The following is a 144,179-nucleotide window of genomic DNA, read 5'->3' as shown; positions in this document are numbered from 1 at the left end:
TTAAATCAAAACAAATAAAGAACAATTCTAAATAAATTTTGGATTTAACAAAATTAATTTCAGATCAATCGCCCTTAACAAGAAACCATTTCTTGAAAAAAAAAGAAAGTAATCTGCGCAAATCTTGGAAAAACAATTTCTATCCATCTGCGCAGGGTCAAATCTGATTTTCTTTTAGTTCAAGATTCGAACCTGTGGCTCTTATACCACTGAAGGAATGGTAGGATCCATCTAATGGACGCCAAAAAGGTTGCAGAATGGGTGGGCGAATTTCAAAAATTTCCTACCTTCCTCCAACTGGGAATCGCATTCCCTAAATTTAGAATACCATATTCAAGGATCTTATTTGAACCATACTTGAACCAGATCTGAACCAAAAGGTAAAAGGGAGGATTATACCTGATCCGGAGAAGCAGTATCTCCCAAAGTTGGTGTTCATGCCCAAAGAAGAAACCAAGATCCGCTCCTGCTGAAGATGACACAGTTGTGGATGGAACAGAACCAGCAGGGTGCGTCCTACACACTGGATCCTTCGCAAGAATCCTCTGGAAACTCTGAACACCGAATCTTCTTCAGTCTTTCTTGCAAGACTGATGTCAAGAACTGATTTCTTGACTTCCTATTGTTGCAAAGATCGAATCTTGCAAGAGTGAATGGCGGCGGCAGGAGGAGAACTCCAAGGACGAAGATGGCTGAACTGCTTTTCTTCTGTCTTGAGTATGAATGAGATCTAATCTCAATTCACAGGGAGTTTTTTTTTCACCAAAACCCTAGTTCGAATTCTGATGTACTTCTCTTGTTTTTCTCCTCCTTTCTTCTGGATTAAGAAAACTCCTAATTAGGAGTTATCCCAATCCTATCTGCAGATTAAGTTAGTTTACTCCTGATCTTATTAGGAGGTTACCAGATTCAAATCTAATTTGAATTTGGTCTCCTGGAGTGGATAAGATTAAAGGCCCAATCCTTTTACTAACATTAATCTTAGATTCGCCCCATAGATGGGTGATCATATCAGCCCAGCTCGAAATGGGCTTTTGGCCCATTAGATGTTCAGTTTTTAACTAGTTTCCAATCTGCCGCCCAGTTGGGCTTCTTTGTATGGCGTGGGACCCAAGCATTGATCTACACACGAGCCACATGGGTTCGGCCCAGCCTTTAATACAAGGCCTAGCCAAATTTACTAAAAGACTCAGTAAACCCCTGAGCCCATCATATGGACCCTATGGGTCCAACACTTACATTAAGTGGTCCCTGGGCCAAGCTATCTTATAAAAACCCAGGGACTGTGGGCAGGTGCAAGATTAGCCCATCAGGTACTAACCTAAATGGTCTTACAATTAACCTCTCAGCCCTTAATGATCAAGCCCTGCCCGAAAAGAGAAGACCTCTCCCTCGGCTGCAAGGAACAGTGCCACACTCTCCACTCACATGGATCCCGGGAATTAAAACCATTTGCAAACAATTCGAAACCGTACACACACACACACACATATATATATATATATATATAAATATATTAATGTTGCAAAACAAAATTCCAACGATTGAAATCAACTGCCGGCAGTTTGGTTACCATCAGAGAGAGTGCATTCCCGATCATTACCCTTTGTCCGACAAAGGGGCTGATCCTGTCACTATGATCACTCACTCAGATGAATTCTCAGACTGTCCCAACATACCCAGGTTTTGATCCCCATCTAAGGATCTCACTGATTGGCATATCAAAGATAGCCCGATCCGATACCTAGTGAAATATCATAATCGAGTCTAGGGGTCAGGTGTAACTCTCCAATTTTGCCCATCTGTCTCCAAGGTCCAAGGCAATACTGGAAATCTGGTCCGGTTCAATGATTCAAGTAATCCCATACTGCATGTGCCTTGGGTCTTACCCTGGTGGCTGAGACAGGCCATCCCAACATTTGGTGGCACACCAGTATCAGCCTTGGCAGGATAAATCTCCCCAGACTTATCCAACGGCTGTGAATATTTAAAACTAACACGAGTCTCTATAAGTGTCCAGTTTTAGGTTCTTACACAGAATTAAACCAAACAACATGAATCAAACATGCACTTTATTTATTTCTACTAAATAACAAAAGTACATCAAATCGGATTGAAGCTAAGGGCATACAAAACTGTCTAACAATCATACCCAGTTGAGTGGTGATAAGTGTTGATCGAATGCTGGGTTTGGTCAACTGAATTAGGAAAACACAAGGTTTATTATGGCTATCCTAATAAATCTAAGGTTAAATGCTTGAATTGCAAGAATGCTGAAATGTACTTAGGATCGATGGCCAATCGATTCAACCCGAACCCTTGAACCAGAATTCGGTAAGACTGATTTTCTCTTATTTGTTTAGTTTGTTATTCATTTAATTTTAGTTATTAAATTTTCCCACACAATTACTTTATCCATTCGGCTAAGAGATTACTGATTTGCTCCCTGTGGGATTCGACCTAGTACCACTTTTACTACAAATATTTTATTGTGGGACTAGTACTAATTTTGAGGGCTTCGACAACCCGTCATCTACGTACAGAACCAAGAACGTAACCTTATCCCCACTGGATTTCCTGTAAACACAGGGCTCATCCGGATTTTGCTCAAAGTCAAACTTTTTGACGGTAGAGTCAAACCGGATGTTCCAACTCCTAGAAACTTGCTTAAGTCCATATATGGATCGGTTTAATTTACATACCACGTGTTCCTGACCTACAACTGTAAAACCTTGCGGTTGCTGCACATAGATATCTTCACTAAGATCTCCATTCAGGAACGCAGTTTTGACATCCATTTGCCAAATCTCATAATCATGGTATGCTGCTATACCTAGCAGGATCCTAATGGATTTAAGCATGGCCACCGGTGAAAAGGTTCCCTCATAATCGATTCTTTCTTTCTGAGTGTACCATTTCACCCCAAGATGAGCCTTGTAGGTCTCAACCTTACCATCAGGGCCTTTCTTTCTCTTACATATCCATTTGCAACCAATTGCTTTTACCCCAGGGGCAGATCTACCATAGTCTAGACTTCATTGGTCTCCGTTGAGTCCATCTCAGCTCTCATGGCATCTACCCACTTCAAAGAATCTATGTCCAACATAGTTTCTATATAAGTCACGGGATCCTCCTCACTGGTCATGGCTTCCACCAAGTAACTATCCTGGTCATAGCAGAAATGAACTGGAGGCCTGGAAACCTGGGTAGATATTCTAGGTTGGTCATTACCTAGAGCTTGTGGGACATCTCCCACTACCTCTGAGCTCTCCTCATCAAGAACAACTTCTTGACGATGATTGTTCAGGATGTAATCATCTTCCAACAAATGGGCATTTCGAATGGATTAGATTATCTTGATGTTTGTTGATTAGGAATTTGATTGTTAGAACTGCTAGCCGAATTGTTGTTTTGCAAATTCAGATCTGTAATTTCAGATCTTGATTTTGTCATGTCTGAATTGCTTGAGAAAGATTTCAGGCAACATTAATTTGGTTTGGCCGAACTGTTCTTAATTTTTGGAAGTTCTAGAGTGCTTGAGAAAGACTCTAGAAATTCGGATATGCTAATCAAGAACCGAATTGAGCGCAAGGTTAGAGATAACTTGTACAATTCGGTTGATGTTCATTCAAGCTGAATGATGCCCTAGAATGCCTAGATCTTATTGCATGCATGGAGATTAGATTCTTGCTAGAGATAGAAGAACCATCACTCCTTCATAGAATGAACATGCGCTTGAGAGAGGCTGTTCATTGCCTTGGGGTTTCACCAAACCAAGGCTAAATCCTAATCTAATCGAATGGCCTAGAGAATTAATTGCTGAATCAATTTCTGTGCATACTTAGCTTGTCTTCTCAACTTGCATGCAAGGTGTTTGATCCAATGTTTTAGAGATAGTTTTGTAGTTAGGATTTCAGATTTGCATTAGATGTACAATTCAGCTAATCAGATAATGGTAGGCTAATATATTACTAGTAGTTGGTACATAAGTCCTCATGGGAAACGATACTCTATTCATCACTCTATTACTTGAGCGACTAGTGCACTTGCTAGTGTAGCAAATACGCATCAAGTTTTTGGCGCCGTTACCAGGGACTTATTGCAGCAATATTAGGAACTATTAGCCACTGTTAATCTGATTTCTAATTCTGCATATTAGGATTTAGATCTGTGTTTTGTAGCCTTCATTGATGATATAAGTAGTTTTCTTTTCTATTGCTGATTTGCTTCATCTTTGTTGTTGTTTTAGTCTTAGTAGTGTAGATGCATTTTAGTTCTGCATATTTTATAAAAATAGTATGGTTCAGATCTGTATACATTACTGTCATTATTGAAATTAGAATTCAGATATGAGCACACAGAAAGAAAAAAAAAAAAAAAACTAATATAGCTGTTCTAGTTTAGTAGTGTAGCTGATTTTTAGTTCTATACATTACAGTTCAGATCTGCACACACTAACCCACATTACTGATTTAGGTAATCTCTTCTTATTGCCGAATGCTTCTAATTCTATACTAGGTAATCTGAATTTTTTTTTCCTATTAGGTTCAGATCTGTAGATAGAGTAACTTCCCTTGCTGATATGAGTAGTTTTCTTGCCTAGTGTTAATTGTCTTTATCTTAGTCTGTTGTTCTAATTTGAATAGTGTAGCTAGTTTCAGTATTTCAGATTTCTTTCTTCTTGCCGAATGCATCTAGTTTAGTAATGTAGCTTCTTGATTCTATTGCTGATTTGATAGATTACTAAATTCATTTCTGACTTGATTCAATAGTATAGAATATAGCTTCTGTAGAACATAGGTTGCAGATTTCATTTCAGATTTGACAGATTTCTGACTTGATAGATTTCTGAGAGTAGGATTCAGATCTATATATAGTATTCTGCATTACTGATATGAGTAGTTTTTTTTCCCTTTCTATTGCTGATTTGCTTAGTTTTTTATTACTGTTATAGTATTGCTAGTTTACCTGATTTTTGATTCTGTATATCTCATAAAAACAGTGGAGTTCAGATCTGTACACATTAGCTTTTAGTGCTGAGTTCAGAAATCAGATCTGAGAACACAGAAAGAAAAAAAAATCTTATACCTTCATTTCTTATAGTTCAGATATGTGTGCATTGACCTTCATTGCTGAAATCAGAAATCAGAAATCAGAAATCTTTAGGTTGCTGTTCTTGTTTCGGTAGTGTGCAGCCTTCTTGATTTGATAAGTTACCTATCTGCTTTCAATCTTGTATAGCACATTTCAGATCTGTCTATATTAGCTTTCAGCTTGTTGATTGTCCTTTTTCTTGAAGCTTTTCTTTTGAGATAGCATTCAGTTGTCTTTGCCTTGTAAATTGATACTATATTAGTTTTTAACAGTACCTCTTCTTAGGATTGCTGATTGTTTGTTAGATTGCTTTCTTTGATTAGTGTACGTTAGTTTCTTTAATACTTTGACAGAGGAGATGGCAGCAACCAACTATTAATGGCATTCCGAAAGAGCACAAGTTAGAAGGCAGCAAGGTCTTCACAACGTGGACACCTATACAGCTCTATCTGCACAAATAGGTGCAATTAGCAAGAAAATAGATGAGATGCAGATGGCAGCCATGCATGTGTAGTCCGTGACTTGTGATTGGTGTGGGGTAGGCCATATCAGCACTGCATGCCAAGTTGGCAATCAGTTTATGCAGCCTCCAGAACAGGTAAACTTTGTTGACCACTTTCTAAGGCAGCAATACAGTCAATACCCTTGTGCCTTTAACCCCGGATGGGGTGGATAGCCGAATCAGTCATGGCCAAATCAGCATGTGCCAAAGCCCTTCCCCCAAAACTTCTACCAGCCAAAAAAGAAATCTAACCTAGAGGAGCTGATGATCAAGTTCATAGCTAGTTTTGAAACAAGATTTCAGATCCAAGAAGCAGTAATAAAGAACTGGAGAAGCAAGTCGGGTAGTTGGCACAAATGATTTCAGCAAGAATACTGGGCACTCTAGCAGGTAATACTGAATTGAATCCAAGAGGTGGTGAGGAGTTGCCAGAGGTGGAGAAGGCAAGGGCTAAAAACAAGGTTAGCATGTTGGCCGACACCCTTGAGCTTGGCATACAAGAGGGAGGAGTTGCAAGGGAAGAGAATGAAGAGATGCAAGGCATGACATCATACCTGAATGCCAATCCACATTTTCAAGGTAAAGAGTGTCTCAAGTTGGATGGCTTGGATACCCCACCAATACCAATAAGCAAGCCTTCAACACAAGAGCCACCCTCCCTTGAGCTGAAGCAACCCCCTCCACATCTAGAGTATGCTTTCTTAGAGGCTCCATCAACACTACCAGTAATCATATCAGCAGATTTGAGCCCTTTGCAAAGAAAAAAACTGTTGAGGGTGTCTTAGGAACACATGACAGCTTTAGCTCAGAAGGTGTCATTGATGATGAGGTTGGTGGATGTTTTTAGGCTAGCGGTCAACACCTCACTAGAAGGTCGAGCTTTAGAACAAAAACAAGCGCTTGTTGGGAGGCAACCCAATTCATATTTTTAGTCATAAACTCTCTTGTTTTTTTTTCGGCTTTTCTTATTCATATCAGTGGAGTTTAGTTAGTATTTATGTAAGATGTTAATTAAATAAGTTGCTGATTTCTCTCTCTAGTCTTATGTGATTCTTAACAACTAGAGGATTCCCATCACAAGAGCTATTGCAGAATTCAGAAGGAACTTCAGGGAAGTCCTCTAACCCCTCTCATTGATTGATAATGCTCTTCATGCAATTACCTTCATAGTTAGATTTTTTGTTACTCTCTAACAGTAGGAACATTGAGGACAATGTTCATCTTAAGTGTGGGGGAGTTAGGCTGGGGCTGTGCACCTCAATCAGCCCAACACTTATATACATGCAAAACTGAAAATCCCCTTAAGATCATTGTTGTTTATTAGGTGAATTCAAAGAGGGAATACAATGAGTTGAAGGAGACCACTGTATGTGTTTGCATTTATTTTTGTGAATGATCCAACTTAGCACAATGCATGAGGTTAAGGGAGCTGAATATGACTTTCATCATGACCAGCCCTAACTACCTTCATGTGTATGATGCATTTGATTGAATTATTAATGATCACTCAAGCTAGTCCACATCTGAATTGTTAATGCATGAGGTTCAACAACTGCAAAAGAAAAAAGTGTGAGATGGAGCATAAAATGCACTCACACCAAAAGAATAAAAAAAAAGTGTGAGATGGAGCATAAAATGCACTCACACCAAAAGAATAAAAAAAAAGTGTGAGATGGAGCATAAAATGCAATCACACCAAAAAGAAAAAAAAAAGAAAAAGAAAAAAGAAGAAAATACCCCATGTGAGATGGAGCATAAAATGCAATCACACCAAAAAGAAAAAAAAAAGAAAAAGAAGAAAGAAGAAAATACTCCATGTGAGATGGAGCATAAAATGCATTCACACCAAAAAATTGGGGAAAGAAAAGAAAAAGGGATAAAATGCAGTTGAACACTCAATGAGGTGCAGTTACGGATTTGAGACCTAGTTCAAAGTGATGGTTAATTTTGATGGTCAAGGAGAAGATCTATATATTGAATGGGAGTGAAATCTGGAATTTGAAGAAACTCATATTCTTCCATTCCTTGGCTCTTATGCATGTGATAAGAATGGTAGTTCATACGAATGGAGCAGAATACTTACACAAGTTTCCCGACCACTCAATGCATTCTCCTCCTAAAAATTCATCCGGTAAATGGTGAGAATAAGGGGGGATGAATAGTTTATGGCTGATGTCTTTGCTTGAGGACAAGCAAAAGCTTAAGTGTGGGGGTATTTGATGTGTGCACAATTTACATATAAAATTATGGTGTTTATACATGGTTTTTGTGCTGATTTGTATAAAGTTTTACCCTAATTCAGCTTGATTTCAGGAAATTATCTAAGGAGGCAAGTTTAGAGAAAAGAGAACACAAAACCAAGGAAAAGAGGCCAAAGTAGAGGAAAATCAGCCCAGCTGGAACAAAGGCCCAACTGAGAGGGTCATTCGGCCCATGCAGCCCATTCTGCACTCTTTGGGAGATGCCCAAAGAGAGAGCCTAGCCGCAGCCTTCCAAGGGAGCCTATTCGGCCCAGCAAGGAGGAGGCCCATTTGCAGCTCAAGAGCAGCCCAAATTGTAGCCCAAGAGAAGATAGGGGTGGCAACTTCTAGAAAGTTCAAGAGAAGCTAGGGGAAGCAAATTCTAGAAGGTTCAAGAGAGGCTAGGGGGCGGCAGCTTCTAGAATTCTTGGAGAGCTGAAGGAAAAACTATTTAAGGAGGTCTCTTGGAGGAAAAAGATGTTCAGCACCTTGTGGTTCAAACACTTGGAGACTTCAGCCTTTTGGGGAGAAAACTCCTTGAGTTCGAATTCTTTTTGGGAGAAGAGAAAGATAGGCTTAAGAGAGGAGAAGAGAGGAGATTCAAGCAACTTCAAGAGGAGAAGAAGCTAAAGTCGAAAGGAGAAGAAATTGGAGATCTAGGTTGTCTCTTCCTTGATTTCTGCACATTTGGTAATCGAATTCAGCTAGGGTTTCATGTTCAATTCTCCATTAATTTTTCTTTTGTTGTTGTAATTGAAGCATGGTTTCTTTAATTTCATATCTGTATTTAGCTTTCTAGGTTCGTTCGAATGGATTAGATTATCTTGATGTTTGTTGATTAGGAATTTGATTGTTAGAACTGCTAGCCGAATTGTTGTTTTGCAAATTTAGATCTGTAATTTCAGATCTTGATTTTGTCATGTCTGAATTGCTTGAGAAAGATTTCAGGCAACATTAATTCAGTTTGGCCAAACTGTTCTTGATTCTTGAAAGTTCTAGAGTGCTTGAGAAAGACTAGAAATTCGGATCCGCTAATCAAGAACTGAATTGAGTGCAATGTTAGAGATAACTTGCAAAATTTGGTTGGTGTTCATTCAAGCTGAATGATGCCCTAGAATGCCTAGATCTTAATGCATGCATAGAGATTAGAATCTTGCTAGAGATAGAAGAACCATCACTCATTCATAGAATGAACAAGCGCTTGAGAGAGGTTGTTCATTGCCTTGGGGTTTCACCAAACCAAGGCTAAATCCTAATCTGATCGAATGGCCTAGAGAATTAATTGCTGAATCAATTTCTATGCATACTTAGCTTGTCTTCTCAACTTGCATGCAAGGTGTTTGATCTAATGTTTTAGAGATAGTTTTGTAATTAGTATTTCAGATTTGCATTAGATATACAATTCGGCTAATCAGATATGGTAGGCTGATATATTACTAGTAGTTGGTACATAAGTCATCGTGGAAAACGATACTCTATTCATCACTCTATTACTTGAGCGACTAGTGCACTTGGGAAACGATACTGTATTCACCATCAGATGCTATGTGGAAGTGGTTTGAAGATATTCAGTTTCAGTTTCCTGATGTTCACCTCGAGGGCAAGGCTATACACATGGGGAGGAAGATAACCATGCATGTCTGCTATGCATGCGTCTCTAGTAGCGTAATCAATTAAAATTGTTTCCTCTTCTATCATTTATGCCATCTATGAAATTAAACTGTCAAAATGTACTCTCCTATAAAGAAACGAAAAAGTACACTGCAGCCCACACTAGAATTCTGAAATTACAGTCCGCCATAGTATACTAGTAGCCCCCCTATAAACCACATCCTGTCCATGGATTTATCATCAATCCATGGTCAGATTTCATTCCACCTGTATGGTGGGGTTAAGAATTATGAGGTAGACTGAACAGTCATTCTCCCTATAAAGAAATACAATGAATGAAATAACACATGGATTAACGCTTTCCCTTGTATGTACAATCTCCCTTCGAGATTCATCTTTTTCCTTAAGTGAGTAGTGAATCTCTACCTTCACCATAGCTCAAGGGCAACGTAAAAAGGCACAAGCCATTTCTTCGTATAGGGAAAAATTGCATAACAACATCCTCGATGGCTCGATCTAGTAATGGTTTGTACCCAATGTTTAAAAAAATGATCTTAAACCAAAATTGTTCTAGGCATCAGTTTCTGAATTGACAGTTCGACCATTTGGTTCGAATAGAGAGCCCGTTCTGATAAAAAAATTAAAAATAATTAAAAACGATAATTAAAATAAAAAAAACGTTAAATGAGTTCAAAGGTTATTGACCAATTTAACGATTTTTTGGCCAAGGACTGGGTTTGAGGTAAAACGGAACTGATTGCCTGGACTATTCCCAGGCCAAACAGTCCCACCGTCTGAATCTCGAAAACATTGGTTGTACTAGCACAAAACAAACAAAATTTCTCCAGAGATATCATTCACTAGAACCTTCTTGAGTGGTTGTGATAGAACGCACAGGGAAGTTGATGAATTTGGATGGTGACTGCAGTAGTTGAAAGTCTCTCTAAAACAACTCATGGCTGCCATCTCTTAAGAATCTGTAACTGCCAATACACTGCCCATGGTCCTTGATCAAACTGTCCCAATCGGTTGGGGTTAGGGTAGGTTTGGAAAAACTCAACTCTAGGGATCGGAAACAGGCGGGAATAGTACTTGTCCACCCCACCCTGACCCGACTATATTATATATTATATTATATCATATTATATTAGAAATAAATATGTAACTATACAAATAGGAATGATCGGAACGGGATGGAGCAAAATCGGGGATCCCAGGAATAGAGATGGGGTTCGGATTTTTAGACTCACTAGAATTCGAAACAGGGACAGAATGGAGCATTTGAGTTCAGGGTCGGGGACGGGACAGGCAAAGCCCGACCCGCCCCGCCCTGTTGCCATTCTTAGATCAAACAAACAGCATATATTGTATCAATCATGTCAAGAGATTTCTTGTGGGACCTTACTACATTTGTAATCAGGACTATTGGGGAAGGGCTCTTCTCATACAACCTTTTTGCTTTTCTCATGTATCAAAAAGAAATAAGAAAAAAGAGAAGAAAAAAAAAAAAACATAAAAATTCCTTCTGTTGTTTTCTCCAGCCCCATTGGCATAGTAAGATTTGGAGTAAACGTTTCGCCCAGCCACCGGATTCAAAGCCTTTTCCCAATACACCCTCACCATGAGGCAACATTTCCACTTTTCACCATTATTCTTCTTCAAACCAGCTTTGCCTTAGGTGACAATTGCATTTTATAACATGTCCAGGACTTCGTATCAATAATTTTCCATAGGCGTATTTGTTTGAGGTGGAAAATTGATTTTATATACGTTTGGATGAGATGTTAAAATTTTACTTTAGGTAAACTTTAAATAAAAAATCGGAGGGAAGCTATCAGCAATAAAATCGATGTAAAACTCCGTCTTTTCAAAATTCGATGGACTCTTTCTCCTTGTTCTTCTTCCTCCCTGGTTTCACTCTCGTTTGTTCGTACCTACCACCGGTGTTGGAGATCTGTATCTCTTCTCTGCTTAGCCTCCATGCCGCAAGATTCTTCACCGGCGTAAGAAATTTCCATCTGTTCCTTCACCCAGGTAAACGACAACGAATCGGAGCTCGCACCTCTACTCAGCGCTGCAATGGTAAACTGGGTTCGACCGGCGTTTCCACCATCTCAGAGCACCCAGGGTGGGACCTCATGGAGCCAGAGCCGGAGGACAATGGGACAGTGGGACCTCACGGAGTCGGAGCCAGAGGACAGTGGGACACCCGGAGCCGGAGATGAAGACCAGGTTCGCAATAGGCTAGAACTTTTATTTTTCTCTCTCTTCCAGTTCTTGCTGATGATTTTCCCGATCGAAGCAAAATCCACCTTGAGGAAGAGTTCCAAAGTTCCAGAGTTCCGATGATATTTCTGCTAGAGTTTCTCGAAGCAAAATCTGGTAACATCCTTGACAGTGGTTGTCTTGCTTCAGGGATCCAGATTTTGCTTCAGGTAACATCCTTGACAGTGGTTGTCTTGCTTCAGGCGCAGAAATCTGGTAGAGTTTCTACTAGAGTTTCCCGAGCTTTAGGGAAATAACTTCTTCGGACGGATTCCTAACCAGATAAGAAAACTTTCGTCTCTAAAATTGCTTAACTTGTCTTGCAATTTGTTTTTCAGCCCGATTCCGGACAAACTGATCGGTTTCAACGGAATCAGAACTTTCGGTCGAGACCCAACTTTCCTCGAAACCCAGTTTGAAAATTTACACCATAGAATACCAAACGTGATCAATGTAATTTTCAAAATCAATCGGTCCTAATTTCCATCCATCACCAAAGCGGTATTTGAATTTACACCTCAAACAAATGCAGCCTTATTCTTTTAATATGCTATTAGTGGCCCTCGTGGTGCACGGGAAAAAGATGTTAATTAAGGTTTGTTGGGCTTAAAACTTATTGGTTATGGGTTATACAATCTAAAGGTAGGGATGGTAATTTTCCCCATTGTGCATCTGACATCCTAGACCAAGTAGGGATGGGGATGGAGAATGCCTTAATGGGAATGCGGTGGGGATAAGATTAATAGGAACACTCGACTGGGGACTAGGATAGGGATGGGGAGTGAAGTTCACACCCCCGCCCTAACCCGATTATATATATTAAATATATAATTTTATTTATAAATAATATATTATTTATATTAAATATCTAAATAAATTTAACATTATTTGCATTTTAATTTTCCTTTATTTTAAATAACTTTCTAAAAACAAACTTTTAATTAAAAAATTTGGCGATTTAGGTCCTCGATAAGGAATCTGTCTTCATCGGGGATTGGGGGTGCAATCTAAATTTTTCCCCAACGGGGAGTAATCCTCTCTCCAAACCTACCCACTGTCATTCCTAAAGGTGTAAATCGGGTTGTTTTGTCTGCGGTCTGACACGATAGCACACGGGTCATACCAGGCATGACACGATCGTATGGGTCGTGCTGGGCCATGGGTTTCAAGTCCATATGCCAGCATGACACGACACAATTGTGCATGCCATGCCTATGCCGCCCGTGGTCCCTATGCTGGCACGGCATGGCATGGCCCCGCCTGAGAAATTAGCCATTAGGGTACCCCCCAATGGCTTTTTTTTTTTGGGGGGGGGGACGCTATAGAAATACCCCCAACAACTATAAACAGATATATAAGGGGGATATTTATGTATTTTGGCTTTGGGGGGAGAAAAAATGATAAAAATGCCCCTAGCAACTATATAACAACTAGTTTGGGGGGAATTTTGGTTAGTGATAAATGACTTTATAATGACAAAATACCCCTCCCAACAACTAAAAAACAACTGATTTTTAGGGTATTTTGGCAATTGAATTATTTTCAAATCCTATAAATAGCCCTATCAACCACCATTCTCATTTCACCAATTCACCAATTCTCTCTCTTACTCTCTTAGGCTCTCATACACTTTCAATACTCTTTTTACTCTCCAATTCTCAAGTCTCGACTTTATTCAAATTTCAACAAGAGAAGGCTTGCTCAAGTATCTCAAGTTAGCAATTTGGGAGGCTTGGAGGATTCAACCATTGAAATCAAGTTGAGATTCTGAATTGGTAATCCGAGTAAGTTCAATTAAATTATTTTTTATTTTTTTAGAAATAAAAAAATGGTTGACTCCTCTCAAAACCAGTTCCCAAACATGTTCAATGCTGACGATGTTTAGCCGTAACATGATAGTGTTAGCATCAATATGGATGCTATTGACATTGTCGGAGTTCCCACCCCTAGTATTGCTACTGAGGGAAAGAAAAAGAAGAGCACTAAGTTCACTAACTCGGTTTGGAAATTAATTAAAATAGAGGAGGTTGAGGGGAAGGGAAAAAGGGTTGTTTGACAAAATTGTAGGAGTGACTTTAGCTACTTTAGCAAGGGTGGTACTGTACTTTTAAAGAAAAATCATAAACACAAATTGGGTATTGGGGGTTTTGGTACTTTTAAATATTTACAAGAATAAATGAGGCAAGAGTTAGCAAAATATATTCTGAACAACCACTTTTATTAGCTAAGGATACTAAACTTGAAAATTTTTTATATAATTCTATAAATCTACAATTTAAAAAAGTTTCTAGAAATACTAATAGAGTAGATGCTTTGAATTTTTTTCATATAAACAAAATTTATTTTCTATTTTATCAAGTCTTAATTCTAAAGTTGCAATTACTTTTGATATTTGGGCCTCTAAATTTAATATTAAGTTATATTTGTGTTACCAACCATTTTATTGATGAAAACTGGCTTTTATAAAAAAGAATTTTAAGTCTTACTTGTCTTAAATTGCCACATACTGGCCTAGCTATTGCTGCAATTAGTTTAAATACTTTACATGCTAATGGAATTGACAATAAACTTTCTATTTGTTTTGAAAATTCTAGTAATAATGATTCAATAATAAATATTTTAAAATATCAATTAAAACAATGTTTAAATGGTAAATTATTTCATATTAGATGTGCACATCACATCTTAAATTTATGTATTCAAGATGCTTTAAATATTATTTCTCATCGTATTTCTAAAATAAGAAATTGTATTATATATATTAAAAGTTTTGGAGGAAGAAAACAAGAATTTAAATATTTATGTCAAATTATGGTTTAAAATATAAACATTTTATGTTGGATGTTCAACATAGATGAAATTCTACCTATTTTATGTTACAAAGTTGTATTTCTTACAAACAAATTCTTATTGATTTTTATAATGCAAAAATGACACATGACGCAACTAATAAATTTTTATAATACAAATTCTTATTTGTATAAGAGATTTTTTACACAATTTTTATGACGCAACTAATGAATTTTCGGGTGTTTATTACCTAACTAGTTGTCTTTTAGTTAATTAATTATTCATAATTAGTGAATGTTTCGCAAAATATAGAAAAAAATCCATAATTCACAAGAATTGTTAAAGTAATGGAAGATAAATTTTAAAAAATATTGGGAGAATATATCTCCTCTTTACTGTTTAACTATAATATTAGATCCTAGGATTAGGAAAGATGGTTTAGATATTTTACTTGAATCATATTGTGAAAATTTGAATATTGAAATTGGAAATAAAAAAATAATTTATTATTTGAAATGCATAACTTACATGTATAGGGCATAAAAAATCTACAACTTGTAGAGGTGCAACTTCTAATGTTGAAACAACTAGTTCCAATAGTGGAAAAGACAGAGTTTGGTCTCTGATGGAGGGAGATTTGGCCCGACCCCTTGGCCATGCGACACGTGGAGGCAACCGGGTATGACCTGGCAAGAGCGTCAGCTCGGCACAGCGACATAGCCATAGCTCAAGAAGATGCCTGAGCTCCCTAAGGAGAGGCCCCGAGCTCTCTAAAAGAGAGCCCACGCTTCCCGGGAGGTAGAACCCGAGACCCGAGCTTTCCTTAGAAATCCTGAGCCCTGCAAGGAACACCATGAAAGGCAAAGCCCGAACTAATCCACCTCGGGTAAGTCCGGGCCACGCTCCTGTCCGAGCTCAAGACTTCACCTCGTGCACCACTCCGGTACCTCGCCTCCAGGTCGCATGACTGAACGACTGTACTTGACACCAAAGAAGTCCATACTCTGAGGCGGCGTGCCTGACTAATCAGGGATCTGACACGTGACAGTCGCACTCCAACGGCCACCTGCTACCGCCATCTCAGTCATTGCAGAGACGGCTCCGATAGGGAAGACAGAGTGGCGGTTATGTCTGCCCCCTACAGAGGCGATTACACCTGATCTGGCAGAGGCTTGGGAGTGAGTGCACCAGGGCAGTTATAAAAGGCCCTCTTCCCCCCAGAGTAAAGGTAAGTGATACTTTGCGCCTTCTGGTCTAAGAGAATTTCTCATATTCCTTGCTTTCTCAAGAGTGCTAACTTGAGCGTCAGAGCATTCCCATCGGGTTCCTCCCCCGGGAATCTCTTGTTTTCTCCCTGTTTCAGGCATCTCCCGCTACATCAGAGGCAAGGTTACCGACAACTAGGACCGACCGGATCGTGCATCATCATTTGGCGTCGTTTGTGGGAAACACTTCAAAAAGCCTCCCCTAACCTCTAGCTCTTTCCTAAAGAAAGAAAACTTAGCATTCATGGCTTCCTCCGACAGTGATAGACGTAATGCCGACCTCAATGCCGTTGGGGAACACCCTCAGCCCCCCACTGTCTGCATCGGGCAGTTCACCATCCCCCTCTTGGTGGACGGAGTTACTAGCCTGAATGTGCCACAAACAGTGGCGCCTGTGAATGTTCCCCTTCCCCCCTCTATTGAGACAACCTTCACTGAACCAACCGTTGTCCCTCACGCAACCGGCCAGAACCAACTCGATGATTTGATGCAATGCATACGGGCCATGCAAGCCCAAATGCAGCAGCTTCAGCAACACCAACTCTACCAGCAATAGGTGCTACATCACGTCTCTCAGTACCACTACCAACAGCAGTTCCCCCAACTGCCTCAGAGCCAGCCACAGCTCCCACCTCAGCACCCTGCGGTCAAGCAAGTCAAGCCCTCTCCTTAGGGTGGGCGCCCTCACCAGGGAGAAGCTTCTCAGGCTCAGAACCCCTCCAAAAGCCAAGCCTCATCCCCTGGCAGGAGGGAGACACCAACTACCCCCGCTTCGCAGCACGCCGGCGGATTGGGGACCTCCCGGGCTATCAAGTCAGCATCACCTCGGCGCTCTTAGTTCGGGCTCTCGCTCGCGGAAAACCAGTTTGGTGCCTTAGCCGCGGACTACCACCAGAAGTTCAGGCTCATTGAGCTCAGCAACACCGAAGCGAGCAACGCCAACACTGGGCCTTCCAAGCAGCCGCGGAGGCGCCGACGAGCTCGCCGAACTACCACCCGTGTCCTACCCGAGCTCAGAGGTAAAGAGGAAGCGAGCTCAGACGAGGTAAAGGTTACTCCTATTCTTTCAATCCCTTCCCCCCTGTCATCAGAACTCCTCGCTGTCTCCATGCCCAAGGATTTCAAACTCCCCCCGCTAGACAAATATGATGGTTCCTTTGACCCGAGTGATCATGTTGATGCTTTTCAGTCCCAGATGCACCTGGCGAGGGCCAGCAAGTCCTGCATGTGTGTGGCCTTCACTACCACCTTCAGAGGAGTGGCCCGCACCTGCTATAGGAACCTGGCCCTCGGGTCAATAAGGAGTTGGACCCATTCGTGCAAGTCTTCACCGCGCACTTCGTCACCAGCAAGCAGTGCCCCCGAATTGAGGAGAGCCTCCTCGGTATAGTTTAGAAGGAAGGGGAGTCCATCCGGAGCTATATCAAGCGATTCAATGATGTGTGCTTACAGATACCATGCCTAGACCTTGCAGTACAGCTCGCAGCGGCCAAGAGGGGTGTGACACACAAGAAATTCAAATGGCACATGGTGGTCAACCAGCCCGCAACCATAGCTGAGTTCCTCAAGCTCGCGGACAGGTTCATAAGAACGGAGGAGGAGATCAATCAAAGAGTTGAGGGCGGGTTTGAAAAAAGAAAGAGGAAAAGCAAACCTTCCAACCAAGAGGACAAGAGGAAGAAAGACTCAGCTCAGGGGGCGAAGCCAAGTCATCCGTTCCGAGCTCCCGCGGCAGATCGGACAGACTACACACCCTTGAACGCGAAGCGAGCTGAGATCTTGATGGCGATCAAGGGCGCCCTGTACATAAAGTGGCCACCCCGTCTGAGAGGGAACCTGAATGAAAGGAATAAAAATTTATATTGCAGCTTTCATAGAGACCACGGTCATAGTACCGATCACTGTAAGAATCTCCGCGACGAGATAGAGGAACTCATTCGTTGCGGATACCTAAGGAATTTTGTACAGAATAATGGTAATAATAATAACAATAAGGCAGGCCAGCAGGGGGAGCACAGTTGGGATGCCCCCGAGTCCAGCAACAGGCCAGCAGAGCAGTCGCAGAAGAAACCCTCGGAGGAAAGGCCAGTTCGGGGAACGATCCATGTGATCGTTGGAGGGTCGATTGTAGCAGGTTGCACCTCGGCAGCAGCTCGAGCATCAACCCGTGAGGCCGCTAGAGAAGAGCAGAATCCCCCAAAGTGGCCAAGGACAGAAGACCCCATACTCTTCACTGAGGATGACGTGCGCGGAGTTCACTACCCCTACGATGACGCGCTCATCATAAAGGTAAAGATCAATGATTTTGAAGTCCGGCGCGTCCTTGTCGATTCAGGCAGTTCGACAGATATCCTTTTCAAAGTGGCTATCGACCAACTCCAGTTCCAAGAAAGTGACTTGAAGCCCGCGAACACCCCATTGGTCGGCTTCAGCTGAGAGGAAGTAAGGCCCCTCGGAAAGGTTACAGTACCTGTAGAAGTCGGCACGTGGCCTAGCACGGTGAAGCTCAAACACGACTTCTTGGTGGTTGCAACCCCCTCCCCATGCTTTAAGGGCTGTGGTGTCCACCTACTATTTAGCCATGAAGTTCCCCACGGACTTCGGCATTGGGGTAGTGCGGGGCGACCAGCTTGAGTCCCACAAATGCTACGTCGCTGCCCTCAAGGGAAAAGCCAAGGTGGCCAGCGACCTCAAGCTGGAGCGACCCATGGAACAGAACGAGGAGTGAGCTGCGCCCATGGAGGAGACCGTTCCCATCCCTGTCTCGACAGAGGTCCCAACCCGAACACTTCAGATCGGCGCTTCCCCTGGAGGAGCCCTTGCGATCTGAACTGGTACGCTTCTTACTCAGTAAGTTAGATGTTTTTGCTTGGTCCACGGTAGAAATGCCCGACATAGACCCTAACCTCATAACTCACAAACTCAATACTAATCCTGTAGTTAGGCCCATTAGACAGAAGAAACGCAACCTAGACCCAAAGCGATGGAGGGCAGTCGACGAGGAGGTCGGGAAGCTCCTCGCAACAGACTTCATAAGGGAAGTTCATTACCCAAGCTGGGTGGGCAACCTCGTTCTGGTGAAAAAGGCTAATGGCAAGTGGTGCATGTGCGTCGACTACATCGACCTGAACTGAGCTTGCCCGAAAGATTGCTTCCCCCTCCCCAGGATCGACCGCCTAGTGGATGCGACCTCGGGGCACGAGTTGCTAAGCTTCCTGGATGCCTACTCGAGCTACAATCAGATCAGGATGGACCCAGTCGACGAGGAAAAGACCGCCTTCATAACCGAGTTTGGCCTATACTGCTACAAGGTTATGCCCTTCGGACTGAAAAATGCTGGGGCAACCTTTCAAAGGCTTGTGAATAAGCTGTTTAAACCCTTAATTGGCACTAAGATAGAATGTTATGTAGACGACATGGTCGTCAAAACCCAATTTTCACATGATTTAATACAAGATTTGCATTCTGTCTTTCAAATTCTACGCCAATTTAACATGAAGCTAAACCCAACCAAGTATGTCTTCGTTGTCACCTCGGGTAAATTCCTAGGGTACATCGTCAACCGTCGTGGTATTGAGGCCAACCCGAACAAAATAAAGGCCATCATAGATATGAGACCACCCCGAAAAGTAAAAGAGATTCAGAGGTTGAACAACAGAATAGCCGCTCTGAGTTGTTTTATGTCCAAGTCGGCAGACCGCTACCTGCCTGCCTTTCTTTAAGGCAATGAAAAGCAAAGGGTTCGAATGGACCCCAGGTTGCCAGCTCGCGTTTGACGAACTCAAAAGATACCTTGCCAATATCCCAGTTTTGACCCGACCCGAAGAGGGCGATGTCCTAGAGCTGTATCTCTCAGCAAGTGACAAAGTGGTCAGCTCGGTACTAATAAAGGTAGTAGATCGGGTCCAACGACCCATCTACTATGTTACTAAAGTATTGCAGGGAGCGGAGACGAGATATCCAGAGATAGAAAAAGTAGCCTACACATTGGTCATTGCAGCCCGCAAGCTCCACCCGTACTTCCAAGCCCATACCATTATCCTCCTCACCGACAAACCTTTGAGGCAAGTGTTACTTAGGCCCGAGATTTCTGGTCGACTTACGAAGTGGGCCATCGAGCTCAGTGAGTACGACCTCCAGTACAAGCCGCGGACTGCTATCAAGGCCCAAGCCTTGGCGGATTTTGTTGCAGAGTGCACATTCAACTCCGAAGTCCCTAGCTCGGTTGAGCCCGAAGCCCCCAATTCGGGCGAGCTCGGTGCTCCCAGGTCGGTTGAGTCTGAGCACCATGAGGTCGCACCCAGTTCGGTATCTCTTCTGGTTAGGCCAAGCGTGAAATGGGATGAAGAGCCTTGGATCCTTCACATAGATGGCTCCTCGAATCAGCAGGGCAGCAGAGCCAGAATAGTTCTGCACGGTCCGAGTGGCACAAAATTGGAGTATGCACTACGCTTCGAGTTCACGGCATCCAACAACGAGGCGGAGTACGAAGCGTTGATAGCCAGGCTAGCCCTGGCCCAACAAGTAAGAGCTAAACACATCGTCATCTGCAACGACTCCCATCTCGTGGTCAATCAGGTTACAGGAAAATACGAAGCCCGCGAACCAACTATGATTGCCTACTTAGCCAAAGTAAAGGAGGCTCTGCTTAACTTCCAGTCACACTTCATCAGACAAATCCCGAGGTCGGAGAATGCTGAGGCCGATGCCCTATCCTGGTTAGCCAGCACCAGTGATAACACCATGAGGACCGTGTACATAGAAGATTTACCTCAGCCTAGCATTCTCGGGGGGGGGGGGGGGGGGGGGGGGGGAGGCAGAGGAGGTAGCTCCTGTCGTCCAAGCAGAGCCGAGTTGGATCGATCCACTCGCGAGCTTCCTACTACATGGGACCCTCCCCGCAGATCGCAATGCCGCCAGGAGGGTAGAGTGCCAGGCAGCCAAATACGTCATAATAGACGGACGGTTGTACCAAAGATCCTACACGCTCCCCTACCTGCACTGCTTGCGGCCTCTTGAAACCGAGCTTGTCCTCCACGACATTCATGAGGGCCTGTGCGGCAGACACCTGAGGGGCAGGGCCTTTGCTCAAAAAGCACTACGACAAGGGTAGTATTGGCCAACAATGAAAGCAGACACCGTTGAGTTAGTTAGAAAATGCGATAAGTGCCAGAAGCATGCCAATATCCACCATCAGCCCGCCGCTGATCTCAAGTATCTCACCAGTCCATGGCCCTTTGCGCAATGGGGCATCGACCTACTTGGGCAATTCCCGCCAGCAACAGGTGGGAGGAAGTTCCTAGTAGTGGCGGTAGATTACTTCACAAAGTGGGTAGAAGCTAAACCTCTCGTGACAATCACAGGTCGAAATGTCCAGAACTTCTTTTGGAAGAACATAGTGTGCCGCTTCGGGTTACCTCGGGTACTGATTTCCGACAATGCCAAGCAGTTCGAAGATATCAAATTCTAGGAATGGTGCCAAGACATGGGGATTCGACAGAACTTCACGTCGATCGTGCACCCGCAAGCAAACGGTCAAGCAGAAGTCACGAACAGAGCTATCCTCCGCGGACTGAAGGCCAGGCTAGACTGAGCTAAAGGACTATGGGCGGACGAGCTACCCAGTGTCCTATGGGCCTATCGAACTACAGAGAAGACTGCCACCAGAGAAACTCCCTTCAACCTCACCTACGGCACGGAGACACTCATCCCAGCTGAAATCGAAATTCCCTCATTACGACTGGAAGCGTACGGTGACAAGACCAATGAAGACGAGCTACGTACCAACCTCGACCTACTCGATGAGGTGAGGGACCTCGCCTATATCAGGACCGCAGCGTACCAACAAAGGGTAGCTTGGTACTACAATGCCAGAGTCAAGAAGTGAAACTTCCGCGTCGGTGACCTGGTTCTCCGCAAGGTCATGGTACCTGAGCCTGGCATTGGCAAACTCAAACCGAACTGGGAAGGACCTTACCGAGTAAAGAGAGCGCTCGGAGGAGCGTATGAGCTCGAAACCCTGAAGGGTAAACAAATGCCCCGGGAATGGAATATCGTCAACTTAAGGCGATATTACTTGTAAATTACCGAACTGAGCGGACTATGAGTCGCTCCCAGAGCCTAAGGGCCAAAATGACGAGCTAACAAGGACCTCAGCACCGTAAGACCTAGTCGCCTCTTCGGCATGGGCAAACCCAAGGAAAGTATTCTAGCCAAAGGGCTAAAGCGCTGAGCTAATGATGACCTCGGCACCTCATCAACGCAGACCAAGTGTTAGTGCCAAAAGAGCAGGCAGCACGGGTATGAAGCCTGAGGTGCATAGCCCGCTCCAAGTCAGGCCTGTTAAAGACAACCGATATCAACTTTGACCCAGGCAGAGAACAGATCGGGCGTATAGCCTTACTATGTTAACTCGCCTCAAGAAACCCCCTCGCCTTGGGGACCTAATTCTAACAGTTTGGCAATATAGTCACTTCGGCAAAAAGAAAGAATGACAGTGCACAACACTTAACCAAAAAGGGTATTTCATTACCAATGTTTCATTTACAATCTATTTAATGCAAAGACAAAAAGAAAAAAAGAAAAAACGAGCTCGCAAGCTCGGTACATATCACTTCAAAGGCACACCTCCCTCGCCCAAGACATCAGAAGGAACTTCGGCGGCACTTGGGGCGTCTGCTTCATCTTTGGAGTCCGGGTCATCGTCAGCCGCAAGAGCCATCTCCGGAGTAATGCGTGAGGTGGTTATGGCACGGGTGTCAAGTCCGGGGTACGTATGCTTTATCACCCACCTGCTCAAGTTGAAACCCCTCCGATACGAGCCCACCATCAGGTCGTCAAAGCGCTCCAACGCGATATATTCTTCGACGGCCTTCACTTTAGTGTCCTCGATGGCTTGGAAGAAGATCTCGGACTTTTCCTTGATATCGGCCTTAAGGTATTCCACCTCGTGCTCCAAGACCCCTTTTGAGTTCGCGAGGTGCTTTACAACAAGCCTCAAGGCCCTGTTCTCCCTCCGAAGCCTCTCTAACTCGCGGTCCATTGCGACCTTCTCCAACGTCAAGGTCTCGATGGCATTCTTCTAAGCCAAAGTGTCACCCTCAAGACGATAGATCCACTCCCAAGCTATCCTCAGCTCGGTTTGTGCTACACGGGAAGCCTCTTCAGTAGCTTGAGCCCGCTTCAGGTTCCTCTCCGATTGAACAGTTACGGCGTGGATGGAGGAGTCCACCTGCCAAGTGAGAAACAAGTCATCCCGACAAGAAGAGAATAATAAAGCATAGGAAAAACACCAAGGGAAACCACTTCGACTTACCACCATGGCGTGAGACGCAGCACGTGTGCCGGTGTGGCCTGGAGGAAGGTCAGCCCATTCCGAAACCTCCCCAGGGTAGACAACCTTTTTGCTCTTACGGAGAGCACAGCTCGGTGTCAGCACACTACCGACCCCCTCTTGGCTCCTCGAACTAGAAAATACTGTCTGAGTATGGAAAGCTTCCGTAGTGTTGACGCCCGAGCCTCTGCGACCTCGGGCTCCGCCGCAACCTCTAGAGCAGGCCTGGCCACCTTGGGTTCCCTAGGAGAATCCAGGTTGATGACTGGAGGATGGCTTGGGACTTTGGGCTCCACAGCCCGAGGAGACTCGACGCGAGCCCGCTTAGTAACCCGCTTTCTTCTCTTCATCCCATCGAGCAAGTTGTCGCCACGAGTCTTCTCCGCCTCCATGACACCTGCAAAAAGAGATCGGTATCAATAAAAAAAAAAAAATCTGAGTAAGAAACCTACCCGGACTTAGATTGGCCTGGATAAGCTTAGCCTCCGTAAAGTAATCTTTGTACTCGAACCCGAGCTGGGCCCAAGACTGGAAGGTCTCCGCCATGTCCTTGTCTAACATGGCACCAGGGTCGTGAATAGCCGCCCTCCAATGGGTGGGGAACGACCACCCCGTAGCACTTTGGACCACAAAGTAGTCCCGCTTCCACGCTGGGACCTTATTTGGAAGCTCGTGTAGAGGTTTAAACCCCGGGCGGGAGACAAGTAATAGGCCCGCCTGTGCTCGGGGAGGAAGCTCGCATGCTTCTTAATCGTGAGGAGGGCGGAGAAAATTTCTAAGTCTAGTGGGAGGACATATTCACAACAAGGGGAGATGGTCCCAACAACGTTGCGGATGGAGTTCGGGTGGAGTTGACCAACGGTGACGCCGAAGTGATTCAAGACCTCGACGATAAGGGAATGAAGAAAAAGGCGCAGCCCGGCGACAAGCTGCTCTCAGAAAATCACGATCTCATCCAAACCGTGCTCCCAAGGGAAGTCGCCCGTAGGTAAACTATAGGTGTACTCCCCGGGCAGATTGAACTGACGAACCAGAGACCGAAGTCTCTCAGACGTCATAGTGGAAGGTCCAAATTTATCTGGCATCCGAACTCAACGAGAAGTGGATGTCAGGCTGCCAAAGGTGACCCGGACTGAAGGTCCTACCTTCGGCTCATCCAGAAGGTTGTCGAAAGAAGCAGCCCGACCTGAGGTCCCCACCTCAGGCTCTCCCAAAAGACTATCTAAGCTACCCAAACTAGACATCGAAAGGAAAAGAATTAAAAGAAGCTAAGGGGACTCACCAAGGAAAAGCTACCAGACTAGGAGAAGTGACGCGAGCTGAGGACCTTGGACGCGAGCTCAAAGTATAAGTGCTAAAGACTACGGCGAGGGAAAAGTGACCAAGACCCCCACTATTTATAGCCGCTGTACCTGTGCATCAACGGCCAAGATCAAAGCCATCCAATGGATCTCAGAAAAACCGGCTGCACGACCCCCGAGGTGAAATTAGTTTAGCGCGATTTTTTGACGTCCAAAAACTAATAATCGTTTGACGTCCGCGCGTGAGCTATACGCGACCCAGGTTGACCCTTGATCAAGCCGAGCTAACCCTGATCGAGCCAAAGGCATAGGCGGGTCAGACCGGAGGATGACCGAGCTGGACGAAGCATGCCACGAGGCAAATCCATCCGTCATCCCGTGAACTCCCCGCACCGGGAGTGGGGGGAAATTGATGGAGGGAGATTTGGCGCAACCCCTTGGCCGCGCGACACGTGGAGGCAACCGGGTATGACCTGGCAAGAGTGTCAGCTCGACACAACGACATAGCCATAGCCCAAGAAGGCCCGAGCTCCCCAAGGAGAGGCAATGAGCTCTCCAAAAGAGAACCCGCACTTCCCGGGAGGTAGAACCCGAGCTTTCCTTAGAAATCCCGAGCCCTGCAAGGAACACCACGAAAGGCAAAGCCTGGACTAATCCACCTCGGGTAAGTCCGGGCCACGCTCCTGTCCAAGCTCAAGACTTCACCTCGTGCATCACTCCGGTACCTCGCCTCCAGGTCGCATGACTGAACGACCGTACCTGACACCAAAGAAGTCCGTACTCTGAGGCGGCGCGCCTAATTGATCAGGGATCTAACACGTGACAGACGCACTCCAACGGCCACCTGCTACCACCATCTCAGTTGTTGCAGAGACGGCTATGACAGGGAAGACAATTGTGGTTATGTCTGCCCCCCGCAGAGGCGGTTACACCTGATCTGGCAAAGGCTTGGGAGTGAGTGCTCAGGGCAGTTATAAAAGGCCCTCTTCCCCCTAGAGTAAAGGTAAGTGATACTTTGCGCCTTCTCGTCTAAGAGAATTTCTCATCTTCCTTGCTTTCTCAAGAGTGCTAACTTGAGCGTCGGAGCATTCCCATCGGGTTCCTCCCCCGAGAATCTCTTGTTTCCTCCCTGTTTCAGGCATCTCCCGCTACATCAGAGGCAAGGTTATTGGCAACTAGGACCGATCGGATCGTGCATCATCAGTCTCTATTAAGTAGGAGGCAGAAATCTGTTGCCAGTTCATCAATAAGTTCATTTATTAAACTTAATTTTGCTTTACAAACAAATTTTTCTAGTTTAAGTAATTTTTTGATTCGAAGGGAATGAATAATTTTGATATTTTAGCCTAGTAGAGTGGATATGCAAAACCTTATCCAGTCCTTCCTACCATGACATGTAATCTATTAACCGATCCGGTGTCTATAGTTCCGTCGAAGTCTTATTTTAATCCAGGTACTAGGGTGCTGGTTGACAAAAAAAGCTACATGAGTGATGAAAGTTTGGAGATGTACATCTACTTTAAAGATTGGTTGCATGTTGAGGATAGAATACAAGACAAAGGAGGGCATGACACTACACTTGATTATTCACTTGAAGCAGATAATCAAAATCAAGATGGAGATGCAAGTAGAACTTGAAGAAAAATGAAATCAATATTCTTTTTTATATACTCAATAATTTTGTAGCATTTTTTTTAAATTATTGTACATTTTGTTATTCAATTTCATTTAAATTATTTGCTATTGTTTTAGCAATGTAAATTTTTATTTTCAATTTGCAATTGTATTATATTTTTTTTATATTTTATTCCATTTTGTTAAGTAGTTTTGACCATTGTATTATTGTTAAGTAGTTTTTTTACCATTGTATTGTTCAAATTTAAATGAAAATTAATTAGTGATTCCAATCGGCTTGGGCTGTGGACCATACTAGGCCGACCCACCAACTTACCCTAGGGGAGGGAAGTATAACCCGACTCAGCCTGCTCTTTGTGCAAGCTGTATGTGGGACGTTTTGTGCCGGCCCAACACAACCTGATTTACACCTCTAGGCATTCCTATCTAGGGGGTCATCCCCCAAACCCATAAATATATTTCCAATAATTATGGTAATTATACATGTAGTATCCAATACTTATGGAAATTATTAGAATTTTCTAATTATATATTTGAATAATTAGAAGTTTTAGAATTTAACTATCACTAAATTAAATTACCAAAATCACTAATTATTGCTTAAAAAGTTATAGTAAATATCAAAATTACAAAAAATAGATTTATATTTAATGAAATTAATTCCACTATAAAATAAACTACTAAAAATTTTTAATTATTATCTGATAATATCATTAAATATTAATAAATTGACCAAAAATACTAAAAATATTAATAAAAAATTATTGATAATATCAAAATTTCTGAAATGTAAAAAAATAACTTTGTATTTATTGAAATAAAATTTTCAATGAAAATTTACCGATAAATTTTTAATGGATAAATTTTTATTTATTAATATTTAATTAATCATCAAATTTTCAGTAATTATTGATTTCACTAATTAATTTTCAAAAAATTCTGTAATTAAATTATCAAAATCAGTAAATTTCAGCATGTAAATTTTAGTAATTAAAAATTCCAATTTACCAAAATTAAAAAAATTATAGTTTAGGTGTTGATATTTACTAAATAATATTAAATAATATCAATAATTATTGGAAATATAAAAAATATTTCACAAAAAAGATTAGAACTAGAGAGAGAGAGTGATTTTAAGAGAGATCATAGGAAAAGATTTCCTAAGTAAATGGGCTTTTTACTAAAATAAAGTTGGTGGATTTTCTTCTTAAGTTAATGGGGCAAAAAGGGGGAGATTGCCATGCCAAGTGGCAACTCCATGGTCTTCTAGAGGGAATCTTACACTCCTCTGGAATTGCTCTATTGGGGGTAATAGAGCATGAAAAGGCCATCTAACGTGATTGGATTTGACATATATATATATGTGACAAATGGTTCAAAGTATCTATACTGGAAGGGTTTGACCAGTCAACCCTCCTGGTTTATTTTATTTTATTTTTTGATACATTATCACCTGATTGGATTTCATGATACCTGTTCAATAGTTTTTCCGGTATCATGTATAATAACTATAAACATTTTTGCATATCCAGAGAATCGATACCTTGAACGTGCGAACTTTCAAAAAATTGTGTATATATAGGTTTTACAAACTGGGTGTTTGCAGGACTTTGGCTTCAGTCAGGGCAAAGCCCGTTCGAGCAGCCCTTACTGCCTTGCATTGAGAAGATCTTGCTTTATTTCATGGAGAGATATTCCCAATGCAACATTGCAAAAGGCTGTTAGAACTTAGAACGGTGTAGGGTTTGCCCTGATGGAAGCCGATCTCTTGCAGAAGATAATGTTGTATCATTAAATATGATAACAGAGAAAGTCATCATTTCCAGTATTCTTCCCTGAAATCTTCTGAAACCTGTCATTCCAACCATGGCAAGAAATATAGAACGCAGGGAGTGGCCGGGATAGCCCACATAGCTCAATACTAGAACTTAAACCCATGAATAGCGATTGTTTGCCAAACTCTAGCGTACTCACATTAAGTTCTTACGAGGGAGCAAAATTTCAGACAAGTAATGCAACCGCAAGAGCTGAAAAAATGGGATTTCCCTTCCTTTTCCCCTCTTCCATATTTCCAGAGAGGATTCTTCAACTAATCTATTAACTATTACATTTACATGTACTTAACATGTAAAAAAAAAAAAAAAACAAAGAAAAAAATTAAAACAACAAATCACCTGGGCACACGAGTTATAATGTAGTGCCCTTTCTCCAGGTCATATACTGTTTTCAATTGTGGTTTCTGCCATTTTGTTACATAGAATGCAGCAAGGATAGCTAAGAACAGAACGATAAACAATGTGAGGTACGCAACTGAATCATTCCCAACAACTTGTCCTAGATTTTCTGGTTCTAGTTCAAGGGGCTCAACCACCGTCTGGAGGATGAAAGCACCGAGGGTCCAGTCAAGAGGGATGCTTCCACCATGATTTGCAAATCCAATCCTGCAAAGTTTCTTCTTCAATTTGATTTTTAAAAGGAAAACAACAACTCTTTGATAAGGCTTTCTAATTAAGATCTTCATTTTTCCTCTTTTTACTCTTAATGCAAGGTTCAGTCAATCCATTAAACAAAAGGTTTAAACATAAATACAGTAGGCATGTTTACCCTATTTAACTTGGAAGTAGAGTGTCACCACCAAGTAAACCTATGGCCAAGATAATCTTAATTCATATATGAAAAAAAAAAGACTAGCGTCCAACAGCATATATATTAGAGATAGAAGTGACAAAATTGCAAGCTATTTATAGCGAGCGTATATAAATTGGAGAGTGCCGTTGACATGGCCAAACCAAACATGCATCCTGAATTTGGTATTACAAAACATATTTAAGAACTTAAGCGATAGTTTAAGAAATCAATAACTTAAAGATTGATCACAGAATAGAGAAAATATGGTGATGGAGAGACCTTTTATAACTACTGTCTTGAGGACCTCCAATGATTGTTAGAAAGAAATAGAGAGATGATGGTACAAGTATGCCTTTTCTTCATTTCCGTTGATGTTTCAGCCTTTTAGGAGCTTCATACATTATTTTTATGTACATATTCTGAGCTGAACCCTGGTGTATAGCTTTTTAGAGGGATAAGGTTTTTATGTCGCCCCTTCTTAGGATTATTATAATTCTTTACTAATAAATTAATGGTGGCCACCCATCCACTGGGAGTAAATTTTGAAGTTTAAGAAAAATAATAAGATGAAAGTCACCTTATATGAGCTCAACAATATTTTGCAAAGAATTGAGGAACTGATTACGAAGGAAAAGCCTGCAACCATGCTTGTTGCAGGTGGCAAGAAGTCATACGAAAATAAGAAGAAAAAGCAAGGGAGGTCCTTACCTAAACCCAAGAAACAGAGAGACAAATTGTTAAACTGGTATTATTTTTGCAAGCAGACAGGACAAGGGAAGAGGGACTGCCCGTAGTACCTAGAATCCAGAAAGAACAAGCCTTCTGAAGGAAAGCAACCGTTGCAACCGTTGAGGGCAAAGTGGTGCTCTACATGGGAACGTTTGCAACCGTTGTAGCTGTAACTATAGGACTATAGAATTAGTTTTCAAGGAGTTTTAATTCTAAAAGAATATATTTTCATTCTGCAACTTAGGACAAATTTGATTTTAGTGTCAAAGTTAGATAGTGATAGTGGTGATAAGATTACTATTAGATTGAATAACAAGTTCATTGCATCTAGGGATATGGACAATGGTCTCTATGTTCCTCATCCTCAAAGATGAATATTACTAAGCATTCTTCAAGTACCCTTCCCATGAAGAGAACTTGTGGAACCATTAATCCTAGTTACTTGTGGCACTTCAGACTTGGCCATGTTAGCATAGAAAGAATCACAAGATTGGTAAACACTGGTCCTTTAGATTTTCTAATCATAGAAGATCTGCTAGATTGTGTACCTTGCATACAATGCAAGATGGCAAAGAGGCCATTTATAGGAAAATCCTAAAGATCCAAGTTAACATTAGACTTGCTACATATAGATGTATTCCATGAATGTAAAGGTAGGAAGTGGATGTCTACTTCATCACCTTTATTGATGACTTGTCATGGTATGGATATCTTTATCTAATGAGTAAAGCTTACAAATTTGTGAAATACTGCATTCTATTTAAGTGCTGCAGAAAAAATATTAGTTCCAAAATTCTTAAACAGGAGATACAAGTCATATATTCACAAGCAACAAAATCTTAGCTAGCATACCTCTTATCATCCATAGAGATTCCAAGGCTATCATGCACCAGTGCTACAATGTATGCAGAAGAGAAGCAGTATTTCAACAAATCAATCTCATCAATGCCCTCATGTTCATCTCTTAGTTTATGCCAATCATCTTCACAGTAATGCCGTCCAGCTGCCTCCAATTCTGACAGAGAAGCCCTCGGAACCATCCCAAAGAGCTGTAGACGTTTGGGGGGGGGGGGGGGGGGGGGGGGGGGGAGGGGGCAACAATCAGGTTAATGGAGAAAAGGGAAATTTACAAGCTGGAGTTGTATGATATATACACTCCATCTTGAGTGGCAGTATTAGAATACTATGTAGTAAGTTCAATCCAAAAAATTATTTATTTATTTTTAAATAATCTCCTGCCTGTACAGTTGCTTCTAGATGTCTGCATTTGGAAACTGCCATGTCCAAACACCTACTTCTGATGTCAGACAGTGACACGTGTTCCATGCAATTGTAAAATGGATATATAGACATGAAAAAGATGACTCCATGGACTAAACTAGAATCCATGGACTAAAAAGGTACTGTACTATCTAGTTTCTAAAATGAACTGTTAACCAACAAAATAAATAAGGAATTCCAAATTTTGTTGTTTCTTACAAACCTCTGAGGTATAGTAAAAGGTATCAGGAGGAACAGTATTGCCTAGTATCTTAGGCAAGAAAGATGAGACTATTTTGCAAGGTGGATGAAAGCATTCATCTGCACAAAAATGAGCAACCACCAATAAAGCATAATGTCTTTATGAGATGATATAAAAATAAGAGCCACTGGATATTATATAGAATAGCCTTCTTTATTAATGAAAACTTTATCAATAAGCAATAAAATATACTTAGAAAGCAAACATGCAGTGTACAGTATGTGATGGGATCAGTAATTGAATAGTGTTTGATTCAGGTGATAGGATTGGTGAATAGGGTTTAGGTAGATTATGAGTGGCTTTTTGAACAACAGGAGTTCAGATCTGCGCCCCACAATGTCCCACAACACATCTCCGCCGTGTATTGGGAACATCTCCCGATGATGACATCATCGGTTCTGGTACTATAATCGGGAGATGTTGTTAGACAGTTTTGTATGCCCTTAGCTCCAATCAGTTTTGACAAACTTTTGACATTTAGTGTAAATGAATAAAGTACATGTTTGATTCATGTTGTGTGGTATGTTTCTGTGTAAGACCCTTAAACTAGACAATGAGACTTGTGTTAGTTTAGAATGTTCACAGCCATTGGACAAGTCTGAGGAGATTTATCCTGCCAAGGCTGACACTGGTGTGCTGCCAAATGTTGGGGTGGCCTGTCTCAACCGCCAGGGTGAGACCCAAGGCACATGCAATGTAGGATTACTTGAATCTTTGAACCGGACAAGATTTCTAGTATTGCCCTAGACCTTGGAGATTGATGGGCAAAACTGGAAAGTTACACCTGACTCCTAGACTCGATTATGATACTGCACTAGGTGTCGAATTGGACTGTCTTTGATATGCCAATCAGTGAGATCTTCAATGGGGGTCAAAACCTGGGTATGTTGGGACAGTCTGAGAATTCATCTGAGTGGGTGATCATAGTGACAGGATCAGCCCCTTTGTCGGACAAAGGTAATGATCAAGGATGCACTCTCTCGGATGGAAACCAAACTGCCGGCAATTGATTTCAATCGTTGGAATTTTATTTTGCAAAATTTATATATATAAGATAAATAGATATATACGGTTTTCAAAATGTTTGCAAATGGTTTTAATTCTCGGGATCCATGTGAGTAGAGAGTGCAGTACTGTTCCTTGTAGCCGAGGGAGAGGTCCTCTCTTGTCGGGTAGTATTTGATCATTATGGGCTGAGAGGTTGAGTGTAAGGCCATTTAGGGTTATACCTGATGGGCTAATCTTGCATCTGCCCACAGTCCCTGGGTTCTTATAAGATGGCTTGACCCAGGGACCACTTAGTGTAAGTGTTGGGCCCACAGAGTCCATGTGATGAGCTCAAGGGGTTCACTGGGCTTTCTAGTGAATTCGGCTAGGCCTTGTAACAAAGGCTGGGCCGAACCCATGTGGCTGATGTGTAGATCAATGCTTGGGTCCCACGCCATACAAAGAAGCCCAACTGGGAAGCAGTTTGGAAGCCTATTGAGCACTTAATACATATTGGGCCTAAAGCCCATTTCGAACTGGGCTGATTTGATCAGTCACTTAAAGGGGTGGATCTGAGGTTAGGTCAAGCCAAAAAGGATTGGATCTTAACTCTATCCACTCATGGAGACCAAATTCAAATTAGGATTTGAATCTGGTAACCTCCTGATAAGATCAAGAGTGGGCTGATCTAATCTGCAGATAAGATTAAGAAGACTCCTTATCCAAATACAGATTTGGATTAGGATAACTCCTAATGAGATTAGGAGGTTTCTTAATCACAAAGAAGGAGGAGAAAACCCTAATTCGAATTACAAGAATTCAAACCTTAAGGGATTTCGCAGAGAACACTCTGCAACTTAGAGATTGGATCTCAAAGAAACCCTAGAGAAAAGAAAGCAGTTCGCCATCTTCTTCTCTAGCCTTCTCCTCCAGCAGCCGCCGCCATCTACTGCCAGTTCGAGTTCTTTGTAAGGGAAGATCAAGAAAAGTTCTTGATTGTGTGTGGTGCTCACTGCTTCCATCGAGTTCTTCAGAAGAACCTAGTTCGTGGGACGAACACTGCTGGTTCTGTTCCATCATCACTGTGTCATCTTCAGTGGGAGCAGTTCTTGGGATTTTCTTTGGGCGTGAACACCGACGTTGGGAGATACTGCTTCTCCGGATCAGGTATATCCCTTCCCTTCTCTTTTGGTTCAGAACTGGTTCGGTTTTGGTTCAAAATAAATCCTGGAAAATTCAGGGAATATGATTCCCAGTTGGAAGAATGGCAAGAAATTTTTGAAATTCACCCACCCATTCCGCAACCTTTTTGGCGTCCATATGATGGATCTTACCATTCTTTCAGATGTTCCCAATACACGGCGGGAATGTGTTGTGGGACGTTGTGGGGCAGCCCCTTGTGGGGCGTAGATGTGAACTCAAACAGGTTGTTGTAATCCCAACATCTGTACAGTGTTACCCTACATCAATCTGTGGAGAATCTGTTACTTGATGTACCTTATTAGTGCAGTCCCTGTTGTTCATTATTTTTCTTGTATGTCTTATTTCTTTTCTTTTTCTATTTCAGCCCTGTTTGGGCATTCTTGTAATTTTACTCTCCATTAATGTTATGAGGGCTTTTTGGGGGTGAGGATCGATTCATTCTGGACACCCCTATAACTTGTTCTTTGTGCTTCTCCTGCTTTGGTTGAGAAGGTTTATTTTTTAGTTAAGATTGAAGAGCAATAACAGGGCATTCAAAATCCGTGTTTGAGTTCTTCTTTGGAGTTACTGTGTGAGCTGTTTTGATCAGCACAAGATTTCTCAGTTTTCCTGGAAAGGACGCCTAGCAGGTTGGTAAATCACCTATTTCTCTCAATTGCTTGATCCAATCAACCTATAACCCTAGATTAGGTGTCGCCCTAGGGTTATCTTGCTTCATTTACCTGGTTCAGATTTCAGTAGAGAGTTTTTTATCCCACTTTTGGTTTGACAGTCCTGGAACTTGCCATTTTTTGGACTGTCAACTCTAAGGTTCTGTTTGTTGAAGCTGGTGTGGTTTCTTCTGGAGTATCTTAGTTTCTCTTAGTGCTGAAAATCATCTATTGCTCCTTGGACCGAAGTGGTTGGTGGTCATTACTTATTTCTCTTGCTGAACTTTGTTTCATTTCTTATTCTTGCTTGTGGTTTATTTACTCTCTTTGCAGAAATGGCCTCTGACGGAGTAGGCATTATCCTCATAAAACTAAATGGATTAAACTTTGGAATGTGGAAGTTCCATTTTCATTTCTATGTTGAAGGGAAAAGCTTGGAAGGGTATCTAAATGGAACTGTTACTAAACCAGCTGAGATTGATACTTGGGCATTTCAGCAATGGAAACTAGATAACGGAAAAATTGTTTCTTGGATTCTTAGCTCTATAGAATCCCATACTGCTGTACCTATGAGGAGGATCAAGACTTCCTATGAAATGTATTCCTACCTGAAAAAAGTGTCAAATTGAATCAGAAATTTTTGCTTACCATCAAAGGGATAGGAAGATTCAAGAATGCTATGCTGATTTCCTTGATTTGCGGGCTGAATAGGAGTTGGTTCATATTGATCGTTCTAACAGCAGAATGCATGAAATACCTTCAAAAACAATTTGACAAAAGAAAGGTAAATCAATTCTATTAGACAGTTTTGTATGCCCTTAGCTTCAATCAGAATGATGTACTTTATGAGTTTATTGTAAATGAATAAAGATACATATTTGACTCATGTTCCCTTGGTATGTTTCTGTGTAATACCCTTAAACTGGACACTTAATGAGACTCGTGTTAGTTTAGAATGTTCACAGCCAGTGGGTCGGTCTGGGGAGACCTATCCTGACAAGGCTGACACTATAGTGCCACCAAGTCGGTTGGGGTGGCCTGTCTCAGCTGCCAGGGTGAGACCCTAGGCACATACAGTGTATGATTAATTGAATCTTTGAACTAGACCAGATTTCCAGTATTGCCCTGGACCTTGGAGATTGATGGGCAAAACTGGAAAGTTACACCCGACCCCTAAACTCGATTATGATACTGCACTAGGTGTCGGATTGGGCTATCTTTGATGTACCAATCAGTGAGATCCTTAGCGGGGGTCAAAACCTGGGTATGTTGGGACAGTCCAAGAATTCATCTGAGTGGGTGATCATAGTGACAGGATCAGCCCCTTTGTCGGACAAAGGTAATGATCGGGGATGCACTCTCACTGATGGAAACCAAGACTGCCGGCAACCGATTTCAACCGTTGAGATTTGTTTTGCAAAATATATTTTATATAAGACATAAAAGTATATATATGGTTTCTAAAATGTTTGCAAGAAGGTTTTAATTCCCGGGATCCATATGAGTGGAGAGTGCAACACTGTTCCTTGCAGCCGAGGGAGAGGTCCTCTCTTGTCGGGCAGTGTATGATCATTATGGGCTGAGAGGTTAAGTTTAAGACCATTGAGGATAATACCTGATGGGCTAATCTTGCATCTGCCCACAGTCCCTGGGTGTTACAAGGTGGCTTGGCCCAGGGACCTCTTAGGGTAAGTGTTGGGCCCGTAGAGCCCATTTGATGGGTTTCAGGGGGTGCACTGTCTTTAACAGTGTATTCGGCTAGGCCTTGTAACAAAGGCTGGGCCGAACCCATGTGGCTGATGTGTAGATCAATGCTTGGGTCCCACGCCATACAAGGAAGCCCAACTGGGCAGCAGTTAAGAGGGTTAAGTGAGCACATAAGCTTAATGGGCCTAAAGCCCATTTCGAACTGGGCTGTTTATTTAGTTAATAAAGGGGCGAAATCTGAAGTGGATTAGCTGATAGGATTGGGCTTAGACCCTATCCACTTAGAGAGTCCAAGATCTAAATAAGATTTAGATCTGGAAACCTCCTAATCAGATTAGGAGATGGCTGATCTGATCTCCAGATAAGATAAGGATTATCCCTTATCACTTAAAGGGACTTCTAACCCAAATATGATTTGGATTAGCAACTCCTAATCTGATTAGGAGCTGATCCCTTTAAGATTATAAAAGAAGAAGGGGGCGGCAGCCTTTAGAGACACAATATACACACAGATCATCAGGTTTTCTTTAGTGCTGGAATCAAGAAGAGAGAATTCTGCTCCCTGCAAATTCTCTCTTGCCGCCTCCCTGTTCTAGCCGCCCTGTTTGCCAGTTCGATCTCCACTTGTGGGAGAAGTCAAGATTGGATCTTGACATCAGTCCTTTGAGAAAGGATTGAAAGGAAGCTGTGCTCACGTACCATCTTGCTGATTCTTGCGAAGGACAGAGTTCTTGGAGAAGAACACTGCTGATTTTGCTCCACCTGCACTGCGCCATCTTCAGTGGGAGCAGTCTTTGGATCCTTCCTTGGGCGTGAACACCTTCGTTGGGAGATATTACTTCTCCGTATCAGGTATAATCCTTCCCACTCCCTTTTGGTTCAGATCTGGTTCAGTTTATGGTTCAAGATTGATCATTGAAAATATGATTTTCTAAATAGGGAATACGATTCCCAGTTGAAGGGAGAGAAAAATTTTTGAAATTCGCCCCTTATTCCGCAATCTTTTGGGCGTCCATAGGATGGATCTCTCATCCCTTCAAATTCATGATCAGACTTGGACCGAAATCTAAGATAATCAGGTCCAATATTAAGTAGGGGCACTCTTCCAAGAATTCAGCATGATATTCCCATAACTTTCTATCCCCTGACAATAGGCAAAAATTTCAGATTCGACCTGATACTGTCTAGACATATTATCGAGAAGCCCTTTCTATTCCTTGTTGGAAGGAAAATAAGTATACTAAGATGTGTTCCTTGATTGAGAATGATACATGAGATATGTTGTCTCTTCCTCTTGATGCTACTATACTTGATCGAGAAGCCCTTTCTATTCCACTTGGATGCTATGTTGATCCTCTCTACCATATTCATGAAGTTTTGAACAATCATAGGAACTTCATCTCGACTTTTCATCAAGTAGAGCCATATATACTGATTGTAGTCATCAATGAAGAGAATGAAGTATTTATACCTACTCATGCAAGGGATAGCATATGGGCCCCAAAAATCAATATGGATCAAATGGAAAGCAACATTACTTCTTTTACTACTCGCAAAATATGTGGTTCTACATTGTTTGGATAGATGATAAACTTCACATTTAAGGTTCAACTTTGACACCGAGTCAAAAAAGTTTGGAAACAAAAGTTTTACAGAATCAAAAGATATGACCAAGACGACAATGCCATAATTTCAAAATACTCATTTTCTCATTTGAACAAAACTCAGTCTGACTCGATAATCCATGCTCTAAAGGTCCATCAAAGAGGTAGACTTCATCAACTTCATGTTCACTTCCAATTATCTTCCCTGTGCTCAAGTCTTGAAAAACACAATGGGTAGAGAAAAAAGGTCACTAAGCAACTATGGGATTTTGTAAGAAAACTAACAGACAACAAATTTTGATGTAACTAGGGCACATGAAGAATAGATCCAAGAGAAAGGTTATGAGTGATTTTCACTTCACCCTAACCCGAAATAGGGGTTTGAGATCCATCAACAACAGTAAATCTTGCCCTTCCTTGGGGTTAATTTATATGAAGCAAAATGTGAATGCATACCAATCATATGGACACTGGCCCCAAAGTCTACAATCCATGGGCTAAAAGATGTGGAACAAGCAAGTGCAGTACTTGTCTTGGCATATGAATTAGATGGATTACTAGGTCCATAACTTGATGAGGAGGATGTACCACCATTTTCCAATTGCAATAGTATATTCCTAAGTTTGTCCATTACATCAAAGGAGTAAGGAACATTAGAAGTGTTAGACAGTTTTGTATGCCCTTAGCTTCAATCCGATTTGATGTACTTTTGATTTTTAATGTAAATAAATAAAGTGCATGTTTGATTCATGTTGTTTGGTATAATTCTGTGTAAGACCCTAAAGAACATTATAGAGACTCGTGTTAGTTTTAAATGTTCACAGCCATTGGATACGTCTGGGGAGATTTATCCTGCCAAGGCTGATACTAGTGTGCCACCAAGTGTTGAGATGGCCGGTCTCGGCCACCAGGGTAAGATCCAAGGCACATGCAGTATGGGATTACTCAAATCCTTGAACCGGACCAGATTTCCAGTATTGCCCTAGACCTTGGAGACAGATGGGCAAAACTGGAAAGTTACACCTGACCCCTAGACTCGATTATGACACTTCACTAGGTGTCGGATCGGGCTGTCTTTGATATGCCAATCAGTGAGATCCTTAGCGGGGATCAAAACCTGGGTATGTTGGGACAGTCTGAGAATTCATCTGAGTGGGTGATCATAGTGACAGGATCAGCCCCTTTGTCGGACAAAGGTAATGATTGGGAAGGCTCTCTTTGATGGAAACCAAACTGCCGGTAGTTGATTTCAAAATGTTTGCAAATGGTTTTAATTCCTGGGATCCATGTGAGTAGAGAGTGCAACACTGTTCCTTGCAACCGAGGGAGAGGTCCTCTCTTGTCGGGCAGTGCTTGATCATTAAGGGCTGAGAGGTTAAGTGTAAGACCATTTAGGATAATACCTGATGGGCTAATCTTGCACCTGCCCACAGTTCCTGGGTTTTTATAAGATGGCTTGACCCAGGGACCACTTAATGTAAGTGTTGGGCCCATAGGGTCCATGTGATGGGCTCAGGGGTTCACTGAGCTTTTCAGTGAATTTGGCTAGGCCTTGTAATAAGGGCTGGGCCGAACCCATGTGGCTAGTGTGTAGATCAATGCTTGGGTCCCACGCCATACAAAACAGCCCAACTGGGCAGCAGATTGGAAACTAGTTAAGCACTGAACACTTAATGGGCCAAAAGCCCATTTCGAGCTGGGTTGATGTGATCACCCATCTATGGGGCGAATCTGGGATTAAAGCTAGCAAAAGGATTGGGCCTTTAACCTTATCCACTCTAAGAGACCAAATTCAAATCAGATTTGAATCTAGTAACCTCCTGATAAGATCAGGAGTAAGCTAACTTAATTTGCAGATAGGATTAAGATCATCCCCTATCCAAATACTGATTTGGATTGAGATAACTCCTAATCAGGAGGTTTCTTAATCAATAAGAAAAGAGGAGAAACCCAAAGAGATCATAATCAGATTTCGAACCTAGGGTTGCGTGCAGAGAAATCATCCTGCGAACTTAGATTAGATCTCATACACACTCCAAAGAGAAGAGAAGCAATTCAGCCATCTTCGTCCCAGGAGTTCTCCTCCAGCCGCCGCCATTCCTTCTGGCAAGATTCGATCTTTGCAGAAGAAAGAAATCAAGAAATCAATTCTTGACATCAGTCTTGCAGAAAAGACTGAAAAAGATTTGGTGCTCAGAGTTTCCAGAGGATTCTTGAGAAGGATCCAGTGTGTAGGACACACTCTGCTGGTTCCGTTCCACATACAGCTGTGTCATCTTCAGCAGGAGCGGATCTTGGTGTCCTCTTTGGGCATGGACACCAACTTTGGGAGATACTGCTTCTCTGGATCAAGTATAATTCCTCCCTTCCCTTTTGGTTCAGATCTGGTTCGATTATGGTTCAAGTAGGATCCTTGAATATTGTATTCTAAATTTAGGGAATACGATTCCCAGTTGGGAGAAGGTAGGAAAATTTTTGAAATTCGCCCACCCATTCCGCAATCTTTATGGCGTCCATTAGATGGATCCTACCATTCTTTCAAGAAGGTTGAACATCATTACCAACTATAGCCAAGTGAGCATATTGCCCTTCTTCCCAGTTTTGTACTTCGGTTTTAAATAAGGATTGAGCTTCCAACACCTTTTCTTAGTATGTCTTGGCTTCTTGCAATAATCACAAACAACATCCTTGGCCTTCTCAGTAACAGGGTACTTGCTAGTATTTTGCTTGGGTTGAGATGACATAAAGGCAGAGTGATCAATCACAGGAGGTTGCACCATGGCGGTCCTACTCTCTTCCCCTTGTACAAGGGAGTAAGCTGAAGCAAGAGTGACAATGTTGGCACTAAGAATATGTTGCTCACCATCACTCTCTTCCCCTTCAAACTTTGGATTCAAGCCAACTAAGAAATCAAAGACTCTATTCTCCTCTATGTACTTTTGATATTGCTCACCATCTTCAAGGTCCTTCCATACGAAGCTTTCAAGTGATCCATTTCTTCCCAGATGAACTGTAGAGAAGAAAAATGCATAGCAATAGATCTCTCCCCCTGACGCATATTGCAAGTTTCCCTCCAAAGCTAGTACACTCTAATAGTACTGTTAACCTGGGAATAGGTGGCAACAACAGTATCCCAAATATCTTTGGCCATTGGAAGAAACATGTAGTTCTAGGCAATATGAGGTTGCATTGAGCAAATCAACCATGACATTACAAGGGAGTTACCCTGTTCCCACTTTGCAAATTTCAGGTTTTCAAGATTTGGCTTCAACCACCTTTCGTGTGATGAATCCCAATTTGCCTCTCCTAGTGTTGGTAAGTTTTAGCAAATTGGGACCACTCTAAAAAGTTGGTTCCGTCAAGTTTAACAGTAATTATCATACCACTGGAAATATCTGCACTTTTCAGCACACTGGAAACCATATGTACATCCTTAGATGATTTCATATGCTATCAAAACACTTTCTCGTCAACCAAAGAGACCCCCAATACTTAACCAAAGCTAAAGACCCAAGAAACTAGGTCACCACATGGTTAAGAGACAAAAAGAGGCCAAAAAACTAGGTTGGCAGAAAAATAGAGGGAGAAGAAAATCTGCCAAAAAAACTCTTTTGGAGAAAAAAGAGGTTGGAGAAGATGGAAGGTTTTGTGGAGGCAACAAGGTGGAGGAAATCCTTGAAAGTGGAGGCTAAAGACTTTATCTTTGAAGAACTAAGAACCAAAGAGTGCTACAGCTTAGAGATAAGGGAGGTGAAGAAGGCTAAAGTGCTGGTGGAAGGTTTAAAGATAATAAAATGGTTGAAGGATTTTCTGCACGAAGAAACAACAAAAGGAAAACAAATATGCTGGAAGGAAAATAACACAAAATCAGGCAGAAGATATGTGGTGGAAGAAAACAAATGGCCTGTTTCCCTGCTGGGAAAAATAGTCAAGGATGGCGAGAAGTGACTGAGATTTTGACTGGCTTTACAGCTCGAAAGAACTCAGAGATGAAGGAGATGGTGGAAGCTGCAGAAGTAGACAAGGGTTTTTCTTGGGGGGAAGTCACCAATGATGGAGGGGGAGACTCTTAACCAGGATTTTCTAGCCATGGAAAACAGTAAGAGTAATCCAATACTGAATGCACATTTCAACAAAAATTGCTGGAACAATATGTTAGTGGTTGAAGCAAAGAATCTGATTATAGATTGGAGGAGGATTGCAGATATGTTGATTAGTAAGTTGGGACTAAGGAAAACATTCATATTAACCCCCACCGATAAAATGAAGGCAATGTTAGATCCTCTTGAAAACATGTTGGATGTTCAAGCTCTAAGCATTCAAGAGGGCAAGGAGATCTTCATTGTGTACAGATGGGCTTCCTCTTCCAATTCGAAAACCTTTGCCATTGAAGATGGAGTGATAGTCAAGGTGATTGGGTTGCCATTCCATCTTTGGAAACATGAAGTAGCAGTCTCCATTGCTTTGTTGTGTGGAGCTTGTCTGGTGGGGGAATTCTGGGGTGATTTGAGATTTGCTACTTTGATGTTAGATGGAGTCAAACCAGAGGAGATACCTAGGGAGATCACTCTTCAGGTAAAAGGACTGTCGTTACAGATGTGGTTAGCTTCCTCCATTGAAGCTTCACTATGTATGGTCAAAGGCTAGACAGGAAAAAGATGTTTGGGTGGAAGAACAGGCCATACATGGTTGGCTAGGATTGAAGAATCAGAAGAAGATGGAAAGTTGCACTAAAATAGGCAAGCAAAACTTCGGCTACAAGATATGGGCAGTAAGGAAGGTCAAATACATGGGACACAAGGCAAGGGCTTTGTTGAGCAAGAGCAAGTAAAGAGAGGAGAGAAGAGAGAAGAGAGGTGAGTCGAGTGACTGAAAGCCCTCCAGAACATAGGGTTGAAAGAATGATTTTATTATTTATACTAGTACAGTCGAACAATATAAACAAAGGAGAAATTACAACAGTACCCTTATGGTACTAAACCTGAATACATAAACAACTGTCAACACTCCCCCTCAAGTTGGAGCATAGATATCAATCATGCCCAACTTGTCACAAAGATCATGATGTCTGGAAAGGTTTAAACCCTTTGTAAAGATGTCTGCAAGCTGGTTCTCAGAAGTGACATAGGGGGTACACACTTCGCCTGGGATAACTTTCTCTCTGATAAAATGCTTGTCAACTTCGATGTGCTTTGTTCTATCATGTAGCACCAGATAGCAAGAGCAAGTAAAGAGAGGAGAGGAGAAGAGAGAAGAGAGGTGAGTCGAGTGACTGAAAGCCCTCCAGAACATAGGGTCGAAAGAATGATTTTATTATTTATACTAGTACAGTCGAACAATATAAACAAAGGAGAAATTACAACAGTACCCTTATGGTACTAAACCTGAATACATAAACAACTGTCAACACTCCCCCTCAAGTTGGAGCATAGATATCAATCATGCCCAACTTGTCACAAAGATCATGATGTCTGGAAAGGTTTAAACCCTTTGTAAAGATGTCTGCAAGCTGGTTCTCAGAAGTGACATAGGGGGTACACACTTCGCCTGGGATAACTTTCTCTCTGATAAAATGCTTGTCAACTTCGATGTGCTTTGTTCTATCATGTAGCACCAGATTGGAAGCAATGCTTATAGCTGCTTTGTTATCACAAAATAGAGTTATAGGTTTGGTCACTGGGAAACCCAACTTCCCCAACAAATTCTTTATCCACATGCCTTCAGCAACCCCGTGGGCCATAGCACGATATTCAGCTTCAGCACTGGATCAAGCTACCACATTTTGCTTTTTACTCCTCCATGTAACAAGGTTCCCTCCTATAAAGGTGCAGTAGCCACTGGTAGACTTTCTGTCACTTTGGGATCCAGCCCAATCTGCATCTGTATAAACTTCAACTTTCAAATGTCCGTGCTTTTGAAATAACAAACCAGTACCCGGATACTTCTTTAGATATTGGAGAATTCTCTCTGCTGCTTCAAGATGAGAAGACCTAGGAGCATGCATGAACTGACTGAGGACACCAACAGCATATGCAATGTCTGGGCGAGTCATAGAAAGGTATAACAATCTCCCTACAAGCCTCTGAAACTGTTTCACATCCTTGAGCGATTCACCACAGTTGTCACCTAATTTATGGTTGGGGTCAATGGGAGAGTCGACTGGCTTCACCCCCATCTTTCCAGTGTCCTGAAGTAAATCTAGGACATATTTCCTTTGAGAAATGAAGAAACCCTTCTTTGATCGGGCAACTTCAATTCCAATGAAGTATCTGGCAGGTCCTAGATCCTTCACTTCAAACTGAGTGGCAAGAAAAAGTTTCAATTTCTGAATTTCATCCTCCCAATCACTAGTAACAATTATGTCATCCACATATACAATTAGAGCAGCAATTTTACCTTCTCCTTTTTTCACAAATAGTGTGTGATCTGATTGACATTGCCTGTATCCTTTCTGCTGAACTGCCACATGGAATCTGCTAAACCAAGCTCTTGGTGATTGTTTCAGCCCGTATAAGGACTTCTTCAACTTGCACACTTTCTGTTCATTGCCTTGGGCTAGAAAACTAGGAGGTTGAATCATGTACACTTCCTCTTCAAGGTCACCATTCAAGAATCCATTCTTGATGTCCAGCTAGTGTAAAACCCAATCCAGATTAGCCGCAAGAGAGAAAAGGACTCTAATGGAATTCATCTTGGCAACGGGGGCAAAAGTTTCTACATAATCAACTCCATACACTTGAGTAAATCCCTTTGCCACTAAGCGAGTTTTATACCTTTCCACTGTTCCATCAACCTTATGCTTGACTGTGAACACCCATTTACATCCAACTGGAACCTTTCCCTTAGGAAGATCAACAAGTTCCCATGTGCCATTTTTGTGAAGGGCATTAATTTCTTCCCTCATGGCATTTGTCCATTCAGGAACTGAAAGAGCTTCTGCCACATTCTTAGGGATAGGGACACTGTCAATAGAGGTAAGGATGGCACGGAATGAGGATGAAATGTTCTCATAGGAGACAAAGTTGGCAATGGGATGTTTAGTGGTGCACAATCTAACACCCTTCCTGTGAGCAATAGGACGGTCAAGATCATTAGCAGTAGAGGAATCATTTTCAATAGATTCAAGGACATCATTGGGAGACAAAATACCTGAGTGAGTATGATCCTCCCCCGAGGAGTCTGGTGGCACTGGAGGTACAGCTTCCGGATTCTCTACAGCTCTTGAATTTGGTTGGCCTTTGCGACGACGAGAAAAAACACGAAAAGGTGGAGGGTCAGGGAGAGAGGGAAGCTGAACCAATTTCTCCTCATGCTTACACTCCCCCTGAGGAGAAACAGGATAGAAAGGCTCATCTTCAAAGAAAGAAACATCCATGGAGACATAGAATTTACGAGAAACAGGATCAAAACAATGGTATCCCTTTTGAGTGAAGGAGTAACCAAGAAATATGCAAGGGATAGCACGAGAATCCAATTTCCCACGGGTGGGAGACAGATTTTGGACAAAACACCGGCAACCAAAGACACGAGGAGGAATAGAAAGAAGGGGAGCCTTAGGAAAGAGAAGTTGATGTGGGGCTTTGTACTCTAACCGACGAGAGGGCATATGGTTTATAAGGTAAGTGGAACAAAGAACAGCTTCAAGCCAAAACCGTTTGGGAACATTCATATGAAGTAGTAAACCTCGAGCCACTTCAAGGAGATGTCGGTTCTTCCGTTCGGCCACACCATTTTGTTGTGGTGTGCAGGCACAAGAGCTATGGTGAAGGGAACCATGCGAAGCAAAAAATTCCGTGAGGTCACTATGAAAAAATTCTTTTGCATTGTCTGATTGGAAAATTTGGATTTCAGTTTGAAATTGAGTGAAGACCATCCGCTGGAAATCTTGAATGATTTTTGGTACTTCCTCCCTGGTTCGCATCGGGTATACCCAAGTATATCTAGAATAATCATCAATGAGGGTAATGAAATACTTGTAGCCACTCTCAGATGGTAAAGTAACAGGGCCCCACACATCAGAATGAACAATGTGAAACGGAGATTCAGATTTACTATTTCTTTGAAGAAAATGAGTTCTACAATGCTTACTCAACTGACACGTTTGACAAGAAAAATCAGAAACAGACATTGACTTAAACAGTTCTAGGAATACAACTTTCAAAGACTCAAAAGACAAATGACCAAGACAACAATGCCATGAATAGACTTTTTTCTTACAGGACTGACTCATAGACTGACTCATAGACTCTATAACATGAAGACCAACCTTATTCTCCAGCATGTAAAGTCCATTAGCCATACGACCCCTACCAATCGTCCTCCTCGAGGCCTGATCCTGAATCACACAATGAGAAGGGAAAAAGGTCACTGAGCAATTCAAGGAATTAGTAACACTACTAACAGAGAACAAATTAATGGGAAAATTTGGAACATGAAGAACATCAGAAAGGGTAAGGTCAAGAGGAAGAGAGAGAGTTCCTTGACCAGCTATGGAAGAGTATGATCCATCGGCTAGTCTCACCTTGTCTCTTCCAGAAAGAGGGTGATAGGTTTGAAAGTAAGAGGACGTACCAGTCATATGTTTTGATGCTCTAGAATCAATGATCCATGGAGAGACAGGGGTGTGAGAAGCAACATGGAAAGCAGTGGCAGGGTTACCTGACGTAGATGCAAATGAGGTTGAGGGAGGAGTATCCATCTGACGAATTGCTCTACCATAGAGCTCTAAATGGTCACGAAAGGAATTCATAATGTCCTCCCTCGGGTCAAGTCCAGTGAGATGTGTCTGAGTCACAGTAGAAATGGGGGGCTGATTCTCCCGAGTAGCCATGTTGGCCATGTGATGTTTCTTTGTACTTTGCTGTCCGTACTTCTTATTCACCTCTGAACCTTGCTTCTTAGTCAGATCTTGAGCCCATTTTGGTTTCCCATGAAGATCCCAACAGGTATCTTTGGTGTGTCGGGGTTTCTGGCAATGAGTGCACCACAATTTTTCCTTATCTTCTGTTTTTTTTCTGGAGATCTCCTTTCCAGGAAGAAGATCCCACATCAGTAGATACACCCCCTTTTGCAACTAACACAACAGCATCCCCACCAGGGTTGTTCATCAAATTTCTCCTGCTTTCTTCAGATTGTACAAGAGCATAGACTTCCTGAACAGAAGGGAGATCCTTAGAGCTGATAATCTTAACCCTGATAGATTCATACATAGGATTCAGACCATGTAAGAATGCAAACACCCTTTGCTGGGAGACAAGCTATTTGTACTTCTTAGCATCCTCATCACACTTCCAATCCACACTCTGGTAGTGATCCAACTCCTTCCAGACAGATGTTAAGTCAGAGTAATAGACCGATAAACACCTCTCCCCCTGTCTACAAGTAGAAGATGCTGCCTGCAGTTGATAAATTTTGGCATAGTGTCGCAATTCTGAATATGTAGACTTTGTTTGTTCCCAGATTTCATTCGCAGTTTCAGCCCACATGAAATTCTTCCTGATTTGAGGTTGCATGGAAACCAAGAGCCAGGACATAACAATACTGTTCTCCTGATTCCATCTATCATATTCAGCACTCCCGGAGGATGGTTCTTTTATCCTCCCATTAATATAGCCTATCTTCCCCCTTGTAGTGATGTATAATTTGATCCCTCTTGATCACTCTAGGTAATTTAAACCATCAAGAGGGACAACAGCCATGGGAAAGGATAGGTCACCTCCACCCATTCCACTCAGCATTGAGGAAACTCCAGATGTGGCTGAATCTTCACTGCCCATGATATCTGAATAAAAAGTTGAAACAGCAACCAAAAAGGTACAGCCGTACAAGACTATTTCAGAGATAGGTCCTTCTGACCACCGGTTTCACTGAGAACAAATAACAAACTGAACACTGCTTTTACAGTACAAGAACAGGTCCTTCTGACCTACAGTTTCACTGAGAACAAACAACAAACTGAACACTGCTGTTGCAGTACTGAAACAGGTCCTTCTGACCTACGGTTTCACTGAAACAAGTCTGCACACTGCTGTTGCAGTACAAGAACAGGTCTGAATGACCTACTTAGTAGGGCTGATAGCTAACCACCAGTCAAGGAGATCAATAGGGTAGCCGAACAGTCAATTAATAAGATTAATGTTGAGCAGACAATTAGTCGGCTAAAACAGACCATCAACAGTCCACAATACCAACAAAAAAAGGTTTGAATACAGTTACTGTGTTAAGGAATACAATCGCTTAACAGTAGGGCAGCCGAACAGTTCATCAGTCAAACAGACAACAGTAGGGTAGCCGAACAGTCATCAAACAGTTCAGCAAACAATAGGCATCCGAATAGACAAGGATGATAGTACCTCTTTTAGTTTCAGATGATAGTCTCCCTTATGGTAAACCAGAACTCCTTGACTGTAAACCAGAGCTCCTTCTACGAATCCTCAAACAATAGGCAGCCGAACAGAAGATGAACAATACTTCTTTTAGTTCCAGATGCTAGCCTTTCTGAAGACAGAACACCCTCTATGAACTGCAAACAATAGTCTCTCTACAGTTGAGCAGACAGGAGGAGCAATTTCTGGGTTGGAAGACGAAAAGACTCTGTAACTTCTGGGTCGAACTGACTTCACCAGATCAGGAGTTCGATTGGAGACAGCACTGGATGCAACAGTAGTTAGCTTCACACCACCCTTTAGGCCTGGACGATTTGCTTTGATACCATGTTGAGCAAGAGCAAGTGAAGAGAGGAGAGAAGAGAGAAGAGAGGTGAGTCGAGTGACAGAAAGCCCTCCAAAACATAGGGGGCGAAAGAATGATTTTATTATTTATACTAGTACAGTCGAACAATATAAACAGAGGAGAAATTACAACAGTACCCTTATGGTACTAAACCTGAATACATAAACAACTATCAACAGGCTTGATAGTAAAAAGAGCTCTTGCTCAGGTGTTAATTTCTGGCGCCAAAAGTTCAAATGAGTTAGATCAATTTGTTTTAAAAGGAAAAACTAGACTGGCTCTTGAGAGAGTTGAACCGTCGGGTCAAGTCGAAGGCGGTGGCTATTTAAAAAATCATGTGACTGAGCATTTAAGCGGGGTTGGGCCTATTATTTCAATTGAGCCCTCTGAGTCTCTTATTGGGCCAAAGGAAGCTGGCCCATGTTTTAAGTCCTCGCATGTTTCTTTGAGAAGGCACATGACTGAGGAGGGATCGATGTTAGACAAAACTAATCGTCTAGCATCGTCCCCATCATGCTCTTCCTCTGCTGCGGAGACGTTGAACCAGATTTCAGGGTCATTACAGTGGGTTCACTAAAGACACTATTGTGACTATCCAAAGACCGGCACAATCCGAGATCAGTTCGATGAAGTGACCGTGAAAACTGTGAAGCAGATCTATCAACTGAAGCTGAAAGAGACTCCGATTCAGACACAGACAACACGATCAGTATAGGAAGCGTAAATCTGCAAGATTTGAAGGACTTGTGGGAGGATGAAAGTTTAAACACTGTTATTCTGTTCCCAGAGTAGGAAATGTGTTTTGGAAGGATGTGGAAAAGGGGAGGAGCAGAATAAGATGGAAGACAAGGCTGAAAAGTTAAAGACTCCAACAACTAATGCACCACACAAGGATGAGGGAAACTTAGCAGCAGCTATAGAGAGTGATCAGGGTACATCTCTCCTTGCAAACAAGTCTTTTCCAAAAAAACGGGCAGGTAAAGAGTTTCGGTTTGGAGGGGCAGGATTCTGCTCTGAAGGTTTACAAGAAAACACCCAGAAAGGAAAATGCACCAAAATTTTCTTCGGCTGTAGGGATTGAAAAGGTTTTGATTGAACCAAGTTTACCCCAACAACCAAACCAGACAAGGAAGGAGCTCTGGTCAGAATTCTATTACTGATATCCCAACACAACTTGCTGACCATTCCTCTCCTATCAGGCCAGGTATGTTTGTCCATTCGGGTTTTGTTACTAATCTGGGTTTTGTGCCTGAAACAGGTACCTTGGCATAACAGCTAGAGAGAACAGCCGGAGGTGAGGGAGTATAAGTTGAAAGGGTGAGGTTTGAAACAAAGGAAGGAGTTCCATTGTTAGAAAACAGACAGGTGGAGAAAGTGGAGAGAATTTGGGAGCAAATCAGTGTTTTGTTGGAAGAATATAAATAGACAGAAGAATTGTTGGAGGTAACACCAAAAAAACCAGAACCCCTAGGGAGCAATTGTTGTGAGAAGAAAGGAAGAGGTAAATTTGCAATGTCAAGAAAAGAAACAATTAACAAAAGAAAAAAGAAAAAGAAAAGGTCCGAAGTGGAAAGACTAATTTCAAACATAGAAGGGGACTTAAAATTTAGTGGAAGAGGGGAGAGGAGGAAGGCTCCAAAGTGTAGGAAAAAGGATGGTGTGGAGGGTCTCATTCTACAACCGAGTTGATGAAGATCATTAGCTGGAATGCGAGGGGTCTAGGAAGAAAGAGAAAAAGGAGGGTGATAAAGGGTCAGTTGAAGAAGGAAGGCCCAACATTGTATTGATACAGGAAACCAAACTAGCAGATCTAGATAGAAGATGGGTTAGAAGCATGTGGAAAGCAAGAGGAGTGAGTTGGTGCTCAACTCCCTCTTGGGGAGCTTCTAGGGGGATAATTAATCTCTGGAGAGAGGATGTGGTAGAACCATTAGAGGAGCTGATAGGTAATTTTTCTATATCCTTAAAGTCCAGGATGGTGGAGGATGGTTTCATGTGGGTGTTAACCAATGTGTATGGGCCGAATAATTTATAGAGCGAAATGAACTATGGGAAGAGCTCTATGGAATTCATGGGTTATGGGAAGGTCCTTGGTGCTTGGGTGGAGATTTCAATGTAAAAAGGTTTCTAAATGAGTCAAACAATCCCCAACAATCTATCACAACTAGCATGAGGAGGTTCAATGAATTTATTAATAGTTGTAATCTGAAGGAGTTCCCTATGCTACAGGCCAACTTCACTTGGTCCAATTTATAGGAGAATTCATCTTGTTCAAAACTAGACAAATTCCTTCTCAATGAAAGTTGGGAAGCACACTGGAGGGGTTTGGTGGCTAAAGCTCTACCAAGAGTTACCTTAGATCATTGTCCCATAGAGCTAGGTCAAGAGATCTTTGGGCTTGGACCTAAACCCTTTAGATACCCTTTAGGTTCGAGAACATGTGGTTGTCACACCCGGACTTTGTGCATAAAGTTGAGGAGTGGTGGAGAGAAGAGATTAGGGGAGTGAAGTGGAAAGGGGTTAGATTCCACAAGAAATTAAAAAGTCTGAGATCCAAAATAAAAGATTGAAACAGGGAGGAATTTGGTAGATTGGATGAGCTAAAAGCAAGATTGTCAACCCAAATTGAGGATTTAGATTCAAAGGAGCATCAAAGGACCATGAGTGCACAAGAAAGAGAATTGAGATGGAAGTTCAAGAAAAATTTGGAAGAGATCTAGTTGAGGGAAGAGATATCTTGGAGGCAAAAATCTAAGCATAAATGGATTAAAGAAGGGGATGGGAATACCATGTTTTTTCATGCTATGGCCAATGGGAGAAGGAGAAAAAACTTTGTGACCAAGCTTGAGGTCGAAGGAGTGGAAATTAAGTCCCAAGAGAATATAGCCAACTGCTTAGCAACTCACATCAAATCCATTTTGACTAGGCCCCTGGAGAGAGGGTGAGCAGAAGGTCTAAATTGGCTAAGTCTATTAGCTGTTGAGGTGGGTTGTCTAGAAAGAAGCTTTGAAGAGGAGATAAGACAAGTTGTCTTCTCTATGGACAGGTCAAAGGCTCCTAGGCCATATGGTTTTATTATGGTTTTCTATGAGGAGTGTTGGGACACTATCAAAGAAGATTTGTTTGTGGTGTTTAGGGACTTTGAAAACAACCATGTGATTAGTTGTGGAGTTAATACCACATTCTTAGCTCTCATCCCAAAGAGATTAGATGCCAAACACCCTAAAGATTTCAAGCCGATTAGTTTGGAGACTACCATCTATAAGATTATGGCAAAAGTGCTTTCTTTAAGGATTAAAAAGGTCCTTCCCTCTCTCATTACTCAAGCCCAAGGAGCCTTTGTACAAGATAGGCAGATTATAGACCAAATCCTTATAGCAAATGAATGTGTGGAAGAAATGAGGAGATCAGGCAATCAAGGTTTCATTTGTAAGTTGGACATTCAGAAGGCCTACGACTCGGTGGATTAGTATTTTCTATTATAAGTGTTAAGAAAATGTGGATTTGGGGATAGATGGTGCTAGTGGGTGGGTGGATGCATAACCTCTTGTCATTTTTTAATTCTAGTTAATGGAGAGGTCAAGGATTTTTTCCCAGCATGTAGAGGGTTTAGGCAAGGAGATCCTCTTTCACCTTCTTGTTCACACTTGTAGTAGATGTGTTCAGAATATTGAATTTGGAAGCTAACCCAAAAGAAAGTTGTGGTTGGAATCAATTTGGAAGTTTGGGAGATAGAGGCTATAGCTGGTTGTTTAGAATGTTCCATGTCTAGTTGGCCTTTAACCTACTTGGGTCTTCCATTGGGAGCTAACCCAAAAGAAAGTCAGTTCTAGTATCCAATTGTAGAAAAGTTCGAAAAGAGGTTGGCTTCTTGGAAGAAAAGTTACATTTCATTAGGGAATAGAGTGACCTTGATTAGGGTGACACTTGCTAGTCTTCTGGTTTATTTTCTTTCGATGTTCAAGATACCCTCAAGGGAAGCTAAGAAGCTAGAAAAGGTGATGAGGGACTTCTTGTGGGAGCTAGGAGAAGAGAAGGATCATCTGATTAGGTAGGAGATAGTCAACAAAAGGAAGAAGAGGGATTAGGATTAGGTAACCTAGTTCTTAAGAATGAAGCTCTACTAGGGAAGTGCCTTTGGAGATGGCCATTGGAGAGAGAGGTTGTGGCACAAGGTGGTGACTAGTATTCATGGCTATTTGCAAAACGGTTGGGATGTCGGGGTATCTTGATGGGCGATTCTTGTAACACCCTAGAAGGCTATACATGGAATCCTTCCCCATTTTCTTAATCTAGTCAGGTATGATGTTAATTCTGGAAACAATGTTTTTTTTTGAGAAGACATTTGCATTGGCAAATAACCTCTTAAAAACCTTTTTCCCTTTCTTTACTCTCTTTCCCTTTATAAGAGAGTTGGTTTCCAATTTTATTTCCTCCCTAGCTTCTTCTTTAGCCCTAAACTGGGATTTTGGTTTCCATAGAGGGTTACGTGATGATGAAAGTGCTTGTGTTTCAGAACTGCTGTCTTCACTTGAGTCTATTTGCTTAGATCCCCTCAAACCTGACACAAGAATTTGAACCCCTAACCCGAAAGGCATTTTCACTTGCTCCTCTTTCTTTAAGTCCCTTTACTCCCCTTCTGCACCCCAGAACTTACCAGTTAAAGAATTCTAGACTAGACCCATTCCCCCAAAGATTGTTGTTTTTTGTTGGGAAGTTTATTATGGTAAGATCAATACATTTGAAAAGTTGCAAAAGAGGAGACCAAAATGGTACTTATACCCTAATTGGTGTGTTCTTTGTATAACTCAGAATGATGACTGTCACCACTTACTGATCTCTTGCTCCTTTGCTACAGCTTTATGGAATTGGAGTTCTATGTTGTTTGAGTGTAGGTGGAACCTACCATCTGATACTAGCTTATTGTTTAGTCCGTCTACCTTTGAATGGGCACACAAAGTGAAGGAGAATTATGTGGAAGTGCATAAGAGCAGCTTTGTTGTGGACTATTTGGGAAGAAAGGAACACCAGAATTTTTTGTGAAAAAGAAAGGAGCTTGTCAGAAGTTAAAGAATGCATTTTGACAATGGCAATTCAGTGGCTGAAAACTCTAAATCTCTTTGATGCAAACTCTTTCGATGACCTATGGAGAAGTTGGTTAGTAGTGGTTAATACTTCTACTAGGAAGGACAGACATGTGGTTGAATGGATGCCACCTGGGGAGGAGTTTATTAAGCTGAACTCTGGTGGAAGTAGCCGAGGTAACCCAGGACCTTCAGGCATAGGACGAGTGCTGAGAAATAAAGACAGTAGCATTATATCTTTGTATTCAGGTCCTGCGGGTGTGGGAGAGTCTTTTAAAGGCCGAATTACTTGCTTTTGTGGAAGGAATCCAGGTCATAAATCAGCTAAGAATAGAGCATTTGATTATTGAAGGGGACTCCCAGGTGATAGTGGGCTGGTTGAAGGATCTGGACTATGTGATCAGGGGCTTTAGAGGTCTTCTCAACAAGGTTAAATGGCTAACAAGGAATATGACAATCAAAGTTCAGTGGAGGCAGATTAGCAAACTCAATGGCTGATTCACTTGCAAAACAGGGGGTTCTTCGAGCTACTTTATTTTGGGCTTCTATGTAATTTCTTTTGTACTTATAATTCTATAACTAGTCTTAAAGGAAAGGTCGCACCTCCTGCCTTTCCATGGGTTGCCTGTAACTCTTATTTGCTGGATTAATAAAATATTACTCATTTATCAAAAAAAAAAAAGAAAATCTGGCAAAAATTGTACAGGGCTTAGAAAATTATGAGACCACTTCCCGCCACTCCCAAAGTGTAAAACGACCTGAATGGTCTTGGTTTTGCAGCAGAAGAATTCATTAAACATGTTGTACAAGGCTTGACATCAGATCTGAAATTTCTGCAATTTTCTCCTTGAAAAAACCACTAAAAATCATAGAAGCTTTGAACAAAGACAAGAGTCATACAAAAAATCCTCTAAAATCAGGGTGAATCAAACCATGTAGGATATTTTAATGCTGCCAACACCTGTACAGACTGCTGACATCATCCAGCGGCAGTCTGACATCAGTAGTTCATCTCGTGGGAGAGGATCAGCAAGAAAGGTATTCCAAAGTGCCTTTCTAGGGTTTGTAAAGCTAGTGTTATAAATCTAGGGCTTGTAGAAGAAAAGAAAAGAAAAGAGAAGAAGGAGAGGAGGAGAATGTGTCAAGAGGTGTGTGGGTGGGTGTGGGTGGGTGTGTGTGTGTGTGTGTGTGTGTGTGTGTGCTCACACCCTCAAAAACACTTTTTAGTTTGAAACAAGAAAATTACAAGGAAGCCTCTACTTGGGAGCCCAAATACAAAGAGATGAGGAAAAGACGAAAAACACCCTTGCCTAAACATTCTCAACACTAGTCATCATCAAAGTGCCTATGATCCATCAATCTTCCTTTCTATGGTGATCATGGTCTCACCATTTTGCTTGTCTATGTTCATGAAAATCTTATCATAGGAACTGATATCGAAGGAACTCAACAGCTGAAGTTATGGCTCCATTTTTCCTACACAATCAAGGATCTACGCAGGTCAACAATAGTGTGGTGTATCTTCCTTGGTGACTCTCTCATCTAATGAAAGTGTAAGTAGACAATGGTGTCCAAGTCCTCTGTTGAAGCTGGATATAAAGCAACGTCTGATGTTAGTGGTGAAATCATTTGGTTTAAGGTGTTTGTCAGAAACTTCATTTTCCCCTCAATACTCCTACATCATTATATGTTAATAATACAAGTGCGATCCACATCACTTCCAACCTAGTTTTTCATGAGCGCACCAAACACATTGAGGTTGATTGTCATTTCATTCATGATCAGTTTGCTGCAACGATAATCGCTCTTCCACACATTTCATCTGAGCCCCAACTTGCTGATATCTTCATAAAAGCCATGCCTCGTTTGCACCACTGAGTTCCGTTTCTTTTTTTGATAGATAAAATATCACATTTCCATTAAATCAGAAAGAAATTACATAATCAGTCCCTTAGGAAGGTGCGAGATGCTACCTCTCCAAACATGAAACACATAAAATCTTAAAATACAGAATCTAAAGCAAAATGTACACGTGTACTAATACAAAATTACAGCTCAGCCCAAAATAGTGTTTCCTTGTGGGCAAATTGATGTTGTCCCCATATTAGTCTGAGGGGGAGTTATAATAACATTGTTGTTTTATTCTTATATTAGTAGGTCTCACTATATTATAGTGGAATGTATATAGGGTATCTTGTAATCCACCTCGATAATAAGGGTCATTTATGTAATTGTACATATCATTGCCTTGTACACTAAAATATGCTCTTTGGGGGTGGGGGCATCCATTTGATACACACTCTCAAAACATTTCTTCATCTTTGTTGGGTACTTGAAACCCTAGAAGGGTGATAGATCATCATTAGGATACAAAATACCAAAAGGAGTTTTGAACCCTAGAACCTGAGATGGAACTCTATTTATAAGAATAAGAAATAGTGTTGTACAGATGGCATCCCCCCAATGACAAATAGGAACATGACAACTAAATATAATAGCCTAAGAAACTTTTAGTATATGTCAATTCTTTCTTTTTGCCACCCCATTCTACTAAGGAGTATAAACACAGGTACACTTTGATGAATAACATCATGGTCCAACAAATGCAAAACAAGATTCTACTCAAAGCCTTCTTATTTAGCATTATCATATTGGAATATTTTGATGCATTTAGAGGAACTAGCATTGCAATGCATAGAGCCCCCTTTTACTTTGTTTTCTTCTTGTTAGCATAAGGGTATTTCTGTCTTTATACTTATGTTGAGGTTGCTGATCTGTAATATTATGTTAGAACTAGTGTGGGCACTTGTGTCTTTTCCATTAGATTAATAATATAAAAACATGTCTGGCCGAATGGGAGTGATTTTTTCCCTAATTCGAACCAGACTTTTCTTCTCACCTTTTCTCCTTTCTCTCTCTCTTTCTTCCTTCTTTCTTCCTCTTTCTTCTTGATTGTTAACAGACAAACAGGACTCAAAGGCAGGCCGAATTATAACATGGTATCAGAGCACAACTAAGCAATAGATTTCTATTCTCTGCGCACTCAATCTAGGGTTTTCCCTTGATTTCCCTGCCATCGGTTGGAGATCAGGGAAAGGGCTGAAAAGGAGTGATCGCCCTCTTCCCTTGGAGGTTTCTATGCCTCCAGTTGTGTCTTGTGTGGTCAGTTGCTGTAGTTTCTAAGCCCTCCCCTAATCGATGTAGGGCTGATTCGTGTGGTGCAGTGGGTGTCTTGTGTGGACTGATTTTCTTCTCGTGTAGTTGTCTTTCAGGTGATGAGGTAAGAGATTTCTATGCATATTTTCTGTTATGAATCAAATAGGAAGTATGTTTCAGATCGTATGATGGGATTTCAGACTGTAGTGTGCTAGGGTTTATGCTATTTTTTGTGTGATTCGAAGGAGAAGTGGTGCTCATATAGTGGTGAGATTTCAGGTAGCCGTAGGGTAGGGTTTGTGGTGTAACGAGTGCAACTTTCAGCAATAACAAGTGCTGAAACCAGTGTGGTCAGTGAGATCAAGTCATGTGCAGTGTGCAGAATTCAGTGATAACAGAATTCAGCAATGGGAGATAACAATGATAGCAAATCTAATGTGATGATCCCTACTGACTACCTGAATGTTCAAATGACCTCCATTAAACTGAATGGGGAGAATTATGTCCCTTGGGCTAAATCTGTAGAAGTTTTTCTGAAGGCAAAGAAGAAGGTGAAACACATAAGAGATGAGAAACCCTCCACTGATTCTCATGAGTATGAAGTCTGGGAACAAGAGGATGCACAAATTATCATGTGGTTATGGAATAGTATGGAACCCAGGATTAGTGTAAATTTCATGTTTCTTGACACTGCCAAAGATGTGTGGGACCATGCTAAGAAATTGTATTATGGTCAAGACAATACAACCAGGGTATATCAGCTGTATCAGGAATAGTTTAATCTGCAACAGGGCAATCAGAGTCTTGAGGAGTACTATGCCAGTATGAGAAACATCCATAATGAGTTGAATGTTTATCAGCCCCTCACGTCTGATGTCAAGATTCAGCAACAACAGAGAAAACAACTTGATGTGACACGATTTTTGGTGGGGCTAAAATCTGAGTATGAACTAGTACGGGCTCAGATACTAGGAGGATCAGCTCTTCCTTCTTTAGAAGAGATGTTTGCTCGACTTCGGAGGACTTCTATTGGATCTACTGAGAACTCTAATGTCTCAGATAGATCAACCTTTGTAGTGTCGAGAGGTCATGGTGTTAGAGGTGGAGCTCGAGGAGCTCAGTCCAACCGTGGTGGTAGCAGTGGTCCGGTATATGGTCGGAGTGGTAGTGGTGGACCTACATATAACCGTGGTGGTGGTCATACTGGAGGCAGAGATTCAGGGGGAGCCCGTGGTAGAGGACGTGCCTCGGGTCCAAAGAGGTGTAGTCATTGTGGTATGGATGGACATACCATTAATTATTGCTATGACTTGCATGGTCCACCCTCAACCTGGGCCAATCATGCCATCACTAGTGACACCAGTTCCAGTTTTAGACAGGAGAATCGTTCAGCTGATCAGATGCCTCCTACATCCACAGATGGTCCCGGGAAGGAGATAGTGAGTGTTCCCTATGATGAGTATGAGAGGTTTTTCCAATCTACATCTCAGCAGAACACGGCTACTATCGCACACTCAGGTATGGCTTGTTTGGCATCCACACCCAATCCCTGGATTATAGACTTTGGAGCCTCCGATCACATGACTGGAATTCCAGGTGTGTTTTCTTCCCTCTCTCATTGCTCAACATCACAATCTGTTACCCTTGCTAATGGTTCCACATCCTCCATTTGTGGTGTTGGTAATGTTGACCTAGACCCTGTATCCCTGTCCTCAGTTTTGTATGTCCCTAACTTTTTGTTTAATCTTATGTCTATTAGTAAGCTGACCAAGTCACTTAATTTGTTCCATTACCTTTTACCCTTCTATGTGTGTTTTTTAGGATCTCAAGACGGGGATGAAGATTGGTGGAGGGCATGAAGCCGGTGGACTGTATTATCTTGACGGTGGTGGAAGAACATCAACAGCTCTCCAGCCATCTATCTCTCCTCTCCAGTGGCACTGTCGATTTGGTCATCCTTCGATGAAAGTTTTGAAATCTTTGGTTCCTTCGTTGAGTCAACTTTCTGTTTTAGATTGTGAGTCGTGTCAGTTTGGGAAACACCATCGTGTTCCCTTTAGTTCTAGGGTTGATAACCGTGTGTCGAGTCCTTTTTCTTTGATTCACTCAGATGTTTGGGGTCCTTATAAAGTGATGTCATACAATGGATATAGATATTTTGTTATTTTTGTTGATGACTTTTCAAGGATGACGTGGCTCTATTTAATGAAAGAAAGAAGTGAATTGTTTACCATCTTCCAGAAATTTTATGCTGAGATTCGCAATCAATTTGGTGTTCACATTAAAATTTTTCGTTTTGATAATGGCCGTGAATATTTATCTTCATCATTTCAAGAATACTTGGATCAACATGGCATTATACAACAGACCTCATGTACCTACACCCCACAACAAAATGGGGTGGCTAAAAGAAAGAACCGACATCTCTTAGAAACAGCATGATCCCTCATGCATCACATGAATGTTCCCAAACCCTTTTGGAGTGATGCGATGCTTACCTTTTGCTTCTTGATTAATCGGATGCCCATGTCTATCTTTGATGGTCATTCCCCATTTAATGTCTTGTTTCCCACCTTGTCTCTGTTTCCTCTTTCTCCTCGGGTATTTGGGTGTGTCTGCTTCGTCCATAATCTGGGCCCCGGGAATGAGAAGTTAGATGCACGATCCCTTAAGTGCATCTTCCTTGGCTATTCCCGGACCTAGAAAGGGTATAAGTGTTACCATCCTAGTTCTCCCCGTTCCTTTGTGTGTGCTGATGTCACCTTCTTTGAGTCTACTCCGTTCTTCTTGGGGTCCGGTGATGCTTCTTCCTCCTCATCGCCTCCTCTTCCACTTCCAGTTGTCGATCCTCTTCCCCTTGTTCCAACCGTGACTAAGTCCTTGCCTCCAATGCCACCACCTATTGAACGCCCACCTATCCATCAGGTGTATACACATCGCCCACGTGTACCTACTGCTACTCCTCCGGCTCCATCACCGTCAACAGATCCGGCTCCAGGCCCGAACCTAATATCTGATCTTGATCTTCCCATTGCCTAGCGGAAAGGTAAACACACTTGCACCTTTCATCCCATTTCTAATCATGCTTCACTTACCTTTCCGCCTCCCATCGCCAGTTTATCTCTTTGTTATCCTCAGTGGTTGTTCCTAAGGATGTCCAGGAAGCCCTTGCCTCTCCAGGGTGGTGTCGTGCAATGGAAGAAGAGCTCTCAGCTCTACGTCATAATCATACTTGGGACCTCACCGCTCTTCCTCCTGGGAAGCAGGCTGTCGGTTGTAAGTGGGTTTATATCGTTAAGTATTTGCCTGATGGTAGTGTTGAGCGCTTGAAAGCGCGATTGGTTGCAAAAGGGTACTCCCAAACCTATGGTATTGACTACAAAGTGACCTTCTCCCCGGTTGCTAAGATAGGGTCGGTTCGTGTTGTGATCTCTCTTGCAGCTATGTATGATTGGCCCCTATATCAGCTTGATATCAAAAATGCCTTTTTGCATGGTGATTTGCTCGAGGAGGTCAACATGGAGCAACCACTAGGGTTTGTTGCTCAAGGGGAGGATGGTAAGGTAATGCAGACTAAAGAAGGCTATATATGGGCTTAAACAGTCTCGAGCATGGTTTGGAAGGTTCAGTGAGATGGTAAAGAAGTTTGGTATGAAACAGTGCCAAGTTGATCATTCCGTATTCAGTCATGACTCTCAAGCAGGAAAAATACTATTGGTGGTTGTTAACAGATGTTATTTTTCATATGTATAGTACCGCAGGGGTACTATTGTACTTTTACTTCTCTTTATGTTTAGTTGTTGTCGCCCTAGTATAAATATAACATACTGCGCCGGCCTACAGTATCTTTTGGGGGCTCTCAGTCCTCTTGTCTCTTCTCTCCTCTCTTCTTCCTGTACAATATGGTATCAAAGCAGGACAACCAGGTCTGAAGGGAGATGTCGAGCAGTCTGTCTTTTCCTCTTCTTCGCACCAGATTCCCAGAGCAATCTGTTTTTTCCTCTTCTTCGCACCAGATTCCCAGCGTGTAAAAGTCATTGTTTCAAGGGTGACAGACTTGTTATCATCTGCTGTTCGGCTGTCCTGATGTTCGACTGAAGCAACTTTTTTCTCTCTTTTCTAGACTTGTTATCATCTGCTGTTCGGCTGTCCTGAGGTTCGACTGAAGCAACTTTCTCTCTTTTTTCCTGGTCGTGTGCCAGCGCTGGACCTGTTCTAGGTCTGCCGATTGGATGTGAGGTGAGCTGCACCTCTTTCTCCTTTTTCGTGGGGTCGTTTGATCCCTATGGAACTGTAGGTCGTAAGGACCTTGTTTATGTGCTGCAACAGCAGCTTTTATGGTCATTTGACCCCTGTGAAACTATAGGCCGTAAGGACCTTGTTTATGTGCTGCAGCAGCAGCTTTTATGGTGAACTGAAGGTCAGAAAGTGGTCGGCACCTTCTGTAACAATTTTTTAAGGTTGTGTTCCTCTTTTGAGTGTGGTTTTTTGAATCTGAAATCATTAGTGGTGAGAATTCTGCTACATCCGGTGTTTCCTCGATGCTGAATGGAATGAGTGGGGGTGTGGACCTATCCTTTCCCATGGCTGTTATCCCTCTTGATGGTTTAAACTATTTAGAGTGGTCAAGAGGGATCAAGCTGTACATCACTGCAAGGGGAAGATAGGTTATATTAATAGGAGAATAAAAGAACCACATTCTGGGAGTGCTGAATATGATAGATGGAATCAGGAAAACAGCATGGTTATGTCTTGGCTTTTAGTCTCTATGCAACCTCAAATAAGGAGGAATTTCATGTGGGCTGAAACAGCAAATGAGATTTGGGAACAAAAAAAATCAACATATTCAGAACTGCGACACTATGCAAAAATCTACCAACTACAGGCAGAATCGTCTACTTGTAAACAAGGGTAGAGGTGTCTATCGGTGTATTACTCTAACTTGACTTCTGTCTGGAAGGAGTTGGACCATTATCAGAGTGTGGACTAGAAGTGTGATGAGATGCAAAACTGTACAAAAAACTCGTCTCCCAGTAGAGACTATTTGCTTTCTTACATGGTTTGAACCCTACATATGAATCTATCAGAGTCCAGATCCTCGGTTCTAAGGATCTTCCATCAGTTCAGGAAGCTTATGCTCTTGTACAATCTAAAGAAAGCAAAAGGAATTTGATGAACAGTTCTGGTGGAGATGCAATTGTGTTGGCAGCGAAAGGGAGTGTCACTACCAGTGTGGGAAATTCTTCCAAGAAAGGAGATCTTCAAAAAAAAAATGGATGACAAAGATAAATTGTGGTGTACTCATTGCAAGACACCCCGACATACCCGAGACACATGTTGGGATCTTCATGGAAAGATGAAATGGGCTCAAGATCTGAATAAGAAGCAAAGTTCAGATATGAATAAAAAGTCAGGGCAGCAAGGTACAAGAAAACACACTATGGCCAACATGGCTACTCAAGAGAATCAGCCCCCCATCCATATTGTGACTCAGATACATTCATCTGGATCTGACCCAAGGGAGGATATTATGAATTCCTTCCGTGACCATTTAGAGCTCTATGGTAGAGCAATTCGTCAGATAGATGCTCCTCCTTCAACCTCATTTGCATCTACATCAGGTAACTCTGCCATAGCTTTCCATGTTGCTTCTCATACCCTTGACTTTCCCTGGATCATTGATTTTGGAGCGTCAAAACACATGACTGGTACGTCCTCTTACTTTCAGACCTATCACCTTCTTTCTGGAAGAGACAAGGTGAGACTAGCTGATGGATCATATGCTTCCATTACTGGTCAAGGAACTATCTCTCTTCCCCTCGGCCTTACCCTCTCTGATGTTTTACATGTCCCAAAATTTCCCATTAATTTGTTCTCTGTTAGTAGTGTTACTAATTCCTTAAACTACTCACTGACCTTTTTCCCTTCTTACTGTGTGATTCAGGATCTGGCCTCGGGGAGGACGATTGGTAGAGGACGTATGGTTGATGGACTTTACATGCTGGAGAATAAGGCTGGTCTTCCTGTCATAGAGTCTAAGAGTCAGTCCTGTAAGAGTCAAGTTTATTTATGGCATTGTCACCTTGGTCATTTATCTTTTGAGTCTTTGAAAGTGGTGTTTCCATATCTGTTTAGGTCAGTGTCTATTTCAGATTTCTCTTGTCAAACGTGTCAACTAAGTAAACATTGTAGAACTCATTTTCTTCCAAAAAAATAGTAAATCTGAATTTCCTTTTCACATTGTTCATTCTGATGTGTGGGGCCCTGTTTATTTACCATCTGAGAGTGGTTACAAGTATTTTATTACCATTATTGATGATTATTCTAGATATACTTGGGTATATCCCATGCGAACCAGGGAGGAAGTACCAAAAATTATTCAAGATTTTCAACAGATGGTCTTCACTCAATTTCAAACTGAAATCCAAATTTTTCAGTCAGATAATGCGAAAGAGTATTTTCATAGTGATCTCACGGAATTCTTTGCTTCGCGTGGTTCACTTCACCGTAGCACTTGTGCCCGAACACCACAACAAAATGGTGTTGCTGAACGAAAGAACCGACTTCTTCTTGAAGTGGCCCGGGGTTTACTACTCCATATGAATGTCCCCAAACGTTTTTGGCTTGAGGCTGTCCTTTGTTCTGCCTACCTCATTAATCGTATGCCCTCTCAATGGTTAGAGTGCAAAGCCCCACATCAGCTTCTCTTCCCTAAGGCCCCCCTTCTTCCCATTCCTCCTCGCGTGTTTGGTTGTCGGTGCTTTGTCCAAAATCTATCTCCCACTCGTGGGAAATTGGATTCTCGTGCTATTCCTTGCATATTCCTAGGGTATTCCTTCACTCAGAAGGGATACCGTTGTTTTGATCATGTTTCTCGAAAATTCTATTTCCATGGATGTCTCTTTCTTTGAGAATGAGCCTTTTTTCCCTGTTTCTCCTCAGGGGGAGTGTAGAAATGAGGAGAAACCGGTTCAGCTCCCTCCTCTTCCTGATCCTCTGCCTTTTCGTGTCTTCTTCCGTCGTCACAAAGGCCAACCAAGTTCAAGAGCTGTGGAGAATCTAGAAGTTGTACCTCCAGTGCCATTAAACTCCTCGGGGGCGGATCATACTCACTCAGGTATCTTGGCTCCCAATGATGTCCCTGATTCTATTGCAATTGATACCTCTGTTGTTAATGACCTTGACCTTCCTATTGCTCACAAGAAAGGTGTTAGATGTAGTTTTTTTTGAGTCTCAACCGTATTTTCAGTCTTCTCAGAATTCTCTCAAGGGGGAGACTTGTGGGTTAGAAGAGGATTCTCATTCTCCCTTCCTTTTTCTTCCCCTTTCATCACCTTCCACTACTCCTAGCTATGACATTCCAGGTCAACCTAGTGAGGCTCCCACTGTGCCAGTTACTTCTCCTGATACAGCAGATGCTCCTGAAGGATCCAATAGGCAAGAGAAAGAGATACTTACATACAGCAGAAGGAAGAAGGGCCCTCAATCTCATGATTGCAACCAGTTGAACTCAGATCAATCTGTCTCTGCAATCCAAGGTAATTCTGACTCACTCACTTCGGATTTGGATCTTCCTATTGCTCTCCGTAAGCCTGTTCGTTCTTGTACCACCCGGCATCCCGTAGCTGATTATGTTTCTTACTCACACTTATCTCCTGCCTATCACTCCTTTGTGTCTGCTCTTTCCTCTGTATGTGTCCCTTCTAGGTACTCTGAGGCGGCATCTGATCCAAGGTGGAAAGAATCCATGAATGAAGAGATGAAAGCCCTAATGAAAGCAAGAACGTGGGAATTGGTGGACCTACCAGAGGGGAAAGGCATTGTTGGGTGCAAGTGGGTATTCACAATAAAACATAGAGAAGATGGGTCAATCGAGAGGTACAAGGCCAGACTTGTGGCAAAGGGATTTACACAAAAGGAAGGAATTGACTACAAGGAAACCTTTGCTCCAGTAGCAAAGCTCAATACAATCAGGGTTCTACTGTAACTAGCAGCAAATTTCTCTTGGGATCTCCATCAGTTGGATGTGAAGAATGCCGTCCTAAATGGTGATCTTCATGAAGAAGTATTCATGGAACCTCCTCCTGGCTATGATGTTGGAAAGAAGGTGTGTAAATGGAAAGCATTATATGGTTTGAAGCAGTCTCCCCAGGCATGGTTTGAGAGACTTTGTATGGCCATGAAGAAAGTGGGATACACTCAGAGCAGTGCAGATCATACATTGTTTACAAGGAGACAGGATGGCAAACTTACGGCTCTCATTGTTTATGTGGATGATATGGTGATTACTGGAAATGATGTGGAAGAGATGAAGAGGCTGAAGGAGTTCTTAACTTCAGAATTTGAGATCAAAGACCTAGGAAATCTGAGATATTTTCTTGGAATTGAAGTTGCTAGATCAAGAGAAACATATGTCAGCGGAAATATGTGCTAGATCTCCTAGAGGAAACAGGCATGATGGGGTGCAGGCCAGTCAATTCATGCACTCACCAAAGATCCCTCATATGAGAGCAGTGAAAAGAATTCTCATATACTTGAAGACTTGCCCAGGGAAAGGAATTCTATTAAGGAAAAACAACAGATTTGAAATTGAAGCCTACACTGGTGCTGATTGGGCTGGGTCTGTTGGAGACAGAAAATCAACCTCAAGCTACTGTACATTCTTGGGAGGAAACCTGGTCACATAGTGCAATAAGAAGCAGAATGTTGTGGCTAGATCAAGTGTAGAGGTAGAATACTAAGCTATGGCACACGGGGTTGCAGAACTGTTATGGCTCAGAACTCTTCTTAATGAGCTTGGTATTAAGGCTGAGAGTCCTCTCAGGCTGTATTGTGATAATAAAGCTGCTATCAACATTGCCAACAATCCCGTGCAGCATGACAGGACAAAACATATTGAAATTGATCGACACTTTGTCAGAGAGAGAATTGTTTCAGGAGAACTCTGTGTGCCTTATACTCCATCAGAGTTGCAAATTGCAGATGTATTGACTAAAGGACTAGCAACAACAAAGTTTAGGGACGTACTTGGCAAGCTAAACATGATTTATATCCATTCTTAGCTTGAGGGGGAGCGTTAGAATGTTAGAATGATGTTTCTTTGTATGAGTGTTCGGCTGATAAGAGTTCTTATTAGCCCATACTTAAGTTTAAGTTATCCTGTAACTGGGCCTGTGTTAATGGGCCTAAGCCTGTTTAATGTTTTAAGTTAACTGGGTGTCCCATCACTAATCAGGGGCATTCCAGTACTTTCTTGTATCTTGTACTACATTCAAATATAAATAAAAGCATGGTCGACTGGCAAGTACAGTTCGACATTCCAGCATCTCTTCTTCTTCTCCTCTTTTCTGCTACTTCGACTACAGTGGTTCAACTTTCACTAACCATAAATTAGGTGACAGCCAAGGTGAACCTATCAAGGATGTGAAACAGTTTCAGAGACTTGTAGGGAGATTGTTATATCTTTCTATGACCCGCCCAGACATTGCTTATGCAATTGGTGTCCTTAGCCAGTTCATGCATGCCCCTATGTCCACTCACCTTGAAGCAACAGAAAGAATCCTTCGATATTTTAAAAGGTTTTCTGGTGCTGGTTTATTATTTCAAAGGCACGGGCGTTTGAAAGTTGAAGTGTATACTGATGCAGATTGGGTTGGGTCTCTAAATAACAGAAAGTCTACTAGTGGCTACTACACCTTTATAGGAGGAAACCTAGTTACCTAGAAAAGTAAAAAGCAAAGTGTGGTGGCTAGATCCAGTGCTGAAGTTGAATATCGAGCAATGGCTCATGATGTGGTAGAAATTATGTGGATAAAGAATCTGTTGAATGAGTTGGGTTTTCCAGTGGACAAACCTATGACTCTATTCTGTGATAACAAAGCAGCCCTAAACATTGTTGCTAACCCAGTTCTACATGATAGAACAAAACACATCGAAGTCGACAAGCATTTTATCAAAGAGAAAGTCATCACAGGCGAGGTGTGTACCTATGTCAGCTCTGAGGATCAACTTGCAGACATCTTTACAAAAGGACTACACCACTCAAGACATCATAATTTATGTGACAAGTTGGGCATAATTGATATCTATGCTCCAACTTGAGGGGGAGTGTTAACAGATGTTATTTTTCATATGTATAGTACCGTAGGGGTACTATTGTACTTTTACTTCTCTTTATGTTTAGTTGTTGTTGCCCTAGTATAAATATAATATACTGCGCCGGCCTGCAGTATCTTTTGGGGGCTCTCAGTCCTCTTGTCTCTTCTCTCCTCTCTTCTTCCTGTACAATAGTGGTGTATGTAGATGATATTGTCATTACCGGGAATGATAAAATGGGCATTGACAGGTTGAAAACTTTTCTACAGGAACATTTTCAGACAAAGGACCTTGGTAAATTGAAATATTTCTTGGGCATAGAGGTAGCAAGATCTAAGCATGGTATTAATTTGTGTCAGAGGAAATATGTGCTTTTGCTAGAAGAAACAGGTTTGTTAGGTGCTAAACCAACTGAGACACCTATGGAAATAAATACTAGGCTGAGCAGTGATATGGGTGAAGTGTTTGAAGACCCTGGCAAATACCGGTGACTTGTAGGTAAACTGAACTACCTAACCATTACTTGGCCAGACATTTCATTTGCGGTTAATGTGGTAAGTTAGTTCATGCAGAAACCTCTGGTTCCTCATTGGAATGCGGTTCTAAGAATTGTGAGGTATTTAAAAGGAGCCCCTAGTCGTGGTTTGATATACAAAAGTGATGGAAAACTTGAAATAGAAGGGTATACTGATGCTGACTGGGCCGGTTCTATGTCTAATAGGCGGTCTACCACAGGTTATTGCACTTTTCTTGGGGGTAATCTAGTGACATGGAAAAGTAAGAAGCAGACAATCGTGGCAAGAAGCAGTGCAGAGGCAGAATATAGAGCTATGGCACATACTGCTTGTGAATTAGTGTGGCTAAGGAACCTTCTACAGGAGATAGGGTACGACATTAGTATTCCAATGAAGCTCTATTGTGACAATCAGGCTACAGTTCATATTTCTTCTAATCCGGTGTTTCATGAAAGAACCAAGCACATTGAGGTTGACTATCACTTTGTGAGAGAGAAGGTGCTGAATGGAGTGAGAGACACTGCATACGTTAATCAGTGGGCAGACTTATTTACAAAAGGGTTGAGTCAGGGAAGAGTGGACTACATATGTAACAAGCTGGGATTATATGATATACACTCACCAGCTTGAGGGGGAGTGTTAGCGTAAGGGTATTTCTGTCTTTATACTTATGTTGAGTTTGTTGATCTGTAATATTATGTTAGAACTAGTGTCCCTTACTTAAATAAGGGCACTTGTGTCTTTTCCATTATATTAATAATACAAAAACATGTCTGGCCAAATGGGAGAGTGATTTTTTCCCTAATTCGGACCACCAGACTTTTCTTCTCACCTTTTCTCCTCCTTTCTCTCTCTCTCTTTCTACCTTCTTTCTTCCTCTTTCTTCTTGACTGTTAACATGCAAACAGGACTCAAAGGCAGGCCGAATTATAACACTTCTTTTGATAGAGCCATCATCATTCAACAATTATCCCTAGGAAGCAATAGCAAATCCTTTGCATGATCTATTACTAGCAAAGAGATCTATAAAATGAAAACGCTTTTTCCTATTGGAACCATTGTCAATACCAAGTGATTAAAGGAGAACACCATAACAATTTAGAAAATCATCATACTTGATTATAAAAAACAGATCTTACCTTTTCCTTTCTGTAATAATGCCAAAGCTTCAGATCTACATGCAGAAAAGTTTCCTGCTAACTGTGATGCCAGTTGTTTTCCATCACTTGTATTAATCTCAGCTTGATTGAGTTTCTGACTATACCCTTTTGGGATGCAGGGATTCTTCATAATGCCCTCACTAGAACTTAAAACTGCATAGTTAGCACAGAATTTTACAATTATCTCAGTTATCAAATTGTATTAGATAAAATCAAAATAAGAGAAAAAACGCATGCCAGCATTTATGGTTTGATGGGATTTTTTTTCTTGACAGTAAAGAATATAATGTACATAGAAGAAAATGGCAATACAACAAAAAGGTGAGTTTTGTAAACTATACATATATGTCGTTCTTTTTCTATTGTAATTTCAATATCAACAAACATATAACCATGTTGAGATAGGAAAATTCAGGGATATTTGAATAGTCTCACTATATTTGGAAAACCTAAAGAAATCAAGGAAATTTCCTGGAAACATGGATTTTGTTAAAACTCAAGGAATTGGTAGTATTAACATGTTTAACATGCAAGGAGGCGCAATTTAGGCTCTAATTAAGGGGCATTATTGTAGTTCAAATTTTAAATATAGAAGTTAATGAATAGAGGGTGTAAGAATTAAGACAAATTCTCAAACCTATTACATGCCCCAGCCTCCAATCTTTCTCTTCAAATCAGCAAACTATTTTCAAGTTCTTCTGATCATCATTTGCAAGCAGACCTGCTGATGTCAGCATGCCATCGGATGACATAAGCAGGCTGTAAGGTCCATACCAGCACAAGAACAGGAATGACTTTGGTGAGTTCCATTTTAGATTAACTTTGAGATTATTATCTGGTAGTTTGGTTGATCATTGATGGTTTCATACTTGTCTTCCTTTCACAGTTGGAAAATACAGCAAAATACGGTTTGGACTTTTTTCGTAGAAAGCTTGCTGAATTAAAAAATATGAAATAAAAGGAGTTTCTTGAAGAAAGAAGGAAGAGAGAAAGAGAAGAAGAGAAGAGAAGAGAAGTTGAAAAGAAATGAGAGCAATAAAACAGCATATATAAGACACAAAAAAACATTATAAAATTTGGACTCACATAACTACTGTGATCCCCACCTCCTATCTAACAACTAACATAAAACATCCACTCATAAAAAAAATCATAAAACTGATTAATCTTCAACACTACCCCTCAAGTTGGGAGTAAATGTCACACATTCCCAACTTGCGTAGATCATGTTCAAGCTTGTTCTTTGCCACTCCTTAAGTGAGAACATCAGCCAACTGCAACTCTGAAGAGACATAAGGCAAACAGACTTCTCCGGTTGTTACCCTTTCTCTTATAAAGTGTCTATCAACTTCAATGTGTTTTGTCCTATCATGCTGAATTGGATTGTGAGCAATATTGATTGCAGCCTGATTGTCATAGTATAACATTATAGGTTCTGCTGTTTTCACCCCAATCTCAATCAAAAGAGATCTAACCCAAAGAAGTTCTAAGAGACCATGAGCCATGGATCTATACTCAGCCTCTGCACTTGACCTTGCCACAACACTCCTGATGTAGACATCTTGTCATCTAAGCATCCTGACCAATCTGCATCTGTATAGGACTCTATCTTCAAATTCTCATGATTTGAGAAAAAAATTCCTCTGCCAGGTGCTTTTTCAGATTTGCAAGTATCCTCTCAATAGCTTTCCAATGCTGAACCCGAGGTGCATGTATGTATTGACTCACAACACTGATAGCATAAGAAATGTCTAGTTGCGTCATGGACAAATATAGTAGTCGGCCCACGATTCTTTGATATCTCCCCACATCTTTTACCCACTCACCATCCACACCATTAATTATGTGATTTAGATCAATAGGAGTGTCTGCTAGTTTGGTCCCTAGCTTCCCAGTCTCTCGCAATATGTCAAATACATACTTCCTCTGTGAAATAAAGATCCCATGCTTGGATCTTGCAACTTCCCCAAGAAGTATTTGAGTTCACCAAGATCTTTGATCTCAAATTCTTGCTACAATGATTTTTTGAGATCATAATCTCCCCTAGATCATTTCCTGTCACCACTATATCATCCACATACACAATCAGAATTGACACCAAAGCATCTCTCCTCTTCACAAAGAGGGTGTGATCAGACTGTGTCTATGTGTATCCAAAACGGATGAGTGCCCCTCTGAACCTGTCAAACCAAGCCCTAGGTGACTGTTTCAGTCCATATAGAGATTTTCTGAGTCTGCACACCTTTCCTTTACCAATATTTTCATAAAAGCCTGCTGGAATGTCCATATATACCTCCTCCTGTAAGTCACTATTAAGGAAAGCATTTTTGACATCAAGTTGGAACAAGGGTCATGAATAGGTGGCTGCTAGACATAAAAGGATACGAATTGAACTCATCTTAGCTACTAGTGCAAAGGTTTCTAGATAATCAACACCGTAGGTTTGAGTATACCCTTTTGCTACCAACCTTGCCTTGTACCTCTCTATCTTGCCATCAGCTCTATAATTCACTGTGAATACCCATCTACATCTGACTATCTCCTCTCTATCTTGCCAAGTTTGGTTTTTAACCAAAGTATCCATCTCATCTTGCAAGGCTGTTTTCCACTCGGGTTTGGAGAGAGCCTCAATAACATTCCTGGGTATAGACACAGAATCCAGGGAAGAAAGAAAAGCACAGTAGGAGGGTGATAAGGCACTGTAGGAAAGACAGTGTGAAATGCAATGGGCTGTACACTTTCTATTCCCCTTACGAAGTGCAATGGGAAGATCAAGGTCAATGGGATCAGTTGCAACACTGGTGTTAGGGATAGGAACATATCATCAGAAAACATAACAGGCTCAGGTTCAAGAGGAATACCTGGAACTATATCTGCCGAATCTGGAGTTTCAGAAGGACTGATAGAGAGTGGTGTGGAGTCAACCATCATCTGTCGGCGCGGATATTTTTGTGAGGCTGCTCGTAGTGGCTCAAGTAATAAAACTGGAGGTGCAGGTGTTGGCTGAACTAATGGAAGTGCTGGCTGAACTGATGAAGGTACTGATTGAACTGATGAAGGCACCAAAGAAACAGGAAGAGGAACAGATTTTGAGTTCTCCTCCCCAAAACTCTCCCCCTAAGGAGAACCACTCAAGAAGAAGAAGGTGGATTCAAAGAAAGTAACATCCATTGTGACAAATCCGCTCCTCGACACTGGGTCATAATAGCAAAACCCCTTTTGGTTCTGAGCATACCCAAGAAAGAAACATTTCTTGTCCTTACGATCCAATTTATTGCGATGAGATCCAAGAATGTGAACAAAGGAAACACACCCAAAAACCCTTAGAGGTATATGAAATATCACCCCATCTGGAAAAAGCAGACTAAATGGCACCTTCAACCCCAAAGTCTGCGAAGGAAGACGGTTAATCAAATGCATGACTGTAAGAACTACATTTCCCCAGAACTGCACAGGAACTGAAGCATACAACATAAGACTCCTTGCCACCTCCATCCACAATGTGTGTGTTTTTTCTCTCAGCAACTCCATTCTGTGGTGGTGTATATGTACAACTGCTCTGATAAATTACCCCATGTTCTAGGAAATATGTGGTCAGGTCCTTTTCAAAGTACTCTCTGGCATTATCTGATCTAAAAACCTTAGTTCTCACTCCAAATTGTGTGAGAACCATCTGGTGGAACTGTCGTACCAAGTTAGGAACCTCATCACGGGATCTCATCAAATATATCCATGAATATCGTGTACAATCATCCACAAACAAGAGAAGTACCGGAATCCTCCTATAGAAGGGATATGATATGGCCCCCGTACATCAGTGTGAACAATATTAAAAGCAAAAGTACTTCTTTTATTACTTGGTTTAAAAGATTATCTACAATGCTTTCCTAACTAGCAACTCTCACACTCCAAAGTAGATAACTAAACAGACTCAAACAACTTTGGGAAAAAGACATTTCAAAGAACCAAAAGAAAGGTGTCCCAAGCGATTGTGCCAGAGCACAATCTGGTTCACCGACTCTGACCCACTACCACTACTATTGCTAACATGATGGCCCTGATGTCTCGGAATCTCATCCAAAAGGTAGAGTCAATTCACCTCACGACCACTCCCAATCATCTTCTTTGACTCCAGATCTTGCAAAACACAATTACCAGGAAGAAAGGTCATAGAACAATTCAAATTCTTTGTCAAAGAACCAAAGGACAGTAGGTTGGTATGAAGTCTAGGGACATGTAAAACAGAAGACAGAGTTATATCATTGGTCACTCTAATTGTCCCTTTCCCAGCAATGGGAATATGTGAACCATCTGCTGTAGAGACTCTGTCTCTACCAGAACACAACTGATAAGAACTGAAAAGGATAGGAGCATTAGTCATGTACTCAGATGCTCCAGAGTCTATAATCCAGGGAGGTCCCTCCTTACCTGAAGTGGATGCAAGATTTACAGTTGCATATGAACTACCTGTATGTGCAAAGGAAGAGGTGTATCTGGCTTCTGCATTCTACTGTCCATCTGGAAGGCTAGTGCTAGGTAAATTTTTCTTACTCATAAGTTATCCAAACCTCTCCAGTTCTATCCTCACTACTGCTACTGCAATGGATTCCTAATCCGTTTGGGAAAGAGGGACTGACGAGTCTCCTGTAATGGCTACATTTGCATTTTTTCCCTTCTTGTTCCTTATCCGGGTAGGCATAAGATTTGGACGAAAATTCCAACAAGTGTCCCTGGTATGCTTAGGCTTCTTGCAATAATCACACACCAAGTCCTTCTTATCTTCCCTTCTAGTCTCACTACTCCCCCTGTCTCCATTCGGCTTAGGTTTTGTTGTACCAACCATAGCCGACTAGTCAATCCCAACCTGTCTCAGCATTACATTCCTCCTGCTCCCCTCTCCAAAGACAAAGGCAAAGGCCTGAGAGAGTGTCACACCCTCCCTAGAAAGAATATGCTGCCTAGCAATATCGAATTTAGGGTTCAGCCCTGCCAAGAACTCAAAAACCCTATTCCTTTCTACTAGTCTGTGATAGGTTGTTGCATCATTTACACTTTCCCATATCACAGTTTCTAAGTGATCTATTTCCTGCCATAGGGTTTTTAGCATGGAGAAATACACAGCAAGAGGTTTTTCTCCCTGTTTCATACTTATCACCTAATTCCTTAACTTATAGGTTCTAGCTTCATTTTGTTTCTGAGAGTAGGTTTCAGTCACTCCATCCCAAATCTCCTTAGCAGTTTAGCCCATAGGAAATTTTTTGCAATATAAGGTAACATATAATTACACAGCCAAGACATTACCATGTAATTCTCCTGCACCCATCGGGAAGAGTCTGTATCAGGTTTCTTCTCCTCCCTAGTGAGATACCCTAATTTTCCATGGGCACCAATAGCCATCTTAGTTGATTGTGCATCAAGTTTTACTTTAGTAATGATCCAAGACCCAAAAATATAATTACTACCTCCAACACCCAGTCCCACAATACCGATAGATTTCATCTCGGTATTCCAACTCTCCACCTTACTTCAAACAGTTCAACAGTAAGAAAAAATAGATTGGAAACCTTCTAAAAATAATTTAATATCACACACACAGAAACAAACCCTTCCAGAAGAAGAAAACCCTGATTGGAGAGAAATCTCTCTCCTCCCCACGCCTCCCAACACAGAGGAGTGAATCGATCACTCCAAGAGGCTCAGAAAAATCCAAAAACCAAACTACACTCTTTAGGAAATCAAAAGAAAGCTAACAATACCTGGGCGCCCAAGATCAGATAAAAAACAAAGAGTCCAACTTTTCTACGACTCTTCCCCGTACTCCAGTTCTTCCTGATTTTGATGTTGAATAGATCACCTTCCGAATGACTAGATCCGACCAAAAAATCCAAGCACTGGGCAATCTACAGTAGATCGGTCAGCCCTTTATTACTTCCTGCAGTCGGCTGATCTAGGGCTGCATGAGAATGCTTCTAAAAACCCTAGCCGCTGCTCTAATACCAAGTAGAAAGCTTGCTGAATTAAAAAATATGAAATAAAAGGAGTTTCTTGAAGAAGGAAGAGAGAAGGAGAAGAGAAGAAGAGAAGTTGAAAAGAAAGGAGAGCAATAATCTGGCCGCCCCCTTCACTTATTATTTATATTAAAAATAATAGAGCAGTACAAAGACAACTATGCCCTTATAGGGTGGCAAGACATAAAACAGCATATATAAGACACAAAAACATAATAAAATTTGGACTCACATAACTACTGTGGTCCCCACCTCCTATCTAACAACTAACATAAAACATCTACTCATAAAAAACATCATAAAACTGATTAATCTTCAACATCTTTGTTGGCTCAATGAAGACTTGATCTGTCTACAGAAGTTGCTTAGTTTGATCGATGGCAGATATCTGAATCTTTTGCAATTCAATTTACAACTTTATATGTTCAGAGATATCTTTTTTTTTTTTTTTGAAATTTTTTGATGGTTCTATTTTGCCACCAGACCTATTAGGGTTCTAGTGTTCACAAAAATATGAGAAGATTGTTGGGGGTTGGCAAGAGGTGTTAAACATTTTGATGGAAGATAGAAAATTCTAAAGATTTTAAGACTTATTCTAATGACTATATAGGAACCAGAGAGAGTTCTAACGCCCAAATAACAACTATAAAAATTTGAAGGGACCAACTTTTCGGATTGGTTCCAATCAGCTAAGATGTCTAATGGAGGACATGGCAAACCATGGTCCCTTCCAAGAAGAAAAGTGGAGCCACAAGAAAATGATCCCACATATGGACAATGGGAGTAAGAATATTTACTTGTAATATCCTTATCCTTACTAATTTGTTTTAAGCAGCCCGCATTGCCCATAACTACATATGTATTACTAAGGAGAATAGTTTTCAAGGCAAGGCAAGGCAAGGCAAGGCGCCTTGTCAGCTAATCACCTAGGCGATGGATTTTTTATATAGAAAGCATAGATCCTAGGAAAGTTCCCTAGGTACCATAGCCATATTTCCTTAATAATTATTCATAATTTTCATAAGAAAAGTATAGAGTTCATGTTAAAGTATGGAAAATCAACATATTCATGAGAAGAAAAAAAAGAAGGAAAAGAAAATTCAAAAAATATGGGGGCTGAACCCTTATTTTTGTTATAGGAAAAGAAGAAAAAGAAATAGTAGTAGAAAATGTGTTGATTAGACAAAATTTTAAGTTCTTCCTTATTGGTTCAGATTTTAAAGTCTTTGAGGTTCAATACAGCATTTAGCATTGTTTGTATTGGTTAAATCCTAACAAATAAGAAAATAATAAAAACAAATTAGTATATAAACACACAAAATGAATATTTTAGTTTAACAGTGCCTATTTTATAATTATAATGTCAAAAAATAAAGAATAAAAAAGTATTTTACAATACATGGTACAAAACTGCTTGGCGATTAGGCGAGGCAAGCCTCAAAGGGCGCCTTGACAACTATGCTAAGGAGAATGGAATAGGGTTAGCTGTTGTGCCACCTAGTCTTAAGCAAAACACAAGTAGAATGTTGTATTTATTTGGTTTTCAAGGGAAGATTGAAAATAAATGATTCTTTCCCTCTCTTTATGAAGAATGCTTGTCTTATTTGTTTTTCATTTTTACCTCTTATCCTAGCCTCTTGAAGCATGTTTAAGCACCTTGCCCCGCATTGCTTGCGAACAAGGTTTAAAATATTGATGTGTATCGGCCTGTATCGAAGCTCGCCCTGAACCAGGTCTAAGGCTGGTCTACTCCCTGAACCAGGTCAGACCCCAATCTGACCCCTGTAGGGGCGTATCATTAAGCCACCGATACAATACGATAAGCCCGATATGGGGTGTATCGTATCGAAATTTTGAACATTGCTTGGGAAAAGTGGTGGTGTTCATCAGCTTATAAGTTAACTTGTTATTGCTTTGGGTAGAGAACCATTGAAGGTGAATACACTATACATTGTTCTCACATGTTTGTGGGGGATTGCAGGTGCTTCTCACAATGTGCATGCATCGAACCAGGCTGAGCCAGATCAGGGCATAGGTGTGGGTGTACACAAGCCACACCGTATCCTTTTTAAATGAATTTTGATTTAAATGTTTAAGTTACGACTATTTAACCTGTCTAACTGTTTTTTAATCTATTTAAGCGGTTCTTTGGTTTAAATTGTTGTCTTCTTCTTTATGTATCTTCAAATAGGTGCTTGCCAGTGTTCAGGAGAGATACCTCTCTCTCTATTGGGGCACTTTTGTGTCCACTCATGTGTCTATAAATTCTCTATAAATAGAGAGTTGGACAACCAAATGGCGTGTGCACACACACACACAATACAGACAACTCTACTTCTATAAATGAATGTGGTTTTAAAGGATAGTGACTAGGAGTGTTTCATAGTGTTTTGCAACTCAGACTAGATATTTCACAGCTTGTAACGGTTCAGTTTTGCGCCAAAACAATAAGTTCCATTCTCTCCCTTTATTTATATTTATAATGGTCTTAAAACCACATTCACATATGGAACCTATCTCCACTGCCGCTATAATGGAAAACCGGATATTGTCCATGGTTCCAGATTTATCCAAGATTGAACCTTTCAACGGAACCAACTTTAAATGTTGGAGACAATGTATGCTTTTTGCAATAGAACAAACAGGGGTAGTCTTTGCTTTGACTGAACTAAACCCATCAAACATAGAACCAGCCCACTCTTTGTTGTTGAACATTGTCCAATGAACTCTACAATGCCTACTGTTATTAGTGCTTTTATTTCTATAAATTTCTTGAAATTAATAAACATATTTAGATATAAAAGTTAATTAGTGGATTCGATAGATTATTCATTTCATTAACGCTTATAAAATACTAATTTAAAGATTATTCTATTTTAATTTTAGTTGAACATAAATATATATTATTATTTGTAGTGTTGTTCCCATGCTGTCTTCCTTACCCATCCTAGGTATGGGTGTGAATTCTGATTCTGATTTTGGTACTACTACTAATCCTTGTACTGTGTCTGTAGCCTGTTTTCCAAATTCCGAGGTAGATGTTAAGCCACAAAGCCTAGAAGCCTGGAGGAACAAAAGTGGGTAGGGAGTTGGGAAAAGAGAGTGATGAGGAAAGGGAAAGGAAAATTTGGGAATTAATAGAAAATCTTTTGGAGGAATTAAAAAGGAAGGAATTGGAGGAGGATTATAATAACAGCAAGATGGACGGAGGAGATTCAACTTCCAGTATGAGGGGTAGAGGGAATGGAGATGAGGGAGGTAGGGAGAAGGTAAGAATATTAATGAAACTGAGAAGATTTTATGGATGATTTTGTAGGAAAACTGGGATGTAGCCAGAAAGACCGAAATGAATTAAAAGTCTTTCTAAGAAGAAGAAAGGATGAAGGAAAGGTGAGGAAAAAGGAAGTTAGTCCGGAAGACTAAAACTTGATGTAAAAGGGGATAAAGAATTTAGTGAGAGAAAGGGGAGAAGAAAGAACAAGTACCGGGCAGAGTAAAAGGGGACTGATTGTGAGTTAAATGATGATCTTAAGATGGAATGTGAGAGGGCTGGGGAATGTAAGAAATAGGGCTATAATAAAGTATTTAGGAAAGAAGATCAAGATGCAGTGCTTGTCCAGGAATCTAAATTAGCAAGATTTGACTAAAGGTGGGCTTAAAGTGTATAGAAGGCAAGGTGGGCTATAATTGGGCAATGTGTCCATCTTGGGGAGCTTCAGGAGGAATGGTGGCCTTGTGGAATGAGGAGTTGATGGAAAGAGCAGAAGAACTTATTGGAAACTTTACAGTTTCCATGAAGTGTAGACAGAGTGATGGATGTTGACAAATATATATGGCACAAATGGATATGAGAAAGACAGGGTAAATTGGGAAGGAACAAAGTTCCATTGGAAATTAAAGGAATTAAAGGCCAAGATAAAGGAATGGAACATCCAACAATTTGGAAGGATTGAAGAGAGGAAACAAGAGATTATAAACCAAAATGCGGATTTGGATGCCAAGGAAGAGGAAGGGACATTTGAAGAAGGGATAAAGAGATGAGATGGGCCCAAGGATCAAAGTATTGGTATCGAGTATCGTATCAGGAACTTGGATACAAATATGGATAAGGATACGGATACACTTGGGAAACACATGGATACGGACAAAAAATATGGAAACGCTTGGATACGCTAGGGAAATGCATAGAAATTCCATAAATATATTAATAATATTAAGTTAATGCCAAAGTAACAATAAATAATGTATAAATACATAGGAATTGTATATTTTAATGGTATATATGAAGAAATATATTTTATTGATAATGCATCAATCAAGAATCCAAGACACATTATATAGATTATTAGAAATTAATACATGCGAAAATCCATTATTATTTTATTTTCTATTAAAGTCGAAGGCATAAAACATATGCAACTATTATTTGAATTATTACATCAATCTTTTCTATTTTACCATTTTTAAAGTTTAACATTACCAAAAAAATCAACTAAAAAATTAATTCTCAAATGTTCAGTAAACAATATTTTCATTTTTAAAAAAATAAATATGTTATATAAAATGTAAAGTAAAATATTAATTAACAATTTATAAAAAATATATAATCTTAGCTTAAAATATATCAAATATATTAAAATTTGAAGATACATATCATATGAAAATTCATAAATTTTAATTACCAAAATAATTATTCCATTATTAATATTTTTATTTTTATAAATTTTCTAAAATACAAAATTATTTTTATATAAATGTAGATTAGTGGATTTGATTAATTCAATTTATATTATATTCTCAAATATTTTGTAAACAATATTTTTATTTTTATAAATAATAAATACATTGTTATTTAATGCAAATTAAAATATTAATTAATAATTTATTAAAATTTTAAGATACATATCATGTGCAAATTTATAAATTTTAAGTATTAGAATAATTATTCTATTATTAATATCTTTATTTGTATAAATTTCTTGAAATTAAATCATTTTTTGATATATATGTGGATTTGATAAATTATTTATTCCATTGGTTCATAAAATACTAATTTTGAAAATGATTCTTTTTAATTTGTAGTTGGAGTTGTTGAATATAAGTGTATGTGAAGAACAAGAAAAGATAGCCAATGTGTTCTTCATCTACAACAGTCACAAAATTTCACAAGCTACCTAAAAAAAAGCTTTGCAAAGTTCTTGTAAAGAAAGTCAGATAAGTAGGTGAAGAACAAAGAATCAAGTGAAACTTGTGTGAAATGAAGAAAGAAAAATATTTTTTTCTAGAAGTGGTTACTACTTACTAATTGTAAACTTGAGCAACTATAATACCTTCCAAAAAATAACGATAGGTAAAATGACTAACCCCAAACATCAATTTCAACACTTACATGATCCCAAATCTTGAGAACTGTGCAATCCAAGTACTGATGCCCAAGCTTCATCCTACATGCAAATTAAGGTTAGAATCACATCCTTAGAAGATTCACAAGGATCAATAGTTGGATCCATACAGAGAAATATAAGATTAAGAACATAAACAACACAGGCAAACCGATTTTTATAGTGAAAAAACAAATCATTAAAATAGAAAAGGTTACAAGCAATTGGGTACAATATCTTAACATAACGAAGTGTGAAAATAACACAGCATTACAATGAATAAAAACTCTCTTTTCACAATGGAATATGCCCTAATATCCAGAACCAAAAATAACCTGAAGTTCCCCTATTCATATCATTGAATTCAGAATGAGTTAACATACTCAAGTTTCACCTAAGGGTGCAACTTGGGTCAGGCCAGGTAGTTGAAGCTTGGATTACAATTAGGGTTGAAGAATATAAACTTCGTGTTGGGTTAGGCTTGAGGCCTTGGCCAACCCGAACCTAACACGCCTTCGTGTTTTAATTTATAAATGTTACATAAATATACATGCCTGCATGCATGCAATGAATTATGTGTTCATGAAGACATGTATATCAACAATTATAAGTTTGAAGGCAAAAATTTTCTAGTGTATATAAGTACATTACACCTGAATCACCATAACTGTGTACTTATACATATTATAATGATGAAATCAGTGAACTTTAATCTGATAATCTTGAGTCTATGAAATAAGAACATTTCAGTAAAATGAAATAAAGAAATCAGATCAACCTGAAGCCAAACCAAGCCCAACCCAATCCCTAACCAAACCCAAAAAATGTCAGGTTGGGTTAGGGATAGGATTGGGCTTCAACAACTCAGATTGGCTTTGGGTTGACCTCAACTTAACCTAACATGACCTGACTTGCATCCCTAATTCCACTCTAATCACGTGTGTTGTAGTAATAAAAAGGTGTCTATAGCTTTAGGTGTGTGCAGCTAATGATTCTCTTGCTCCAATCTCAAGGAAGGGAAATATTAGTATCCAATAGTTAGACTCTTCTATCAGTTCTTCATGTTCCCAAACTTGGTACAAATTTATTTTTCATTACTAGCCTAACTAAGAATTTGAATTTCTTAGTGACAACCTTCCCTGATTGTTGTGCATTTTAGGATCTAGACCCTAAAAGGACAGTTGAGAGTGGTTATAAGGCAAATGGGATATACCAGTTGGATGTGCTTGGCTGGAACTTCACCAAAATCTCTTAGGGTTTATATATTTTTGAAACAACTAAAAGATCACCAAAAACACTGTACTTACATAGTACCTAGACTTATAGATAATAAGCAATAACTCTCTTCACATCTTTTATATCATGAATGTGACACAACACCTACTTGTCATATCCTGCAGGATTACGTCATAGGTAAGTAATCCCTTTGACCTTTTGTTCAACTAGCTATGCCATATAACAAAGAAATGCTAAACCTAAACTAAACTGAACCCTACTAAGAACCAAAAAAGCTACAAAATATTTGGACAGGAAAATTACAAAAAATACCCATGATGGCCAGAAATTAAACAAAACAAAACAATGATTTGGAAGATTAATAATTCTGTCTTTTCACATGGTAATTTATTACACCTCTTTCCTCAAACTTTGCTTTTCTCTCATCACATCAATTTGGAGGCAACTCTGAGTTACTTGACAAACTAAGAGTCAAACATGTGAGATGAAACAGTATGAATTAAGGGAACTACCTGACCAAAGTGAAAAGTGCTTTCAGAATAAAGATTGTAAGTAACCCCAACAAGTTCAATCACCCGTGAAAATTGAATTGGCAGAGATCCTCTTGGAGAAAATGTTACCTGCATACAGAAGTACATAAGGTGAAAAATCAAGCATAAATCTGTTTTTTTCTTTTTTTTTTGATATCTTTTGAAGGGCTACACAATGGGGGGTGGCCCATCCCCCAACCCAGGTGCAGGCAGGATTCAATCCCAAGTCTCTGCTATGACCAGCAGGAGACCATACCAACCAGCTGGTTGGCACCTTGCAAGCATAAATCTATTCAACATATATCATCTCCCAATGGTTAACAGCATTCTAGATTTCTCAGAAACCAAATTATTTATTTACTGTTCATAGTAAATAATAATTTTATTAAAACAAGGAGAAAGTATACAACTTACAAGATGCATAGAGGAACCATCGTGTAAATTGTATACTTAGAACTCTTTACGGAATATAAATCGAACAACACCCAACCTGACAGCCATCTCTGTACCTAGACACTTCAACAAATGAAGCCTGCAATGCCTAGAGAAGGCCATTTTAAATCTAGACATTAGGACCACCAAAACACCATCTCAGATACAAAACAAACCAACCCCTGAAACAAATGCAAAGAAAAGATCAAAGCCATACAATCAACTCTCTACCACCTCAAACACAATTGAACAATGCTTTAATACTTTCTCCCGCCATGACCACTGCCTCTAGTGCTTTCAAAGATTCCTCTGCCCACCTTCTTGCAACCACTCCTCTTGTGCTCTAATACAACCTTGATATAGGAACAACTACTCTAATACCAAATTAACGGATGGTTATCACTCAAAGAATAGATTAAGAGGGCAGTAATGGGATAGAAAGTGATGATTTTAGGACTAAATGATAAATAAGGATTGGAAAGGTTCTAAGCCCAAGCAGAGAACTGCATATTTTCTGAAGACCATGGGCATATACAAACTACCCCTTTTGTGTAGAAGCATGAAAAGAAATAAACAAATGTCTTTTGGGTTAAATTTTAATCTATGAGGACCTAAAATATGAATATAACATGTACATGCAAAGACTCTTTAAAGGAATAGGAAACAGGTCATCATTAGGACATATTGCAGTAAGAATAGCATCCCCATAAAACCGAATAGAAATATGTGAAATAAATATGATACTCCTTATCACACCAAGAATATGGTGAATCTTTATTTCAGCCACCCCATTTTGTTGAGGGGTGTAAATACAAAAACTCTAGTGAATAATCCCATGATCTAGCAAATAAGTAGCAAGAGTACAGGAGCTTCCAGAGTAGAAAGGATGGCAAGGCATCATCCTAAATGCATAGCATGACCCAACAAACTTAAAATAGCAAGTACACTTATCCTCAAATTAAGAATTGAAGACTATGAACCAAATAAACTTGGAAACAGATCAATCAAAAAAAAAAAAAAAAACTTAGAAACAGAAAAGATAGACCAAAAGCACCTATTTCTTTGTCATCAGTTGTTATTTGATAGAGATGTATAATCCTCATGGAAGTGAGAAAACCTGCTCTTTATTTTAATGAAAGGGAAATCAAATAAAGCTCTATCTCAAAAACTGATGCAGAAGCATCTTAAAGCATCTAAAAGAGTAGCTAATTATTTGGTGTCAGCACCCGATTTTTGTTCGGTCCCTTCCTAAACCCACAATACATACCCCAAATGCCTGATCAGACCATTCTGATCTTTTCAAAATACCTAAAAAACCTAGGGAACCAAATATTAGCAAGAAATACCCAAGATCCACCGTTAAACCTGTCCAACTTGATCCAATGGCCTTGCTCAAACCCCACCCACATTGTAACCATCAAATCACTTTTTGATTCAAAACCTGAAAATACCAATTCAAATCAAATTTCAGCCCCAAACTCCATAACCTCACCCTCTATCCACTATAGATTCCATTTTAGCGTTTCTGATTAAACGAAACCTTCAAGGTTTAAAACTGCTCAACCACATCTCACCAATCACATCAAACTCTACCACTAACCAAAAGCCCATACTCAGCCATCATGCAAATTTTCGCGGCAAAACTTCTCCATTTGACCCATTAACAATCCAAGATGCAACCTTTGATGCTTTCAGATTTTGAAAATCTATCTTTTCCGCTATGCAGCCATCATGCAAAATTTCTACCCATCCATTTGAAAATCTATCTTTTCCGTTAGATCCCATCAAACACCTATCATGCATTTTCACCTTTGATCTTCACCATCTGGCTTTCCATCAAACCTAGATTCCATTTCAAGCATCCTTATTAATCATAATACCCATACTCCAAATCACCTTGAAACCAACTCTTATAGACCAATCAAACCCTGCCAATTGTCCAAGACCCTCGAAAACCCTACCCAGTCAAATTCCAGCCCAAAATTCCTCTATGTACCCCTCCAAAACTAGATTCCATTTCAGCCTATTCCATTGGTTAGAACACTTTTGCCTCACATTACCCTAATCCAAACACATTTAAACTAATCAGACCATGTCAATTCGTCCAAGACCCTTGGAAACCCTACCCAGTCAAGTTTCATCCCAAAATTCCCTCATCGGTGCCTCCATTAGACAAAGATTCCATTTTGAGCCTTCTCATTGGCCCATTCATTCATCCTTCAAATCCCATTGATCCAAACATAGTTGAACCAACCAAGCCCTTCCATTGGGTCTAAAACACTCAAAAACCCCACCTTGACAATTTTCACCCAAAAATACCTTCATTTGCCACCTTAACTAAAAAGATTCCTATTCTATTGGCGCAGAACCTAAAGACCTTCCTACACCCTCAGGACCCATCTTCATCGTCCATAACTGATCCCAAAATCTAGCCCACCCAATTGTAACCATTTTTGTCCTCACCTACCCCAAGAATAGCTAAAATGCCCCTAAAACCTTACAAAATCATGAAACTACCCTTCTTCCCTAATATAAAATTCACCTAAAGTTTTCATTCAAATTAAATTTTCAAAAGGCTACTCTTCATCGCTTTCTCTCCCACCAACAAACTCGACCACAAAGGCAACCTACCCCATTGCTTCTCTCCCTCTATCTTTTTCTCTTTCTCCTTCTTCTCCTTCCTTCCCTACATCCCCACTGCTACAACCGAACCAAAGTATCGCCACCCTCCTCTTCCTTTCTATGCTTATCTTTCTTTCGGTTCCTCTCTATCCTTTCTTCTTAGTTTTTCATTCCCTTTTTTCTCTTCCTTTGCTCATTTTTCAAAAGAAAAAACAGGGTATTGTTACCATCGCTGACCATCAACTAATTCAAATCTTATTTTCCCTTTCCTCCCATTGGAACTACATCAGAATTTCATGGAATCTTCTCAATCTACCATTGTCGACCTCTTCAACATAACTGGCATCTTATCCCATAGAATTTGATTAACCGGGTTTTGTCTTAGATCCTCATAAGCATCTTATCGTTTGAATAGCAGCATCGCCTTATATCCAAGAAGGCTACATTTGAGAAGACAAATCTCTCTTGCTTCCTAACTTAGCAACCATAGTACTAGCTTGATATGGTGGGATTACTTTCAAATCCGCTGAATAATTTCAGTTCCTTTGAACTTATTTGATCGAGGATTTATATTCGGTTGATATCTCCCATTACAGAGGTTGCCTCCATTCCCCAGTAAGTTCCAGCACTTCATTTATTTAATTAATGCCATTCTGAAACTCAATAAGGCGTGTTTTAATTTTGTTATTCTGTTTGCTATCCTTTTCTTCCCAATCTTTGTTTTGCTTAATATCAAGTCAAACAATGATCCCATACTGTTATATCTATACTGAATTGATGGTGTTTTTGGGTATTTAACTATAGATTAGTGTAATTAACTAGGAAGTGCCCTGTCATTCATATTTTAACTTTACCCTTTAAATATCTTTTCAGATTGTGATTTAGTCATGACAGGTTTATGGTTTAACTTCCTTAGTTTGGCTGATCATTAGTTTCACTTTTTGGGTCTCATTCTCCTTGAATAAATTCTCTCGGGGATTTGCACCATGTTCTCCTTGCTCTAATTTCCCGTACGTAGAAATGATTGTTTCAGTTTATATCTAACTCAGCTAATTCAGATTGTTTGCTAATGGATTAACAGGTGAGTGCATCGCCCATGATAGATTGTCCAAGCATCCTAAATTATAAAATCCAAAATTCCATAAATTTGTTGTTTCCTTTTACCCTAGCTCCATTTGTGTTTCATATATATATCTTTAGACCTCGAATGCAAATTGATCTCCAATTTATCTGATTGTTAGTCATTTTCTTTTTTATTATTTTAATGTCTAGCGATTGAATTAAATCTGGTATGTGGCCTTGCCATTTTAGTTTGGACAGACTGTTGAAATCTTCTTGTGTTTTGTTGTATGGCTTTAGGAAGTGATGGGATGAAAAAAAAAATCTGAAACCATAGACTGATCACACATCTTATAGGGTAATAAGTGTTCTTCTTTGTTTTCCTACTTTCATTTGCTAAAGTCCTCATTTAGTTTTGAACCATGAAATGTTCCTTTGTAGGTGTGACCGTAGGCTTCTTCTAGATTAACCAAGGTGGCCTTAATAAACATATTAAAATAATACTAAGTAAAATAAAATAGGAAATGAATGATAAAAGAAGTAGAAAAGTTGGGCTTAGGAATTCTGAATGTGAATCTCTTATGTTTTAGTTGGCTAGACTTGAGTCAATTTATTTGGATCAAAATTTGGAGGACAACAAGGTGTGGTTAATATCTCCAGTTGGATCTTCCACTTGTGCTTCCTTTTTCAATTTCTTAACACAACTTACTGCCTTGGGGGTGAACTTCGAGGTAAAAAGAAATTTAGAGCAAGCCTTTCCCTCCTAAAATTCAGGCCCTCTGTTGGGATATCTTTCTTGGGAAGATCAACACCTGTGATGTGCGGCAAGAAAGAAGGCCAAATAAATGCCTATCCTCTCACATGTGTTCTCTCTACTTGAGTAGTGGTGAAAGAATTTCCCATATTTTTATTTCCTATTCCTTTATGTTTTGTATTTGGGAGCAATTTTGTTTTCTTTTTGGGTGCAAATGGACTCCTCAAGATGCGGTGGGCCTTTTTGATCCTAACTTCTTGAGACAGCAAACAAAAAGAGGAAGATTACTTTGGAAAGCAACGAGAGCAGCTATGGTTTCAACTATTGGGGAAGAAAGAAATGAGTTAATTTTCAATGATAAGAATAGGACTCAGGCAGAAATCTTTGAATCTTTGATTTAGTTAAACTAAAAGCTACACACCGGGTGAAAACATTGGATGACTTAAAAATTCATGTGGAAAGAGGTGGTACTATTGGCTCAAGACAAGGCGAGGGTAGTGATGGAGTGGAAGCCCCTGGCCCCCAACTTCATAAAACTCTTTGATAGAAGCTTTATTGGCAACAGGGGGATTGGCTATAATAGGGGGTGTTTTTTCAGTGATACAGAAGGTAGAGTGGTGGCCTTGTATCCAGGACCCTTGGACCATGATGATGCTTTGACAGCAAAACTGGTCAGTTTACTGCAGGGGATAAGGCTTGCAAAACAATTGGGCTTCCACAATATAAAGGTGGATGGGGATTCTCAAGTAGTTGTCTCATGCACCAGAAACAGTTCCCAGATCCCTTGGGTCTTCCGGTATAAATTCAGAGAGATTGTAAGCCTAACAAGGGAGCTAAATGTTGCCTTTAAGTGGGTGAGAAGAACACAGCAAATGGAATGGTAGACTCTTTGGCTAAATAAGGGGCTGTGAGACAGCAAATGTTTTGGGCAAACAAGGGGCTATGAAAGAATAACCATTTTCTCCCTTGCTTAGGTCTTTGAGCTTTCTCATTTTACATTGATTGAGAATTACAGGCTTTGTGTTTATGCTTATTTTGAGAATCCCCCATGCAGACCCCACCTATGGGAAATGGGAGAGGGGTGCCTGACCCCTTCCCTCTCTCATCCAATTCTTACCCAAACCTGCTAAGCCAGTACCTTCCTATACAAAATCACTATAAAGACCAAAATGGGATTTCAAAAAAAAAAAAAAGGAGGCCCATCACTCCCTATTCATTCTCCTTGATGGATAGTGACTCCAAATCAGTCCAAGTAAGCCATTTTCTGACGATCCAGATTGGCGACTCCACTGGGGAGGATCTTGGACCATAGGTGGGGTCCACATGGGGAACCATTTCTCTTAGTTGCTTTTATTGTGAATAATCCCTCTGCTTCTAGTTATTATTTTGTTTCATGTTGTTGGATGTTATTCTTGTTATTGGCTTGATAGTTAAATGATATTTTGTTTCTTCCTTTGAATGTCCACTCACACACTATCTGTACACATCATCTTGCATTAGATTTAGGATCCCATGTCCTATTAGGAGAGGGGTTAGTAGGTGGAAGATTGTTTGGACTTTGTTCCTCCTATGTCGTATCAAAAGCCCCCAAACCATCCACCAGCCAAAGAAGCCTGTCATCCGATAGGTGAAGGCTTGAAGGTTGGCAACCTTGTTGGAGGCATTGAGTCTAGGTGTCAATCCCTCCCCGTTTCTTTTTCCTGCAGAGAAACACACCAGCTGTTTCCTTCCATTCTCAAAAGACTCGACAACAGAGATGAAACTTCATTTTGTGTTGTTCTTTCTCTCTGCAGCAAATCATCTCCCTTCCACTTCTTTCATGCTCTTCTAGTTTGAATCTCTACTAGTTTGAAAAGCTACTTCTAAGAAATTTTTAAACCACTCAAGTACATCTCTCCAGAAAAACCTATGCCATTCCCTTCTCCCTAATCCTCACTGTGAGTTTCCCATTGACTCTGAACTCCTCGGACATAAAGTTTTTATCTTCAATCTTCAAAAAAGCATCTCAAGTGGACCTCCTTCAGAGAACTCTCCATTAATGTCAGTATTTCTGCTTTCAATGAGTCACCAATGCCAATCGGACCTGAAGCATCACTTGGCCTGATTCATTCCTAAAAAGTGTTTCCATGGGTTTATCTAGAAGATCAGTCTCATGTAACAGATTCATTGACTTAGAATAGTAAGTTGTGATTATAGAAAGCCGCAAACTATGAGCCACAAGACTTCAAAACTTGGCAATCTCTCCAGTCATGAAAACATACAATGATTCCTAGAATGTAAATTACAGAACAAAATGACAATTTATGATGACAGATAGCAAACAGAACCTGAATAGAACCTTCAGCAAGTTGAATTATTCCTGTGGTTTCCTTAGGATCACCTCCCAAGGTTCCAAGAGCATAGTTTGCAGCAACCCAGGCATAAACACCTTCTTCCTGACCTACATCAAGATTTCATTGAAAGTCCCATTTGGATTACTTGGCATTTTTAGCAACAAAAAGATAAATTCTATTAAATGATATGAAGATACAACAGTACATTGACATCAAAACCTTCGCTTTGATCCTAAACATAGGAAAAGAAATGGAAAATCCCAAAATTTATTAAATATTTGCAAGTAGAGGGAAGATTTTTAACTTTTCATAAATGAAAAATTTTTCAGTATCAATTGTGACATCTTGCAAGTAATAAAAGAACTTTTTCCCATTGTTCACTGATGTGCATGTACTTTACCCATGATGCATTTGGGGATATCTGATACTTTATTACCACCATAGATGATTTCTCCAAATTTACTTTGGTTGTATTTGTTGAAATCAAGATACAAAGCTCTTCACGTTGGTCATCAGTTTTACCACTATAGTTCCACCTCCTATTCCTCTTCCATCCTCTTCCTCTCCTACTACTGACATCTCTACCAGCAAGCAACTTCAAGTTTAAAATAGAAGGTGGAGCAAGAAGACAGAAGATTAGTGACACCACACATCTTGCTTCTATCCCCATACCTAATGATTTTAATGTTCAAATTGCTATTAGGAAAGGTCTCATAGTTGCACTCAACACTGTATTTCTAATTTTATATCATATTCTTTCAGCACTTCTTTTTGTAGTTTTCTATGTCATTTATTCTGATTCTATTACTCGCAATCTTGCAGAAGAAATGTCAAAACTTGAGTGGAGGAAGGCTATGGAAGATGAGATACGTGCTCTAGAAAAAAGATGTACCTGAAGGCTGTACAGTGAAAATGGGTTTTTACCATTCAAGTATAAAGCTAATGACTCAATAGAAAGATGCAAGGAGAGATTGTTGCAAAAGGATACACCCTAATGTATGGAATCAACTAATTAGAAACTTTTGCACCAGTAGTGAAAATGAATTAAATTCAAGTTCTTCTTTTGAGAGCTGTAATATATTCTTGGCCTTTCTACCAATTGGGTATTAAAAATGCATTCTTACATGGTGATCTTTGAGAAGAAATTTGTATGCTACTAGCATGCTTGTTGAAGAAGGCAACATATGGGCTTAAGAAATTGCCTCTGGCTAGGTTTGACCAGCGTACAAGCAAAGCTAAGTTGATCACAGATTATTTGTGAAGACTAATGCACAGGCTACAACAGCATTAATTGTTTATGTATATATTGTGCTCAATAGGAATTTTCATGTGGAGATTAAGAATCTCAAACAATATTTTTCCACTGAAATTGAAATTATAGCCCAAAGAAATTTAAAATACTTCTTAGGTATTAAAGTGGCTAGACTGAACAAGGGAATATTCATTTCAGAATATAAGTATACTTTGGACTTGTTGAAAGAAACAAGAGAGCTTAGGGATAGACCAGATAAAACTCCCATCGATTTAAACCACAAAATAAATGTGAATGACGGTGAGTTATTAGTTAATGCTGAAAAGTTTCAGAGATTGGTAGGACAGTTGATCTACTTATCATTGACAAGGCCTGATGCCTTGTATGCTGTTGAGGTTCTGGGTCAATAATCAATATACACATGCTCCTCATAGCTCACATCTTGAAGCAGTAGAAAGGATTTTGGGATACCTGAAGTCTACTCCAATAAAAGGTCTTTTATTCACCAACAGGGGTCACCTACGTGTTGAAGCCTACACAAACACAAATTGGAAAGGCTCAACAGATGTAAGAGATTGCCATCCAACTACTGCACAATAAAGGTTGAAACGAGTCTTGGCTGATTTCGGAGCATGTGTGTATCAGCCCCTGAGGTTGTATCGTTTTAACAAGGCTGCCATTAACATTGCCCACAATGCTATCAAAAACTGTACCAAGCACATTGAAGTATATAAACATTACAGCAAGGAAAAGGTTGAAGCATAGGAAATCTACTTACAATATCAGTCTACTAGTAATAAATTAGTAGGTTTCTTGACAAAAGAAGTTATAAACAAACTAATTAAAATTTTTAGCAAGTTGAGATTAATTTGGCAAGAATTCCATTGATAATGCAATGGGGACGTGACTCAACAGCGAGTTAACTTGGGCCAGGTTAGGTTAGGTTGAGGTCAAACCTTTTTTTTTTTTTTTTGATCAATAACTTTGAAACTTTTATTGATTAAATACTTTAGGATACAACAATAAGTTACAAAAGAAATCAGCATAGTAAGCTGACCCAGTACAGAATTACAAATGTGCCCAAAACATATATGTTCTTTGAACCCCTTGCTTTGCTAAGCTATCTGCCAAACTGTTGGCAGATCTCCTTACCCATCCCACCTGAATACATGTTCCTTGACATCCATTTAAATCTTCTGAAATCATTCTTCAACTGCCAAGTCACCCCTTCCCCTTTCTACAACCATTTTATCACAGTTTTTGAATCTCCCTCGATGATCAATCTATTGATCCCCAACTCTTTAGCCTTCTCAACCCCATATACTGCAGCTACAAACTCTGCCCTTGTCACATCACCTACCTCCACCGGACCAGAGTACAAGGAAATGATGGAACCATTTTCGTCTCTAATGGCCCCCCCAATACCTGAAGGGTTACCCATAGTAGAAATCTGCTGAATTCAAAAATATGAATAGAAAAGGAAGTTTCTTGAAGAGAGAAGGAAGAGAGAAGGAGAAGAAGAGAAGAAGAGAAGAAGAGAAGAAGAGAAGAAGAGATCTTGAAAAGAAAAGAGAGCAATAATCTGGCCGCCCCCTTCACTTATTATTTATACTAAAAATAATAGAAAAGTATAAAGACAACTATGCCCTTATAGGGTGGCAAAACATAAAACTGCATATATAAGACTCAAAAACATTATAAAATTTGGACTCACATAACTACTGTGGTCCCCACCTCCTATTTAACAACTAACATAAAACATCTACTCAGAAAAACACCATAAAACTGATTAATCTTCAACACTCCCCCTCAAGTTGGGAGTAAATATCACACATTCCCAACTTGCGTAGATCATGTTCAAGCTTGTTCTTTGCCACCCCTTTAGTGAGAACATCAGCCAGCTGCAACTCTAAAGAGACATAAAGCAAACAGACTTCTCCGGTTGTTACCCTTTCTCTCATAAAGTGTCTATCAACTTCAATGTGTTTTGTCCTGTCATGCTGAATTGGACTATGGGCAATATTGATTGCAGACTGATTGTCACAATACAGCATCATAGGTTTCTCTGCTTTCACCCCGATCTCACTCAAAAGAGATCTAACCCAAATAAGTTCTGAGACACCATGAGCCATGGATCTATACTCAGCCTCAAGACTTGACCTTGCCACAACCGCTTGCTTCTTACTCTTCTAGGAGATCAAGTTTCCACCTACAAAGGTACACACTCTTGATGTAGACCTCCTGTCATCTAAGCATCTGCCCAGTCTGCATCTATATAAGATTTTAGTTTCAGATTGTCATGATTTGAGAAAAGAATGCCTCTACCAGGGTACTTTTTCAGATATGCAAGTATTCTCTCAATAGCTTCCTAGTGTTGAACCCGAGGTGCATGCATGTACTGACTCACAGCACTAATAGCATAAGAAATGTCTACTCGTGTCATGCACAAATATAGTAGTTGGCCACGATTCTTTGATATCTCCCCACATCTTTTACCAACTCACCATCAACACCATTAATTCTGTGATTTAGATCAATAGAAGTGTTTGTTGGTTTGGTCCTAGCTTCCCAGTCTCCCGCAAAAGCACAAGTACATACTTTCTCTGTGAGATGAAGATCCCATGCTTGGATTTTGCAACTTCAATCCCCAACAAGTATTTGAACTCACCAAGATCTTTGATCTCAAATTCTTGTTGCAATGATTTTTTGAGATCATCAATCTCCTCCAGATCATTTCCTGTAACCACTATATCATCCACATACACAATCAAAATTGACGCCAGAGCATCTCTCCTCTTTACAAAGAGGGTGTGATCAGACTAGGTTTGTGTGTATCCAAAACGGATAAGTGCCCCTCTGAACCTGTCAAACCAAGCCCTAGGTGACTGTTTCAGCCCATACAGAGATTTTCTGAGTTTGCACACCTTTCCTTTACCAACATTTTCATAAAAGCCTGTTGGAATGTCCATATATACCTCCTCCTGTAAATCACCATTAAGGAAAGCATTTTTGACATCAAGCAGAAACAAAGGCCATGAATAGGTGGCTGCCAGAGATAAAAGAATACGAACCGAACTCGTCTAAGCTACCGGTGCAAAGGTTTCTAGATAATCAACACCATAGGTCTGAGTATACCCTTTTGCTACCAACCTTGCCTTGTACCTCTCTATCTTGCCATCGGCCCTATACTTCAGTATGAATACCCATCTACATCCGACTATCTCCTTGTCTGGGGGAAGATCTACTATTTCCCAAGTTTGGTTTTTAACCAAGGCTTCCATCTCTTCTTGCATGGCTATTTTCCACTCAGGTTTGGAGAGGGCCTCAGTAACATTCCTGGGTATAGACACAGAATCCAGAAAAGAAAGGAAAACACGGTAGGAGGGTGATAAGGCATTGTAGGAAAGATGGTGTGAAATGCAATGGGTTGTACACTTTCTCTTCCCTTTACAAAGTGCAATGGGAAGATTAAGATCAGTGGGAATAGCTGCAACAATGGTGTTAGGTACAGGAATATTATCATTAGAAAACATAACAGGTACGGGCTCAAGAGGAATACTTGTAACTATATCTATTGAATTTGGAGTTTCAGAAGGACTGATAGGGAGTAGTGTGGGTTGAGGATGTGTGAAGTCAACCACCGCCTGTCGGTGCTGATATTTCTGTGAGGCTGCCCGTAGTGGCTCAGGTAATGAAACTGGCTAAACTGATGGAGGTGCTGGCTGAACTGATGATGGAACTGATGGAGGCACCAAAGAAACAGGAAGAGGAACAGATTGTAAGTTCTCCTCCCCAAGACTCTCCCGCAAGGAGAACCACTCGAGAAGAATAAGGTGGATTCAAAAAAGGTAACACCCATAGTGACAAATCTGCTTCTCGACACTGAGTCATAACAGCAATACCCATTTTGGTTCTGAGAATACCCAAGAAAAAGACAACTCTTGGCCTTAGGATCCAATTTCTTGTAGTGGGGGCCAAGAATGTGAACAAAGGAAACACAGCCAAAAACCCTCAGAGGTATGTGAAATATCTCCCCATCTGGAAAAAAAATACTAAATGGCACCTTAAACCCCAAAGTCCATGAAGGAACATGGTTAATCAAATGCACGGCTGTAAGGACTGCATCTCCCTAGAAATGCATAGGAACTGAAGCACTCACCATAAGACTCCTTGCTACCTCTACAATGTGTCTGTTTTTCCTCTCAACTACTCCATTCTGTTGCGGTGTATATGCACAACTGCTCTAATGAATTACACCATGTTCTAAGAAATTAGTAGTCAGGTCCTTCTCAAAGTACTCTCTAGCATTATCTGATCTAAAAGCCTTAGTTTTCACTCCAAATTGTGTGAGAACCATTTAGTGGAACTGTCGTACCAAGTTAGGAACCTCATCTCATGATCTCATCAAATATATCCAAGAATATCATGTATAATCATCCACAAACAAGAGAAAGTAATGGTATCATCCCATGGAAGGGATATGATATGGCCCCCATACATCAGTGTGAACAATATTAAAAGCAAAAGTACTTTTATTACTTGGTTTAAAAGACTGTCTGCAATGCTTTCCTAACTGACAACTCTCACACTCCAAGGTAGATAACTAAACAGACTCAAACAACTTTGGTTAAAGATATTTCAAAGAACTAAAAGAAATATTTCCCAAGAGATTGTGCCAAAGCATAATCTAGTTCACTGACTCTAACCCACTACTACTGTTGTTGCTAACATGATGGCCTTGATGTCTCGAAATCTCATCTAGAAGGTAGACTCCATTCACCTCACGACCACTCCCAATCATCTTCTTTGACTCCAGATCCTGTAAAACACAATTACCAGGAAGAAAGGTCACGGAACAATTCAAATCTTTTGTCAAATAACTAAAAGAAAGTAGGTTGGTATGAAGTTTAGGGACATGTAAAACAGAAGATAAAGTTATATCATTGGTCACTTTAACTATCCCCTTTCTAGCAAAGAGAACATGTGAACCATCTGCTGTAGAAACTCTATCTCTACCAGAATACAACTGATAGGAACAGAAAAGGGTAGGGGCATTAATCATGCGCTCAGATGCTCCTGAGTCTATAACCCAGGAAGATCCCTCCTTACTTGAAGTGGATGCATGATTTGAAGTTGCATATGAACTACCTATATATGCAAAAGAAGTGGTGTAGTTGGCTCCTACATTCTGTTGTCCATCTGAAAGGACAGAGCTAGCTGAATCTTCCTTACTCATAAGATGCCCAAACCTCTCCAATTATGTCCTCACTGCTGCTATTGCAATGGATTCCTAATCAGTTTAGGAAAGAGGGGCCAAAGAGTCCTGTAGTGGCAACATTTGCATTTCCCTTCTTGTTCCTTATCTAGGCAAGCATAAGATTTGGATGAAGCTTCCAACAAGTGTCCCTGGTATGCTTGGGCTTCTTACAATAATCACACACCAAGTCCTTCTTATCTTCCCTTCTAGTCTCACTACTCCCCTTGTCTCCATTCGGCTTAGGTTTGGTTGTACTAACCATAGCCGACTGGTTAATCCTAAGCTGTCTCAGCATTACATTCCTCCCACTCTCCTCTCCAAAGACAAAGGCATAAGCTTGAGAGAGTGTCACACCCTACTTAGAAAGACTATGCTGCCTAAAAATGTCAAATTCAAGGTTCAGCCCAACCAAGAACTTAAAAACCCTATTCCTCTCTACCAATCTGCCAAAGGGCTTTTAGCATGGAGAAATACATAGCAAGGGGTTTTTCTCTCTGTTTCATACTTATCACCTGATTCCTTAACTGATAGGCTCTGGCTTCATTTTGCTTCTGAGAGTAGGTTTCAGTCACTCCATCCGAAATCTCCTTAGCAGTATTAACCCATAGGAAATTTTTTGCAATATGAGGTAACATAGAATTACACAGCCAAGACATTACCGTGTAATTCTTCTGCACCCATCAGGAAGAGTCTATATCAGGTTTCTTCTCCTACCAAGTGATGTACCCTAATTTTCCAAGGCCACCAATAGCCATCTTGGTTGATTGTGCCCACTCTAAATAATTTGTACCATCAAGTTTTATTGTAGTAATGATCCCAGACCCAAAAATATCACTACTACCTCCAACACCCAGTCCCACAGTACCGGTGGATTTCATCTCGGTATTCCAAGTCTCCATCTTACTTCAAACAGTTCAACAGTAAGAAAAAATAGATTGGAGACCTTCCAAAAACAATTTAATATCACACACAGAAACCAACCCTTCTGGAAGAAGAAAACCTTATCCAGAGAGAAACCTCTCTCCTCCCCACGCCTCCCAACAGAGAGAAGAGTGAATTGATCACTCCAGGAGGCTCAAAAAAATCCAGAAACTTAACCGCCCTCTTCAAAAAATCAAAAGAAAACTAACAATACCTGGGCGCCCAAGATCAGATCAAAAACAAAGAGGCCAACTTTTTTGGGACTCTTCCCCGTACTCCAATTCTTCTTGATTTTGATGCCGAACAGTAGATCACCTTCCTGATGACTATATCCCACCAACAAATCCAAGAACTGGGCAATCTATAGCAGATCGATCAGCCCTTTATTACTTCATGCAGTTGGCCGATCTAGAGCTGCATGAGAATGCTTCAAGAAACCCTAACTTGGCTCTGATACCAAGTAGAAATCTGCTGAATTCAAAAATACAAATAGAAAAAGTAGTTTCTTGAATAGAAGAAGAGAGAAAGAGAAGAAGAGAAGAAGAGATCTTGAAAAGAAAAGAGAGCAATAATCTGGCCGCCCCCTTCACTTATTATTTATACTAAAAATAATAGAGCAGTACAAAGACAACTATGCCCTTATAGGGGGGCAAAACATAAAACGGCATATATAAGACTCAAAAACATAATAAAATTTGGACTCACATAACTACTATTGTCCCCACCTCCTATCTAACAACTAACATAAAACATCTACTCAGAAAAACACCATAAAACTGATCAATCTTCAACACCCACACTACTCCCATCAAAATTTAGCTTCTTCCAACCATCTGTTGGAGGGAACCAAGTCCCAACAAACTATCGTCTCATAGATGATGAAGCAGCAATAAGTCCCCAAACCCTGAAGAAATCTTCGACCTTAAAGGCTGAAAACAGCTTCAAACTTTTTACCCAATGAGCCACCCTCAATGTTATTGTTTCAACTAAAGCTTCCTTGCATTTTTCTTTACTTTCAAATATCCTATCGTTTCTTTCCTCCCAAATGGTCCAAAGTATTGCTGCTCTATACACCTCCAAAGAATCCTTCCCCTCCTTGACTTACCACTGATACCATTAGGGTTGAATAAGCCTCAGGAGAGGACCACCTGCACCCAAAAAGGGAAGTAAACCAATTCCAAATAAAACTGACAAAAGGGCAAGATATAAGAAGGTGAAAACAGTCTCACCATTCAATTTACACAGGACACACCAATTAGGGGACAAGCACCAATTTGGTCTTTTCCTTTAAAGTACATCAAAGGTGTTAATACAAGCATGAGAAACTTCCCAACAAAAAAAAAATGATTTTAGGGGGGATAGGATCATAGGATGGCACCAAATTTCTTTGACTGGAAAATGAAAAGAAGATTGTGTGAAAACCATCGAGTGTAGAAAGGATTTACAAGAAAAGGACCCTTTGGCATTAGGACCCCAAATTCTAAAATCTGACCCACCTTCCCCAAAAATACTGAACTTAACAATCCTAACAGCTCGGACACTGCAAAAAGTTCAGACTCTCTAAGGTTCCTGTTAAATCCAAAGTTCCAATTCAACCCTGGAAGGTGAGATGGTTGACTTAGGAACTCTGAAATAGGCTTACCCTTGAACCTGGACATGTCATAAAGAGAAGGAAATTTCTCACCCAAAGGAATATCCCCGATCCACACATCCTCCCAAAATCTGATTTTTCTACCAGAAGACAAGTCATACCTGATAAAATTTAGGAATGTAGGGAGAACATCAGGATGGCCTTCTAGGGAGCAGCCAAGTTAGCCCTACGTAAACATCTAGCATCCAATCCGTTGCTCGGCATGCCATGAGTATAGTGATCTTGAGAGAATCACTGCGATGACCTGGACGAGAATGACTGTGAGTCTAGGGATTCAGATTGAAGCGAGTCAAGGTGAAGACCTGAACGAGAGGCTGAAAATCTTAAATGCTGGTCTTGTTGGCAGATTCATTGGATGTGAAGTGAAGAAGGATTAGGTTGAAGCTTGGGTAAAGCTCAAACGGGAGAAGAAAGAGTTGCGCGATCAGAAGGTTGGTTGGGGGTCCTTTTTTGTTTATGTTTCAGAACAGGGAGTTTAAAGAGTGGGTGATGGATTCAGAAATGGAGAAAACAAGGGACTTTGATTTAAGATTATGCTGATGGTTCCCAGTGCAGGGGCGATTCTTAATGGAAGGAGAATAAGGGCAATGTGGAATGGTGTGGTGGGTATTCCCTCATATGTGTGGGTCTGACGACCTTCAAAATGATCAGAAACAGATGTGGAAAATTCCTAAGCTTTGATGGTAGAAATGGAAATTGGGAAAAGATCGACTTTGCAAGAATCTTAGTGGAAATCGAAGATCTGCAGGAAATTCCTCTCTCTGAAGAAATGTTATACGCAGGGTTACGACTTGCGTTTGTTTCTTGAAGGGGAGGACCAGATGTTCTGGAGGGCAACAAAATGCTCTGCATTCTTGGAATGCTGATTGGAGATTAGAAAGAAGACGTAGGTGCACAGGGATGAGGCATTCTCTCTTGGTGCAGTCAATGTTGGGAAGTTGAAGAGTCATCCAGAGGTTGAAGACGATGGACTTGAAAGGTTGGGGGGCAATAAAGTAATTATGAAAGTAGGGAGAAATTGTCTTATTTAATGATGGCCATATGGTCACAAAGCTGATGAGGGGAGAAGCAGAAGAGTTTGGGAGCTGTTTGTGTGTTGGTAGCATCACTCACTTGTCTGATCTTGATGGGATGAGATGGTCATGAGGGGGTCACCCCCATATGGAGAAGTTATGTGATTGCAGTCTTATTAATCGAACAGCTGAGGTGAAAAGATCTTTTAGCAAAAGCCTGGGGCCTATGCATTCTTTTGAGTTTAAGGTAGAGGCTTCAGGGACGAGGATAAGAAGAGATGCACCTGCTTCTCGAAGAAGAAGAGATTTGGAGTGGATTTGGGTGATCACCAGATTTGAGAGCTCTTGCCAGTCAACTGAGGGGCTGAAGTCTGCGGTTTCTGGTAAGTTTTTCTCTGCTCATTCCTTTGTTACTCGTCAGTCGGTGGTGACCTACGCTAGTCCTCCCATTGGTGATCATGAGGTGGTTGAATGTGGGGCTTCATCTAAGGAGATAGCTGTGAAGTCGAGGGAATCCTACCTCATTGGTGATTCAGTTAAGCCAATTAAGAAGGGTAGGGATGGAGGTGTCGATTCTGGTGTGGATGTTTTACATAGAGTGGAGATGGGGAAGGTGGGTGGATCCAAGGATGGGGTGGAGAGAAATAATATGGGTAAGGTAAAAGGAGATAAGGTGGAAAGGAGTGGTGGGGGACATATAGTTGTTAGTCGTGGTGGCTCAGATTTTGGTTGTACCAAATTGGTTCTGGACAAGGAGCTTCTGAAAGTAGGGGCAAACTCTTAGTTGATTAAGTGTTAATTGGAAAGCTAGGTGTTGATCTGGGATGTAGGAGGAAGGAGCTAAAGATTTGCAAGTCAATTGCTTTGGATTCGAAGGCAAAATCTTTGAACGAAACTCTTATTGTTCACGTCGATAAGGTTTTCCTGCATCTTAAAGATGGTATCGTTGGGGCTAGGCCAACTAATAAACTTAAAAAAAAAAAATTACAAAAGAAGGAGAATCAAATCCAAAGGGCAAAGATCTGATTTTCAAGGAGAGGATGGCCAGGGTTTGAAGGTTCTGGAAAGGAAGTCGAACCCTTCGGTGATCCTTCTAGAAGAGGAAGCATATAAAAGTGGAGGGTTGGAGGATTCTAGGACAGAAGATAAGGAGGAGAAAGAGGTGGCATCAAAGGGGGAAGAGGTGAAGCAAGGAAGCTTGGATCTAAAGAAGCTTGTTGATAGAAAGTAGAGGTTGGCATTTGGCAAATCTTTGGGATTATTCTTTTTGGGAGGTGAGGCTTTCGCTAGAAGGGCTTTTGAGGAGTTTGAGAGGAAGAGGAAGGAAGAGATTTTTTCAAAATCCTTAAAAGGGAAAGGGGGAGAAATTTGGAACGAGGAAGGAGACGAAGATTTTTAGGTTGATGAGGAATAATTGTCCAAGTCAGGGATTTTTTTGGGCAATTTTTCTGGTAAGTTGGACGATTTCATGTGGGGTTCGGGTTCCTATTGTTGCTCAATTTGTGTCTGTTTTGTCTTGTGTGTAGGTAAGTTGTTTTTGGAGATTGGTGCCTTCTTGACACCAATGGAGGTTGTACCAATTTGAGATCTCTCTTATACACTAATGTACATTGATGTACATTGGAGAGGATTGTTGGAAGTTTTTGAAGAGTTCTATGAGAGAGGCAAATTTAATTCGGGAGCAAATGAAACTTTTGTTGCCTTGATTCCTAGAAAGAAAGACGCTCTCCAACCAAAGGATTTCAGACCTATAAGCCTGGTGGGAAGCATGTATAAGGTCATCTCTAAGGTCCTAGCCATAAGATTAAAAAAGATTCTCCCATCTATAATCTCACTGTATCAAGGGGCCTTTGTAGAAGGAAGACAAGTTGTAGATCAAATACTTATTGCCAATGAATGTGTTGAGGTGAAGAGGAGGAGAAAGGAAAAGGGGCTGGTTTGCAAATTGGATCTTGAGAAGGCATATGCCATGGTGGACTGGGACTTTTTACTAGAGGTTCTCAAGCATAGAGGGTTTGGAGAGAGATGGTGCAGATGGGTAAAGGGTTGCATATCTTAATGTCATTTCTCAATACTGGTGAATGGTGTAGCTAGGGATTTATTCCTTGCAAGGCAAGGAGATCCATTGTCACCATTCCTCTTTACTCTAGTAGCTGATGTTCTGAGTGCCATGGTTTCGAGGGTTGATGCTAACAATTTGATAAGAGGTTGGAGCATTAGTAGGGAGGAGGTGGTGATCACACACTTACAATTTGCAAATGACATCATCTTGTTTCATGAAGGGGGCTAGGGATGTCAACGGGTTGGGTTTGGCACGGGTTGCCTCAACCTTAACCCGACCCTACAGTGCCTCAACCCAAACCCGACCTGACCTGACCTATAGCATTTCAGTTGTATTTTTTTAACACGTTTTGAAGACCTAAAATCCATTTAGGAAATTGTTTTATAGAATCTAAGATGTCACTTTTCCCATTTAAAAAAAGAAAAAAGAAAAAAATCAACACCAACATGTAAATAAATCTTAAACTTTAAAGCTAGAGTTAGAAGTCAAAAAGTTACAAAAATACTTTGTATATATGCACCCTGAATTTCTACGCAAATCAAGATCGAGGGAAGGAAGTCTTCGAATCACTTACTCAAACCCATTGTTGAATCCTACTCAACGGAATATGGAGGTACTTATGGCAAAACGGGCCTATTTGGTCTTTCACAATAAAGTGATAGATGGAATAACCAAATTCCAATTGAAATGAAATCTTTAGGAGGAATCAATGAAACGACATCAATTCAAATCCTGGATCTTCGAACTGAGAGAGATATTGAGAGAGATCAAGAATTCTCACTATTTCTTAGATCTATGATCTATATCATACTCTTTTTAGTATAATTTTTTATCCTTGCTCTATGGATATAAATTATTGTAATAATATAATGATTGAAATTTTGCTATGTTAGAATGTTAGAATGAAGTCTCTTTGTATGAGTGTTCGGCTGATAAGAGTTCTTATTAGCCCATACTTAAGTTTAAGTTATCTTGTAACTGGGCCTGTGTTAATGGGCCTAAGCCTGTTTAATGTTTTAAGTTAACTGGGTGTCCCATCACTAATCAGGGGCATTCCAGTAATTACTTGTATCATTGTACTACATTCAAATATAAATAATAGCATGGTCGACTGGGCAGTTCAGTTCGACATTCACTGCATACCAGTGGTGTTCTTCTCCTCTCCTCTACTTCGAGTACAGCTCTCAAGCTCACATGGTATCAGAGCACTAGCTTCTCTTTGGTTTCAGTCGGCACACCAGCTTCTACTCTCTTCTTTTGCTGTTCTTTCCATCTTCTTTCTTCTTTTCTGGGTTGCTGAAAAAACTAGGGTTGTAAGAGAACAAAGCAAATTCGAACCTAGGGTTTCCCTGGTTGTAGGACTGAAGGGAGGTAAGGCCCAGAAGTGGATGTCCTACTAGGTTCCTTTTTCAGCAAATAGTAGCTATTTGGCTACTAAGAGAGGTCTGTATAGGACAGACCTAGTTGAGGACTGATTAGAGCAGTCCTAGCCCTAGCCGAAAGGGGGAGAGCTTCTCCACAACTGCAGCTTCAAAGCCCCAGCAAAACCAGCATAGCACAGTGGTAAACAGCTCCAAGTTCAGGTTGGTTATCAGTCCGGAACCTCTCACCACTGCTGTACCCGAACTGCTTCAGCTCAAGTGAAGATTACCTAGGGAGCTGCCAGCTCCAGATTGTCCAGCACTGTGAACACTTCGGCGAGCTCTAAACCTACTCTAAGACTGAAGTCGGCATGTCCTCACTATTCGGAGAAGTTTCCTCCAGAGATAACAGACCTGCCGCAAGGTTCTCTAACCTGGAAAACCCTAATCTGCACAGTTTACAGATTACAAATGTGTTGCTGGATGAATATAACTTCAGAGAGTGGTCCGTCTCAGCAAGGCTGTTCATTACTTCTCGTGATCTAACAGGCTATCTGGATGGAGACAAGAAAGAACCTGAAGTTGGCAGTCCTGAGCATGTCGTGTGGCGTAAGGAGAATGCCACAGTCATGTCTTGGTTGCTGGCCTCCATGACTCCTCAGGTGGCTAGAACTGTTCATCATTTCCCCACAACCGCTAAGATTTGGGAGAAAGTATCCAAGACCTACGGCCAGAAAAAGAACAATGCTAGAATCTACAGATTGAACCAAGATATTTCAGCTCTAAGGCAAGGAGACATGTCCGTGGCAACATATTTTGCAACCCTGGAAGGCCTTTCGGAAGAGCTTGATCATCACTTGATATTGGATTGGAAAAATGCCAGGGACAAGGAGAGACATGACAAGCAAATTGAAGAGAGCAAAGCCAAGTTTCTGGCTGGCCTAGACCCAGTATATGAGGGTATAAGGTCACAAATTCTAGGGAGAGATGAATTACCGGAGCTTCACCATGTCTATTACCTGGTGAGGAATGAAGAAGTCAAGAGATGGGAGATGCAAGTTGACTCCCAGACACAGTCAACTGAACTATCTGGAGAACATTCAGCCCTAGTCTCCACTAAGGGAAATAGATATCCAGACAAGAAGTCCCTCAAGTGTATCCATTGTGGTGGTGAAAAACACACAAAGGAGAAATGTTGGGTCTTGTATCCTCATCTGAAGCCAGCTGCTTTGAGAAAGGACAAAAGACAACATAAGGGTCACACAGCAAGTGGGAATCTTGCCACCAACAATAGTAGTGACAACTCACAAAGTACTCCGACAGTGTCCTCTTCCTCCACAGGGCAGGCTGCCGACTCCTCTGGACCAAGTACTTTGGGCTTCACGGCTAGTGAGGTAGAGATTCTTAGCCGGGCATTAACCTGTCTAAAGAACAATTCTTTAGCTTCCACCTCTCTTGCCAGATCAGGTACAGTCTCTACCTTTAGTGCAACTAGTTCCATTGATTCCACCTCTTGGGTGATTGATTCCGGAGCAACTGACCATATGACACATATGTCCTCCTTATTCTCTTCATATCATTTGTTGTCTGGCCAGGATAAGATGAGAGTGGCTGATGGGTCTCTCTCCACCATCTCTGGAAAGGGGGTGGTTGACCTAAGCAAGGACCTCTCTCTTAAATCAGTCCTACATGTTCCTAGTCTTACCTCAAATCTTTTGTCTGTTTCAAAGCTTACAAAAAAATTTGAACTGCAGTATAACCTTTTTTCCTACTCATTGTGTCTTCCAGGACAGATTGACGAGGAGAACGATTGGGAGTGGTCATGAGTATGGGGGCCTCTACTATTTTGATGCGGACATCGGCTCAGCCCTACAAGCTTCTGCTACTACTAGTCCGGAAAGTGTGGAGTCAATAGCTAGGCTGCACCTATGGCATGCTAGGCTAGGTCATGTGCCTTTCTCTTCTTTAGCAATGTTGTTTCCCGAATTGTTTAAGGGAATTCCAAGTCAGAGTTTAATTTGTGATGTGTGTCAAATGTCAAAACAATGTAGAACAGTGTATCCAACTTCTAGTAATGAAATTTGAGCTCATTTTGAGTTGGTTCATTCTGATGTTTGGGGACCTCCACCCATTATTTCCATTGATGGCTTCTGTTACTTTATCAGTTTTATTGACCATTATTCTCGGTGCACATGGATTTATCTGTTAAAAGGACGAGATGAAGTACCACGGATAACTATGGCTTTTTGCAAGATGATTGAAACACAATTTGACAAGAAGATTAAGCAATTCCGATCAGACAATGCGGCTGAATACTTTGAAAGATCCCTGAACTCATTCATGGAAGATGCAGGCATGTTACACCAATCATCCTGTGCTAACACCCCTCAGCAAAATGGGGTTGTTGAGCGCAAGAACAGGCACCTATTGGAGACAGCTCGAGCCCTACTATTCCAGCACAAAGTGCCCAAGCAATATTGGTCTCAAGCTATACTCACTGCATCATACCTGATAAATCAGATGCCAAAGAAAACCAAGCTGGATCCCAAGGCTACAAAGGGAATATTTTTCAGGTACTCTCCTACACAAAAGGGGTACAAGTGTTATGATCCTGTCTCCAAAAAAAAAGTATGTCACCAGAGATGTAGTCTTTTTTGAGTCTCAACCCTATTTCCAGTCTTCTCAGAATCCTCTTCAGGGGGAGACTAGTGGGTTGGAAGAGGATTCTCATTCTCCCATCTTTTTTGTTCCCTTTTCATCACCTTCCACTACTCCTAGCTGTGACATTCCGGGTCAACCTAGTGAGGCTCCCACTGTGCCAGTTACTTCTCCTGATACAGCAGATGCTCCTGAAGGTTCTAGTAGGCAAGAGAAAGAGATACTTACATACAACAAAAGGAAGAAGGGCCCTCAACCTCATGATTGCAACCAGTTGAACTCAGATCAATCTGTCTCTGCAATCCAAGGTAATTCTGACTCACACACTTCGGATTTGGAACTTCCTATTGCTCTCCGTAAACCTGTTCGTTCTTGTACCACCCGGCATCCCATAGCTGATTTTGTTTCTTACTCACACTTATCTCCTGCCTATCACTCCTTTGTGTATGTTCTTTCCTCTGTATGTGTCCCTTCTAGGTACTCAGAGGCGGCACCTGATCCAAGGTGGAAAGAAGCTATGAATGAAGAGATATAAAAGCCCTAATGAAAGCAAGAACATGGGAATTAGTGGACCTGCCAGAGGGGAAAGGCACTGTTGGGTGCAAGTGGGTATTCATAGTAAAGCACAGGGAAGATGGGCCAATCGAGAGGTACAAGGCCAGACTTGTGGCAAAGGGATTTACACAAAAGGAAAGAATTGACTACAAAGAAACCTTTGCCCCAGTAGCAAAGCTCAACACAATCTGGGTTCTACTATCACTAGCAGCAAATTTCTCTTGGGAACTCCATCAGCTGGATGTGAAGAATGCCATCCTAAATGGTGATCTTCATGAAGAGGTATTCATGGAACCTCCACCAGGCTATGATGTTGGAAAGAAGGGGTGTAAACTAAGGAAAGCATTATATGGTTTGAAGCAGTCTCCCTGGGCATGGTTCGAGAGACTTTGTATGGCCATGAAGAAAGTGGGGTACACTCAGAGCAGTGCAGATCATACATTGTTTACAAGGAGACAGGATGACAAACTTACGGCACTCATTGTTTATGTGGATGATATGGTGATTACCGGAAATGACTTGGAAGAGATGAAGAGGCTGAAGGAGTTCTTAGCTTCAAATTTGATATCAAAGACCTGGGAAATCTGAGATATTTTCTTGGGATTGAAGTTACTAGATCAAGAGAAGGAATCTACATATGTCAGCAGAAATATGTGCTAGATCTCCTAGAGGAAACAGGCATGATGGGGTGCAGGCCAGCAGACACTCCAATAGAACCGAACCATGGACTACAAGAATCAATGGGTGAGGAATACTGTGATAAAGAGAAGTACAAAAAATTGGTAGGAAAGCTGATATACTTATCCCTTACTCGGCCAGACATTGCCTATGCAGTGCATGTTGTCAGTCAATTCATGCACTCACCAAAGATCCCTCATATGAGAGCAGTGGAAAGAATTCTCAAGTACTTGAAGACTTGCCCAGGGAAAGGAATTCTATTCAGAAAAAACAGCAGACTTGAAATTGAAGCCTACACTGATGCAGATTGGGTTGGGTCTGTTGGAGACAGAAAATCAACCTCAAGTTATTGTACATTCTTGGGAGGAAACCTGGTCACATGGCGCAATAAGAAGCAGAATGTAGTGGCTAGATCAAGTGTAGAAGCAAAATACCGAGCTATGGCACACGGGGTTGCTGAACTCTTATGGCTTAAAACTCTTCTTAATGAGCTTGGTATTAAAGCTGAGGGTCCTCTTAGACTGTATTGTGATAATAAAGTTGCTATCAACATTACCAACAATCCCGTGTAGCATGACAGGACAAAACATATTGAAATTGATCGACACTTTGTCAGAGAGAGAATTGTCTCGGGAGAACTCTGTGTGCCTTATACTCCATCTGAGATGCAAATTGCAGATGTATTGACTAAAGGGCTGGCAGCAACAAAGTTCAGGGACATACTTGGCAAGCTAAACATGATTGATATCCATGCTTAGCTTGAGGGGGAGTGTTAGAATATTAGAATGAAGTCTCTTTGTACGAGTGTTCGGCTTATTAGAGTTCTTATTAGCCCATACTTAAGTTTAAGTTATCCTGTAACTGGGCCTGTGTTAATGGGCCTAAGCTTGTTTAATGTTTTAAGTTAATTGGATGTCCCATCACTAATCAGGGGCATTCCAGTAATTACTTGTATTATTGTACTACATTCAAATATAAATAATAGCATGGTCGACTGGGTAGTTCAGTTCGACATTCACAGCACACCAGTGGTGTTCTCCTCTCCTCTACTTCGAGTACTACTCTCAAGTTCACATCCTATTTTGTATTTATATGAATATCTTTGTTAATAATTGTTTGTTCAGTGGCTTCAACAGTTCGAACCAGAAGAAAGTGAAGGATAAGAGCAAAAGAAGAAGAACAAACCAGTCGAACTTGGTAGCCTAAACCCTACCAGTCGACCATAATATGGATTAGGGGTTTAATTAAGTACAATGACTAAACTACCCCCACTTAAGTATGAGACAAAAAGTCTAATTAGAACTGCCACATAAGCACATAACTTAAACAGACTGAAAAGACTAATCTACCCCTCATTCGGCTAATTCTAACACTCCCCCTCAAGCTAAAGAATATATGTCATAATCCCAGCTTGTTACATATATAGTTCACTCTCCCTGAGTTTAAACCTTTTGTAAACAAATCTGCACACTGATCACCTAAGCCCACATGTTCTGTGCTTTTCTCTCCAGTAAGAACTTTCTCCCTCACAAAGTGGCAATCAATCTCTATGTGCTTTGTTCTCTCATGAAAAACAGGATTAGATGAGATGTGAATTGCAGCTTGATTATCATAATACAATCTCATAGGTCTGTCCATTGAGAAATAATTTCTTGTAGGAGGTTTCTCAGCCATACTAATTCACATGTAGTGTGTGTCATGACTCTGTATTCGGCTTCAGCACTACTCCTTGCCACAATGGTCTACTTCTTACTCTTCCATGTGACTAGATTGCCTACAAGGAATGTGCAATAACCTGTAGTAGATCTTCTATCCGACACTGAGCCTGCCCAATCTGCATCTATATACCCAACTACCTCAAGTCTTCTTCCTGGTTTGTACAATAACCCATGGCCTGGAGCTCCCTTCAGGTACCTTACAATTCTAAGAACTACATCTCAGTGAGGTATCTGAGGATTCTACATAAATTGGCTCACCACGCTAACTGCGAAGGAGATGCCTAGTCTTGTGATAGTCATATAGTTCAGCTTCCCCACTAACCGTTTGTATCTTCCAAGATCATCAAATATTTCACCTGTATCACTGCTCCACTTAGCATTTGGTTCAATGGGAGTTTCGGCCGGTTTCGCACCTAACAGTCCTATTTCATCCAACAGATCAAGGACATAATTTCTTTGGCACAGATTTACACCTTGTTTTGATCTGGCAATTTCTATACCCAAGAAGTACTTCAACTTCCCAAGGTTTTTTGTTTGAAAATGTTCTTGCAGGAAGGCCTTTAGTTTATCAATCCCCAATTTGTCACTGCCAATTATGACAATGTCATCCACATAGACTAAAATAAAATCTTTCCGACTTTTGAATCATAGCTAAACACTGAATGGTCAACCCGACATTGTTTCATTCCAAAATTCTTCACCACTTCACTAGACTTTCCAAACCAAGCACGAGGAGATTGTTTCAACCCATAAATTGCCTTTTTCAGTCTACACACCTTACCATCCTCCCCCTAAGCAACAAACCCAGGTGGTTGCTCCATATATACCTCCTCCATGAGGTCACCATGAAGGAAGGCATTTTTAATGTCAAAATGAAACAAGGGCCAATTATACATAACTGCTAGGGAAATTAAGACACGGATTGAGCTAATCTTTGCCACTGGAGAGAAGGTTTCCATATAGTCCACCCCATACAACTGAGAATAACCTTTAACAACAAGTCAGGCCTTCAAACGCTCCACACTGCCATCCAACAAGTATTTAACAGTATACACCCATTTACAACCCACAACATGCTTACCTAGAGGAAGAGTAGTGAGTTCCCATGTGTGAGTATGCTAAAGAGCAGAGAGTTCCTCCTCCATTGCTTGACGCCACCCAGGTGAAGTAAGGGCTTCCTGAATATCCTTAGGTATAGAGATAGATGACAATAGAGAAACAAACTGGCGATGTTGAGCGGAAAAGTGAGAGACAAACAAAATTAGAAATGGGATGTAGGGTACAACTACGTTTACCTTTCCGTAAAGCAATGGGAAGATCAAGCTCGAAAGATTCTGGGACAGGAGCAACAAGATCCGTAGACAAGGTAGAAGTCGGAGGAGGTGCCGGTGTCTATCGACGAGTATACACGTACCGGAAGAGGGAGAGGAAGCGAAGGTGGAGATAACGAAACTTCAAGTCCCCAGAAGAACAGAACGGACTCGAAAAAAATGACATTAGGACAGACATAGAACTTCCAAATAATGAGATTGTAACACTTATACCCTTTCTTGGTCCGAGAGTAGCCAAGAAAGATACACTTAATAGAACATGCATCCAACTTGTCTAACCCAGGACTTAGATTATGAACAAAGCACACATAGCCAAAGACCCGGGGTGTTAATGGAAAGGGAGACAATGTGGGGAACAAAATAGAAAAAGGAGACCGACTATGAAGGACGAAGGAGGGCATCCGATTAACAAGGAAACAAGCAGTAAGCACAACGTCACTCCAAAATCGTTTAGGAACACTCATATGATGAAGAATAGACCGAGTAGTTTCAAGGAGATGACAGTTCTTTCGTTCAACCGCCCCATTTTGCTGAAGGGTGGATGCACATGAAGTTTGATGAATGATGCCATGTTGTTCTAAATACTGTTGAAAAGAAGTGAAAAAGTATTCACGACCATTATCTGAACGAAAACTTTGATTGGAATGAAGGGATGGGATATCCATCACATGAACGCCCAAGTCTTACGGAATGGATAGGGTGAATTTCAAAAATTTCTCCCATCTTTGCAGGGAATCGAATTCCCTGTATTTAGAAAAACATATTTCAATGATCAATCTTGAATCAAGAACCAAACCAGATCTGAACCAAAAGGAGTAGGAGGGAGGATATACCTGATACAGAGAAGCAATATCTCCCAACGGAGGTATTCATGCCCAATGAAGGATCCAAAATCTGCTCCCACTGAATATGGCGCAGTGTAGGATGGAGCAGAATCAGCAATGTTCTTCCAAAAGAACTTGACCCTTCACAAGAATCAACTGGATGGCTTGTGAGGACAGCTCCAACCAATCTTTTCCCAAAAGATTGGAATCAATATCGGATCTTGATTTCTCCCAAGAACTGGAGATCGAACTGAAGGTGATGGCAACGGCAGGAAAGAGGCGGCAAGAGAGAATTCGCAGGGTGCAGAAATCACTCTTGTTGTGATTTTCAGCGCTGAAGAAAATTGAACATCAATCACTAACTCTTTCGCCCCTTTCTTTCTTTCATAATCTTAAAGGGATCAGCTCCTAATCCCATTAGGAGTTGCTAATCCAAATCATATTTGGATTAGAAGTCCCTTTAAGTGATAAGGGATAACCCTTATCTTATCTGCAGATCAGATCAGCCATCTCCTAATCTAATTAGGAGGCTTCCAGATCTAAATCTCATTTAGATCTTGGACTCTCTAAGTGGATAGGGTCTAGGCCCAACCCTATCAGTTGATCCATATCAGAATTCGCCCATTTTTAATTGACTGATCAAATCAGCCCAATTCGAAATGGGCTTAAGGCCCATTTACGGTTATGTACTCACTTAGCCTTCCAAACTGCTGCCCAGTTGGGCTTCCTTGTATGACGTAGGACCCAAACATTGATCTACACATTAGCCACATGGGTTCAGCCCAGCCTATGTTACAAGGCCTGGCCGAATACACTGTTATGGACAGTGCACCCCCTGAAACCCATCTTATGGGCTCTATGGGCCCAACACTTGCCCTAAGTGGTCACTAGGCCAACCCACCTTGTAACACCCAGGGACTTGTGGGCAGATGCAAGATTAGCCCATCAGGTATTATCCTCAATGGTCTTACACTTAACCTCTCAGCCCATAATGATCAAACACTGCCCGACAAGGGAGGACCTCTCCCTCGACTGCAAGGAACAGTGTTGCACTCTCCGCTTACATGGATCCCGGGAATTAAAACCTTTTGCAAATCATTTCGAAACCATAACATATATATATATACTTTATATAAATATATTTTGCAAAACAAAATCTCAACAATTGAAATCAGCTGCCAGCAGTCTTGGTTTCCATCAGAGAGAGTGCATCCCCGATCATTACCTTTGTCCGACAAAGGGGCTTATCCTGTCACTATGATCACCCACTCAGATGAATTCTCGAACTGTCCCAACATACCCAGGTTTTGACCCCCACTAAGGATCTCACTGATTGGTACATCAAAGACAGCCCAATCCGACACCTAGTGTAGTATCATAATCGAGTCTAGGGCTTATGTGGAGAGCCACTAGAGTTGTTGTATTGTAGTCAATGTGGGAGGAAAAAAATAATAGGATCTTCAAACGTAGTTGTAGATCCAAGGAAGAGGTTGTGGAAGGAGTAACCACTAAGGTTATCCATTGGTTGAAATCTTGTGATCTTTTTAAGGACTTCTCAGCTGAAGACATTTATAGAAAATGGGGTACTATGGCAGCTACAACTTCTTTCAAAGCTGTGGTACAGGAAGTTTGGTCCCCACCAATACAACAAAGGGTAAAACTGAACTTTGATGGAAGCTCTATAGGTAATTCGGGTCCATTTGGTATAGGAGGTGTCTTCAGTGATAACAAAGGCAAGATAATGGCTCTGCATTCAGGTCAGTTGGAATTGGACACTGCTTAAGAGCGGAAATCTTGGCACTATATCAAAGAGTAAAACTGGCCAAACAATTGGGGCTACAGGAGATTGAGATAGAGGGGGATTCCAAATTGGTAACGGGTGGAACTAGAACTTTAAAATTGAGTTGTTTGAACAAATTTTGATGCTATGAATCTTCTAACTTCACAATATTGTAAATAATGTCTCAAAATTGTTTTGTGATTAACATGGGACTGCAGCTCATCAAACACTTCTTCTTAAGTTGCAACGAGTCCATCAACTCAGACTACTACAAATAGAATATTATCACTCTTTAGATACAGAGTCCTTACTTTACTATGATATCTTCCTAAGATATGAGTCATTGTTTCTAGAGATTATTGATAGCAACTGAATCAACTACATGATCAACATTGTTAGACTAACTATCTCTAATCAAATGTCATAAGTTGGGCAAATAATCCCTGCCATAGATGATGAAAATACAAATTTATGTATGAATATCTTCCTAAAGCTCTACAGCATAAATAAATACATGCAACTTTCTCAAGGGTTTTAAGGCAATGAGAAATTGACAATATATAGAAGAAATACAATGTTCCTTTCACACAGGAAAGGAAAAGGCAAGAACAAAACCACTATCATTTGGGAAATGAGTATTCAGTACCAATAGGAGAATATGATAGGTTTTACCTTAATTAGATGCAATTTATCAAGACAAGAGGAAACTAATAAAAGTCATTTGGAAATCCATAAGCTGTGAGCAAAAAATCTCCAACCCCCCCCCCCCCCACTTGAATCTCCACTTATCTAGGAGACCTTAATGTTAGATAGTGTATGCCCTTACCTCCAATCAGAATGATGTACCTTATGACATTTAATGTAAATGAATAAAGTACATATTTGATTCATGTTATTATGGTGTGTTTCTGTGTAATACCCTTAAATTGGACACATATGAGACTCGTGTTAGTTTAGAATCTTCACAGTCGTTGGATAGATCTAAGAGATTTATCCTACCAAGGCTGACACTGATGTGCCGCCAAGTTGGTTGGGGTGGCTTGTCTCAGCTGCCAGGGGGAGACTTGAGGTACATGCAGTGTGTGTTTTCTTAAACCCTGAACCGAACCAAAATTCCAGTATTGCCCTAGACCTTGGAGATAGATAGGCAAAACTGGAATGTTACACCTGACCCCTAGACTCGATTATGATACTACACTAGGTGTCGGATTGGGCTGTCTTTGATATGCCAATCAGTGAGATCCTTAAAGGGGGTCAAAACCTAAGTATGTTGGGACAGTCCGAGAATTCATCTGAGTGGGTGATCATATTGACAGGATCAGCCCCTTTGTCGAACAAAGTGAATGATCAAGGATGCACTCTCTCTGATGGAAACCAAAGCTGCCGGCAGCCGATTTCAACCGTTGAAATTTGTTTTGCAAAATATATTTATATATATATATATATTATATATATATTATGGTTTCAAAATGTTTGCAAAAGGTTTTAATTCCTGGGATCCATATGAGTAGAGAGTGCAGCATTGTTCCTTGCAGCCGAGGGAGAGGTCCTCTCTTGTTGGGCAGTGTTTGATCATTATGGGCTGAGAGGTTAAGTGTAAGACCATTGAGGGTAATACCTGATGGGCTAATTTTGCATCTGCCCACAGTCCATGGGTTTTATAAGGTGGCTTAACCCAGGGACCATTTAGTGTAAATGTTGGGCCCATTAAAAGCCCATGGTGATGAACTCAAGGGTTCACTGTTTCCTACAGTGAATTCGGCCAGGCCTTGTAACAGAGGCTGGGCTGAACCCATGTGGCTGATGTATAGATCAATGTTTGGGTCCCACGCCATACAAGGATACCCAACTGGGCAACAGTTTGGAGGTTAAGTGAGCACATGGACTTAATGGGCCTAAAGCCCAAATCGAACTGATTTAATTTGATTAATTAAAGAAGGGTGGTTCTGGGATTTAGATCAGTAGATAGGATAAGGGATTGTCCCTATCCACTCAGAGAGTCCAGATCCAAATAGAGATTTGGATCAGGAAACTCCTAATCAGATTAGGAGGGCTGATCTTTATCTGTAGATAAGATAAGGGATTATCCTTATCTCTTAAAAAGAGTCCAGATCCAAATGCAAGATTTGGATTAGGAAACTCCTAATGGGATTAGGAGAATCTCTCTTTAAGGCTATAAATAGAGGAGGAGGGCGAACCCTACAACACCCCAATCAGATTACTGATTCAAGAGAGAAGACAGCTCCAGTTAGACTGACGCCATCTTCTGCTCTTGCCTCTTTCTATTGCTGCCGCCATATCCAGTTCGATCTCCACCTGTAGGAGCGATCAAGAAATGTTCTTGATATCAGTTTTTTGTAAAAAAACTTATCTGAAGTCATGCTCACTCACCCTCCATCGAATTCTTGCTGAAGAGTTCGGTTCTTGCTGAAAAACCACCTGCTGATTCTGCTCCACCCTACGCTGTGTCATCTTCAGTGGGAGCAGTCTTTGGCGTTTTCCATGGACGTGAACACTTTTGTTGGGAGAGAGAAATTTTTTAAATTTCGCCCAACCTACCTGCAGGCTTCGGACATACATATGATGGATCTCTCATCCCTTCACTTAAAATAGTTTTCAGCATTAAAGACATGTCAAGTTGCCTAAAGCACTGTTAAACTGTGCCTTGGCTACTTTGATCTCATGTTAAATCTCAAATACAAAGTTACAACAGCCCCACTTTGTGGTTTGTACCTTGCAGGAATTTAAACCACTCATCTGATCATCTCACTAATTCATGATTTGCTAACTTTTGAAACTCTTGTCTACTTCCGCCAAGACTTCAGTAATTCCTTGAAAAGAAACAATTTCAAGGATTCAAGCCTGATAAACTATAATTATCAAAGATGCCAAACTGTGCTGCCAGAAAAGGGAGCCTAGCTGACTCCACTCTGAACCCAAGTCCCAGAATCAAGAGTGCAAGCACTGACGCAGAATAGGAGTGTGGAAGCACAAACTCATTTTCATGAAGTAGTACCATTATGATATATCAATCAAGTTTAGTTTCTTTTCAGGCATTCCTTTTTGTATATCTATTATGTATCAAGAACATAAGGTTCTACTGTTCCTAATCTATTCTTTTTGTATATCTATTATGTATCAAATTTTGGATTTATATATACAGAACTAGTTTAGCCCATCATTGACTGAATTCTAGTAACCCAGTCAATAGTCAATTTGAATTATAGTGGTTCCCAATGAAAGTCTGCATGAAGATGATATCAGTTTGTTAATCAGTTCATGGCTCTAACCCTTACAATTAACTCCACAGATGTAGGTTGAACTCCATGACTAGCTTCAACACTAAAACAAACATGGTTCAGGCTTATTAGTCCAAATCAAATTGATTCAAAGTGATAACTGTAACTTATTAAGTTCTTTATATGGTAAAGATAATTGAAATTTTTCTAGCAATTTAATTCTACGTATAGTCGGATTATCCACCATTAAAGATATTAGCAACTATAAGCCGGTGCCTAATTCACTTAATCCTGATGGTAACTATAGCAATAACGAGCATGCAGTTTCTTCTCTACATGAGAAGGGAAATTAAAAAAAAAAAAAAAAAGAGAGGAACACCTGTAATTACAGACGCCCATTCGTCTTTGAACAAAAACCCGGAAGATCGCAGAACCAGCCTGCAAGACTCCAAGATCGCTTTCCTTACATCCATGTCGAGCCTTCCCAAATCTCCGGTACCCATCAACCTCACCTTCGTTTTCTTCCACTCCGACTTCGGAACCCTCGCCTTCGCAAACTCCACAAGACTCAAAATTGAACTCCCAGCTCTACCAGGATCATCTCTGAATTCCGACAACCCCGGGCGAACCTTCATCGAATTGGAACCCTTCCCATCGTATCCAACAAACGGAATCCTCCCCTCATTAAGAAACTCAAATACGTGGATTGTCGATCCAGTGCTACCGGCATTGATGATCACTCCAAAGCCCTTGGGTCTCCATTCGTCAAATTTCGACGACTTATGGATTCCCCTAGCAATTGCAAACAGGTAAAACAAAAACGGAACTATTAAGACAGCTGCAAGGAGAACCCACCATCTATCCCGCGGTTGAGATGGTTTTGGATTCGGCGAAGCGAAAGAAGAGAAGGAATGCATTCGAGGGTGGAGCTGTGTTCTGTGAGGAGGAATATAGGCAGAAGAAGCTCTAGATTGGAGGTTGGAGAAATCCATGGCGATGAAGACGAGAAGCAGAGATCAAACATGTGGAAATCTGGATCAGAATCAGAAATATTTGGTTCTCATTTCAGGAGAAGATTAATCAAGCTCTTAAGTCTTTCTCCATTCAAAATGGTTCGATTTATTTTCTTTTTGTGAAGTTTGTCCATTGGAAAAAAAAATGGCAACGAAGCCACTGGGTTTTCTCAATCAACCGTTCTGCTCTGGATCTTTGGGTGATGGTAGCAGTCAGTTTTTTGGAACTCGAACTTCAAGACGACCAGAAGTCGGTTGCCTTATAACGAACCAAACGCTACCCCAGCTGATCCGGTTCGGGTCTGCTAGATACCAATTTCGTGGATCCGTAACTATCCAAAAGAAATAAAGAATGCGTCACCTGTTCTAAAATCTGATTTGGGGAAAACTATGGCTGTTTGGGAAAAACATCTTTGGGCTGTTTGGGAGCTTCCTCCACCCTCCCGCGTGGCCAGTTTCTTTCAGAGTTTGGATCACCTTCCAACACTCTACCAACCTGACATCACACACATGATGTGTCCCATTTTTATGGTGGGTCTTAAGTCTCATAATGAGATGTGTGGTGTTAGATCCTGTTGGCAGGGTGTTGGAACATGTAATGTTGGTAGGAGATCCCAACTCGCTTCTTCCCTCCCCCCACCCCTCCTTTCTATGTCACAAGAGAGACCCATAACAAGTAGGAGTAACACTTTTCCCCTTTTATGTGGAGGACGTTTGGGACCAATGCATTTCACGATCGTTCCATTTCACAAGTGGGCCATGATTTACAAATGATTAGTTTTATCTGTTTTTTTTTTTTTTTTGAGAAACAAAAAAAAAAACAAAACAAGTGTAAATAAGAGGTGGTTAGGCTAGGTGGGGATGGTTTCCTTGAAGGACAAAAGAAGACTAGGAGTAGAGAATCAACCGGGAAGGCTAAAGCAAGAAATGAGAATGATGAGACAACTGAATAGGGAATCCAATGATTGAGTGAATCAATGCTCGAATTAATAGTCTTCGTTATGGGGAGGATCCCCATTTATAAGAAGGGATCCCGAGGTCCCAAAAGGAAGGAGCCGAAAGTGCTCGATTCCTAACGGGAAAGAGAATGTTGGATTTGCTGTCGGTCATTAATACTAGGGTTTCGCCACATGTCTTATGAGATCTCTCAAAGGTTGATTTTCCTTTCACCCGAGAATTTTCATAATCCATGTGTACTACTTCCTTTCACATCCTACTTAACCGACGTGGTGTCAGTGACATCATTGTGTAGCGAGCGGCCTTTTTATTGAGCCTACGTGGCGCTTTATCATGTGTGCAATTTAAAATTGCACATGCAATCGATACTTAAGTTTGGTTCTCAATGACTCGCAGCTCTGTAATACTTTAGAGTTTATTGCAAGACCGCGCTCCTCCAAAGTTCATTGTAGAACCGTGTGTGTTTGAGGTTTATTGCAAAGTTGTGCACGTCCAAGGTTCATCGCAGAAACACGTGCGTATAAAATTCATCATGGATTTAATTGAAACCTGTTTTGGGCTCGTACTAGGCACAAATCCATCGTGAACATGCAACTTACCGTGTATTCATTACAAGCGTGTGATGCATTATAAGTTCAACGCAGGTGACCGATGAACTACAAACTAACCGCAAGCATCCGTATGGTATCAATTTAGTGTCTTCTGTACTCTGAAGGACTGAGTAAGCATTATGTACCTACAACAGGATATAGGTTGATTGGACGTTTAAAGTGATTTGGCTTAATATTATAATATATTTATAATGACAATTGTTTGCAATCTCAAAAAGTGGTCAGCTTTTTCAAATTCCAATGTGCCATGTCACCAAGATGATTCAGGATCGCTAAGGTGATTCAAGAAATGAAAATTTAACGTTTCAAGAAACCCCTCTTTTCTCAAATCTCAAAACTAATTATTACAAAAACGTTTTCTTAAAAAACAGGACTACTAATTGCCGTTTTTTTATTGATTCCATTTATTTGCTGATGTGGCATGCATGACACATCAGCAGAAACAGAACGGTCGTGAAACACTCTGGTCCCAAGCAACCTGTTGTTGCATTTGTATATTCCCATTCCATCGATATGTAAATGTAACACTCTGGTCCCAAGCAACCTGTTGTTGCATTTGTGTATTCCCATTCCATCGATATGTAAATGTAACCTAAAGCACAATGGAAGGACTAGTTAGATCAACGTTAAGGCATTCCATGGTGTTGCAAATGAGTCAGGGGTTTAACTTCATTAACGCACACTCGACCTCAGTACTCAGTAGATTGAGTAAAATTTCCCAATGATAAATTGTTTATTTGTCAATTATGTAAGCCATGAAGGGCTTATATGAGTTATCCTAGTAAACCGTTGAAAAAGCAAAAAGTATTGAACCATCAAACTTTTGGCTTTTGAGGCTGCTATCACAATTCTGCCACCTAGTGGAATCGAGATTCAATCACCAAACCAGGTTGAATCATAGATTGTATTGGCATAATGGCTTTAATTAGATCAACAAGGTGTTCTCAGGAGGATGAACTACCAATTCCTACCAATACTAGCTTGAACAATGGCAAGTGAGAACAACAGTGGTGGTGAGCAATAGTGGTGAAAGATTAGAGGTGTCGGAGGTGAGACACAAGAGGGACGTAAGTGGTGAGAGAGGCAAGATTCACCTGTGAGTAAGAATAGAGCGATGAAGTGGTAATGGTGATGAGCGGCAGTGGTGAGTGATGAGAAGCATGAGAGAGAGAGAAGCATGAGAAAGGCAAGAGATACCTGCGGCTACGGCTAACCTGTTGATTATAGTGGCAGTGGTGATAAGTAGGAGTAACGGGAGTGAGAAATGATGAGCATGGAACGAGATCAGGGAAACGACAAAGAGAGTGGAAAACGAAGGGGGCAGGTAGGAGGTTTTGTCACTTTTGGAGGCAAACAATAAGCAAATCTGAAAAGAAAATTAATTTTTTAAATAATACATTTGAATTTTTAACTATTCCGCTGTTAATTGTGTGGGATTGTAAACATTTCAAATAGTTCAGGCTGTTTGCCCTGCCCCAAACAACCAAAGTTTCCCCTTATTTTGGGTTGAGACCACACGAATAAATGCTTATTTGCATTTGGGAAATAAGCCCAAATAAGTGTTTATTCTTGAAGAGCAACTACAAAGGTTTTTGGGGAAGGCAAGAAACATATGGTTTGTATCCTAGAAGGGAAGAAAGTATAGGTTGGAAGGGAGTTGTGAATTAAATTTAGGCTTATCGACTTGAGATAGAGGATGAAAAACTAAGGTTTCAAAAGTAGAATATGGAATTAAGGAAAATAGAAGGATGTTGAAATCTTTAGTGCCCAAAATATACTAAAAATGGAGATGGAGATGGAGAAAGGTTCTCAAGAGAAGAGGATTGTATAACAAGGAATATGATTCGAAATTGTAAAGTTGTGGCAAAAGTTGTGATGGAAAAACTAAGGATTAAGTTAGTGAGACAAGATCAGTTATGGAAGTGGTAGATGAGAGTGTGGGGATGACATCTGTGGAAACAGAGGATGGTCTAATCGTGATCGAACAGTGGCGCATGTCCTACAATGAACTTGAAGTGAATGGAGAAAGCTCCGCAATAAATATGTTAGGACTTTCTTTCAACCTCTAGAAAGCTATAGTCATTAAAAGGATTGTTCAAAATCTAGGAGGAATCATGGAAAGTTTAGACTTGTAGGACCTACGAGCGGTGAAGGTGAAGATAGTGGGGGTACAACTAGAAAACATCCCTAGGTTAGTGCAAATCTTCTCTAACAGTCTATGGAGGAGGGTGTGGCTGCTAATGGATGTTGAATTGGCAATGTGGGAAGCTAGTTCCAAGGAAGGAAACGATGATGATTGATGAGCTTTCAATCTCAAGTAAACACGGAGGAAAGGGAGTGGTTGAAGGTGGAAGAGTAAGTGTTAACCTTGCATTGGAAGCTCAACAATCATCTTCGAAGAAGATGTTCACTATCAGCCTTCAAAAAGAAATTTATTCAAAAAAAATTAAATTAAAAGAGAAAATGCAGGCAAAATTGTACTATACCAAATTGGTTAAGAAAGGGAAAAGCTCTTAATTGGGGTGGGGTCCACATAATAACTTGAAGATGGGCTTAAGCAAATTGACTCATGTGATACATTATGTAGTCATATAAGTTGAGTATCTTTGTCACCAGTGGGTGACCAAAATATTAGTCTATCCTCTTCCCAAAAGATATGGTAGGAGACTAATATAAAGGTCACAAATAAACACTCCAATGGGTAATTAGGAGTAAGAGCAAAGAGCAGGAGTCTGGTAATCAAGTAGAAGATCAGCCAAATCCAAGATATTCTAAGAGATCAGAGGAGTTTGAGGAGGAAGATGGAGGTTTGATGGACTGTGATACATCAAAAGATGACAAGGATGGGTTAGGAATGGCAATAGGGCAGGGCAGGGCTGGGTTTTGCATGCCCCACCTTTGTCCCTGCTCCAAACCTTGGCAGGGCTAGAAATTCTAACCCCATCCTTGTCCTTGAGGGAATGAGGATCCCGGAATTTGTCCCACCCTGCCTCAATCATTCCTACTTGTATACTTACAATTTTTTTTAAACCTACCTAAAACTATTTTATATTATGTAATAGAATAAATAATAGTTATATATAATATAGTCAAGGCAGGTTCAGGGCCAAGGTCGGGGTGTGGTGGACAAATACCATCCCTACCCCATCTCTGATCCCCAGAGTTCCGGGTTTCCTTGAACCCTGATTAGTGGTAAAAAATCTGCCCCAACCAGGGTGGGGCAGGGCAAGGCCCCATAAGGATAGGTCAAATTGCCATCTCTAGGATGGGTCTTATATTGAGTTCAAGACTGACAGCTTGGGGGAGGATGAGGAAGCAAGGAAGATATAGAAGATAAATACAATTATACTTTTTATTAGAGAACAATAAGAGGAAAAGAAAGAGGATGATACCTTTGTTCTGCAACTTTCTACAGAACAAGGGAGGCCAAACAATATTGAGTCTAATTTGGTAGGGAGGGAAGACACTCAAAGACTAAATGGGGGAGAACAAGACCGATTGCAAGGTTGTGGGTAGGGTGTCCATAAGCCAATAGTAGTTTATCACACTCGGACTTACAAAGAGGACCCAAGAGTGAATAAACCACAAATTTGTGGGGGGGAAATGAATATAAATTGAGTTTGAGTCTAGTTAACTCCTTACAGCAAGCCTCCCTAAGAATATCAATAAACTCCAAAGTCATGTAATAGACAAGTGTTTAGATACCTCTCGGCTAGTTATAGTGTTAGGGATTGAACCTTACTCGGATATGATAGTGAATATGGTTTTGATTACTAATCGACTTTCTATGTCTATTGTCCTATCCTTCATGGCCCTAGTTAAATTCTATGCCGCTTGTTTATGATTTGGAAGGTGGAGGTAGTTTCTTTGAATGAAAGGGATGAATGAAGAAGGTAAAGCAAGTGGTGATTCTAAAATATGGAGGGGAGTGATAGTCCAAGGAATTGGTGAGGGAAAAGAGGAGAGAGTGGAGGGGCATTGAAGGAAAAGAGGAAAAGGAAGATTTAGTGGCTGTATTTGTTGAAAGGATTGGATGTAAATTAAAAGATCCAAATGATTTGAATGTATATATGAGGGAGAAGGAAACAATAAGGAAGATGAGAAAAAGAAAATTAAGTAAAGTGGAGAGATTAAAGTTACATGTAAAAGGAGACAAGGAGTTAAGAGGAAGGGGAGGAGAAGAGGGAGCAAGTAGATGAGAGAAGAAAAGGGTAATAAAAGGAAGTGGGAATGAAGATTATAAGCTAGAGCATGAGAGGATTAAGGAGATGCTTAGGAAAGAAAACCCATGCATAGTTATCCTGTAGGAATCAAAACTAGTAATTTTTTACAAAAGATAAGCTAGAAGTGTCTAGAGGACTAGGGAGTTAGCTAAGAAACTAGTTCCCCTTGGGGATCATTAGGAGGCATTGTGGCCATATGAAAATATGAGATGATGGAAGGAATTTAAGAATTAGTCGATAGATTTACAAGTTTTATCAAATTCAAACAAATAGTTGATGGATTTGAATGGGTGTTGACAAGTATTAGGGGTAGGGGTGAGCAAATGGGTAGGTTCTACTTAGAACCGACCTCAAACCAGCCTTGAAATGACCCTACCCAATCTATTATAGGATAGGGTCTGGTTCCAAATTCTTAGAACCAACCCCCACCCAACCAATTCTAGGATCTAGGGGTTTATCCTACTCGAACCGACCCAATGAACCGGCCTTGATTGGCCTTGGTGGAACTGACCTTGTTAGAAATTGCTTTGGAACTGAACTTTCCTTGAAATAAACCCCATAATACTTTTGGGGATGCTAAGATTTGAACCCAAGCATCCATAGTTAGAAAGGCCATGGTCTCACTCGACCATTGAGTTACTTAAGTGATTTGATCATTTGTTTTCATTTTAATATTTGAATGTGTATGAAAAGTAGTGTAAAAAATATGCTTACAAAATTTAAATTTAATTTATAAGTTTTTAACCATGTAATGATAATCTACATATTAATTTATCCAATTTAATCAATAAAGGTAATATTAGTTTTAAACTATATAAAATCAAGTTTTTAGACTTGAAAGCATATGTCTTCATCTAAGGGTGTCAATGGATCGGTTTTGGATTGGACCCCATCCAGTCCAAAATCAATTTGGATGGATTGGATGAACCAACAAGACATATTGGATTGGACCAATCCAGTCCAAAATATTTATTAGATTGGTTTGGACCTAGTCCGTTTGTAACAAATTTATATTGGATTAGGTTGGATTAAGCCAATATCTGGTCCATTGATATAAGATAAGAATATATGTGCTAATGGACCGGGTTTGGGTTGAAACCAATCTAAATCAAAATGAATTTGAATAGATTGGATAACCCAAACATTGAATTAGACCAGTCCAAATTGGTCCAAAACATTCATTATAAATTGGTCCATTTATAATGGACTCACATTGGATTGGACTTGGTCCATTTATAATGGACTCACATTGGATTGGACCAAATTCAGTCCAATTGACACCCCTAGCTTCATCTAGGTTTTGTAGAGTAAGTTAAGGAATGGTGGAATAAAAGTAACCCTAGGGTTTAATAGGAGGGCATAAAGTTTTATTGGATGTTAAAGGTGTGTCAGCACCCGATTTTTGTCCAATTTGCCGCCTAAACCCTTAATTTACCCTAAACGCTCGATCAGACCATTTCAATCACTCCAAACCACTTAGCTCAAAAACCCTCAAATTAATTTGATACCAATTTGATGGCCTTGATCAACATCCATATACACCTTAATTCATAGATAAGACACCACCATTAAACCCCAAACAACCCAAAATACCTACCCACAAAATTTCAGATCAAGATTCCTCCATTTACTCTCTTATCAAGCAAAGATTCCATTATAAGCCATATCACTAGCCCAAACACCTACAAATAGATCGCCTTGATCAAAACACATCTAAACCAATCAAACCATACTATTGAGCCCTAGACATACTAAAATACATGACCATGAAGTTTCAATTTAAGACTCTTCAATTTATCCTTCCATCAAACCAAAATTCCATTCTAAATCCTCCCGTTGACCCAAGTTCTTATGATCTTGATCCCCCTAAACTAATCAGACATTACCATAAGATCCCATATACTCTAAAATACCCACTTGTTAAATTTCAGCCCAAAATACCCTTGTTTACCTCTCGATTACACAGATTCCGTTTTGAGACTCAAGATTGACCAAATCAAGCCCTTTCCAGATCTGCCTGATCCATGGCCATTTGACCCAATTTGACACTGCCAATCAACTCAGAATGTCCAAAAACATCACCCTATCAAATTTTAGTAAAAAAATACCCCTATTTACCCATCATTATTAAAAAGATTCCATTTCGACAAATCTCGACGGCCCCCACACACAAAATCACTCTTTGCGCTTAAACCCATTTCAACCCTTCACATTTTGACCCAAAATCTTAACCATTCATTCTGAATCCCGGTTTAACTCCCAGACCCGGTTTGACCATTTTTTCCTAAAATTACAATATACCCCTAAAACCCCCAAAATTACAAAAATGCCATTAGCCCTATTATAAATACAAAATGTTTCAAATTAAGGGAGTGTTCTTTTATTGGATTTGGAGGGGGGAGGGAAGTTGGTCAATGGGATTTTGATTCCCATTGACCAAGAATCCCATGTTCTTTTTTCAGCTTTATGTGGGAAACAGGGAAAGTTGATTTTCCTAGGTATCACTTACCCAAGAAAGTGATACCCATCTTCTAGGTAGGTAAATAACTTTCCCACATAGGGAAAAAGTTGCCAACACTTGAATGGGACAAAAATACCCCTTTTAATAATGAATTTCAATGCCTAAAATGGTCATTGCCTTATTTACCTAGGAAATAAAAGAACATGGGTAAATGCACTTACCTAGGTAAGTGTTTCCCAAGAAAAACTTACCCAGGTAAGTAACTTACCGAAAAGCGAACGGGGCCTAAGAAAAAAAAGCATTGTTCATTTCCTCTTTCATTTGAAGAGAGGCGGTGACCCCCTTCATCTTCGCTCATCTTCCTGGGCAAATCTCTTAAACACACACACACACACACACACACACACAACTCTCTCTCTCTCTCTCTCTCTCTCTCTCTCTCTTTTCTCCTCTCTTTCTTCTTCTTCTTCTTCTTTTTCTTTGGAATCATCCTTTGTTCGTTTTTGGTCATCGCCGTAACTTACCGTCCCTCTCTTCTTCCTCATCATTCTTATTCCTCCTCCCTCCGACTGATCCCTACTATCTACGAGTCCGGATATCCTGCCTACGAGAATCTTGCTCACGTCCACCCACAACATACTACCCTCGTGAATTGGGAACATCTCCCCCTGCATAATATTATGCAGAGGATGAGATGTTCTCCATGTGTGGCTGAGATAAACGTGGGCAGAGTTTGTGTGGGTAGGAGATCCAGACTCACTATCTACCTCTCTCACTTATCGAATAAAAGATCGGATTCTAACCTCAGTTCATCGTCTTCTCGATGAAAACATGGGAGTCACTGCAGCAACCATCGTTTTCCATTTACTTCCATCTCCAGCAAACCATTTCATGGTTTCTTGACATCCTTTAGTTCCCCCATCATTCTTTTTTACTCTTTGTCATTTTCAGCTCCCCTAACCATTAGTCGACCTCCAGTTTTTGTTCTCTTTAGTGATTGAATGGAGCTAGCAGTAGTGGTCATCACTTGAGGTTATCATCTTCATTTCAGGCAAAATCCGGGTGTCTTCTACATCAGTTGAGCAAAAATCATGGCAATAGCCATTGCCAAAGGTTATATACTTCTCAGTCTTAGACAAAACCCCCAACATGAGTCATTGTTGTCATTCGAAGAGGGCAACTAGGAACGACGGGTATTCTGGTTCTCCCTTGCTGCATCAATCAAGTTTAGGCCACATCCAACTAAGGTAAATCGTATTTTCACTATGCTTTACTCTGGTTTGTTTTCTTTTCCTTCATGTTCTCTATATTTTTCCATAGAATAGTTGAAGATCTGGGTGATTTCTAGAGTTGTTGGCTAAGCCTTTACTGAATTGGCTTCCTTGGAACCTACCCAGATCTCTCATATTTTTCTCCTTGTGTGCTAATTAGTTGTTGTGAACATCCCATTGAAATTGGGTGTCACTTCATGGCTATGAAAGGAGCTGCCACCCATTAACAACTTGAACAAGGGAGTGATGGACCTCCCAAGTAGAAACAAAAGATAATGAATTATTTGACTCCTAAACCAGGATTAAGACATGATTCTAGGCATGCAAGGGAGGGAGAGGGAAGGTATGAAGCACCCTCTCCCTTTTGTCTTGTGAAAGCCAATTCCAAAACACCAATGATAAAATTCATAACTAAATCAATATAAAAAAGGCTTCCTCTAATTCAACAAGAATGTTAACATGGAGATAGTGTTCTCTGACATGGTTCAATCTCTTCTTTCCCTCTTTCTAGGTGTGAGAAGCCCTCAGAAGAGCAAAGGGGCGGGTGTCCACACACCCTCCCCCTCTTTATCCAAGGCCTCCTACATTCCTACTTGAGGTAGAGAGAGAAGGGACTATGAGGAGCACAAAACTCCACAAGCTTCCCTCTAAATCAGATTTAAGACAATGCTACCATTACTTAAACAAAAGCTAACCATAACTACCCACAAGAAACCCAACAAAATCCAAGTTAGAACTAACTCCACTCAACATGCATTAATTTGATAAAGAAAAAAAAGAAAAAGAATCCACACTAAACAAATATAGGAAAACCGAACTCTACCTATCAACTTCATCCATCCTCGAACAAAATAGAGAACAACAAAAAAATTAAAAAAGAAAAAGAAAACATAATGTAGAAAATATGAAAAAATATAATGTAGAAAATACTATTATAAATCTAGTTAGAGAGGTTAGGGCCGAATACCTTTTATTTGTGGCTTTTCTCTCCTGCTACTAGGACTGTTATGAGAATGCTTTTGATGGACGGACTGAGGTTGGATGTCCCCTCTTCCTTCTTGGCTGAATATGGTGGAGACCTTAGAGTGTCTTCCCTCCTTCTTCTTTGTTCTTCTTCTTTGTTCTTCTTTTTTGTCTTCTTTTCTCTTTAATTTTTGGGTTGGAGATTGAATGGGATGGAGGATGGCCGAAGTTTGATGGTTATTGGGTTCAAGTTAAAAATGTGAGAGGGAAGAGGAGGAAGCTCTCGGTCATGGAGGTTAGGGGATTAGAGGAGGAAGAAGATGAGAGGGAGGAGATGAGTGTTGGTACGTTCATTTGGTTTTTCATGGGGGTTTCATGGCGGAGGATGATAATGAGAGAGATGGAAAGAGCTTGAGGGAGAATAGTAGAGAGGAGGAAGGAGGAGAAGAGATCCATGAGAGGGAAAGTTCGTTGGTCTCTTGTGTTGTGAATGAGAGTCCCCCCTTGTTAGGTTGGTTCAAGGTTTTATCTAGTTTTTTTTTTTCTTTTGTTTATGTTTATGTTTTTTATTCGTTTTCCTGCAGAACTGAATAAATGTGGTTTGGTTCGGTTCAGTTGGGGGAGTTTAGTTCCATTAGAACTTAATTGGGTTTAGTTTAGGGTTTGGTTAAATTTGGACTGAATTTGGAGAGTTTCTTAGGGTTTAAGTGTGAGAGATTAGGGTTTTGGGCTTGGTTTTCAAAAGAGATGGACGGCTAGGATGGTTCGGTCCTAATCTAAGGGATGGTAACTTCCTAGATTTTTTCTTTCTTTTTTCTCACATTAATCTGTTGCCTTTTGGCCGAATATAAGGCAAGAGACAACTTCCCTTGATTTTCTCCCCCTTGTCTCCTCCTTCCCTTAAATGCCTAGAATGGGGGGAGTTTTCAAATTTAAATTCAAATTTTGAATTGAAAATGGCTTAACTGAATTTTTAAGGGAGAAATGAAAGGAGGGTGGCTAAGGTTTTGGGGTGCTAAATGATGGTTAGGCTGATCCTAGGGTGGAGTAGCAAGGGCGGCTGAAATTTAAGGCTTGGATTGATTCTAGGTTTAGTGGGGGCTTTGGGTGATTTCTAGAAATGTACAGGGACTTAAATGAAAAAATAGACGAGGGTTTTATGCAACGAGAGGCAAGTCCAAGGGGTATGAAGTACAAAACTCAAGGGATGAGATTAAAACTCAAGATATTAGGGTTTATCTCGAACAACGAGATTGCACGAATTGGAATCTTCATAGATAGAGGGGTAAAATGGAGAATTTTGTAATGAAATTTTCCAAGGGGGTTCTAAGGTGTCCAAAAAGGGTAATGGTGGGGTTTGATGGCCTTGAAGGGTGTGTCAGAGTGAGAAATTATGATTTGGAGTGTGTCGAGCAATGATGGTTGTCAAATCAAGATTTTTCTTAGTGGAAGGGTAAAATGGTCATTTTGAGTCTAAAATGGATGAGGGTTTATCTAGTTGTTTAGGAAGGTGATGGCATGGTCTAGGTGTATCAAAGGGTGTACTGCAATGTAGATTTTGAAATAAGAGAGTAGTGATTAATGAGAGCCATCGGTTTGGAATCTTTATAGATGAGGGGTAAAACGGTCATATTAGGGTCTGAAATTTGTTGGATTGTCAATCAAGGGGCTTTGATGGGGTTTAAAGGTGTTGGGTGATGCATGATAATGGATATTTTGAAATTGGAGAGTATCGGGTAACAAGGATGGTCCATGTGTAATCTTTTTAAGTGAAGGGTAAAATGGTCATTTTAAGGTCTAAAATGTAACGGATCATCCACCAAGAGGTTTTGATGGGGTTTGGAGGTGTTGGATGATGCATGGTGACAAATAACTTGAATACAAAGTATATCGGGTGACGAGGATAGTTCATTTGGAATCTGTTTAAACAAAAGGTAAAATGGTCATTTTAAGGTGTGAAATATGATAGATCATCGATTAAGAGGTTTTGATGGGGTTTGGAAGTGTCGGTTGATGCGTGGTGACAGACAATTTGAATACGGAGCATATCGGGTGACGAGGATTATCCATGTGGAATCTTTTTAAGTGAAGGGTAAAATAGTCATTTTGAAATCTAAAATTTGACAGATGGTCGATTAGAAGGTTGATGAGGGTTTTGGTATAGTTCAAAGGTTTTGACTAGTGGGTTGTAATGGAAATCTTAGATTCGAGGAGTGACGACCAATAAGAATTATTAATTTGGAATTTTTTTGAATAAAGGGCAAAATGGTCATTTTAAGGTATGAAATTTGGTGGATGGTCTATCAAAGGTTTGATGGAGGTTTTTAGGAAGATTTATGTGCCTCAAGGGAGTTGCCATGATGGAGCTATAAGAACAGCGAGCGACGGGAATAATCAATTTGGAATCTTTTTATATCAGGGATAAAATGGGTATTACTGGGTCTGAAATTTGGTGGGTGGTTAATCGGGAAGTTGATGGAGGTTTTGGTAAGTTTTGAAGGTCCTAGATGATGTGTCTCGATAAAGATCTTGAATTTGGGGAGTGGCAGCTGATAAGGATTGTCGTTTTGGAGTCTTTTTGGATGAAGGGCAAAACGGTCATTTCTGGATCTGAAATCTGGTGGATGGTTGATCAGGGGTCTGATGAAGGTTTTAGAAGATTTGAGCATCTTAAGGGAGTTATCGTAATGGATATCTAAGATTTTGAGAGTAGTAGGTGGTGAGAATGATTGATTTGGAATCTTTTTACATCAGGGGTAAAATGGGTATTTCTGGGTCTAAAATTTGGTGGGTGGGTTAATCAAATGCTCCTTGGAGTCTAATGGAAATGTGTGATGGCTTTAGAGGTGTGGAATCGTGAGGATCGAAGTTATGAGTATTTTGGCCAATGAGGGGGCTTGAAATGGAATCTTGGGTTGATGGATGGGTAAATAAAGGAATTTTAAGTTTGACTTTGGTAGAGTGACATGGTTTTGAATTATGAGGATGTTGTGAGGGTTTGATTGTATTATGGACGTTTGGATTCTAGGTTTTAGGCTCTAGAATTGTCGTAATGTTAGGTTCATCGAAATAAAATCTTTAATGGATAAATGGTGAAATCAAGGGATTTAAGGTTGAAATTTGGTGTGATTTGATGATAAACAGATTTGCTTCATGTGATGGAGTTTGATCGGGTAACAGGTGGTGGTGGTGTGGCATAATCAGGACCATCAAAAGGGAATCTTGTGTATTTGGTGGTGGATTTAAGGCTATCTGAGTTGAAATTTAGTTTCCTAGGGTTTTGGCATATTCTAAAGATGTTGGTAAGGTTTGATTGGGCATTTGAAGTGTGAAAAGTATGTTAGAGAGGGGACCGAGCAAAAATTGGGTGTTGACAGCTACCCCTCTTTGTTGTGAGGTAGAAAACTAGGGAACAACAAAGACAAAGAGAAGCACGAGAGGATTTTTGCGAGGGACTTTGATAATCATTCTCTCAAAGGTAGCATTGATCGAAAAGCCGAGTTTATTTTTGTACACCTGTCTAGCCCTTATGGAATGGTGCATCCTCAGGGAATGGGACAAAACATACGTGAATGCCGGGAAAACATTTTGAAAACTTGAGAAAGCTTAAGGGACCAAAGTTTATTTATACTTGATGCATTATTATGTTCGAATGATTGATGCAAAGCATGAAAGAGGTCGATGAGAGTCGAACCACTTTTGGATGCGTAGCCCAACAAGTTTGAGCCACTTTGTTTGATAATACAAATAGCTTGATAGGGTCAAGTTGCTCTGTTTGATGAATGTGGTGTTTGACAAGTTCAAGTTGGCTTATTTAGTAAATGAAGAACTCGGCAAGGCCGGTTCACTCTATTTGATGAATATAGTGTTTGATAAGGTCGAGTTGACCTATTTGACAAATGAAGAGCTTGACAAGCTTCCACCATTGTAATATGTTTACACCCATATTTCAGCCCTCTCTTCTTCCACCTTCCGGGTGTAGGAATCCCTTAGAGGAGTAAAGATATGAGTGCATACACACCCATCCCCTTTTTATCCAAGGCTCCCCACATTCCTACTTAGGGAGAAAGGGGATTAAAGCATGGAGAAAATATTCTCAATGGGCTACCCTTCGAATTAGGGTCATGAATCCATCAAACTAAAAACAAGAAAGGTGCGAATAGCAAGCTAATAGTGAGAGAAAAAAAATTGTATGCAAAGCAAGGAACCAAAATAACCAAGACATCTATTAAACAAAAACAACTTCTGTCCTAATTACTAGAAGAACCAACTTTATGTTGTTAAACAAAAGAAACAAAACCATAACCATTCGGCCTAGGTCTCTCTATGCATTGTTTAAACAAAAATAAATATAATAATGATAACTATAATAATAATAATAAGATGATACATTCACTACTAGTTTTCATCCTAACTCTATTCTATCACCATTAAAAAAAAAGTAAAACCTCAAGAAAATCAGTGGAGGCATTGGGTTAGCATACCACTGTATATGGCTTTCTTTCCCAAGCTATTATGGATGTTAGGAGAAAGGTATCGGTGATTGAACTCAGTAGGGAACACCTTATGCAAATGTGCTGAAATTGTTGGAGTGGAGAGAACACAAACCCGGATCGAACTTCCTCTTTGTGGCCTTCTTCTAGTCTTCTCTTTTATTTCTTCCTTCTTTACAACATGACCAAGTGAAACCTTAGAATACGAAGAGGAGAGGTGGACTGGTTAGTTTAGAGTTTCATGGGGTTTTAGAGGTTGAGGATGAGAAGGAAGAAGATGGAGATTGAGAGAAGTTGAGGGAGATCGAGATGGGAGGCTAGGGTTCGGTTAAGGTTTCATGTGATGATAAGAGGAAGAGGAAGATGGGGGTGTGAGAGTTCGGTGGTGTAGAGAAAGGAGGTGGCTAGGGTTTTTGGTTGTTGGGTGTGAAGGAGAAGAGATGAGTGAGTGGGAGTTCGGTGATGGAGGAAGGAGGTGGAGAGGATAGAAGGAAGGTGAGGGTGTGAGTTTGATGGGAGGGAGAAGAGGTGAATGAGAGGGGGAGAAAGAAGATGGTTTTTAGGCTGGTTGAGAGCGAGAAGAGATGAGTGAAAAGGAGAGTTTGATGGAAGCTTGGGAGAGAGGGGGTGTGAGAGAATGGAGAGGAAGAAGGTAAGGGTATGAGTTCGGTGGTCTCTTGTGTTGTGAATGAGAGTCCCCCTTTGTTAGGTTGGTTCAATTAGGTTTTATCTAGGTTTTTTTGTTTATGTTATTTTCAAAACCAAATAGGGATACGACCGGTTTAGTTTGGTTTAGTTTCATTAGAACTGAATTGGATTTAGTTTAGGGTTTGGTTAAACTTTGACTGAATTTGGAGAGTTTTGGTTAGGGTTTAAGTGTGAGAGATTAGGGTTTTGGGCTTGGTTTTAGATGGGGGATTACTAGATTACTCTTTTGCCTTTTGGCCGAATTTAAGGCAAGGAGACAATTTCCCTCAAAAACATCCCCCTTGTCTCCCTATTAATGACCGAAAAAGTGAGAGTTTTAAATTTCAATTTAAAATTTGAATTTGAGGGGGGAATGAAGAGGTGGCGGCTAGGGTTTTGGGGTGCTAAATGATGGTTAGGCTGATCCTATGGTGGTGAAGCAAGGGGGTGATAACTCTGCATTTTGATGCCTAAAGGGCATCATTTCAGGGGTATTTTCGGCCTTAGAATAGTCAAAGTATGCATTTTTCCTAGTTAAATTCATTGTTGTGACCTCTGAGGGTCTCTGTGCAAATTCTAGAGAAAACTGTGAAGTTTTCATGGGTGAAAAGCAGATTATGGGAAGCTGGTGTGAAGTCCAGCTGAGAGAGGGGGTGTTTTTATGAAAAACTGAAAGTAGGAGGGTGCCTCCTAGCTGCTAAACCCAGTTTGACGCCCCTCCTACTGTATTAGCATGCTCCCTACGCCTTAGCAAACCCTAGGGCGCCTTTTAACCCATTCTTTTCACTCTTAACAAACCCTAGCTGCCCCTAACTACTAAATCCTCACCTTCCATCCCTTCTAATCTCCACCATCCATTCTAGGGCACTCTATTTTTAGCATTCTAACCCTAGGAGCCATCTAATTTCTAATCTTCACCATTGAGCATTTAGCCATTAAATCTCAGCCCTACATAATATTGAGCTACCTCTCATTCTCTTCTTAAACTTAGAATCACCCTAGAACCATCCTAACCCTTCATTCTAAACCCTAGGGCACCCATATTTTTGCTAAAACTCAATTGTTGCCCCCTCTTTCTCTCTAATTCCAGTTATATCCACCCTTTTCTGTAAAATGGACCCCAGGGGCCCTAGAGAAGGGATTGGTCAATTCACACAATTACAAGGCTAAGGTTTCTTGAGTTGTTTAAGGGTTGTATAAGGGGATGACACCCAATTCTTGTCAGGAGGAGTTCTTGCAAGTTGTTCAACCAATCTGCAACTACCACCACTAGATCTAATCAACCACTCTTTTATTTTCTGTTATTTTTATTTCTGTTAGATTTAATTCTTGTTCATTTCTCTGTTTTGTAGACCTGATTTCGTCCGGTTCAAGGCTAAGGTGTCTCGAGGGTTGTAGAAAGGAAGGACACTCGGTTCTTGTCAGGAGGGGTTCCTGCAAGCTGTTCGGCCGATCTGTAGCTACCGCCACTGGATCCGAATTCTGGATCAACTTTGTTTTTGTCTTTTATTTCTTTTGTTGATTTCCGCACTTTGTTAAATTCTAAATTTTAGTTATTGTTTTGTTTAATTCCAAATAATTTAATTTCAGCAACAATAGATTTTATTTTCTTATTTTCTACAATTCTTGATTATATTCCCTTGTCCGGATCTAAGTACATATAAAATTTTCCCTTGCTTCTCTATGGATACGACTCGTTCTCATCCCTTTACTGCATTAATAGTGGTTTGAGAATTGGAAAAATTTTATAAATATTAAACTGGTGTTCTGAAGTCTTTAACGACACACTTTCATATACACCAAGTTTTTGGCGTCATTGTCGGGGAAGCAATGGATAAAAAATTTTATTTGCTTTGTCTGGATTTGTTTCACTATTCTTTTTTTTTTTTTTTTATTTTCGTTAATTACTTGATCTGTAATCTTATTTTAATCTTTTTCTTTTATTTTGTAGGACGTAATAGCGAAAGGTGGGGTACCGGAGCATTGCGGGACTGCGGGAGAGAAGAGAAGAGAAGAGAAATTGGATTGCGTCTTAGGTGTAGTCGTCCCATTTTAATTTATTTTTATTTTTCTTTTTGAACTCTTTTTTTGGTTGAATAGTGATTTTTGAATTTTTTAGTATTATTTCTCTTCCGTTTTGTTTCTAGATCTATTTTTCTTTCTTTATTTTATTTTCTTGTTCAAATTTTTGTCTTATTAGGTTTGTGTTTTTCTTTTATTTCAAAAAAAAAACAAATAAAAAATTTCGTTTATTTTATTTTATTTTATTTTATTTATTGCCACATAATTTTCTTTTGTTCATTTTATTTTCGGTTTAATTTTTAGAATAGAAATTTTCTTGTTAGAATTTATTTTGGTAGTTGTTAATCTTTTTAACATAATTATTTAATTTATTTTCTGTTGGTTATAATTAATTTTTGCCTTATTTAATTTCTTTGTTTAGTTATTTAATTGAGTAATTAATTGTTAAATAGGAAATTGTTTAAATTTTTGAATTTGAGTTTAAATTTCAAATTTGAATTTAAATTTAAATTTTAATTCGAATCTGAATTTAAATTTGAATTTCAAATTTCGAAATTTAAATTTAAAATTTTGAATTTAAAAATAAATAAATAAATAAATAATATACAAAATATTTAATTAATATTTTAAAAGTTTTGCATTTGCATTTCAACATTTAGGGTTTGATATGTTAGAGCATGCATCATTTAGGATTATTTAATTTCTAAAATTATCATTGCTAGTTGTGAATGTGTTAGGTTTTGCATTTTAGAAATAATTGTTTATGCATTGTAATTAGTTGTATTCATTTTGTTTGATTGTTTTTGTTTCGTTAATCCATTTAAGGGCATCCAACTTGAATAAGATAAGGTGGGGATTTCATCACCCTTCCTTGGCCCAAAAATCACCACCCTTCACGTGCGGTTCACCTTAACCCTAATTTAAAATTTGGATAGCAAGATCCTTTAGGGAACCTCACATTTGGTTCAAAGGTGTGCTGAATTTTAGGGAAACTTGTGATTACTTCCCATAACCAGCGGTTGGTGTCTAAGGAAAGAGGTTAAACGGCTATGCCTAAGCGGGTTTTGTGGTTAATTAATTAGGTCCTTGCAAGAGAAAGGGGAGCCTCCCACATCCCCACCTCTTACCTGGCTAACCAAAGGAAGTAGTGTAATTCCAAGTGAACCTAAAAGGATTCACATTGGTTGAACCACTAGTTTAGGAAACCCTAGGTCAGCCCTACGTTGTGTGGTTGATTTGCTTGCATTTTTTCTAATTTTAAAAATTCAAATTTGAATTTAAATTTCAAAATCTGAATTTGAATTTAAATTTCAAAATCTGAATTTGAATTTAAATTTCAAAAATTTAAATTTTGAATTAGAAAAAAGAGAAAATAAAAAATTTAAAAATTCAAAATTGAGTTTAATTTACATAATTTAAATTTTAAAATTCAAAAAAAAATAATAATAAAATGAATTTAATGGCCGGAGTTTGTGGAATGAGAAACTACTTCCAACCTAAGCCATAGATAGATTGGAACCATGTGTCTCGACAATTGGACAAGATCAATGGGATGGCCCAAAGACTTGACCACATCCTTGCATGTCGTCAACAATTTAGCCCATTCCCAACCTTGTCATCCTGCCCAACATGTTCCATCTGTGCAAGCCCAGTCCATCATGTTAGTCAGTGCCCTGTGGCGGGCCCATGCCAACTAGTCATTCCAGAGCAAGTACATGCAGCTAACAGATTCTTCCATCCCAATGCTAACCCATCCTTTAGTCCATAAAACCTAGGGTGGGAAAATCAGCCCAATTTCACTTATTGGGCCCAGGCCCAAGAAACCACCTTCCCTGATGTGCACGCTCAATAGCCTGAAGCCCAGACTCACTATGAGTACAATGATTAACCTAGGACTTAACTGGCTCAGCCTTATCAAATCAATTCACTTGATGATAGGTTTCTACAGCTTCAACAACTGATCTTAGCTCAACAACAGTCAATCCTAAGATTAAAGAGCCAAGTAATTCAGCTTATGGAAGCTAACCTGCAGTGGGAAAATGATTCAATGCTTAGTTAGCTGGTTGTAGACTTCAGAAATGAATCCCTAGGTCTTCCCCAATACCGAGATCTTACAACCTCTCATGTCCCATACTTAAAGAATGCTGAAGAAATCTCAGCTCTTCAAAGGGAGGAAAAGTGTGAAGACCTGTATGAGTCTAGAAGTCCTTCCACCTACCCAGAACAAAATAGGAATTGTTGTACAATAGATGTAGAGAGAAACCAACCTGATCATAGTAGATAGCCCGACGAAAGAAGATAATGCCTTAATGAAGTCTCCTCACCCATTTCAATCTTGGCCTACTGTTGAACCTCTACCACAACTAAAGAGTGAACCACCTGTGCCTTCTCTTGAATCTCCCCCGCAGCTGGAACTAAAGCCCTTATTGGACTCCCTTAAGTATGTGTTTTCAGGACTCGACCAAACACTGTTGGTGATTATAGCCGCAGACTTAACCCCTAGACAAGAAGAGAAACTGATCGAGGTATTAAAGGAGTATAGGGGTGCCATTGGTTGGTCAGTAGCTGATCTGAAGGGGATTAGTCTATCCATTTGTATGCACCATATTTACACAGAGGAGGGTGCCAAACCTAGTAAGGAGATGCAAAGAAGGTTGAACCCAAATATGAGTGAGGTTGTCAAGCAAGAAGTAGTTAATTGGTTAGATGCGGGTATTATCTACATGATCTCAGATAGTAGTTGGGTAAGTTCTACACAAGTGGTGCCTAAGAAAGCTGGACTCACCGTGGTCACTAATGATCAAGGTGAAGTAATCCCTACCCGACTTACCACGGGATGGTGAGTGTGCATCAACTTTAGGAAACTCAATGCAGTCACAAAGAAAGAGCACTTCCCTTTTCCCTTCATTGACCAAATTCTAGAAAAACTTGCTGAGCAAAAATATTTCTGATTCTTAGATGGGTATTATGGGTGTAACCAAGTGGCCATTTACCCCGAAGACCAAGAGAAAACAACTTTTACATGCCCTTATGGAACATTCGCCTTCCGACGAATGCCGTTTGGATTATGTAATGCACCAGCAACCTTTCAGAGATGTATGACGGCATTTTTTTGAAAACGTGGGTGATTTCCTGGAAATATTTATAGATGATTTCTTTGTCTTTGGGGATTCATTTGAAACATGTGTCGAACACTTGGGAAAAGTTCTTCAACGATGTATCGAGACAAACTTGGTTCTCAGTTGGGAGAAGAGCCATTTTATGGTCAAAGAAGGCATTGCTTTAGGTCACATAGTTTTTGAACGAGGTATTGAGGTGGATAAAGCAAAAATTGACATAATCTCTAAACTTCCACCCCCCTCTTCTGTCAAGAAAATCCGCTGTTTTCTTGGACATGCCGGCTTCTACCGACGATTTATTAAGGACTTCTCCTAGATTTCCAGACCATTATGTAACCTTCTAGCAAAAGATGTCCCATTCAGTTTTTATGAAGCATGTCTTAAAGCCTTCGATTACCTGAAAGGGGCATTGACCAAGGCTCCAATTTTGCAACCTCCCGACTGGTCTTTACCCTTTGAAATCATGTGTGATGCCTCCGACTATGCCATTGGAGCTGTTTTGGGACAAAGGGTGGATAAACGTCCTATGGTTATCTATTATGCAAGTCGTACCCTCTCGGAAGCCCAACTGAATTATACCACCACAGAGAAAGGACTGTTAGTTGTAGTGTTTGCTCTGGAAAAATTTTGCCCATACCTATTGGGCATCAAAGTGGTTGTCTACTCTGATCACTCGTTCTTAAGACATTTGTTGTCTAAGAAATTGGCCAAACCTAGGCTCATCATATGGATCCTTCTTTTGCAAGAATTTGACTTCACGATTCGGGATAAAAAGGGTTCTAAAAATTTAGTAGCTGATCATCTGTCCAGAATTCAAATTGAAAAGAGTGAACCTGTGCATGACTACTCTTTTCCAGATGAACACCTCTTGGCGGTTTCCCATAGTACACCCCCGTGGTTTGCTCATATCGTCAACTACTTAGCGGTGGGTAAAATTCCTGAGGGATGGTCCAAAAATGAGGACATATTCTTCTCACAAGTCAAATATTATTTCTGGGAAGACCTTGAACTATTTTGGATCTGTTTAGATCAAGTAATCCAAAGATGCATCCCCGAGTCTGAACACCAAAGTATCCTTAATTTTTGTCACACTCTTGCTTGTGGGGGGCACTTTTCGGGGAAGAAAACAACGACAAAAGTACTACAAAGTGGCTTTTATTGACCAAGTTTATTTAAGGATGCCCATGCTTTCAGCAGAAATTGCCTAAGATGCCAAACTATCGAGAATATGTCCCATAGAGACATGATGCCACTTAACCCCATTTTAACTTTAGAAATTTTCAATGTTTGGGGTATTGATTTCATGGAACCATTTCCGCCAACATCCGGTTATGAGTACATCTTGGTGGCCGTTGATTATGTGCAAAAATGAATTGAGGCAGTAGCAACCCGGACCAATGACCACAAAGTTGTAGTGCAATTTGTTCAAAAGAATATTTTCTCTAGGTTTGGGTGTTCACGGGCAATCATTAGTGATGGGGGGTCACATTTCACTAATGCGCAATTCCGTACTTTGCTTCGTAAATACGGATTCACTCATAAGATAGCAACCCCCTACCATCCCCAAACGAATGGTCAAGTGGAAGTTTCCAATCGGGAAATTAAGAGTATTCTGAAAAAATCTGTTAGGCCGGACCAAAAAGATTGGCTCGACAAATTGGATGATACACTTTGGACTTATCGGACGACATATAAAACTCCCATTGGAATGTCTTCGTAGACTAGTCTTTGGCAAAGCTTGTCATCTTCTTATAGAATTAGAGCATCGGGCCTATTAGGCCATCAAAAAAGTTCAACATTGATCTAACCCAAGCTGGATCCCACCGGGCTCTACAATTAAGTGAGCTGGAAGAACTTCACAATGAAGATTATGAAAGCTCTCACATTTATAAAGCCAAAATGAAAGCGTTTCTTGATAAAAACATTTCAAGAAAAACATTTGAACCAGGGAAAAAAAGTTTGGCTCTTTAATTCTAGGCTACGGTTGTTTCTGAGTAAATTAAAATTCAGATGGGATGGGCCGTTTGTTATTGATAAAGTGTAAGAGCATGGTGCGGTTAGAATAGTTGATCCCAAGAATGGAACCATGTTCAAAGTCAATGGTCAAAGGATTAAACCATACAAAGGATTAAACCAACGTAGTTTTTGTTTTTAGGATTTTCTTCTCTTGATTTGAGACTAGGTGGCAGACCTTGAACCCCTCAAGAAAATCCTATTGAATGTTCCCTTTGGCCCAAATTCTTTTTGCATCAGTCTAGTCATGCCATTAGGGACAATGTCATTTAAGTTGGGGGGTGAGGAAACAGAGAAAAAAAATTGAAAAAAAAAATTGAGAAGCTAAGCCTTTAAATATGTAGAATTAAAATTTCATTGAAAAATTAATTTTTTTTTTCATTAAAAGAGATTCTCAAACAGAAAAAGGTGAGGAAACTAATAAAAGAATATTGAATTTTGTAGAAATTGGTAGCAAGTGATAGGAGTAAAAATTGGTCTTATTTGAATATTGTCAAAACCGTTTAGAAATTATAATGTACTCCCAAGTTTGCCCTTACCAAGACAAGAAGAGAAAGACTGAGAAATTAGACAAAAATTCTTCAAATTGTTAGAAACAGTGGACTGCCTTGAACAATGTTGCAAAAAAAAAAAAAGTGAATAAAAGGTTAATGGACACTCTAGACTTAGTAACCGGGTCTCTTCACCTAAGTCAAGTGTTAAGAATTGCGTTAAACGGTGGATGGTAACATTAGAAATAAATGTGCAAATCAAGTTCAGGGGTAGAAATCCACTGTAAAAAAGAATACATGTCTGATTTTAAAAATCAATCTCAGCTTATCAAGATAGTTTGCAATCCATAAATCTTAGTTGAATTTGATTACCAATTTGTGCAGAAATCAAGTGAGGATGAAACCTTGATCCCCAATTGCTTTCTCCCCCTTCGAATTCAGCTTCTTCTTCTCTTGAAGCTGCTTGTTCCTCCTCTCTTCTCCTCTCTTACGCCTATCTCTCTCTTCTTCTTTCTTAGAAGAAGAACTCAAGGAGAGTTTGAAATCAGGCATTAGACCCCTTTTCCCTTGGCTCTCTTCTCCTTTTATATCCTTCTCCTCAGCCCCTTTCCTCCTCTAGAAAGTTCTCTCATCTAGAAAGTTCTACAATGCAGTTCCAGATAATTCGGGCTCGATTTTGACCCCGATTCAGTCCGTTTCTATCAAAACTCAAAACATGAAAGTTCTAGAAATTTTCTTTATCTTTCTAACTCATCTTGAATCATCTCAATTGGAGTCCAGATGAGAGAGTTATGCCCAAATTACTATTCGGTGCCGAAATTGTCCAGAATTACCCAATTAGCCTTATTTTTCACTTAACGCCTCATTTCTCTCTTCTAGAAAGTTTCCCGCCTCTAGGCTCCTTGGGCTGCACTTTGGGATGCTCTTGATCTGCAAATGGGCCTCCTCATTGCTGGGCCGAATAGGCTCCATTGGAGAGCTTCGGTTGTGCTCTCTCTTTAGGCTTTCCCAAAGAGTGCAGCATGGGCCGAATGGCCCTCCTTTGAACTCTCGGCTGGGCCTTGCTCCCAGCTGGGCTGTATCACCTTCTATTTGGCCTCCTTTAGCATGATTTTATGCTCTTTTTCCCTAGACTTGTTCCCTTTGACAATTTCCTGAAATCAAGCTAAATTGGAGTAAGAATTCACACAAATCAGCATCAAAACCATGCATAAACAACAAAATTTATATGTAAATTGTGCATACATCACCTATATCCTTTTAGGGTTTCACATTAGAGACTACGATTTATGTGCTGAACCGGGTTCTAACCAAATCATTTCCTAAGACTCCATATGAGCTATGGACCGGTAAGAAACCAAGTGTAAGACACTTGAAGATTTGGGGTTGTACAACACATGTTAAAAGAACTAGTGCTGACAAATTGGAATCCAAGACCAGCCGTTGCCTATTTGTAGTTACCCAAAGGTTCTGTAGGTTACTTATTCTATGATCCAAAAGAGCAAAAGGTGTTTTGCAATCGAAATGCCCACTTCCTAGAAGAAGATTACATCCTGGATAATCATCATTAGGAAGTTGTTCTTGATGAGGAGAGCCCAGGGGTAGTGGGAGATGTCCCACCAGCTCCATAAAGTAACAAACCTAGGTGATCTACACGGGTTTCTAGGCCTCTAGTTCATTATGGTTATGACCAAGAAAGTTACTTGGTGGAAGCCACGATCAGTGAGAAGGATCCCATAACTTATTTGGAAGTTGTGTTGGACATAGATTCCTTGAAATGGGTAGATGCCATGAGAGCTAAGATGGACTCAATGGAGACCAATGGAGTCTGGACTCTAGTAGATCTGCCCCCTGGGGTAAAAGTAATTGGTTGCAAATGGATCTATAAGAGGAAGAAGGGCCCCGATGGTAAGGTTGAGACTTACAAGGCTCGTCTTGTGGTGAAAGGTTACACTCAGAAAGAAGGAATCGATTATGAAGAAACCTTTTCGCCCATGGCCATGCTTAAATCCATTAGGATCCTGCTAGCTATAGCAGCATACCATGATTACGAGATTTGGTAAATGGATGTCAAAACTGTGTTTCTGAATGAAAATCTTACTAAGGATATCTATATGCAGCGACCGCAAGGTTTCATAGCTACGGGTCTGGAAAACATGGTATGTAAACTTAACCGATCCATATATGGACTTAAGCAAGCTTCTAGGAGTTGGAACATTTGGTTTGACTTTACCGTCAAACAGTTTGACTTTGAGCAAAATCCGGATGAGCCCTGTATTTACAGGAAGACCAGTGGGGATAAGGTTATATTCTTGGTTCTGTATGTAGATGGCATTATACTCATTGAGAATGATGTAGGAATGTTAACTATGGTGAAAGTGTGGCTTTCACAGCAATTCTCCATGAAAGATCTTGGAGAAGCCTCCTACATATTGGGTTTTTGACTCTATAGAGATGGATCGAAGAGGATAATAGGATTATCCCAGTCTACTTACATCGACAATATAGTCAAGAGATATAGTATGGAGAACTCCAATAAAGGAAATGTTCCTTTCAGGCATGGAGTCACTCTCCCCAAGGGTCTGCCTCCCAAGACTCTTGAAGAGATTGAGGACATGAAAGAGATCCCCTATGCCTCAGCCATAGGGAGCATCATGTATGCCATGATGTGCACTCGTCCTGACATTTCTTAGGCAGTGAGTGTTGTAAGTAGATACCAATCTAACCTAGGGCAAGAGCATTGGACCATTGTGAAAAAGATACTAAAATAACTTTGAAGGATAAAAGAGTTTTGTCTGGTATTCGATGGTAGTTCATTACAGATCCAGGGGTATACATTTCAATCCAGCACATCACCCATTCCATTGTTGTGTGACAACACTGGAGCCATTGCTCAAGCTAAGGAGCCACGAGATAGATGGGCAAATCTGGAATGTTACACTTGACCCCTAGACTTGATTATGGTACTGCACTAGGTGTCGAATCGGGCTATCTTTGATATGCCAATCAGGTTGATCCTTAGAGGGGGTCAAAACTTGGGTATGTTGGGACAATCCGAGAATTCATCTGAGTGGGTGATCATAGTGACAGGATCAGCCCCTTTGTTGGATAAAGTGAATGATCGGGGATGCACTCTCTTTGATGGAAACCTAAACTGCCGGTAGTTGATTTCAATCGTTGAAATTTGTTTTTGCAAAATATATTTATATGACATACAGACATATATATAATATATATATATATATATATATATATTATGGTTTCAAATGTTTGCAAAATGTCTTAATTCCCGGGATCGATGTGAGTAGAGAGTGCAACACTGTTCCTAGCAGCCAAGGGAGAGGTCCTCTCTTTTTGGGCAGTGTTTGATCATTATGGGCTGAGAGGTTAAGTGTTAGACCATTGATGGTAATAACTGATTGGCTAATCTTGCATTTGCTCACAGTCCTTGGGTTTTCAAAAGGTGGCTGGACCTAAGGACCATTTAGTGTAAATGTTGGGCCCATTAAGAGTCCATAGTGGTGGACTCAGGGGTTTACTGTCTCCTACAGTGAATTCAGCCAAGGCCTTGTAACAAAGGCTGGGTTGAACCCATGTGGCTGATGTGTAGATTAATGTTTGGGTCCCATGCCATACAAAGAGAGCCAAGTGGGCAGCAGGTTAAGAGGTTAATGAGCACATAAACTTGATGGGCCTAAAGCCCAATTTTGAACTGGGTTAATTAGATTAATTAAATAGGGGCGGATCTGGGTTTGGATCAGCAGATAAGGATAAGAAGATAAGTCTTATCCACTTAAAGAGTCCAGATCCAAATAAAGATTTGGATCTGGAAACTCCTAATTTGATTTGGATTAAGCTGATCTTGAACTGCAGATAAGATAAGGGATTATCCTTATCACCGAAAGAGTCCCGATCCAAATAAAGATTTGGATCAGGAAACACCTAATCAGGTTAGGAGGTTGTCTTTTTAAGGCTATAAATAAGAGAGCAGGGCGGACATGAAAAATACACCAGATACAAGACAACAATCTGCAGAGTTCTTTCCTATTCTTGTCGCCCCTACCCAGTTCAATCTCTACTTGTGGGAGTGACCGGGAATTGTTCTTGATATTGATTCTTGGTAGAAGAAGTAGTCTGAAGTCATGCTCACCAGCCCTCTACTCCATTCTTGCTAAAGAATTCGGTTCTTGTGGAAGAGCCGTTCTGCTAATCCTACTTCACCACACACCGTGTCATCTTTAGTGGAAGCAGGTTTTGGTTCTCTCCTTGGGCGTGAACACCTTCATCTTCAGCAGAAAAAGACTAGAATAAGTTTAAATGCATGGAGGTATGATGAACCATATTCAAGAGGTCACAAAACTGATTTTCGGAGAAAAGAAAGAACAAAAAAGACCAATAACATTATTAGCATTGGGTAATGTTTATTACAGAATGACACAAAATACTATTGATAATCTCATCGACAACTTTCAAGAAAAAAAATAAATAAAACACTGATGATTTAATCTATGCAAATAGCCAATTCGGATTGCCTCTAACACTGCTAACTTCATACACAAACCGAAGTTCGGATTGGGTTAGGGATGAAGGTCTACAGGAGTGAGTTAGATGGGATTTACTCAATTGGTCTCCTCCCTAACCTCAAATCCTTCCTTAAAAAAAAATGAAAGAGAGTTTGATCTTAATTTACTGAATGCCTTGGCTAAGCATGAGAGGTCAAACTCCAAGTAAGTTCGACGTATTCGGTAGGTCAAGATCAGATCAAAGAGGTCGAACAAATCTTGCTAAGCATGAGAGGGCTGGGGGTGAATTCTACAACTTGCTTGACTCAGGCTTTTGGAACCGGGGGGGGGGTCTCAATCTGCTACCAAGTGTCGAGAGTGGAAAGTTTTGCTATTGTTGTTCGGTGATGAAGAGAGGAGGGCGATGAATAGTTTAGAGCTTTAAATTCTTGGGATTTGATAGGTGTGTTAGATCGATAAGAAAGGGTCAATAATGGTGGAAAAAAATGAGAGAGAGAGAGAGATAGAGAATGACGGGAGAAGAGAAGGAAGGAAAGAAGTGATTCTGTCAAGCTTTGTTCTCATTGCAAGGTTGAAGACGATGAAACAAAGCTCGGGTATAGTTCTTTGGGGAAGAAGGAAGAAGATGACAGAGAGGAGAGTGAGAGAGAAAGAAGAAGGGGAAGAAATTAGAATGGTCAAGAGAGAGGAGACGGAAAGAGCTTGAGTTTCTTGTTGTCGCCGCTCTGTATCATTGTCGAGGAGAAGATGATGAACAATAAAAGCTTGGCGAGTGTTCAATCCGGGAAGAAGAAGAACAAGAAAGGAGAGGGAGAAGAGAGAGGTCGGAGTAGTAGAGAACCGCTGGGAGAGGTGCCACCGTTGTTGCCT

The 144,179-nt window shown here is 40.5% G+C and overlaps 1 protein-coding gene across 1 annotated transcript; it reads right to left on the bottom strand.

The window, feature by feature from the left end:
- Positions 1–28,064: 28,064 nt before the first annotated feature.
- Positions 28,065–115,716, bottom strand: LOC104589665 (putative apyrase 6). Its single transcript, XM_010248059.3, has 8 exons — positions 114,842–115,716; positions 88,157–88,269; positions 80,945–81,052; positions 79,205–79,259; positions 67,787–67,960; positions 30,877–30,974; positions 30,246–30,442; positions 28,065–28,477 (listed from the first exon to the last, which is right to left on the bottom strand). The coding sequence occupies exons 1-8, from the start codon at positions 115,452–115,454 to the stop codon at positions 28,207–28,209; spliced, it is 1,629 nt and encodes a 542-aa protein (XP_010246361.1). The 5' UTR covers positions 115,455–115,716; the 3' UTR covers positions 28,065–28,206.
- Positions 115,717–144,179: the final 28,463 nt, after the last annotated feature.

This window comes from Nelumbo nucifera, chromosome 2, assembly GCF_055504915.1.
Source record: "Nelumbo nucifera cultivar China Antique chromosome 2, China Antique-T2T, whole genome shotgun sequence".
In the NCBI taxonomy this organism is placed as follows: Eukaryota; Viridiplantae; Streptophyta; class Magnoliopsida; order Proteales; family Nelumbonaceae; genus Nelumbo; species Nelumbo nucifera.
Note: the sequence above shows the minus strand (reverse complement) of the source record. Positions and strands in the feature narration are given on the sequence as shown.

Excerpts from the sequence above, each read along its gene's own strand:
- LOC104589665 (XM_010248059.3), bottom strand. The coding sequence starts at position 115,454 with ATGGATTTCTCCAACCTCCAATCTAGAGCTTCTTCTGCCTATATTCCT. Across the intron at positions 88,270-114,841 it reads ATGGGCGTCTGTAATTACAG|GTCAGGAAGAAGGTGTTTAT; the intron begins GTGTTCCTCTCT and ends ATCTTGATGTAG. Across the intron at positions 30,975-67,786 it reads ATTATTACAGAAAGGAAAAG|ATGAATGCTTTCATCCACCT; the intron begins GTAAGATCTGTT and ends ATTTTTGTGCAG.